The following is a 144,179-nucleotide window of genomic DNA, read 5'->3' as shown; positions in this document are numbered from 1 at the left end:
ATTCAGCAGTACTTCTAACATGGACAATTATTCACCTTAGCTTTATAAGTACTTTAACAGAATTTCCACTTTACACTGACAATGAAAGCATGTTGACATTACCATATTTTATTGATGATTTTAATATTTTGTTTTTCTAGTGTGGTTTGAGGTTCACACCACAATTGAGCAGAAAGTTCAGAGTTCTCATAAACCACTGTCCCCAGATATACATAGCCTCTTCCACTGTCTATCCATTTTATCAGTTTATAAAATACTCAATGGCTTAAATATTAATTTTTATAAAGTAGATTTTCCTCAATGATTTGACAGAACATATGTATAATTAAAATTCTAACATTAGAATGCCTATGTACTATATATAAATAAAATTTGCAAAGTTGGGTGATTATTTATAGTCAAAGTGAATGTACTTAAAATTCAGTTCAACAGCTTCACCTGGATAAAATATCAAAATACATGAACCCTTAGTAATTTTTCATTAAAGACACTTTACACGTGTATTCATAATTTGATGGTTTGGCCATTCTTTTAACTATATGTATCTATTCACACTTGCATGTTTCCTGAAAAGTTCAGATACGTGTTATCATTAGCATTTTTATATTGCTAAGACTCAAATATAAAATTCACTTTCTAGAGGGTTTTATTTATAAGTGGGTTAAATGGTAAACAAAAATTAAATGCATGTGTGTATGTAATGAGAAATTATATATGATTAGAATTCTAAAACCAAACAATGTCTGTTCAAATCTAGTTAAGAAGTTGTCTCCAAAATGGAAACTGACCCACAGACATAGAGATCAGATATGTGGTTGCCAAGGAGGAGCAGGTAAATGAGAAGGATGGACTAAGAGTTTGGGGTTAGTAGATGCAAAGTTTCACATTTATAATGGATAAACAAGGTCCTACTATTTAGCACAGTGAACTATATCTAACCTCCTGGGATAAATCATAATAGAAAACAAAAGTTAAAAAAAAATGTGTATACGTGTAAAACTGAGTCACTTTACTTACTGTACAACACAGGTTGGCACAACACTGTAAATCAACTATACTTCAATAAACTATTTTAAATCTATTCACAAAACATTTTCTATAAAATCTGCACTCTTCACTCATCTCCTATACAATGCTTTGCATTAATTTTGAAATTAGGGATTTGTAATAATATGTGAATTTTAAAATATAATTTATTCCATTCTTAATAGTTAATTTTTATTTCAAACAATGTTTTAACTGATCTTCTCATCAAATTTTTATAAGATTCGGAATTTAACCCTTACAAAATATTGAAATTAAGCCTACCAAGCTTTACGTTTTATCAACTTCACATTATCTGCCATCCTAATATTCATTACCTCAGTTCTCATTCACAACTCAAGCCATTGCAATCTCATTTCACTTATCATTGAAGTAGTTCTCAATAATGTCCCTAATAAATCCAAACATTTTCAATTTTTATTCGAATTTTGAGCAGATGCTCCATACTGATCATACTTTTCATCTTCAAATTCTCTCTTTATTTGGTTTTCACGTTAATGAAAACAACTCTTATTGATAGGGATTTTCAGGGCTACAGTGTAATATATGTGAACAAGTCTGACAAAATGTATATTTAATTGACCAACTAATGTTTCATGTCACCAGAGAAGCAGGGTAGACCATAACTACTGATTGATTTTAAGAAGAAATCCTACATACATTTTTTACATAGGCATGAGCCCATGATTAGTCTGTATTTGTAAATGACTTTCTAGTTTAGCTCTTTCTGTACATCAAGATAATGAACAGGTAACAGTCAGCAAGGTTTTTGTGTCTACATTTTAATGGCTTTGGCAGGTGGTTAACAAAATTGTTCCTCTTTTTCATGAGAATTTTATCTTCAGTCAAATTTCCTAGTTTTGTTTCTCTTGAAAAGCAAGTAATGAAGCTACTTGTCAACTAAGTTACTAAGCAACTTTGCTTATGGTAAAATGACTGCTTAATTGAGGACTGACTTAAACCAGAGAACAATAAATACTGGACAGGAAGCCTTATTGTGAAATTCCTCTGAGTATGGAGACTCATAATCAGGCATGTACCTTGTAAGGTAAATGAAAGGTCTTTCTATGGAGGTGGTATAAAAGATTCTGGCCCCTTTGGAATGTGAAACTTTTAATCAAGTGTGGTCCCACACCTGTAGATCTGCACCTTTATACCTGAGTTGTTACCTGAGTAGAACAGAGTTCAACATGGCTCTATGTGTTTACAAGAACTACTCCAAGATTCCCACTAAAAGGAATACTTCCTCAGGTTCTCCTGGCAAGCTGAGGTTCCCACTATATATATTCCTTCCATTATACTGGTTCGACTGAAATATTGATTCAATTTCCAGATGGTCTGATATTTCTAGATTTTCAGCATCTATGAAATTTCATTCAACATTTTCCTCTATGTGTATATTTGTATGTCAAATTTTCAAATTATAAAAAATCATAGCAGGGCTAACATGTTTAAACTCACAGAAGAATAACAATACCTATTATGATATAGGGAATTTATTGAGATTATTAGACTATGAAAGCATAATTTTTCATGCAGATTCAGAGTTGAAGCCTAGAAAAAGTAGGAAGGGAAATAGGAAAATATTACATCTTTCATCACATTATTGGGTTGGCCAAAACTTTCCTTAAGGTTTTTCTGTATTTTAGTCAACCCAATATATGGATTAACAGTCAATACCATGGTTCATATGTTTTATAGAAATGGAATCATGTTTTAATTTTCAAAACCTAAATGCTAAAAATGCATTTAATGACTTCAAGTTTTTATATAAAATATACAATTTGCCATATGGCTGTTTCCAAATGTGTTTTATTAATTAAGTATATGATTCATTCAGTAGTCACTTATTTTTCTCCATTTCTTTAAATTACAATTTGGAAATATAACATAGTACAAAATCAAACACTTTCAGAGTATGTTTGATAACAATGTCAGAAGTAATCAAAATCTTAGGCAATGAAACATTCACACGACATTATAAACTGAGCATAAATTTGCCTACTTTTAAACATGGAGACAATCCAATGCTGCTCAAATTATAAATTAAACTTATTTTCAAAATTTAAGATGCAAATGACCTTTCTCCTAACTTTGACTTTAATATTTAAGATGTTTTATTAACCCTTCCCCACTTTTTTATTTCCATTCTGTTTGCCTTCAGCCATTTTTTAAAAACAAAAATTTTTAGAGCTTGTTAACTTTAAGCTTATGGACTACATCAAGAAATATACATAAACATGTCTATGCTTAATTTTGTGCATTTAATTCAGCCATTTTTTAAAAACAAAAATTTTTAGAGCTTGTTAACTTTAAGCTTATGGACTACATCAAGAAATATCCATAAACATGTCTATGCTTAATTTTGTGCATTTAATTCACAGTGCATAAAGACAAATATTTGATAAATGCCTGGGTTGCTTGAAGAATTATTTCTTTTCTCAGTGATTGTTTATGGAATTATTCTTTTGATATTATCATGACTATCTTATATTACGTGCCCACAAGTTCTGCAATATTTTTTTACTTCATTAATTACTTGATGAAGAGAGAATATCCTGGACTTTTGAAATGCAAACAAAGAAATCGAAAGTATGGTAGATTTCAAGTACCATATTTTAGAATAGAATATGGTTTCTTATTCCCAGAACTAGGTAATTCATTCCATCATAAAATAAGGATCCAAGGAACATTATCAATCATACTACCTGATAAAATTTTATTGCAGAGATAAAGAACTAAACTTAGATTCTAATAAACACAGATTTCATATTCTTCTTAAAGGTAAAACTTTTGTTTACCTTTTCAACCTAATGTATGAAAACTAATGATATAATTAACAGAGATTATATTAAACTCCTGGACCAAAATGTATGCAAAAGAATACCTTCCAATCTGTTTGAATGTAAGTTAAGTGAATGTATTCAAGAGCAAATGATCCTTAGTCATAATTACAGTGTAATAGGTTTAATATATTATAACATAGTTTCTATTTGACTTTACCACACTTTAGTATCAATTTAAACAATCTTCAAAGAAATATAATACATTCTCTTTGAACTATGTATAGTAGTAATAATGATAGTCTGGGCAAAGATACATGAATAGAAATTTACTAAGAATTTAACCACACATTCAAAATAAAACTATTGTTGGTAATAGCTTAAAAAAATAACTACTAAGTCATGGATGATAAAAGATGAATGTGCACCCATGGTGGATTCATATCAATGTATGGAAAAACCAATACAGTATTGTAAAGTAAAATAAAGTAAAAATATTTATTTATAAATAAATAAAAGAAATAAAGAGATAAATAATGCTCAAATAGAATAGTGTCTCATGTTCAATTTTTTTTTTAAAAAGTGTGAATTATAAAGTTATGTATTCAAGTTAACAGAATCATGCTCTAAAGAACAACTTAGAAATGGAAGTAAAAATGACCAGGAACTATGACAAATATGTTATGATCCAATGTGGTGGTTAATATTATGTGCCACCTTGGCTGGGTGTGTCTGTAAGGGTGTTTTTTTTTCAGGAAGAAATTAGCATTTGAATTATCAGACTAAATAAAGAAGATCCATGCTCACCAATGTGGACATATTGGTTGAGGGCCTAAACAGAGCAAAAAGGTGAAGAAAGGGCAAAATCTCTCTCTCTCTTAATCTTGGACACTATTTTTTTCACCCTGGGTCCTCCTCCACATTGTTAATTCTCAGGTCTTCAGCCTTAGACTGGGAGTTCCAGCAGGGATTCCCCCGTGTTTCTCAGGCCATTAGAGTCAAGTTTTGAATTATATCACCAGCTTCCCCAGGTCTCTAGTTTACAGTCAGTAGTAGTGAATGTCACTCAGTCATTTCCAACTCTTTGAGATCCCATGGACTATAAAGTCCATGCAATTCTCCAGGCCAGAATACTGGAGTGGGTAGACTTTCCCTTTTCCTAATCCAGGGATTGAAGCCAGGTCTCCCGCATTGCAGATGGATTCTTTACCAGCTGAATCACAAGGGAAGCCCAACAGTCATTAGATTGTGGTATTAATACACTTCAGCTTCCATAAACTAGTTCCCTTAATAAATCTCTTCTCATAAGAATCTGCCTGCAATGCAGGAGGCCTGGGTTCCATTCCTGGATCAGGAATATCCCCTTGGAGAAGGGAATGGCTACCGACTTCAATACCTTTGCCTGGAGAATCCCATGGACAGAATAGCCTGGCAGGCTATAGCCCATGGTGTCTCAGAGTTGTACATTGCTGAGAAACTAACTGTTTAACATTCTTATTTTTATATGAAAATATCTTATTGGTTCTATTTCTCTAGAGTACCATAACACATCCAACTACATTAGTTATCCAGTGTCTAGCTTCTAAAATGAAAACGAACAAGACCAGAGTACTTCTGTGTTGGTCTTTCAGCACATCTGAAGTTCTCTTTTTCTATCCTGGAGAACAAGATGACAAAATGTAAACTGGTTATAGTACTATAGACTAGTATGATGTTTTTGCTAAACAAGACCCACCTTCCAGAATATTGGAAATAAAAGCAAAAATAAACAAATGGGACCTAATTAAACTTAAAAGCTTCTGCACAACAAAGGAAACTATAAGCAAGGTGAAAAGACAGCCTTCTGAATGGGAGAAAATAATAGCAAATGAAGCAACTGACAAACAACTAATCTCAAAAATATACAATCAACTCCTGCAGCTTAATTTCAGAAAAAGAAATGACCCAATCAAAAAATGGGCCAAAGAACTAAACATTGGAGACATTGTTTTGGAGACATTTCTCCAAAGACATACAGGTGGCTAACAAACACATGAAAAGATGCTCAACATCACTCATTATCAGAGAAATGCAAATCAACACCGCAATCAGGTACCATTTCACGTCAGTCAGAATGGCTGCGATCCAAAAGTCTACAAGCAATAAATCCTGGAGAGGGTGTGGAGAAAAAGGAACCCTCTTACACTGTTGGTGGGAATGCAAACTAGCACAGCCACTATGGAGAACAGTGTGGAGATTCCTTAAAAAACTGCAAATAGAACTGCCTTATGACCCAGCAATCCCACTGTTGGGCATACACACCGAGGAAACCAGAAATGAAAGAGACACATGTACCTAAATGTTCATCACAGCACTGTTTATAATATCCAGGACATGGAAGCAACCTAGATGTCCACCAGCAGATGAATGGATAAGAAAGTTGTGGTACATATACACAATGGAGTACTACTCAGCCTTTAAAAAGAATACATTTGAATTAGTTCTAATGAGGTGGATGAAACTGGAGCCTATTATACAGAGTGTAATAAGCCAGAAAGAAAACACCAATACCATATACTAATGCATATATATGGAATTTAGAAAGATGGTAATGATAACCCTGTATGTGAGACAGTAAAAGAGACACAGAGGTATAGAACAGTCTTTTGAACTCTGTGGGAGAGGGAGAGGGTGGGATGATGTGGGAGAATGACATTGAAACATGTATAATATCATATATGAAATGAATCGCCAATCCAGGTTCAGTTCATGATCCTGGATGCTTGGAGCTGGTGTACTGGGATGATCCAGAGAGATGGTATGGGGAGGGAGGAGGAAGGGCGGTTCAGGATGGGGAACACATGTATACCTGTGGCGGATTCATGTTGATGTATGGCAAAACCAATACAATATTGTAAAGCAATTAACCTCCAATTAAAATAAATAAATTTATATTTAAAATAAAAAGATATAACAAGTAATATTAAACTGAATGGAGACCTGCATTATGTGGTACAGGTTTCTATTATTGGTGATACATTTTTCTAAAATGTTGTTAATAGAATTTTTGTAAAATTATTCTTTCTTATTGTTTTTAGAACAAAAGAGAAAATAGATGAGTAGTCAAATCAATAGCTAACAATGCGGCCTTGTTAGTCTTCCATGGCCCTAACACTCTTCAGTGGGTCCAAGAGTTCAAAACTATATACATAATATTAATAGTACTTGGACATTATTTACCTTTTTGCTCTCATTCTCCCATTAGTGCCAGTGAACATTTTCAGAGGCTGCAATAGTATGTGATAAAATGCAAATACTTTTGATAATCCAAATTTCTTATATTAAGCATTATATACAGGAGATTTGAAAAACGTAAAGAGATAGTATGGGCTTCTCCATTGGTTCAGCAGTAAAGAATCTGCCTGCAATATAGGCGATGTGGGTTACATTCCTGGGTCAGTAAGATCCCCTGGAGAAGGAAATGGCAGTTTACTCCAGTAATCTTGCCCAGAAAATCCTATTGACAGAGAAGCCTGGTGGGTTACAGTCCATGTGGTCACAAAAGAATCAGACATAAATGAGTGACTAATTGACAATAATAAAGATATACTACCATTCTCAATTATTTTGCTTGCAATAATCAAAAATATAATCTTCAGGGAAAAAGATATTATCCATATTTATGGGAAATAAGATTATTGTTATATTCAAATCAAGTAAAATTAATGCTTTAAATTAATAGTTTTACTTTCTAATTTAGTAACTACTGTTAGAGATAATCTACATAAACAAAATCAGAATTCTCAGAAATATTTAATTATCCTGGTTCCTGAGAAACAAACACTCTATGAAAAGATAATGTTTGAGAAATAATGACTTAAATCATTAGATTTATAATTTATAATCCAATAATATCAAAGTAAGAATGATAGCAAAATATCAGTAATGTCCAAAGAGCAATTATACAGTATCATATATATAGAAGACCAGGGAAGTAGCATCTATGCCCACATCAGGTACAATCATAAGACTACATGTTTAAATACATAATTCCTGTCAGGATTGAAGACATCCATTACTGGATTTTCCAGGTGTTACTAGTGGTAACGAATCCACCTGCCAAAGGAGACTCAAGAGACAAGGGTTTGATCAACGGGTGGGGGAGATACCCTGGAGTAGGAAATGGCAACCCATTCCATTATTCTTGCCTGGAAATTTCCATGGATGGAGGAGCCTGGTGAGCTACAGTTCATGGGGCCCACAAAGAGTCAGACATGACTGAGCGACTGAGTACACATTACAGGAAGTGAATTAAATAATAGATTCTCTGAACTCCAAATGTATCTGCTATACTATATATCATTAGAATATCATTTTTGAATTATTTAGGGCCTCACACCCTTTAGCTGAGGTGAAGTGAAAGTCACTCAGTTCTGTCCAACTCATTCCTAACCCATAGACTATAGCCCGCCAAGCTCTTCTGTCCATAGAATTCTCCAGGCAAGAATACTGGAGTGGGTAGCCTTTCCCTTCTGCAGGGGATCTTCTCAATCCAGGAATTGAACCCAGGTTTCCTCCACTGCAGGTGGATTCTTTACCATCCGAGCCACCTGGGAAGCCAAAGAATACTGGAGTGGGTAGTCTATTCCTTCTCCAGGGAATCTTCTGACCCAGGAATTGAACCAGGGTCTCCTGCATTTCAGGCAGATTCTTTACCAGCTGAGCTACCAAGGAAGTCCCTGCTTTTTAGTTAAGGTAATGTTTTTGAGAACTCATATTAGTCTGCATTAACAAATTATGACAAAAATAGCATCTTACAAAATCACACATTTATCATGATACAGTTTCTGTGGGTCAGGAGTCTAGGCACAGCTTAACTGCATCCTCTGTTTTAGACTCTCACAAGCTGCAAAGAGTCTGTCATTGAGAGTTGGCCTCTAAACTGAAAGTTGGCCTGGGAAAGGATACACTTCAAAGTTTATATTGTTGCTGACAGAATTCAGTTCCTAGAGACAGTGGACTGCTATTTCTGATTCTTGGAATGAAGGGAATGAAGATTGCCCTCAGTTCCTTGGCATAAGGACTTCTCTAACTTTGCTTCACCAAACTAGGGTAGCCAGGAAAGCAACAGGGAGTCTTAGAAAGACACAAGTCACAATCTTCAGGCTAACAGTCTCCCAACTGAGCTATTTCAGTCACATTATAAAGTGCAAACTTATGTATCCCAATCACATATATGATATCTTATGCACTGTGCTGTATTTTATTGCTTAAAAACAACTCACCAGACAGCCAACCCAGTAATACCTGACTGTATTCCCAAGCATGGAGAAAAAAAAATCTGGTTATTATAAAAAAAAGTTTTAATTTATACATACATTTTATGATCAATTTGGTGATAAGGTCAGTTTATGATATGATTTAGGATGAAAAGATGGCCATGCATTTACTTCCTATTCTATATAAATCTGAATTTCCTAGATGAAAAATAATAGTAAATACTCTTTTTCAGCAATTCTAATAACATGCTATTGGTCCACTGGGAATCATATATCCAGTTTACAGGTCATTATAAAGGTGGCACTAGAATTAAATCATGGAGGACTAAGGAACATTATGAGGTAAAAAGCTGTCTTTGAGAAATAAAGACTGTCAGGTAATAGGACTAGCAGAAACAGATTCACAGAATGAATTAAGTCAGAACTTCCTGGAAAGTACAGGCTATATCATTGGATGGATTTATCAAAGTTAGGAAGGGATCAGATTATGAAAGATATGTCTGCTAATAAGAGTCATTTAATCTTTTCACCTGAAAATTATTGAGAAAAAACAGCTTTAATTATGATAAGTTGTTTTTTCACAATATAATCCATCAATCAATTAATGATAATATTTAAGGATATTATACTGGAGTTATGGTATGAAATGATTTGAGGAATTCAGATTATTATCAGCAGAAAATTAAGAGGCCCTCTATAATTATCCAGGTGAGAAATTTTGAAGATGTGAAGTTACAATATCAGAAAACAGAAAAAAAGATCACATAAGGTAGAAAAGATCACGTATTTCCAAAGTGGGCTCTGTTAATTAACAGGTATTTGAGATGGTGGTAGAATAGTATAGACAATTACCTTCCCTTAACTCTGAAATTAATGTAATCTCATTATAGTAAACTTTTATTTTATTAAAATCTGATTTTATAGATCTGAAGTAGGACATGATATTCTTCATTTCTAACAAACTCCAGGCAGGAGAGGGCAAGAGTAAACATGGACGTTTCAGAAATCAGTGAACTAAAATGTATGGGAATGGGTGAATTTAATTCAGATGACCACTACTCTACTACTGTGGGTAAGAATCCCTTTAGTAGAAATAGAGTAGCCTTCATAGCCAACAAAAGAGTTTGAAATACAGTACTTGGGTGCAATCTCAGAAAAAAACTGACAGAATGATCTCGGTTTGTTTCCAAGGCAAACCATTCACCATCAGTGATTAAAGTCTATTCCACAAAAAATAATGCCAAAGAAGCTGAAGTTGAACAGTCCTGTGAAAACCTACACGACGTTCTAGAAATAACACTGGGGAAAAAAAAAAAAAGAAGAAGAATAAGAAAAAAAAGATGTCCTTCTCCTCATAGGGGACTGGAATGCAAAAGTGGGAAGTCTAGAGGTACCTGTAATAACAGGCAAGATTGGCTTGGAGTAAAAAATGAAGCAGGGCAAAGGCTAACAAAGTTTTGCCAAGAGAATGCACTGGTCATAGCAAACACCCATCTTAAAACAACACAAGAGAAGACTCTACACATGGACATCACCAGATGGTCAACACCGAAATCAGATTGATTATTTTCTTTGCTGCCAAAAATGAAGCAGCTCAATATAGTCAGCAAAAAACAAGACCTGGAGCTGACTGTGGCTCAGATTATGAGCTCCTTATTGCAAAATTCAGGCTTAAATGGAAGAAAGTAGGGAAAACCATTAGACCATTCAGGTATGACCTAAATCAAATCTCTTATAATTATACAGTGAAGTTGACAAATAGATTCAAGAGATTAGATCTGGTTGATGGAGTGCCTGAAAAACTATGGACAGTGGTTCAGAACACTGTACAGGAGGTGGTGACCAAAACCATCCCCAAGAAAAAGAAATGCAAGAAGACAAAGTGGTTGTCTGAGGAGGCTTTATAAATAGATGAGAAAATAAGAGAAGTGAAAGGCAAAGGGAAAAAGGAAACATATAGCCAATTTAATGCAGAGTTCTCAAGAACCAAAAATTCCCTGGTGGCTCAGATGGTAAGGAGTCCGCCTGCAATGTGGGAGACCCAGGCTGGATCCCGGGCTGGCTGGGGAAGATCTCTTGAAGAAGGAAATGGCAACTCACTCTGGTATTCTTACCTGGAGAAGTCCATGGACAGAGGAGCCTGGTGGGCTACAATTCATGGGGTCACAAAGAATCGGACACGACTGAGTGACTAACTCTTTCACTTTTTTATTTTTTTTTTCCTAGAGAACAGCAAGGAGAGATAAGAAAGCCTTCTTAAGTGAACGATGCAAAGACATAGAGGAAAACAATAGAATGGGAGAAACTAGATATCTCTTCAAGAAAATGGAAGATACCAAGGGAGCATTTCATACAAAGGTGGGCACAATAAAGAACAGAAATGGTAAGCACCTACAGAAGCAGAAGAATTAAGAAGAGGTGGCAAGAATACAGAGAAATATACAAAAAGGATCTCCATGACCCAGAAAACAATAATGATGTGGCCACTCCCCTAAAGCCAGACATTGTGGCCTGTGAAGTCAAGCTGGCCTTGGGAAGCATTACTATGAACAAAGTTGGTGGAGATAATAGAATTCCAGTTGAGCTATTACAAACTCTAAAGATGATGATGTTAAAGTGCTCAATATACCAAATGATTTGAAAAACTCACCAGTGGCCACAGGACTGGAAAATGACAGTTTTGATCCAGTTCTAAAGAAAGTGAAAGTGAAGTTGCTCAGTTGTGTCCGACCCCTTGGACTGTAGCCTACCAGGCTTCTCTGTCCATGGGATTTTCCAGGCAATAGTACTGGAGTGGATTGCCATTTCCTTCTCCAGTTCCAAAGAAAGGCAATGTCAAAGAGTGCTCATACAATTGCATTAATCTTTGGTGAAGTGTAGTCTATTTTACTACTTCCACTGGTTCAAGAAAATTAACTCCTCATTAATTTCTATAACTGAAAAGGGCCATGTTAATACTGAGAGGTATATTGGAAGGAGAAAAACAATGACTGTGGCAAATAGCACCTTTGATTAATACAGTTCTAGTTTGTTTCCTCAATTTCTATAAAGTGGAATTCAAATAAAACTCCCAAAAGAATGGTAACAATGGAATGACTAATGACTATGAAGAAAGACTTAAACTTTATCCATTGAGGAGAATGGAAAAGAAAAGGTTGACTGAAAACAATTGTTATTAGAAAGAATCAACAAGTAATGTACATTTGAGCTATGGATTCAACTTGTAGTAGCACCAGTGTACATAGCCATTTAAATTTATTTTCCCCTTTTAGAACAAATGCTTTTTCTTTTTTCTACCCTACTGTCCTTCTTTCCTGAAGGAGCAGTATTCCTTTCAGTCTGGTAATTGTACTTTCTTCTTAGACCATATATATCAATATTTCTTATGTGTGCTGTGCTTCAGTTCAGTTCAGTTCTTTTCAGCCACTCAGTCATGTCCGATTCTTTGCGACCCCATGAACTGTAGCCCACCAGGCTCCTCTGTCCATGGGGATTTTCCAGGTAAAAATACTGAATTGGGTTGCCATTTCCTTATCCAGGGAATCTTCTCAACCCAGGGATTGAACCTAGGTCTCCCACATTGAAGGCAGATTCTTTACCATACCACGGAAGTCCAATTATCTTCTATATAATCTGTTACTTTCGGATTCAACTATTTATTGGAGACAGTTGATTAGGTATGGGATTATTGATTTGGTGTGGGGATCTTTTCCTGGAAACTTCTAAACTGAAGCTGAGAATGCCTATTTTCTGCTTGGATTTCTAATATGTACAATTTGGAGTATTGAGCTCCATCAAACTTGGTTAGAAATGAGTGAACAGAGTCAATATGCAAAGAAAAGCAAGAGGATGCAATTTTATATAAATATGAATTGAAAAGTGAAAGCCGCTCAGTCATATCTGACTCTTTGCAATCACATGGACTATACAGTCCATGGAATTCTCCAGGCCAGAATACTGGAGTGGGTAGCCTTTCCCTTCCCCAAAAGGTCTTCCCAACCCAGGGATTAAACCCAGGCCTCCCACAGGTGGATTCTTTAACAGCTAAGCCACAAGGGAAGCCCAAGGGTTGGACTGTGAAGAAGGCTGAGCTCCAAAGAATTGATGTTTTTGAACTGTGGTGTTGGAGAAGACTCTTGAGAGTCCCTTCGACTGCAAGGAGGTCCAACCAGCCCATTGGGAAGGAGATCAGCCCTGGGATTTCTTTAGAAGGAATGATGCTGAAGCTGAAACTCCAGTACTTTGGTCGCCTCATGCGAAGAGTTGACTCATTGGAAAAGACTCTGATGCTGGGAGGGATTGTGGGCAGGAGGAGAAGGGGACGACCGAGGATAAGATGGCTTGATGGCATCACTGACTCGATGGACGTGAGTGTGGGTGAACTCCGGGAGTTGGTGATGGACAGGGAGGCCTGGCGTGCTGCGATTCATGGGGTCGCAAAGAGTCAGACACGACTGAGAGACTGAACTGAACTGAACTGATTCTGAATTATTCTGCCACTCTTTGGCTTTCTTAATCTCCAGGAGTTTTGCTTACCAAATATTTCAAACACTGCAGGCATATCATCACCTCTAACTCCTGAAGTCTATACCTGTATTAAAAACTATGGCAGTACCTTTTTTTTTTTTTTTTTCCTGTAAAGAAAGGTATGACAAATTCAATCTCAAAATTATTCACAGTAAAATACAAAATAATATATTTTCCATTTCTTACCTTTTCTCAATTTTGTCATAGGCACTACTCTATAGGGTTCAATAAAGTTCATTTTTATGTCAACCAAACTTTATTGATTCAGTTCAGCTTCATGGGTTTACACTGAACTACTGCTCGCCCTCAAAGAATGCTAATCAAGTAATTCCATGACATCTATATAACCTTGCAGTAAAAGCACACCAGTGTAAAGGTGGGTGAATTACAGTCTATTTGATGCTTGATTTACTCTACAGCTGTCTCCAGCAATGAAATATAGCAGCTAGGAACTAAAGGTTGGGTGGTTTTCAAACAGATTAGGAATTATATGGTGAAGAGGGTAGATCCCTGGGGGAACACTAAGAATGAATTGGCTTACTTAAAAACTCTTGGTTTTGTCAGGATCTAGTTTACATTTGGATTTGTTTCTGTCTAAAATAAGTTAGAAATTGGACAGGCATAAGTATTTGTTTTTCTTTGATAATCTACTTAGAATAACTAAGAAACATTTCATCTAACTACTGTAGGAAAGATTAATACTTTAAAATCTTTACTGATACAAAAGAAAAATAGGATGTGCCTAACATCAGCAGAGAGCCAGTGTCTACACTTGCCACTTCCACTTAACAATGCCACTGAGGCACTGTCCAAAAAACCCCTGAGGATATAGTTGCTCTGAATATTTACTGAAATGAATTTATTTTTGAAAGTGAATAATACTATCACATTACTATTAAAAACAGAGGCAAGCTTCCTCTATCTTCAGCTCATTTAGAAAATTCAACAGAGATATAGTTTTCTGACACTGTTACAGTAATAACTTAATGAAAAAGGCACCATTACAATATCCAACCAGTAATTTTAGATATTTATAACCTGACATTTCAAATTCTTATGCAAAATATCGGTTTGAAATATCTATTAAAATGTAATGTGGCATAACTAATTTAATCCCATATAGAACAATGAGGCCATGTACATTTGTTTTATTATGCAATGAAAAGGGAATTTAATAGTAATGAATCTAAAATAGTTTTCCTCTCAAATATCAATTTAGAATCAATACTTATACTTTTCTCTAGTTCATAATTTTATACATGGAGTAATAGAATTTGCTAATTTTAATGAAGCACATACAATTCACAAAACAAAAGGCAAGTTTAAACATGAACTATTAATACATGATTTTAAAATTGAGGAAAGTTCAACTTTTAATACATTTGCAATTCTACCAGGTATCTAAAAATACAGCATTTGGTGTGTAGAATACATGGGTAATATTATAGATGTCAGGTCATTCTTCAACAAAAGAATGATTAAATATGATAAAGGAGATATAATATTTAATATTTATATAAGATATCCAAGTATATAGTTTAAAGTTGAAAAAATAAAGGTTATTTGAATTTTAATTGCACTATAATTTAAAACAGTCTGACATTATACATGTCACTTAGGCTACCATCTCCTCTTTCTTCCTTGGGTCACATCACCCTTGTTCTTTATGGAATGTGCTACATACTAAGTTGCTTCAGTTGTATCCAACTCTGTGTGACCCTATGGACTGCAACCTGCCAGGCTCCTCTGTCCATGGGATTATCCATGCAAGAATAATGGAATGGGTTGCTGTGCCCTCCTCCAGAGGATCTTCTTAACCCAGGGATCAAACCTGCATCTCTTATGTCTAACCTGCATTGGCAGGAGGGTTCTTACCACTAGCACCACCTGGAAAGTCACCTAAAATTATTTCTACTTTTCTTTTCCTATTAACAAGAGATGAAACATTTCTTTTTTATTTTTTCTTAAAGTGGCTTACAAATGCTTTTGTTAATTTAATAAATTCAATTTCCCTCCTTCAGAGGTCACTAGAATTAGTGATTGTACTTCATGATTATTCAAATTATTGTAATCATCTGAAGGTAATTTTTTGCCAGTAGCTGATCCTTGCTTTTATTTGGGATAGTTCAGAATTGCATGACCTATTTTCATTCAAATTTTAGATTTCATAATCTCTATTGGCCAATTTGGCTGTATGAATAAGTGTTTTATTAATAATACTCTTGATGTAAGAGTATCTGCAACTGCTTTGTAACTAAAATATAATCTGCATAAATTAAAAAAACTCTGAAAAAATTATTTTTACTTAATAGATCCTTAGCAATGTAAATTTGTCTAAACATTTCAGAATCAACCTGTTTATGTTACCCTTTGGCTAATTCAACAAAAAATCCACATAGGCAATCTGTTGTTTGAATAAAAAGAAAGAATGTGGATAATCATAAAGAAGGATCTCATACCCTGCTAAGTTATTCAGGAGTATCTCAAACATCCCACCATAAATAAATTGTTGTTTATCCATATGAGAGGATATACCTCAGAAATATTAAAAAATGATTAAAATATTGATACATGAAACAATATAACAAATCAAAGAATCTGTACAAAAAGATCACAGGTTGTACAAAAATTCAAACTGACAGTTCCAGAAATTATAGCAGTGATTATATGAATTATCTGATTATCAAGGAAATACAGGAGAATTTCTGTACGTGACTGACACGCCCATTAAGTTGACATTTTGATTCTAGTGACAGTCCCTTCAGACCTTCTGTTTTTCACTGGGCTCTGGGTTTTTCCATGAACATACAAGATCTGTCAAAAATTATTTCAATCTCTTCACAGCTCTCCGAATTCTAAAATCTACTCTTTCAATGTCCAGATGTTCTGTAACACCTGAACCTGGCTAATAAAGTTTTCATTACTTAAACTTGGGAAGAAGATGGGAAAATGGTGACAAATTGGCCATACTTAACAGAAGACATAGCAGTTCTTCATGAGTAAATAATTCTCTGTTATCCAGTGTATGGAAATAGTTGTTCTAAATAATGCATTACATTTTAAATATCTTATTTGTATCAGGGAATTGCCTAATTTCATGCCTCTATAACCAGAAACAGAGATCCATGAAGCTTTATTTTCACCTATTATGAATATTCCCTTAACTATCAATGTTTAAAATACTGTGCAAAATTGTCAAAATCATTTTTGTTCTTTTCAAAAGATCAATTCACCCAACTATCTCTACCCTCCTTTATCATAATTTTTAAATTAAACTGCATGTTGCTCCTGAAGGAAGAAGTGTAATACCGTTTGGAAAAAGATACTGAAAGCATCAGAAATATTCAGTCTTTCTGGTGGTTGCATGGCTAGACAATAATTAGAGACTAGATTTCATTCAATGTCTTCTGTTGGACATAGTTTATTAGGTTGCCTTGCTACCATTAAAGCAATAATAACAGAATAGACAGTGATAAAGGTTTACATGTGTCCAAATGGTTATTTTAAGAGTCTTAGCTTGGCATATCATGTTCTATAAATAAAAAGACTTTCACATATACATAAAGAGCTTTTAGAAGATGACAGAGCATTCATATTTTTAACAGAATGATTGTGTCATGAATGACTATATTCTAAAAACAAAAAGATGAAAATGAAAAAACAAAAGATGACATATCTAAGGAAAGTGAACTTATTTTGGTAGTGAAAATGACTTTATCATTAAGAAATAAGTATTTAGTCCAAAGCCAAAATGAAACTGTATATTAATTTTATGATCTTACTTTTACACTTAAATTAATTTCATAAATAGATATACTATATATTCAGTTCAGTACAACCACTCAGTCGTGTCTGACTCTTTGCGACCCCATGAACTGCAGCATGCCAGGCTTCCCTGCCCATCACCATATATTAGTCAATGATTATATTTTCATCAGCAGTTTCACTGGCACTTAATTATTTTCTTATTTTATTTGGATTTGTTTCACAAGAAATTAGCAAAAGATTTCTACTCTCATCTCAGACTAAGTAATTTCAGTATATATGCTATCTCAAAATTTGCTTAACAAAACACAAATTAGTACTATCACCCGCAATCCTTTGCAGATAGACATTAGTTAATATATAATTACAATATTCTTAAAATTACTCATGCCTAATGTTAGTAACTTATATAGAGATATCTAAAATTCTATCTCAAATCACTTTCCGAATTCAAATTATTTCTCACTCTTTTCATCTGTCTGTCCAGTCATCTCATTTTCTTTCTCAAACAGAATGTTTTTCATACATTGAACTATGTAAAAATGAATAATATCACAACCTTCAGTGACAGTCATAGTAACAGAGAGAACTATTTCCATAATAAAGGGATAATAGCTAAAATTTGCCTGCTACACCGTTGAAAGAAAGGGTACAAAGTAAAGTGTTGATTTTCTTGTTTGAAAAAGAAAAAAAAAAAAGATTAAATCTGTCAAACAAACTATCATCTTCACTTTTACTAGCAGCATTTGTGGTTATTGATTTTGACAAAAACCCTTTCAAACTGAAAATAATTATGTTCAGTTGGCCAATTACCCTTTGGAATTCAGATGTTTTTCCATTAGGGATGTTTAGAGAAGTTCTTGTAAAAATTAGTAGTTGTGTGAAATTATTTCCAGTTGAACATAAATCCTATATTTAGTAGGAAGTTCAGATACCCTGGTATCAGCCTTATCTTCTCCAAAACCAAAACATTCCTGGCAGACAGTCTGTTCACATTATTAATTCTTTAAAATTAAGTTCACAGACTTTCTAATGTCCTTTTGTATTGAATAATCATCACAATCAAATGTTCCTATCAAAATTCATTTCCTGTTTAAAACGCAATTTCTTTGGCCTTTTTATATGGCATATTGACACTACAATCCTATTATTTTCTTTAAAATGAGAAATTACACTTTAAAACCCAACCTATCATGTTTACATTTTTATATATACATATATTACAAAAAATATTTACTTTTATACAAATATTACATAAAATCAAGATGCAACTTCTCATTTGTTTACCATTTCCTGTGGTTTCAGTTCAGTTCAGTTCAGTCCTCAGTCTTGTCCGACTCTTTGCCACCCCATGAATCACAGTATGCCAGGGCTCCCTGTCCATCATCAACTCCCCAAGTACAATCAGATTCACATCCATCGAGTCAGTGATGCCATCCAGCCATCTCATGCTCTGTCGTCCTCTTCTCCTTCTGCCCCCAATCCCTCCCAGCATCACAGTCTTTTTCAATGAGCCAACACTTCGCATGAGGTGGCTAAAGTACTGGAGTTTCAGCTTTAGCATCATTCCTTCCAAAGAACACCCAGGGCTGATCTCCTTCAGAATGGGCTGCTTGGATCTCCTTGCAGTCCAAGGAACTCTCAAGAGTCTTCTCCAACACCACATTTCAAAAGCATCAATTCTTCGGTGCTCAGCATTCTTCACAGTCCAACTCTCACATCCATACATGACCACAGGAAAAACCATAGCCTTGACTAGATGGACCTTAGTCAGCAAAGTAATGTCTCTGCTTTTGAATATGCTATCTAGGTTGATCATAGCTTTCCTTCCAAGGAGTAAGTGTCTTTTAATTTCATGGCTGCAGTCACCATCTGCAGTGGTTTTGGAGCTCAAAAAAATAAAGTCTGACACTGTTTCCACTGTTTCCCATCTATTTCCCATGAAGTGATTGGACCGGATGCCATGATCTTCATTGAATGTTGAGCTTTAAGCCAACTTTTCGCTCTCCTCTTTCACTTTCATCAAGAGGCTTTTTAGTTCCTCTTCAATTTCTGCAATAAGGGTGGTGTCATCTGCATATCTGAGGTTATTGATATTTCTCCTGGCAATCTTGATTCCAGCTTGTGTTTCCTCCAGTCCAGCGTTTCTCACAATATACTCTGCATATAAGTTAAATAAGCAGGGTGACAGTATACAGCCTTGACGTACTCCTTTCCTATTTGAAACCAGTCTGTTGTTCCATGTCCAGTTCTAACTGTTGCTTCCTGACCTGCATACAGACTTCTCAAGAGGCAGTTCAGGTGGTCTGGTATTCCCATCTCTCTCAGAATTTTCCACAGTTTATTGTGATCCTGTCATTAATTCATCCCTAATTTTAAAATGCATGGCGATACTTCACTGAAAGAAAAATATCTTCCACTATTATTTTAAAAATATTCTTAGGAGAAATTATTATCAAGAAGAGTGGATAAATGGAAAATAGATGAAGAATTGGAAGAAACAAAGTAAAAGCAAAAATATTAATCTGGAAACAAGTGCTTATTCTTTGCAAGTTTTGGGTAGTGTTCTATGAGAAAATAACAGTAACATTCTATATTTTCACTATAATAGTTTATTACTAGGCAGGAAATTCAGATACAAATTATGAGATTGTTGAGATATCGCAGTATAAGTACTGGATAAATTCAAGTCTGTCATCCATTAAAATGTCTAAGGTAGGAAAATTAAGCCTATAATCTAAACGTGCTTGATAAAGAAATCATGCATATTCATAGCGTGTTTGTTATTTATGTAATTCTGGGATAAATTATTTCAGATGCTAGACTGGCATAGATATACAGATTTTGTTTTTTTTAGTTTTAGTTTGTGATTTAACTGAAACAAAACATTGTTAGGGAATAGGAGAGTGAAAAACAAGCAACACTAAGAACGTATTAAGGAGGTAATTTAAACAATAATTTATTGCTGAAATACCTATAAAGAATCAATTATCAAAAATTATATTCTACAATTCCACACTCATGTAACTTTTTTTCCCAAGTGGTTAATTTTTAATTTGAATTTGAAAGTTATTTTTGGCTACATATTTTATATTTAAATTAAAAATGGTGACATCTAATTTGCACACAGAGTGTGAACAATTAATTGTATGAACAGAGAGTCTAAGCAGGTTTTGAAATTTTAATTTAAATATCAATAAAACTATACTTTCAAATTGTTAGAAACTATGCTTCCAATATCTGCTGATATTTTTTTTATTCCATTGCTTTGCACATTAAATAAGAGGATAAAATTAAAGACAAATCCGTTTTCACCTAGCGCATCCAAATACTAATAGAAGTTTGTTCACAATGAGGAGTAAAATGTCTTTATAAAAGATGTGAATTATATATTTCAAAGTAAATTTTGAGTATAAAGTCTAAAATACATTTGGCTACTTTTATTTGCCTTTCATTGTTTTGGGAAACAGTGTAAGTATACTCTATTTAACAACTCAGTGGACTCCAAGTTTGAGAATTCTAAAAATTATATCCAAATAAATCTAAATCCTTTCGGTTCTTATGAGAAACTGAATTATAGTGTTAACCACAAAGTAAAGCATTGTTTCTTTGCTTTTGCTTAGAACATCTTTTAGGACTTCCATTATCAAAACACAACTAATTACACAAATTCATAGTCAATCAAGGAGTCAATTTATGTCAGATAGACCTGGCAATAACCTCAGATATGCAGATGACACCATCCTTATGGAAGAAAGTGAAGAGGAACTAAGAAGCCTCTTGATGAAAGTGAAAGAGGAGAGTGAAAAAGTTGGCTTAAAGCTCAACATTCAGAAAATTAAGATCATGGCATCTGGTCGCATCACTTCATGGGAAATAGATGGGAAACAGTGGAAACAATGTCAGACTTTATATAATTTTTGGCTCCAAAATCACTGCAGATGGTGATTGCAGCCATGAAAGTCACACTTACTTCTTGGAAGGAAAGTTATGACCCACCTAGATAGCATTCTCAAAAGCAGAGACAATACTTTGCCAACAAAGGTCTGTCTAGTCAAGGCTATGGGTTTTTTTTGTGGTCATGTATGGATGTGAGAGTTTGGACTGTGAAGAAAGATGAGCACTGATGAGTTGATGCTTTTGAACTGTGGTGTTGGAGAAGCCTCTCCTTGGACTGCAAGGAGATCCAGCCAGTCAATCCTAAAAGAGATCAGTCCTGGGTTTTCATTGGAAGGACTGATGCTGAAGCTGAAACTAAAATATTTTGGCCACCTCATGTGAAGGGTTGACTCATTGGAAAAGACCCTGATGCTGGGAGGGATTTGGGGCAGGAGGAGAAGGGGAGGACAGAGGATGAGATGGCTGGATGGCATTACTGACTCGTTGGATGCAAGTCTGAGTGAACTCCAGGAGTTGGTGATGGACAGGGAGCCCTGGCATGCTGCGATTCATGGGGTCGCAAAGTCAGACATGACTGAGCGACTGAACTGAACTGAACTGAACTGAGACCTGGCTGAATATTAAAGAGACAGATCAATTCTTCAAGATATTTTCAAAGCATTTTAGTATATAAGGACTATCTTAAGAGAGCTAAGGGAAAACACAACTTGGCCTGTCACCAAGGAAGAATATTTCTAAAAGATTAATAGATATTCTAATTTGTTATATTTCACATTGAAGTCCATGAGAAATATAAGTAGTGTTCCAAATGGAAGAAAGTGATAGGAGAAACTGAAATCTGTCTCTCTCCATCGATGCGATCTGTCTAAGATAATGACAGTGAAATACATATGTGAGAGCAGGAATATAAACTAGAATGGCCCTTAATGAATTTTTCTATAATTTCATGCTTTTTACTCTAATCTTAGATTTTAATTTTAAAAAATAAATCCAACAATATTTAGTTAATTAACTAAAAAAAATACTGATGTAAACAACTAAATGCTAAAATTGGGTTAGTTTTCATTCTTTTAAAGGTTACTTAAAAATCATAACTGAGATTTCAAGAAAGTAGGGGAAATTCTCATTTGCCAAATAGGAAGCATTTATACGAATTCAAAGTGGGTACTGAAGCCAGGTTTTATCACTGGACAACTAACAGTCATAGTGTCACAAAAGGAAAATCTTTCATGATTTTTCTGAATATAAGAAATGAGGTATAAGCTCAAATTATTAAAAAAAAACACAACAACAACAACAACAACAACAAAAAACATGGGTATGTGCAAGAAAACTCTCAGTAAAAGTCTACCAGAAAAAATAAAAAAATAAAAAAAAAAAACAAAAGTGAAGTGTTCAAAAAGTGATAGAGAAGTGACAGTGTCACTACTTTATGGGTGAATGAGATGGTTTTCTCTGAGAATCCTTAAACAGGGGTTGAGACTCATGAATTTAGGATTAAAATTCACATTATAAGCACATGCAAAGGACCCCAAAATGACACAGTCATCTAAAGTGACGGAGATGGTCCACACCCTTATTCAATTTTTTCTCTAGATTAGTATCTCCTCAAACAGATTTGTTACAATTTTCTAGATGAAGTTCAAATAAACATGTTTGCAAATAAGCAAAAAACCAAAAAACTCATATCATGAAATAAGTTGACATTCATCATTGATTCAGCAAACATTATTTGAGAACTAACTATATTCTAAATACTATTCAAAATTCTAGGCATCCTCTATTGAAAAAAACAAAGGAAAAATAACCTTTGCATTCACAGGACTTGTGTTTTGATTAAGGAGAGACAAGAAATTCAATATACAGGTGCAAGATATAGCATGGTTAAAAGTAAAAACTTCTATGGGAATATATGAGTAAGATAAATGGAGATTATAGAGATGAGGGAGTATCATAATGAATAAGACAGAGTAGAAACCAACCAACCAAAATGACCAACAGTTCTCCAATTAGCCTTCTGTTACCAGTGATATTAAATGGAAGAATTAACCACCAAAAGTTGGAGAAGTTTTAGGGCCCACAACAGATTTCCTTGGAAGAAAAGTTATGACCAACCTAGATAATATATTCAAAAGCAGAGACTACTTTGCTGACTAAAGTCTGTCTAGTGAAGGCTGTGGTTTTTCCTGTGGTCATGTATGGATGTGAGAGTTGGACTGGGAAGAAGGCTGAGTGCCGAAGAATTGATGCTTTTGAACTGTGGTGTTGGAGAAGACTGTTGAGAGTCCCTTGGACTGCAAGGAGATCCAACCAGTACATTCTGAAGGAGATCAACCCTGGGATTTCTTTGGAAGGAATGATACTAAAGCTGAAACTCCAGTACTTTTGCCACCTCATGTGAAGAGTTGACTCATTGGAAAAGACTCTGATGCTGGGAGGGATTGGGGGCAGGAGGAGAAGGGGACAACAGAGGATGAGATGGCTGGATGGCATCACTGACTCAATGGATGTGAGTCTGAGTGAACTCTGGGAGTTAGTGATGGACAGGGAGGCCTGGCATGCTGCGATTCATGGGGTTGCAAAGAGTCGGACACAACTGAGTGACTGAACTGAACTGAATTGAAAGATTTCCCAAACTGTGAATTTGGCAAAGGAACTGAGAACCCTCAGACAATTTGACTTTTGAAGGTCAGTGGGATTTGATTACACAACTTCCACAGGACTGAGGAAACAGACCCTTAGAGGACACAACATAACCTTGGGCACACCAGGACCCAGTACTCTTGCCTGAAAAATCCCATGGACAGAGGAGCCTGATAGGTTACACTCCATGGGGTCACAAAGAGTCGGACAAGACTGAGCGACTTCACTTTCACCAGGACCCAGGAGAAATGAGTAGTGACCCCACAAGAGACTGAGCCAGACTTGCCTGTGAACGCCCAGGAGTTTCCGTCACAGGCGTGGGTTGACAGTGGCCTGCCATGGGGTCAGAGGCACTGACTACAACAGTCCTGGGAGCCACAGATGCTGGAATAAGTCCTTTTGAAGGAGGTCATTACCTCCATTACCGTCATTACCCCTACCATAGATAGGCCTCAGGCAAAACTACAGGGAGGGAACACAACCCCACCCATCAACAGAAAACTGGATTAAAGATTTACTGAGCATGGCCTGCCCACCAGAGCAATATCCATTTTCCCAAAAGCCAGTCACTCCCATAAGGAAGCTCCACAGATCTTATCCTCATCTGTCAGAGGGCCGACAGAATGAAAACCACCACCACAGGAAACTACCAAAATGATTACATGGATCACAGCCCTGCCTAACTCAATGAAACTAAGAAGCATGCCATACAGAGCCACCCAAGATGGAAGGGTCATGGTGGAGAGTTCTGACAGAATGTGGTCCACTAAAGAAGACAATAGTAGACCATTCAGCATGCTTGCCTTGAGGATACCATGAACAATATGAAAAAGCAAAAAGATATGATGCTGAAAGATGAACTCCCCCACTTGGTAGGTGCCCAGTATGGTACTGGAGAAGAGCAGAGAAATAGCTTCAGAAGGAATGAAGAGGCTGAGCAAAAGCAGAAATGACACACAGTTGTGGATGTGTCTGGTGGTGAAATTATAAAGTCCAATGCTATAATAAACAATATTTCATAAGAACCAGAATGTTAGATCCATGAATTAAGGTAAAATAGAAGTCATCAAACAGCAGACAGCAAGAGTGAATATCGACAATTTAGGAATCAGTGAATTAAAATGAACTGGAATGGGTGAATTTAAGTCAGCATTACTTTGCCAACCAAGGTTCGGGTTTTCCAGGAGTCATGTATGGATGTAAGATCCCCTCACTGTCCAACGAACTCTTAAGAGTCTTCTCCAGCATCACAGCTCAAAAGCATCAATTCTTTGATACCCAGATCCTTTATGGTCCAGCTCTTACATCCATACATGACTAATGGAAAAACCATAACTCTGACTATATGGACTTTTGTCAGCAAAGTGATGTCTCTATTTTTTAATATGCTGTCAAGTTTTATCACAGCTCTTCTTCCAAGGAGCAACAGTCTTAATTTCATGGATGCAGTCACCATCTGCAGTGATTTTTTAAACCCAAGAAAAAACAGTCTCTCACTGTTTCCATTGTGTCCCCATCAATTTTCCAGGAAGTAATGGTATTGGATGCTATGATATTCATTTCTTGAAAGTTAAGTTTTAAACCAGCTTTTTCACTCTCTTTCACCTTCATCAAGAGGCTCTTTGTTTCCTCTCCACTTTCTGCCATTAGGGTTATGTCATCTGCATATCTTAGGTTATTGATATTTCTCCCAGCAGTCTTGATTCCAGCTTCTACTCTTCATGCAATCCGAGTATTTTACAATCATATCAAATGGACAGTGCAGTGGTGGTTTAAGAAATTTTGCAAAGGAGATGAAAGCCTTGAAGATAAGGAGCACAGTGGCCAGCTATTAGAAGTTGACAATGATAACTGAGAGCCATTTTTGAAGCTGATCCTTTTACAACTACATGAGAAGTTGCTGAAGAACTCAATATTGACCATTTTATGGTTGTACGGCATTTGAAACAAACTGGAAACTTGAAAAAGTGCAATAAGTGGGTGCCTCATATGCTGATTGCAAATCAAATAAATCATCATTTTGAAGTGTCATCTTCTCTTATTCTATGGAACAACAGCAAACAATTTCTTGAATGGTTTGTGATGTGCGACAAAAAGTGGATTTTATACAGTTAGCAGAAATGACCAGCTAGTGGTTGGACTGAGAAGACACTTCAAGCATTTCCCAAAGCCAAACATATACCACAAAAGGTCATGGTCATTTTTTGGTGGTCTGGTGCACTCTGATCCACCACATCTTTCTGAATGCTGGTGAAACCATTACATCTGAGAAGTATGCTCAGCTAATTGATGAGCTGCATGGAAAACTGCAATGCCTTCAGCCAACATTGGTCAACAGAAAGGGCCTAATTCTTCTCCACGACAACGTCCAACTGCATGTGGCACAACCAATGCTTCAAAAGTGGAATGAATTGGGCTATAACATTTTGCCTCATCTACCATAATCACCTGACCTCTCACCAACTGACTACAACTTCTTCAAGCATTTGGACAACCCTGTTCAGGGAAAACACTTCTACAACCAGCAGGAGGCAGAACATGCTTTCCAAGAGTTGTTGAATCCTAAAATACAGATGTTTATGCTACAGGAATTAAAAATAACAATAATAAATAAAAACACCTTATTTCTCATTGGCAAACATGTGTTGATCATAATGGTTCCTACTTTGATTAAAAATATATGTTTGATCCTAGTTATAATTATTTAAAATTCATGGTTTGAAACCACAATTATGTTTGCACCAACCTAATATTATTTTCTTTAAAAACTTCAGTTTTGTTTTCATGTGATGATTTTATCTGACCCTCCATTTAAACATTAGTTCTATATATTATTATGTCTTGTTGTATCTATCTGAATATACTCTAATATTTTCAGTGTGTAAATGATGGTCTGCTACAGATCTTAGTGATACACTTTTTGTTATTATTCATTTTGAATATTTTTCAGAAAGAGAAGTTAATGATATTCATCTTCACAGATATTAAGGTTATTAATGCTTTAAAATTTTGTAAATTACAACACAGGAAATTTACAACTTGCATATCTGCCAACAGTGTACCACTGTCATCTGTTTCATACTTAAGTCAATCAATATATGCATTAACATGTTTCCTTTTTAAATTTTGCCAATTTGAGAAAGTTAAAAATCTTCAACTACTCTTCTTTAATTCTGATTGATGTTGGCCATTTATAACTGCTTATTATTGGTAGACACTGTTTTTAATTTGTCTAAACAATTCAACCTAAATGAAAAGATTGTAAATACCATATCCCAGGCAATTTGTTTGAAACATGAGAACTGTAATAGAGAGATATGAAGCACATAAATGAGAAAAAAAGCATTTAATGACTCATTACCTGTTTATATTTTGCTATTAATGAGAGAAAATACTAAATGAGAAAAATAAAGCAAAATGAGAAAGGTGTTTATACAACTTGCATGCAAAAAATATAGTTTTGGAGAAACTAGAAAGTCACCCCATTTTATGTTAACAAGAGAAGACCCTTTGCATGTTGACAGAATATTTAGAAGTTTGTATGAAACAGTTAATGTTTTACTAATAATAAATTGAAAGCAATGGGTAGAATATTCAACTTACTATTGGCATTGTGAATGTAATACAAACAATTAGTAAATATTAAGATGTTAATAAGTAACTATATCAACAGCTATATCAATAAATATGCCAATAGTTTAAAAACTGATATATGCATGCATTTTAAATTTTCAAAACCACATCTATATGGGTTAAGCCTGCCATAAAATGCACTGAAAAAGCTTATGATGTTTATCAAGTACTTAAGAGTTTATGTCTACATCTATCTACATGGATAAAGAGCAAATATCCTTATATTTCAAGTTTTGTTCTCTAAAATGGCAACATTTGTTTATAATAAGTTCAGTTTCTAGCCAGATCTAAGAAAGAAAAATAAATGTTTTTGATAGTTAAAAAATATTTATGGAAGTAATTTATAATTAATATATTGAGAAACTATAGTAAATTAGCTCATATTTTTAGTAAACTTAACTCATGGTATTCTATTTGCCATATATTTTTCCACATTAATTTATTTAGTATGAACATAAACATATTTGTTTTCTTTAACTTGTGTTTCATGGATCGCTATGAGAAATCACAATTGTAGAAACCTTTTTCATATGGTTTCACAGGACCCCTAGGAATCTAAAAATAAAGCAATTGAAATGAAGTCATTAATACTGTAGCAATAAACTCTAATTCTCTTAACTTACATATTTATATAACATTGTGGCTGACAACATGCAATGATTATAGTTATCATTTTCATCCATGGAAAGATTATTTAATTATGCTATAATCTACATTTTCACACGGAGGGATTAAGAAAGATGTTATGGCCAAATGTACATCATTTCCCATAAGCTTCATGAATAAGTAAATAAATCAAACAATTATTTCCTAACATACTAGCAACCATGAATAGCTGAAGAAAAACAAAGTAAACAAAAAATCACCACCATAGGCTAGATATTTAATTTATCATGTTAGCAGTATGATGTGGGAGTCGCTACAAAGACTCAGTGAAATAGTATACAAAGCACGGCCAATAATAATCTATTAGTAGAATAATTCAATAAGAAAAAATTAAATGGTATCATTGAACTATTCAAGAAGAGTTATTAGTGATTTTATATGTATAATATATAGTTCAAAAGCAGAGTGAGTTATTTCTGATATTTTAAATGAAATTATTTGTGTTCAAAATAAACATTGCCAGTTTGTATCCTCAATATAACAGTAGAATTTGATTAAAATTAACTCTAACCTTCAGGCATTGTGCTTTCCTCAAAATCACGTTGGTAAGAATATTAAACAGAATCTAGTTCAGCAAATTAACAAGCATCCAGTACACTCTCTCCATCACATAATATTCCATAAATGAAAAATTGAAAATAAAAATCTGGAAAAAACTGCAAGCATGAGGAAATTTTACTATTAAAAATGTGAGTGGAATTTTTTGTATTTAACTATAAAATATTTACATATATTATATATAATATACAAGGTCAATCATCAAAAAAGTGAAAGATGATCTTGAAGTAATTTAATTTTTTATCACAAATTTTTGATTATGAGGATCTAGGAGAATTAAGCTAATTCACATAGTGAATTAATTAATACTAATTCATTTAGTGTTACTAATCAGACTATGACATGAAAGTAAGTACCTAGTTGCAGTATTCAAATCAAGCAGCAAAAAAAAAAAATGTATCTACATTACGGGTTAAGAAAAGGAGTAGTAAGTAAATGTGATGTGGAGAATGTTGAGAAAAGCGAACCCTCATACACTATTGAAAGTGAAAGTCATTCAGTTGTGTCTGACTCCTTGCAGTCCCTCTTGGAATTCTTCAGGCCAGAATACTGGAATGGGTAGCCTTTCCCTTCTCCATGGGATTTTCCTGACCCAGGAATCAAACCAGGGTCTCCTGAGTTGCAGGTGGATTTTTACCAACTGAGTTATCAGGGAACCCCAAAAATTGGGGGGGGGAGATATAAATTGGTGCTACAGACAGTACAGAAAACTGTACAGGTTTGCTTAAAGTAAAAATAGAGCTACCATATGATCTGCAGTCTCATCCTGGGTATATATCCAGAAAACCTCCATGCACCCTAGTTTCATAACATCAGTATTTACAAAAGCAAAGACATCCCCATCAACAAGTGACTGAATTAAGATAATGTGGTGTAGGTGGGAGGGAGGTTCAGGATGGGGAACACATTCACATCCATGACTGATTCATGTGAATGCATGTAAAAAACCACAATATTGTAAAGTAATTAGCTGCCAATTAAAAGAAAAAGATAATGTATATATATGCTGTATATTTACAATGGAATATTACTCAGAAACAAAAAATTATGCTGCTATTTGAAGCACCATGGATGGACCTCAAGAATACAATAACAAGTAAAGTAAGTAAGATAGTGAAAGACAAGTACTACATGATAGTACTTATATATGTAACCTAAAAAATAATTCAAGTGAATGTATATACATAAACTCATAGATATTGTAAAACTTGTGATTACCAAAGGGTGAAGAAAAGAGGAACGGACAAATTGGTGGTTGAAATTAACATATAAATATTGATAAGCAACAAGAATACACTGTACACTAGAGCAAAATATATTCAAGATCTTGTAATAATCTATAATGGAATATAACCTACAAAAATACTGAATCACTATACTGTATACCTGAAACTAAAAACAATCCTGTAAAATAACAATATTTCAATTTAAAAAAGTAATATCAGAAATAATACAAATTTGAAACATTTAAATGGGAATTAATTATAAAGTTTTGATAATTTTCTATAAACTATGATATACATAACCTTAGGTTATATATAAAATAATTTGTAATTCACTTATTAATTAATTATCACAATTTTTTCCCACATTCTTCCCTCATTTCTTGCAATGTAGAACTGAAGGGACCATCTTTTTCTATTTTCTTAATTTCTTTATTTTTCATTTTTGTAATTATGAATTGTTCTAAAAGGAGTCTCCAAGTTAAACACCTCATTTTCTTTTTGCTTCCATTTTTATTTTTGACAGAATGCAACAGTATAATGCTTTTAAAATTTCTTTGCTTTCACCGAGGTCTTAATTTGAACGCAGGATCCTGGTTTTGATGACTGTTCACTTCAATTACACTTACAAATCTGAAACTGTTTCTTAATAGGATATATTAGCATCAAAATAAGCAGTACATTATTTAAGTGGAAGGTATTTTAAAATCTTATCACAAGTTAGACTCAAGTAAGAACCTGAACCAAACCAGTTGATCTAAGCTACAGATTTAAAAAAAAAAAAAAGTAGGGAAAAATCAATAAAAACATTGTCTCAGAAAAGAAATATTTTAGAATAACAAAAAACAATTATATAAATGGATATGAGCAAATTATTTTAAATGATACATTTGCCATTTAAAATTTAAAAATTGAATGCATATGATATATTACAGACAAAAGCAACTTAATAAAAAAATGAAAACATTGTCTACACATAATCAAATATGCATTCAAAAAACACACTGGATAAGATTCATTACCAGATGAAAGGAAATGTAGCAACATTTACAGAACAGTTAAAAATTGGTTTAGGTCCTACATATAGGAAAACATAGGATACAGCTAGGTAAATTTTCCAAATGAATGACTTGAAGGCATGCATCTAAAGCATGAACTTTATCAGGAGAAAACTTTTGAAAAATGATTTTTAAAAAGATAACAGATAATTATAAAATGTGACTGAATTTTCTAAACAGTTCTGAATATAACAAAATTTTCTAAACAATTTTTTCAGTTCAGTTCAGTTGCTCAATCATGACTGACTCTTTGAGACCCTATAGACTGCAGCACACCAAGCCTCTTTGTCCATCACCAACTCCTAGAGTTTACTCAAACTCATGTCCATTGAGTCGGTGATGCCATCCAACCGTCTCATCCTCTGTCATCCTCTTCTCCTCCTGCCTTCAATCTTTCCGAGCATCAGGGTCTTTTCAAATGAGTCAGTTATTTGCATCAGGTAGCCAAAGTATTGGAATTTCAGCAATTTTTTAGAATATGGTTAACCTGAGGTGGTAGAATCTAGGCAGTGGACAAACTGGTAGAAGCTTGTATTATTTATTCTATATATGAGTTTGCGAAACTGTTAAGCCAAACTCATTTTCAAATAATTTCCTATTTCAAATAGAAAAAAAAAAAAAAACAACTGGGAAAACCACATAAAGTGGTATACTAAGAATATAAATAGGATATGATTTTTAAAACCATATTTTCATTATGCAGCAAAGAGCAAATTGAGATAGCACACTACATAAAAATATGGAGGATAATCACTACAGATGGTGACTGCAGCCATGAAATTAAAAGACACTTACTCCTTGGAAGAAAAGTTATGACCAACCTAAATAGCATATTCAAAAGCAGAGACATTACTTTGCCAACTAAAGTCCGTCTAGTCAAGGCTATGGTTTTTCCAGTGGTCATGTATGGATGTGAGATTTGAACTGTGAAGAAGGCTGAGTGCCAAAGAATTGACGCTTTTGAACTGTGGTGTTGGAGAAGACTCTTGAGAGTCCCTTGGAGTGCAAGGAGATCCAACCAGTCCATTCTGAAGGAGATCAGCCCTGGGATTTCTTTGGAAGGAATGATGCTGAAGCTGAAATTCCAGTACTTTGGCCACCTCATGCGAAGAATTGACTCATTGGAAAAGACTCTGATGCTGGGAGGGATTTGGGGCAGGAGGAGAAGGGGACGACAGAGGATGAGATGGCTGGATGGCATCACTGATTCGATGGACGTGAGTCTGAGTGAACTCCGGGAGTTGGTGATGGACAGGGAGGCTTGGCGTGCTGCTATTCATGAGTTCGCAAAGAGTCGGACACGACTGAGCGACTGAACTGAACTGAACTGAACTGATGCTAAGTCGGGAAAAGAAAGCGAAAGGCTCTATATGGAAAGGCTCTCATATGGAAACAAAATCCGTACACACATACATAAGCAATAGATGTAAGCTAATAGAACAGATTGTTGGTTACCAGAGGCACAGGTTAGGGGTTGGGTGAAATGTGCAAACTATTTCAGTTTAAATAAGTTGAATAAAACAAATAAAGCATGTAGTTAAATAAATATTTGCAGGAAATGCTGAAATGGAAGTTCAGGCACTGATGCTAAGAGCTTCAAATGATATAGCCATTTCAGAGAGCAATTTATCACTATTTAGTGAACCTTAAACTCACTAATCTACTCTTGGTAATATACTATATAAAACTCTAATACAGTAATGAGAACAGACTTGTGTAGGAAAATTCTTTATAAGAGTATGTGTGATAATGAAAACTTGCAAAAACATGTTGATCAACCTGAAAAAATAGATAAAACATGGTCAATGCACACCATGTAGTATTAGTATAATAGCTTTAAAAATTAAATTGATTAGGTTTTCTCAGAGCAATTTTGAATGGTCTATAGAAATGTTGAGTGAAGTAAATGAAAAGCTGAATAACTCAGCACAATTCATCTACATATCAATCCAGCCTACACACATAAAAAGGGCTTCCCAGGTGCCTTTAGAATTAAGGAACCCATTGGCCAATGCAGCAGAGACAAGAGACACCAATTTGATACCTGAGTCACAAAAAGCTCCTGGAGGAGGGCATGGTAACCCACTCCAGTACTCTTGCCTGGAAAATCCCATGGACAGAGGAGCCTGGTGGGTTACAGTCCATAGCATTTCATGGAATCAGACATGACTGAAGCGACATAACATGCACACATACATACACATAAAAGTAAGATAAAACAATGCAGTATTTATAGAGCTATCATTAAGCAAAAATGTTTGTAGCAAATTCTATAAAAATATCATTATATGAATGTAGTTCCTATTGGGAAGAAGGTATATTTAGATTGAAATATATGCATATTGAAAACTATTGATTACAATGCTAAGAACTATTTTTTTTTTTTAATCTTGAGTACTTTTTAATAAAATGACATAATTTTTCCTATTGGAAACCGAGTTTCATCTTGATATTTTGGAAACATTTTTTGGGGAAAAGAGTAGAATACTTCAAAGTGGCAAATCTAAAAAAAAAAAAAGTTTGCCATGTTTGAATATGGCATGTTAATACTGATGCTTTGTGTGAAATGCATGTGAATTTCAAGTCTTAAAAGAACATGAAGAAAATGAATTCCTGCAGATGAATACAAAGTTACAGATATTTGAACATTTTAGCAGCTATGAAATGTGATCACTGTTGTGAAGCCTGCTGTTTTCTCTTACAACATAACAATAATGTGTAAGTTAAATTGCAACAGGAAGTGTGTGTAACAGTATACTATCTTAGTTGCCTTTCATGCAGAGGTAAATGAAAAATGTATAAGAATTATACAGCAAAAATGAAAAAAGGTATTTAATCAGCTTAAACCACTTAAAATTAGCCACAGGTGAATATAAACAATTTAAAAAATCAAATCCCTATTTTCAAGACAATAGGTATTCAAGAGATATGCTGCCTAGTATATAAATTTCAATACAATTAATGGATGTATTTTTATTCCTTAATATATTTCTTATATGTTAGAAAAAAAATTCAGTTCAGTTCAGTTCAGTCACTCAGTCGTGTCTGACTCTTTTCAACCCCATAAATTGCAGCACGCCAGGTACCCTGTCCATCACCAACACCCAGAGTTCACTCAAACTCACGTCCATCGAGGCGGTGATGCCATCCAACCATCTCATCCTTTGTTGTCCCCTTCTCCTCCTGCCCCCAATTCCTGCCAGCATCAGAATCTTTTCAAATGAGTCAACACCTCACATAAGGTGGCCAAAATACTGGAGTTTCAGCTTTAGCATCATTCCTTCCAAAGAACAGCGAGGACTGATCTCCTTTAGAATGGACTGATTGGATCTCCTTGCAGTCCAAGGGACTCTCAAGAGTCTTCTCCAACACCACAGAAAAGAGATCAGAATAGTCAATTTGGTACTTTAAACTTAATAGACCAAAAGTGAATATATGGTGAAGTGGTTTCTCCTCACAAGATGGATTTTGCAGGTCTGTACTCTCTGGAAAATGTGCTACGATAATGAGTTCCTCTCTGAAATACACTAAAATTTGGCAATCAAATTCTATTTTCAAACTACTCCAAAGATTATTTCTTGATACAAAATAACTTTGATAGCATAAATTATTATTCTCTAAAGTTGATATTTCTGTAGAGCTGTTGGCATTATAATCTCAAGTTTTAGGTAGCAGATTGATGATTAAAGTAATTAAGAAAGTTGGCCACTATCCTTGAGAAAGTCAGAAGAATAGATACAAAATTATTTGTTGCTGTTGTCCAATGGCTCAGTCATGTCTGACTCTTTGTGATCCCATGAATTACAGCACGCCAGGCTTCCCTGTCCTTCAGTGTCCTGGAGTTTGCTCAAAATCATGCCCATTGGGTCGATGATGCCATCCAACCATCTCATCTTCTGTCATCTCCTTCTTCTCCTGCCCTCAATCATTCACAGCATCAGGGTCTTTTCCAGGAGTCAGCTCTTTGCATCAGGTGGCCAAGTACTGGAGCTTCAGGTTCAACATCAGTCCTACCAATGAATATTCAGGGTTGATTTCCTTTAGTATTGATTAGTTTGATCCCCTAGCTAGCTGTCCAAGGAACTCTGAAGAGTATTTCCAGCGAAAAAAGAGATCAAATATAATGATAAAAGCAAAATCCCCTGGGAACAATACAGAATGTCCACTATGATTCCTTGTTCTTGTCAGGTCATCAATAGAAAATATATCACCCTGGATAAATGCTTACTTAAGCATTTGTGTATTCCCTCACAGAAGCAGATCCCTGGAATACACTGATACCTATTTGACACCTGTTATAATAGGTACTCACTGAAACTGATCTTCCACTGTGTTTGAAATGCTGTTTTGGAACACAGCCTCCAAAGAGTGAAGGGACTGATTGCTCTCTACACCCCCATAGTTAGGTCTGCCATATTTAACTTCAGGAATTATAATTGAGCTTGATAGGTTCTCCCTTTGATTCACTTGTTGAGCATTTTATAGCTGCTTGGTGACATAGCTGCAAAAAGCAGGTCTTCCAAATAAACAGATTTCAAGGTTTCATGAAAAATTGTTCATGGGACTAGGGTTAAGCAAATGAGGGTTTGGGAGAAGAGGGGAAAAGTAATAACTATCCTTAGGTATCTCCAGCAGAAGGGTTCTATGAGACCAAAACTATCTCACAATACAGCTAAGATGTCATTTGTATTATTTGCCTTTAAATTCATGTTGAAATTTGGTTTGATGATGTAAAAGCAATGAGGGGAATGGTGAGGGGGAAAATGTTCATTCTCAAAGTAAGGCATTCATAGGATGACCTAGTAGTCATGATCTTCGATATTAGATATAGGAAAAAAAAATTAAAAGCCAGTTTCCATAACAAATATCCTTGACGCAGTAGTAAATATTAATTTTTTAAGTCATTGCTTTTTAATGTTTCATGTGATGAAATGAGAAATACACATGACACACTTCTGCTTCCTACGAGTATACAATAGTCGCATCAAGAAAAAGTACTTTTGAAACAATGATTAACAGTGATTGCTCAGATGGGATATTTGGTAGCTATTTTCAAAATGAAGGAAGTGATTCAACGGAAGCAACATATCTGTTGTCAAAAATAAAATGTGAGTTTTCAAGTTCAGATTAGCATTTTGGAAAACTTGCATCTGCCATCTTAAGCATGACGTGTTCTCAACACAAAGAATTGTCTGATGATATTTGTTGTGATTAATAAATGTATCTTAATGTTATCTAATGAAATACATCAGCATCTGGAAAATTTGTGGAAGCACTAAACAATATTTTTAAATTATAAATTAATGGTATTACACAACATGAATTGCAAAGTAAGAAACTCTCAGAGAAACATAGATCAATAACTTTTAAGGAAAGTTCAAAATGCTTTGATATGGTTTTAGATGTCAAATTGAAACTGATGTAATCTGCAACTAGTCAAGAAAAGTTATAATATTAAAATGGATATTCATAACCATATTAGTTTTAAATAATCCCTCTTTCTCAATGTCATGAGTGAGAATGTTTTCCATATATTCAAACAAATACCATAGGAAACATTTTGAATATAGAAGATTACAAAAATCAGCTGTTTTCTTTCTTGCCAGTCATTTTATAGTGTTAAAAATGTTTAGTAGTGCTATCTTTTACACTAAATTTTGACTAGAGAAAATATATTTTCCTAAAGTATGTCAATAATAAGGCTAATTTTTTAATAATTATTTTTATTTCTCTGTTTTCATTTGCAATATAAAATATATTAACAGACATGCCTCAAATGAAAAGGGCATTTTGGGGTCTTCAATAATTTTTAAGAGATTAAAAGTTGAAAATTTCTGCCTTTTATTACCAGAGGCATCAGAACCCCTTAATAAAATTGTCTGCTTGCTGCAAGTTTTTATCCCTCGTGCATCAAATTGACTTTGCTTTATACCTTTATGCATGTACAGTAAGTTGCTTCAGTCGTGTCTGACTCTTTGTGACTCCACAGACTATAGCCTGCCATGCTCCTCTGTCCATGGGGTTGTCCAGGCAAGAATACTGGAATGGGTTGCCATTTCCTTCTGCCTTATATCTGTATCAGTTCAGTTCAGTCGCTCAGTAATGTAAGACTCTTTGCGACCCCATGAATCACAGCATGCCAGGCCTCCCTGTCCATCACCAATGCCTGGAGTTCACTCAGACTCGCATCCATCGAGTCAGTGATGCCATCCAGCCATCTCATTCTCTGTCGCCCCCTTCTCCTCCTGCCCCCAATACCTCCCAGCATCAGAGTCTTTTGCAATGAGTCAACTCTTCGCATGAGGTGGCCAAAATATTGGAGCTTCAGCTTTAGCATCATTACTTCCAAGCAAATCCCAGGGTTGATCTCCTTCAGAATGGACTGGTTGGATCTCCTTGAAGACCAAGGGACTCTCAAGAGTCTTCTCCAGCACCACAGTTCAAAATCATCAATTCTTTGGCACTCAGCCTTCTTGACAGTCCAACTCTCACATCCATACATGACCACAGGAAAAACCATAGCCTTGACTAGACGCACCTTAGTCGGCAAAGTAATGTCTCTGCTTTTGAATATACTATCTAGGTTGGTCATAACTTTTCTTCCAAGGAGTAAGCGTCTTTTAATTTCATGGCTGCAGTCACCATCTGCAGTGATTCTGAAGCGCACAAAAATAAAGTCTGACATCGTTTCCACTGTTTCCCCATCTATTTCCCATGAAGTGATGGGACTGGATGTCATGATCTTCGTTTTCTGAATGTTGAGCTTTAGGCCAACTTTTTCGCTCTCCTCTTTCACTTTCATCAAGTGGCTTTTTAGCTCCTCTTCACTTTCTGCCGTAAGGGTGGTGTCATCTGCATATCTGAGGTTATTGATATTTCTCCCAGCAATCTTGATTCCAGCTTGTGTTTCTTCCAGTCTAGCGTTTCTCATGATGTACTCTGCATATAAGTTAAATAAGCAGGGTGACAATATACAGCCTTGACAAACTCCTTTTCCTATTTGGAACCAGTCTCTTGTTCCATGTCCAGTTTTAACTGTAGCTTCCTGACCTGCAAACAGGTATCTCAAGAGGCAGGTCAGGTGGTCTGATATTCCTGTCTCTTTCAGAATTTTCCACAGTTTATTGTTATCCACACAGTCAAAGGTTTTGGCCTAGTCAAGAAAGCAGAAATAGATGTTTTTCTGGAACTCTCTTGCTTTTCCATGATCCAATGGATGTTGGCAATTTGATCTCTGGTTCCTCTGCCTTGTCTAAAACCAGCTTGAACATCAGGTAGTTCATGGTTCACTTATTGCTGAAGCCTGGCTTGGAGAATTTTGAGCATTACTTTACTAGCATGTGAGATGAGTGCAATTGTGCAGTAGTTTGAGCATTCTTTGTAAGATGGTAGGTGTTGCAAGAGGGCATCAGAGGACAGACACACTGAAACCATACTCACAGAAAACTAGTCAATCTAATCACACTAGAACCACAGCCTTGTCTAACTCAATGAAACCAAGCCATGCCTGGGGGGCAACCCAATAAGGACGGGTCATGGTGGAGAGGTCTGACAGAACATGGTCCACTGGAGAAGGGAATGGCAAGCCACTTCAATATTCTTGCCTTGAGAACCCATGAACAGTATGAAAAAGCAATATGATAGGATACCAAGGTGCCCAATTATGCTACTGGAGATCAGAGGAGAAATAACTACAGAAAGAATGAAGGGATGGAGCCAAAGCAAAAACAATACCCAGTTGTGGATGTGGCTGGTGATAGAAGCAAGACCCGATGCTGTAAAGAGCAATACTGCATAGGAATCTGGAATGTCAGGTCCATGAATCAAGGCAAATTGGAAGTGGTCAAACAAGAGGCCTTTTATAGTTAATAATTCAAATTGTTCTGTATTAATAAAATGCTGTTAGAAACAAATATCCAAAGGTAACTTTGAGGAGAAGTAACATTTTCAGTATAAAATTTTCCCAACCTGATTCATTTTTGTAATATTCTTCAATAAGTTTTGTTTTATTAATGGAGATTTTTATCTTATTTTTATTCAATACTGCAGATATTTTTGGTTACTGAAAATGTAAAATGTTTTTGTAATAATGTGGGTGCACGTTATCAGAACAGAATAAAATGTTACTTTTGAATAGTTATCTTTAATTATGTTGCAAAAATCCTTTATTAGTTTTAATATTTAAGCTTTTTTATACTTTTATTTTAAAAGATATTCTTCTAGTGTGAAGAGGTATTCTGTTGAATGTTCTCATGGTAATTTCAGTTTTATTAAGTATATTCAGTTGATTGTATTATCTTGATAATGCTTACTCATAAATGATTACAGTAGCACATGTCCTCCAATTCCTGATTATCGTTTTTTTTAATATTTTACATTTTAAGTTGATAATTACTCAACTATTTTTTAAAAATCTTTCTAGTATTTAATCTTTCATTTTATTAAGAGTTTGCTTGAGAGATATCAGCATTTTTAAAGAAATAGTTTGAAATTCTTTAAATAAAATTGGAAAGTTTAGTTATTAAAAGGTGAAAGGATATTTATCTTCATATTTCTCCTAAGTTAACTCAAACTTTATCCTTATCCTTTTTATTTTGATATAGTTACCTCTTTTTGAGCCAAAAGCAATTTGAAATTATGTTAGTTAATTCTCCCACTGAGTTACTTATGACTATAATTAAATACAAATCATTTGGCATTATGAAAGCAGAAGTGTTAGTTGATCAGCCATGTCCAACTCTTTGTGACCCCATGGACTATATAGCCAACCAGGCTCCTCTGTCCATGTGATTCTCCATGCAAGTATATTGGAGTAGGTCTACCGCATTGCAGGCAGATTCTTTATCATCTGAGCCACCAGACAGTATTATAAGTATGGTATTCTGAAAGTGAAAGTGCTTAGCCGTGTCCGACTCTTAGCCACCCCATGAACTGTATCCCACCAGGCTTTTCTGTCCATGGGATTTTCCAGGCAAGAATACTGCAGTGGGTTGCCATTCCCTTCTCCAGGGGATCTTCCTGGCCCAGGGGTCGAACCCGGGTCTCCTGCATTGCAGACAGACGCTTTACTGTCTGAGCAATCAGGGAAGACCAATGGTATTGTAGATCTTGCTTATTTTTTTTTATTTTAAAGTTTATCACTATGACGTCTCTTTAGATTGCTTAGTATTTTTTTTTCTAAAATTCTACCTTCTGTGGTAACAGAAAATATTTTTCTTTTTCATTTGATAAACTAAATATCATTTTGCCCATGATTTTACGTGGATGTTTTATCAATTTGTCTATATATTACAAACATACTAGATTTGAGATATCTTTTTAATACAGTTGAAAAACTAATTTAGATTTTAATTGGAGAGCATTTAATATAACAATGGTTTTGATGTCTTGATTATTTGAAATATATAGAAAGCAACTGAGCAAGCAAACTGTAACAAAATACATTTCAGATACAAGTTTGAGTCTCTGAATGATTTTACCTAGAAGAACAGAGGTTTCAAACAATGATAAATTCAGGGTAGTTTTTTTTAAGTTAGTGGCAAAGTTGATATAGAAAAAGAAAATATCACTAGACACAAAGAGCTCAAGAAACTTAGGATTCAAGGTAATGGTTTGCCTATTTCATGTATGTTAACGTCCCCGGGGACAATGAAATAGTGAGTACAAAAACAAAAATCTCTAATTTAAGTGCCACAAAATAAAGGAGGAATACAGGTGAGGAATCTTGATCAGTTGCCTGTGGTGAACCTGGCAGTTTAAACATTAAAGTCATTGCTATATTTTGATACACTTTTATTGGCATCATGTAGTACTTACAAACTTAGCTATGTCTTTCACTTTCAGTGATTTTGCTTTCAATGAATTGTGCTGTGCTCAGTTGCTCAAACATGTCCAACTCTGTGACCTCATGGACTGTGGGCTCGCAGGCTCCTCTTTCTATGAGATTCTCCAGGCAAAAATACTGGAGTGGGCTGCCATGCCCTCCTGCAGGGCATCTTCCTAATCCAGGGATCAAACCCACATCTCCTGAATTGGCAGGTGGATTCTTTACCACTGAACCACCCTGGAAACCCATCAGATGGTTTCAAATTATAGTTCTAGACCATAACTACACATTTAATAAAAGGCTTTTTTACTTATAATAATTGTCCTTAATTTATACTGTTAGCTTGAAAATTGCTGTTATTTTGTAATCCTTAGTATGACAAATACAACATAACTTATGGAGTTTAGTCCAAGTGAAAATATAAGACCCCTTTGTTCTAAAATAAGTGTGAAGCAGTGATAATATAGCATTAAACCAAGTGGGACATTCTTTTGATCACAGGCTCTTTACAAAAAAACCAGTGGTTGCCTATGAAGTCAGCTAGTTCCATGACGAATATTTAAGATAATTTACAGTGCATTTTGTTATTTTGATGCTTCAGTGAATTGTCTGTTTTTTGTTTGCTTGTTTGAAATTACTAATGTTTGTATTCCTAGCCCATGCATCTAACATTAGTCACTTCTACTTAGGGAAAAAGTTTTCATGGCAGAATAGAAAAAGAAAAGATAACAATCTGGGAATTTTACTGCTAAATGCGTACTATATCTTGAGCTATCACTTCCTCTAATTGTCAAAAATCTGATTAAAAAAAAAAACACTTCAGTTGTTGAAAGAGTGGAGAAAATTAGAGGAAAGAAGAAATAAAAAGGCTGCCACTGGTGAGAATCTCTGAGCAGAAAAGTTTCCCCCTGACTACATGAAGTTAGCTTCAAGAGTGATGACATATACAGCAGATATATTTGGGGAAATAGGGTGCTAGTGGTAAGAAACCTGCTCACCAATGCAGGAGACACAGGTTCAATCCCTGGGTGGGTCAGGAAGATCCCCTGGAGGAGGGCATGGCAACCCACTCTAATATTCTTGCTTGGAGAATCCCATGGATGGAGGAGACTGTTGGGCTACAGTCCATAGAATCACGAAGAGTGTGACATGACTGAAGCAACTTAGAACATAAAATAAAGAAAAGACCAATGCCACAGTTTCCCTTTAAGGGGCCACAGTGTGACTTGAAATTTGTAGAGCAAGGCTGACAAAGTGGTCCCCTTTAAGGAATGAAAGAAAGTGGGGTGATCCCCAAAGTTTTCCATAAGGCTAAGGAAAAAACAAGGGTAAGTGAAGCTTCCTCGGCCTAGTAACTGGCTTGAGAACTAGCTAAGTGAGTATATTGCCTGAAGAAGGCTATTTTTTAAAGATGGGACACCTCCATTGAAATTGTTTTAACGACTTATTCAGACATCCATTCTTAGAGTAGGCCCTTTGACAGTTACCAACATGGAGATATGGTGATATCTGAGAAAGACAGAGAGTCTTTAATATTTTAGTAGCAGCTTCTTAGAACATATTAAGACACAGGAGTGGATACCTCCTCTCCAGCGATGTTACTGACTTGATAAGACTTTAGTGTTTAGAACTAATCCTAGGAAATAGTCCATGGGGTCGCAAAGAGTCAGACATGACTGAGCAACTTCACTTCACTTCACTTCTAGGAAGGAAACAGGAATAATGCTTAAAATGACTATTTCCTGGAGCTTTTATGAATACTTTTTCTTCCTCCTAGAGCAATTAATGCTCATCAAATTAAAAAACAAAACAAAACAACAACAACAAAAAACACTTTTCTCTATGCATATTTGAGGTTTATTTTTAAAAACCTGTACTCAATATACTAGTATTTGCTTTTTTGGTCCACAAAATTTGTGCTTTAGAAATAAATCATTATTTATGTCAATAAGAACAGGAATATTAATCTTTTAACATTAATATGTTAAAGATATTTTCAACATCTTTCATGAAAGAATCAAACTTTTATAAAACTTAATTACTAAATCCATTTTAAATTGTTGAGTATAAATAGTTTATGATGACAAATTGTTAGAGTTATTACATTGATAACATGATTCTATTTTTGAACAACCCAACATGACATATTAGGAAAAACACTTTTTAACCTCAGGGAGCAAGTTCTCATATTACTTTTCTCATATTTCACCCTCTTTTGATTCTCTTATGCCAAGGGCAAATAAGAGAACATTTGCAATTTTTATTTGTTTTCTGTTTGCCATCTCTATTTTGACAAGACTCAAAGTTTTAATAAATGGGACTATCATGTTCTAAAATGGATCTAAACCATTAAAATGTTGTGAAGGAAAAGTGATTCTATGTAATATATGCTCAAATCATCAAGGTACACTGATTTTCTGATTTGTGGCATAAAGTCAATAGAAGCAGTATATGTCTGTCATGGAATCCTTTCACAATTTTGAATTTAACCGTCTTCCACAAAATATTTATTCCAATCACTCATATTTAATATAACTATATTATATATTAATATAAATATTTATTAATTACAATTACTAATAGTACCTGTATTGGTTTTCTACAGTTGCCATAAAGAAATTTACAAACTTCGGGGCTTAAATAACAGAAATTATTCATCACAGGACCACATGGCTTTCAAATTGCAGAAACAAGCCTTGAACACCCCTGTGGAATATGGAGTGATGAGTGGGAAAAGAGGAGAAAGCTAAATTGTTCTTATTTTTATCTCTACCTCCTTTTGCATAGAATTTTACTTTAAAAGCCCAGGTCTCAAGAATGATTAACTGGCATAAACCCTATGTTGAAATAAGGAATAGTCATGACTCTGTTTTTTTTAGCCTTAATTTAATCCTTTATTTGATTTTACAGATAGGGCCAAACACTGAGCTTTAAAGAAAGGAAATTGCTACTGAGAAGGCTTACTAAACTTAAACATTTCAGCTTTAATTCTTCATTGGCTCCTGAACTGAGAAAATAGTATTAAGTGTTCCCCATGCCTGGCAGCTATTCTCCACAAGAGATCCTATATGACCTTAATTTTGACTAAACCTGTGCATTCTGCAGAAGATTGCATGATGCTAACTTAAACAGTATAGAAATTATCACTGACAAGGCTATTTTAGGTAAGGAAATTTTTGAAATTAAGTTCTGTTAAAGTGGGTATGACCGACTTAGACAGTGTATTATAAAGCAGAGACATCACTTTGCCATCTATGGTCTAAATACTCAGAACTATGGCTTTTCCAGCAGTCATGCATGGATTTGAGAGGTTAAATATAAAGAAGGCTGAGTGTCAAAGAACTAATGCTTTTAAACTGGTGCTGGAGAAGCCTCTTGAGAGTCCCTTGCACTGCAAGGAGATCCAACCAGTCAATCCTAAAGGAAATCAGTCCTGAATATTCATTGGAAGGACTGATGCTGAAGCTGAAGCTCCAATACTTTGGCCACTTGATGCAAAGAGTTGACTCATTGGAAAATACCCTGATGCTTGGAAAGATTGAGGGCAGGAGAAGAAAGGGGCAACAGAAGATAAGATGGTTGGATGGCATCACTGACTCAATGGACATGGATTTGAATAAACTTTGGGAGATGGTAAAGGATAGGAAAGCTTGGTATGCTACAGTCCATGGGGGTCACAAAGAGTTGGACACATCTTATGGACTGAAAAATAAGAACTATTAACTGTCAATTAAAGGATGAGATGCTCTGATCCAGGTGATGATGGGAAAGTAGAAAGTTTGCATGAATAGGAATGTAGTCAAGGAATCTCTTGATATGTTCAGGAAACCATGTGTAGTTGAGTAGCATTAATGAAGGAAAATTAAAGACTTAGGGCTGCTGAAGAAATTAGTGATTAGGTAATGGTCAATCTTGATTATGTGTGACTTAAGCACCAAAGTAGTTAGTAACTTATTCAAATTTATAGGTAGGAAGAGAATCACTTATGAGGTGTTTGAAGAAATAGAAGAAAAAAAATACAATTCTGTTATAAAATACAGAAGTGGAAGAGGGATAGAATACATGATGAGATTCAATAGTTATCTAAGAAACAGGATAATGAGAATCTACTGTATAGCACAGGATTTAAAAACACAGTCTATTTCTAGGACATATATTAAGTTAAACTTAAAATTGCATTCCAATATTCAATAGATACAGAAAAATTCTTTTGACTCTAATTACACAAGGTACCCAAAAACAGTCAAATCATAAAGTCAGAAAGTACATTGGTAGATGCCAGGGCCTGGGGATATGGTCAGGAATAAGTACTTAGTGTTTAATGGGGACAGAGTTTCAGTTTTGGAAAATGAAAAACTCAAGAGACCCAGCACAGTCAAAAATAAATACATGAAATTATAAAAATAAGAGGACAACTGGAGACTGAAGTGGTCGAGTAATTGTCCCTCAGTTCAGTTCAGTTCATTTCAGTTGCTCAGTCGTGTCTGACTCTTTGCGACTCCATGAATTGCAGCATGCCAGGCCTCCCTGTCCATCACCATCTCCCAGAGCTCACTCAGACTCATGTCCATCGAGTCTGTGATTCCATCCAGCCATCTCATCCTCTGTCGTCCTCTTTTCCTCCTGCCCCCAATCCCTGCCAGCATCAGAGTCTTTTCCAATGAGTCAAGTCTTCGGATGAGGTGGCCAAAGTACTGGAGTTTCAGCTTTAGCATCATTCCTTCCAAAGAAATCCCAGGGCTGATCTCCTTCAGAATGGACTGGTTGGATCTCCTTTCAGTCCAAGGCACTCTCAAGAGTCTTCTCCAACACCACAGTTCAAAAGCGTCGATTCTTTGGCGCTCGGCTTTCTTCACAGTCCAACTCTCACATCCATACATGACCACAGGAAAAACCATAGCCTTGACTAGTCAGACCTTTGTTGACAAAGCAATGTCTCTACTTTTGAATATACTATCTAGGTTGGTCATAACTTTTCTTCCAAGGAGTAAGCGTCTTTTAATTTCATGGCTGCAGTCACCATCTGCAGTGATTTTGGAGCCCTAAAAACTAAAGTCTGACACTGTTTCCACTGTTTCCCCATCTATTTCCCATGAAGTGATGGGACTGGATGCCATGATCTTCGTTTTCTGAATGCTGAGCTTTAATCCAACTTTTTCATTCTCCTCTTTCACTTTCATCAAGAGGCTTTTTCATCCCTCTTCCCTTTCTGCCATAAGGGTAGTGTCATCTGCATATCTGAGGTTATCAATATTTCTCCCAGCAATCTTGATTCCAGCTTGTGCTTCTTCCAGCCCAGCGTTTCTCATGATGCACTCTGCATATAAGTTAAATAAGCAGGTCCCTAGTCTATCACTATTCAGTGGCAGAATCTGCATGCCAGATTCTGTGGCCTTAACTAGAGTCTACTGTTTATAGCCATCCAAACACGAGTGAAAGAAGTGAAAAAAAAAAAATGTTGACGTAAAAGACACCCATTTTCTAATAGCTGGCAAAGCACATAATCAAATGCAATTATTTAAAAATAAAGTAACAATATCATCTAGAATCTATTTCAATAGTAATTTCTCAGTCATTTTCAACTATCCTTACCCATATTAACTTCACCAAAATACATGTGAATGCCTAAGCCAGAAAGAAAAACACCAATACAGTATACTAACACATATATATGGAATTTAGGAAGATGGCAATGACGACCCTGTATGCAAGACAGGGAAAGAGACACAGATGTGTATAACGGACTTTTGGACTCAGAGGGAGAGGGAGAGGGTGGGATGATTTGGGAGAATGACATTCTAACATGTATACTATCATGTGAATTGAATCGCCAGTCTATGTCTGACGCAGGATGCAGCATGCTTGGGGCTGGTGCATGGGGATGACCCAGAAAGATGTTATGGGGAGGGAGGTGGGAGGGAGGTTCATGTTTGGGAATGCATGTAAGATTTAAAGATTTTAAAATTTAAAAAATAAAAAACTAAAAAAAAAAAAAAATAAAAATAAAAATAAAAAAAAAATAAAAAAAAAAACTAAAGAGAGAATCCAGAGGCTCTTAGCCTTTTATTGCTTCTTTTCCATGGATTGTAGCCCATCAGGCTCCTCTGTTATGTGAATTTTCCAGATGAAAATATTGAAATGGATTGCCATTTGCTCCTCCACATTTTCTGGTACCTTTTTTTGAATCATATAGCATTAAAATAACTGAGATAAATGACCTCTTATGGAACATTCTTTCCCCTGATTCATTTAGTTAGATAATGAAGTTAAAAATATATTTTATTCAAAGAAATTATTTGGGATTTGAAGTCTAAATAAGCCTTTATCTAGTAACAAAACTAGAATCTAATTAGATCTATCAGATTAGAAGCCATCACATAACATTCTAATTTCTGATTGGAGTATAACACATTTATAATAGAGAACAGTGTCTTCTCATAATACTAACTTCTTTATATCCTTTTTATATTGGCTGATAGCCTAAAATATTAATCTCTCCAAGAAAAACCTTTCATTAATCGGTTACCTGATATTCTGGATAGTATTAAAGCAAAGCAAACATGAAGTGCTATAAATATCAAAATTCACTAGAAACTGCCTTTTTAATTTTAGTTGCCCAGTTCTTTAATGGGTTCACTATTCTTTTTTTTTTTTTTTTTTAAGTACTTATTTATTTGGCTGCATGAGGTCTCAGTTGCTGTATGCAGGATCTTCAGTCTTAGTAGTAACATGCAGGATCTTTCAGTTGTGGCGTGTGTGATCCAGTCCCTGAACTAGGGATCAAATTTGGGCCCCCTGCATTAGGAACATGGCATTTTAGTCACTGGACCATCAGGGAAGTCCCATACTAACTTCTTTATATTCTTTTATTTGGATGATGGTCTTCCCTGGTGGTTCAGTGGTAAAGAATCTGCCTGTGATACAGAAGACACAGAAGATGTGGATTCGATCCTTGGGTCAGGAAGATTCCCTAAAGGAGGGCATGGCAACCCACTCCAGTATTCTGGCCTGGAGAATTCCATGGACAAAGGAGCCTGGTGAGCTACAATCCATGGGGTCACAAACAGTCAGACACAACCCAAGCAACTAAGCAGGCATGCTGGTTGACAATCTAAAAAATTAATCTCTGCATAAAAACCTGAGTAGTATTAAAACAAAGTGAATATTAAGTGTCAAAAACATCAAAGTTCAGTAGAATCATTTTCCCTGAGTTCAAATATTAACACCCATACATTGAATATAATTCATTACAGGCTATACAAGAAAACACTGGTCATGCAATATTCATGCAATTGTATTAATGGTTGACATGATCTTACAGGCCAGAAGATTTTAAGTTGAAAACAATTATAGCCATATAGACAAAAATGTTCTTAATGCATTAAGTAAAAGAAGAATATTATGTCGTTCTTCACTCTCTCTAAAACCTAGAGTATGGAGACCAAGATAAAAAGAGTTCCTCCAGGCCTATTATGCTTTGGGCATTTTTTTTTCTTTTGATTTTCACAAATTAGTTTATGTAATATCAAAACAGGGGATTCCCAGGTGGCACCAATGATAAAGAACACACTTGCTAATGCAGGAGATGTAAGAGACTCAGGTTCAATTCCTCAGTCTGGAAGATCCTGTGGAGGAGCTCATGGCAACCCACTCCAGTATTCTTGACTGCAGAAACCCATAGACAGAGGAGCCTGGCGAGCTGTGATCCATAGGGTCGCAAAGAGCAGGACACGACTAAAGCAACTTAAGATGCATGCACACAATATCAAAACAATCCTAAAAATATATTGTTTTTATTTTATCTGTAAGACTGTGAAGCACACAGAGAATAGCAATATGCACAAGACTATATAAAACTGGGCTCTTTCATAGCTGAGGTGTGAACCAAAAATTCTGGTTTCAAAAGGTGAGATTTTAATCATTATGCCCTTTCAGGAAACAATGGTAAATTATGAGGCTCTGTGAAAAGCAGATGCAACTCGTAATACAAAGCAATTCCAATTTTGAAGGAATACTAGCACAATTTCATTTATTTCTTATGTTTGTCATACATTTCCCATAAGTGAGACTATATAATTAGTTTTATTTTATAAGTGAGACAGGCAGAAGTAAATTCATGTAAGTCCCACAGTTACTGTGTGGAAGTAGGAGTGAAAAATTAATGTTTTCATTGTGAATTCAGTGTTATTGAACCACATTACCTTAAAGCCCATAACAATAGCTGTTCAGGCCCAAAGCACAAGCATGCTGTTAATAAGAGAATGTGAGGTAAAAGATTTTACACTTTGTCTTTCCTCTTTGTATATAACTCCACGTACTTGACATCTCAAAACTTCTCTCTCACATCTTGATTTCATTTACAATAAAATTTAGATTTCAGTGTGTTTTAGGGCTACAGATTTATGGTTACACTGAGGTAAAACCTCAACTCCATGATTAAATATACTTACAAAAATATTGTAAGATAATCTTAGCATTAAAATTATAAGCAGGGTTTTATAGCCATCTTTGATCTTTGCAGCAATTTGCTAATGAAATCGATAAACTTGAAGAACTGAGATTTTTCCAAAATAAAAAATAAAAGCTTGTAAATAATTTTAATTGAATTCATTACACTAGCATCGATAATTCATTGTTTCTGTTATGGGTAATTAGCACATGTTATTTGTTTACAGACGTTAGGTTAAATGTTCACAAAAGCCAAGGTTTACTGTAACTGTCTTTTGTTATTGATTTCAGAAAAATTTAACTCAGATATGAAGACAGATAAAACAGTTTTGAGGTGAGGATAAAAGGTAATAATTACCACATCTATACACATGCACAAAAGATTTGAGCACAGATTTGTGATCGAATTAAACATTATGGCAATTAAAGTTTCTTTTTTTCTAGTTCCTAAATAAACATTTTCAATTTTGTGTTTTTATTGTTTTATCTAAAAGTTAGCCAAGTATAATAACAAAAATTTGATTTGTATACTTCCCCTTACTTGGCAATTTTTTCAGAAATTTGTCTATATTTCCCCATATTTAAAAAGACATTTTACAAATTTATGTGATTTAGGGAGGGTAATCCAGTGCTCTGTGACAGCTTAGAGGGGTGGGCTAGGGGGCATGGGAAATACAAGACATAGGGGATATATGTATGCTAATAGCACTTTCACACTTTTGAATGGCATAAACAAATACATCGTAAAGCAATTATTCTCTAATTAAAAATAAATCATAAAAATTTAAAGAATCACATAAATCAATTAATTTCATAAATTTTATTTTTGTAAACTTTGTATTCAATTATTTGGAGTCTATATTTTATAAAAATGTTAAAGTAATATATCCATTCAAGTTAAATAAAAATATTAATTTTCAGCATTAAATTTATAACTTTTTCTGCTATGCTCACTTTTCTAAAAAGCACACATGTTTTTGCTTTTTTCCTTATTTACAAGGCTTGAGAGGCCCACATGCTCCATTTCACTTAACCATTTCTGTGAAAAGTTTGTTTATATCAGGGAAAATCTGCCTCATCAATCTAGATATTTAAACCAATCAGAAAAGAAAAAATAATTTCTACTAAATTAGTTCTCAACAGGAGAAGTTAGTTGCAAGAAAGTTCAATGCATGTGGAAAATTTAAGGAAACTGAAACTTCAGCATTTTTCTTAATTTAAAAAGGCTCATTAATTTTGAGTCATCAGCACAGTAACCTAAATATGTCCACCAAACGATAAAATCATCATCATAGAGCTATGTGTAAATCTGGAAGTAAATATCTACCAGTAAAGCAGATTTCCTACAGTTACTTTCTCCTTCTTGGCCCTAAATATGCATTCAGAACTTCTTTCACTTCTACATAAGGATTAAAAAAAAAAAAAAAAAAAGAAAGAAAGAAAAATTTCTTAGTTTATTGTTTATAAATCCAGAGATTAGAGTTATGCAAATTAAGAACATTATATAGTTATAACAACTAGCGTCAGGAGGAACCATCCTAGTTAAAGGTATTTTTATGTAAAATGACATTAGTTTAATTCATTGAGATACAAATTATCTTTTATTAGAAATAGACATTAGAAGAACCCATTTATTAATTCATGTACATGTTTTCCTAGGTCATTTTTAGAAAGAAGGGGTCAAAAGGGTGAGTTGAGAGAGTCAGAATTTAATTCTGTTCAGTTCAGTCACTCAGTCCTGTCTCACTCATTGTGATCCCATGGACTGCAGCATGCCAAGCCTCCTGGTCCATCTCTAACTCTCAGAATTTACCCAAACTGCTGTTCATGGAGTCAGTGATGCTATCCAACCATCTCATCTTCTGTCGTCCCCTTCTACTCCTGACATCAATCTTTCCCAGTAGCAGCGTCTTTACAAATGAGTCAGCTCTTCTCATCAGGTGGCCAAAGATTTGGAGTTTCAGCTTCAAAATCAGTCCTTCCAATGAAGACCCAGGGCTGACCGCCTTTAGGATGGACTGGTTGGATCTCCTTGCAGTCCAAGGGACTATCAAGAGTCTTCAACATCACAGTTCAAAAGCATCAATTCTTTGGCGCTCAGCAATTTTTACACTCCAACTCTCACATCCATACATGACTACTGGAAAAATTATAGCCTTGACTAGATGGACCTTTCTTGGCAAAATAATGTCTCTGCTTTTGAATATGCTATCTAGATTGGTCATAACTTTCCTTCCAAGGAGAGAGCATCTTTAATTTTATGGCTGCAGTCACAATCTAAAGTGATTTTGGAGCCCCCCAAGGTAAAGTTATCCACTGTTTCCACTGTTTTCCCATCAACTTGCCATAAAGTGATGGGACCAGATGCCATGATCTTAGTTTTCTGAACATTGAGTATTAAGCCAACTTTTTCACTCTCCTCTTTCCCTTTCATCAAGAAGCTCTTTAGTTTTTCTTCACTTTCTGCCATAAGGGTCATGTCATCTGCATATCTGAGGTTAATGATATTTCTCCCAGAAATCTTGATTCCAGCTTGTTCTTTCTGCAGCCCAACGTTTCTCATGATGTACTCTGCATAGAAGTTAAATAAGCAGGGTGACAATACACAGCCTTGACGTACTCCTTTTCCTATTTGGAACCAGTCTGTTGTTCCATGTCCAGTTTTAACTGTTGCTTCCTGACCTGCATACAGGTATCTCAAGAGGCAGGTCAGGTGTTCTGATATTCCCATCTCTTTCAGAATTTTCTACATTTTATTGTGATCCACACAGTCAAAGGCTTTGGCATGGTCAATAAAGCAGAAATAAATGTCTTTCTGAAACTCTCTTGATTTGTCAATGATCCAGCAGATATTGGCAATTTAATCTCTGGTTCCTCTGCCTTTTCTAAAACCAGCTTGAACGTCTTGAAGTTCATGGTTCACGTATTGCTGAAGCCTGGGTTGGAAAATTTTGAGCATTAATTTGCTAGTGTGTGAAATGAGTGCAATTGTGTGGTAGTTTGAGGATTCTTTGGGATTGCCTTTCTTGGGGATTAGAATGAAAATTGACTATTTCCAGTCCTGTGGCTACTGCTGAATTTTCCAAATTTTCTGATATATTGAGTGCAGCACTTTCACAACATCAGCTTTCAGAATTTGAAATAGCTCAACTGGAATTCCATTACCTGCACTAGCTTTGTAGTAATGCTTTCTAAGGCCCACTTGACTTCACATTCTGGGATGTCTGGCTCTAGGTGAGTGATCACACCATTGTGATTATCTGGATTGAAGATCTTTTTTGTACAATTCTTCCACGTATTCTTGCCACCTTTTCTTAATATCTTCTGCTTCTGTTACATCCCTACCATTTTGTCCTTTATAGTGCTCAAATTTGAATGAAATATTCCCTTGGCATCTCTAATTTTCTTGAAGAGATCTCTAGTCTTTTCCATTTTATTATCTCCCTCTATTTCTTTGCACTGATCACTGAAGAAGGCTTTCTTATCCCTCCTTGCTATTTTTTGGAAGTCTGCATTCAAATGGGTATATCTTTCCATTTCACGTCTCTTCACAGCTATTTCTAAGGCCTCTTCAGACAGCCATTTTACTTTTTGCATTTGTTTTTTCTTGGGGATTTTCTTGATCTCTGTCTCCTGTACAACGTCCTGATCTTCCATCCATAGTTCATCAGGCACTCTATCAGATCTAGAAAAAAAAAAATAATAACAAGCATCTCAATTACAATTTTGGTAGAGGAACTACCCACAAATTTTTCTGAAGATATATAAAAATCATTTCCTATATAATTCAAAAAAGTGATGGTACCATATATTTGTGTCACTGGAGATACTGACATGACCAATTAGGACACTAACTTTTTGGAATGCTTTTCCAAATTGTAAAAGTGATTAAGGCAAGAGTTGTCAGTTTCATCAATCCCTACCCACTCTGCCAAAAGGGACTTGGAATAAGAGAATCTGGATTATGTGTTTCAGGTTTCTAGATGCCTAGGATGGAAGATAAAAACCATGAGACTAATGGTTTTATTTTCATCTTCAAGAGAAATAAATTTAAACTAGAACTGAAGAGATAAACTATGAGAGATGAAATAAGTGGATGATTAAAAATATTTCTGGACCAACAGCCTGAACAATTTGTTTTCAATGTCCTATGAAATCTTGGGAGAATGTGTTTCAGAATGAAGGCTTACTGAATAAAGGATAAAAATAAGATGAACAATGTGTTTGGCAAAAGAATGCCATCACTGGGAATGAGTTTGATAAGATGATTTGGAAGAAATTCTTCCATAAAGAGTCAAAAGTCTTTTTCTTTAATTTTCACACATTTCCAAAGCTCAAGAGTGGAAGGACAAGTAGATAGAAAGTCCCTATTCACTTAACCCCTGCTAGACAGGGTAACTAGACCCTGTGCTCTGCTGGTTAGGGTGGGGATCGAAGCTCCAGAAGTGTCTTTCCCACTATAGCTCTATCTTCTTAAAATGCAAAAGCATGAAAGACCTTCTCATGAGGGGTCAACTTTTGTGAGCTTGGGGCCCAACTGTGTGCACCGAAAATTTTCTGGTCAGATTATTATAAATTCCTAGAAATTCTGGTGAAAGCTGAGATCAGATACAGCCCTGATGCTCATCACTATATAGCTATGTTAGAAGCAAGCAGACTCTTGACAGTATACCTCTTAACACTATACATATGCACATATGTGTACATTTATGGAGATAGTTAAATATTTGAAGTTGATTATAATTTATAAAATCTAAGCACACGTCAAAGAAAAACCAAGCTGGACAAGAGTTAAAGCAGTGAAAACAAATTTTACTGAAGACTACTATAATAGAGGAAAAAGGTCTCAATATAGAACCAGGTTCAATTCTAGAAAAATCAAGCTGGACAATATACTTAAAGCTGTAAAAATAAATTTTACTCAAGACCACTACAACAGAGGAAAAAGATCTCAATACAGAACCAGGTTCAATTCTCAATATAGCCTGAATAAATAGAAATTTATATCCATACAAGAGGACAGAGATCATAGATGGAAAATAACTAAGAGGCAATATCTAGGAGGGTGTATGTGAAATTCTGGCTATACCAACCTGACAGGATTATTTGCTGAAAACAGACCAAGGTGATCAGGCATCACCTGAGGCATGGTGGAAGATGGAGAACACAATTAGATATTCAGGATGATCAGACATCAAGGGTGGATGTTCTAGTTAAATTGAGTTAGTAGAGGTCTTGCTAAAAGTGAGTTTTACAAGAGAGTGCATAAATGGCTCCAGAAAAAAACATTTTGAAGTCTAAGCAAATTTGGTTAGTCAAAAGAGCTCTGTAACATGTTAAAAGGAAGCATTCAGGGGCTTCCCTGGTGACTCAGTGGTAAAGAATCTGCCTGCAAATGCAAGAGACGTGGGTTAGATCCCTGATCTGGGATGATCCCACATACCTTGGAGCAACTAAGCTGGTGCACCAAAACTACTGAAATGCCCTGATGCTGGGAAAGGTTGAAGGCAGGAGAAGAAGGGGACCACAGAGGATGAGATGGCTGGATGGCATTACTGACTCAATGGACATGAGTTTGAGTAAACTCCAGGAGTTGGTGATGGACAAGGAGGCCTGGCGTGCTGCAGTCCATGGGGTCATAAAGTGTCAGACACGACTGAGTAACTGAACTGAACTAAACCACAACTACTGAGCCTGTGCTCTAGAACCCAGAAGCCGCAACTACTGAGCCCAGGTGCTGCAACTACTGAAGAGTCCATGCTCTAGAGTCCATAGAACCTATAGTCTATGCTCCACCATAGATCAACACTCCCTAGAGTCCACGCTCTGCCACAAAAGAAGCCAAGGCAATAAGAAGCCCACACACAGCTACTAGAGAGTAGCCAGTCCCTGAAAGCTTGAACTAGAGAAAAGCCTTTGCAGCAATAAAGACCCAGCACAGACAAAATAAATAGAATTATGAAAAAAATAATAAAAGGAATCATTTCAAAATGTGCACAAACTGTCTAATAATTGCAAGTTGTGATTTTTCTAGTTCTTGTTTTTTTGTTTTTAATATTTGAAGAAAAGAGTAACCTAAACATAAAATATGCACTTAGTTATATATTTGTTTTGTTATGTTGTGTGTAGTCAGTCAGTTGTGTCTGACTCTCTGCAACCCCATGAACTGTAGCCTTACAGGTTCCTCTGACCATGGAATTTCCCAGGTAAGAATACTGGAGTGGGTTACCATTTCCTACTCCAGGGGATCATCATGACCCAGGGATTGAACCTTTGCCTCTCTCGCTTCCTGCAATGGTGCCTTCCCAGGTGATGCAGTGATAAAAAGTGACCTGAAAAGCAGGATATGCAATTAGCTCCCTGGGTTGAGAAGATGATTTAGAAAAGGAAATGACAACCTATTTCAATATTCTTACCTGGGAAATTCCATTGAGAGAGGAGCCTGGTGGGCTACAGTCCATGCGATCACAAAGAATAATTATATATTAGCATCATTAAATTTAAAGAAGCATATTGAAGTAAGAATTGCAGCAATACTGAAATATATGAGTATGGTTTTATATTAAAATTCATGATTAGGGATTTAGTCATGCATGAAATTCACAGGAATGAAATTTTTTTTGCAAAGGTGTATGACCTTTAGATGTCCAATTTCCTCTCTCATAGCATCGATGTGGTACATCCCATTACCCCCTTGAGGCAAACTAAAGGGAAGCTCTGAGAAGACAAGCACTCTGGTCAAAGGACAACACGAGTAGCCTCCATAATGGCTCACAAAGAGTGGTTGCTATTCAGTCACTCAGTCATGTCTGATTTTTGGAACACTATGGGCTACAGCATGCCCGGCTTCACTGTCCTTCACCATCTCCTAGAGTTTGCTCAAACTCATGACCACTGAGTCAATGATGCCATCCAACCATCTCATTCTCTGTCATTCCCTTCTCCTCTTGACTTCAATCTTTCCCAATATCAAGGTCTTTTCTAATGAGTCGGTCCTCCACATCAGGTGATCAAAGTATTGGAGCTTCAGCTATAGCATCAGTCCATGCAATGAATAGTTAATTTCCTTTGGGATTGACTAATCTGATCTCCTTGCTGTCCAAAGGACTCTCAAGAATCTTCTCCAGCACCATTGTTTGAAAGCATCAGTTCTTCAGTGCTCTGCTTTTTTATTGTCCAGTCTCACATCTGTACATGCCTACTGGAAAAACCATAGCTTTGACTATACAGACTTTGGAGGCAAAGGAATGCCTCTGCTTTTTAATACACTGTCTAGGTTTGTCATTACTTTTCTTCCAAGAGACAAGCATCTTTTAATTTCAGTGTTTAAACCAACTCATTTCATTTTTGCACAATTACAAACTTTACTTAAAAAAAAAAAATAGTTTTAAGCAAAGCCTACCGATTAGTCTCCATTCTGTATCTGGAGCTAGGCCAGGCAATTGTCCATTACAAGTCTTATGGCTTCAAGCGTGTGACGATGTATTCTACATTATGCATTTTAGTTTTTCCTTATTATATTCACATCCCAATATCCTGCTTCTTTTCCTCTTGAATGCACTTTGCCTTAATATCATATCCATTAAAATTGATACAGCTGTAATTGAATGAACTCCTATAGCTATGGAAAGTAAATATGAATCACAATGGAAGAATGAATCGGATACTTGTGAAATGACACCATTTCTTTTTTGTGGTAAGAATTTACCATTATCTTAGTAGTCATATCAATTTCCATTCCTAAAGCTGTATTAAATAATCATGTATCTTCATATTAAAATACTGTCTTTACATCTCTTAAATGAAATAGTAGCAAGCCAAGTCCATATGGTGAATTGGATCTCCTGCTGCTGCTGCTGCTGCTAAGTCGCTTTGGTCGTGTCCGACTCTGTGCGAGCCCATAGACCGGAGCCTATCAAGCTCCCTCGTCCCTGGGATTCTCCAGGCAAGTATACTGGAGTGGGTTGCCATTGCCTTCTCCAATACATGAAAGTAAAAAGTGAAAGTGAAGTCGCTCAGTCGTGTCCAACTCTTAGCAACCCCATGGACTGCAGCCTACCAGGCTCCTCCATCCATGGGATTTTCCAGGCAAGAGTACTGGAGTGGGTTGCCATTGCCTTCTCCGGAATTGGATCTACTTTTCCCCAAATGAAGAATTTCACATTTATTCATTTTAATTGTGTGAATCCATTATTCAAATTGTTGAGATTTTTATATATTTAAATTTTAATTATACCCCTTCATCATTTAATTTTTTCCTCTTATTATCATATATATGAATAAGAATTCTATGTACGCATATCTAAGAGTGTGGCTAAGATCTATACTTGAAATTTACATTCTGCTATGTAATACTTAAGTGTTTTCAGCTACTTTATAATACACAAAGTGTAACTTTAACTTGATTGTGTTCACTATAGCACATTCAACATTTTGAAGCATCCTGTAAAAATAATATATATTGGTTTATACATATATATACACCTATATAATTTTACAAATGTAACCATTTTACAACAGTGAAGGAAGTGAAGTTGCTCAGTCATGTCTGACTCTTTGCAATCCCATCGACTGTAGCCTACCAGGCTCCTCTGTCCATGGGCTTTTCCAGGCAATAGTACTGGAGTGGATTGCCATTTCCTTCTCCAATTTTACAACAGTATGTGGTAACTATATGTATATTTTAGTCAATCTTTGCTAGATTTAGTAATCCCCTCTAAGTATTTAAATAATGCATTCCATCCTAAACAGTTAAATGTCCAACAACATTGAGGTATAATTTGAAGAATTTGTTGTGTTCTATACTCTGTGGAATCTTTTCCTCTATTTTAGCTAGTTAAGCAGTACTTCTCAATCAATATGCTACAAAGAGGCATTCTGCAAACATATGTGCTAGCTACTTGATATGCTGATGTGTGTGCATGCTAAGTCACTTCAGTCATGTCCATTCTTGATGTTTTGCCACACTTTAAGCTGTAGCCCTTTTCATACTGTTTTCATGGAACAACAGACTGGTTCCATATAGGAAAAGGAGTGTGTCAAGGCTGTAAATTGTCACCCTGCTTATTTAACTTATATGCAGAGTACATCATGAGAAATTCTGGACTCGAAGAAACACAAGCTGGAATCAGGATTGCCAGGAGAAATATCAATAACCTCAGATATGCAGATGACACCACCCTTATGGCAGAAAGTGAAGATAAACTGAAAAGCCTCTTGATGCAAGTAAAAGAGGAGAGTGAAAAAGTTGGCTTAAAGGTCAACATTCAGAAAACGAAGATCATGGCATCTGGTCCAATCACTTCATGGGAAATAGATAGGGAAACAGTGGAAACAGTGGCTGACTTTATTTTTGGGGGGCTCCAAAATTACTGCAGATGGTGATTGAAGCCATGAAGTTAAAAGACGCTTACTCCTTGGAAGAAAAGTTATGACCAACCTAGATAATATATTCAAAAGCAGAGACATTACTTTGCCAACTAAAGTCCGTCTAGTCAAGGCTATGGTTTTTCCTGTGGTCATGTATGGATGTGAGATTTGAACTGTGAAGAAGGCTGAGTGCCGAAGAATTGATGCTTTTGAACTGTGGTGTTGGAGAAGACTCTTGAGAGTCCCTTGGACTGCAAGGAGATCCAACCAGTCCATTCTGAGGGAGATCAGCCCTGGGATTTCTCTGGGAAGAATGATGCTGAAGCTGAAACTCCCGTACTTTGGCCACCTCATGCGAAGAGTTGACTCAATGGAAAAGACTCTGATGCTGGGAGTGATTGGGGGCAGGAGGAGAAGGGGACGACAGAGTATGAGATGGCTGGATGGCATCACTGACTCCATTGAAGTGAGTGTGGGTGAACTCCGGGAGTTGGTGATGGACTGGGAGGCCTGGCGTGCTGCGATTCAGGGGGTCACAGAGTCGGACATAACTGAGTGACTGAACTGAACTGAGGCTATAGGCCACCAGGCACTTCTGTCCATGAGAATTCTCTAAGCAAGAATACTGAGACAATTTGCCCTCCTCCAGTGGATCTTTCTGACCCAGGGATTGAACCCAAGAGTTGCAGTTGCTTTATCACTAACACCACCTGGGAAGCCCTGTGATATGCTGAAGGTAGAGTTAATTTTAATTTGGAAACAGCTCCTAAAGTAATTGCTTACTGAATTATTTCTTGAAATCTTAGTTATAATTTTTATGTCATTCTCTTCAGATTTCAAATATTGTCCCATTGCAGCGTAAATGGCCTGAAGAGTTGTTGAGAATTTTTACTAGTAGTATGTTTTTTGTGAATACAGCATATTCTACTCAAAAATTATTTACACTAAACATATTATTCTGTTGAAAGTACTATCTTTATTTCACAAATGCACTAATCCTAATATATTTTTCTATATATTAATCCTAATGTATTTTCTGGTCATTCTTTTTTGAGTTTTTTAGGATTACAGTATCATTTATGAATTTGTATCAAATAATTTGAACACATCCAATAATTCCTCTTTTAAACTTCTGAGTTCATTAGCCACTTCATTTTGCCATGATGAACTTTAGAGTTTTTCAATACTTGAATAATTAGAGAACCCCTAAACTTAATAACTATTCAAATTTAATCTCTAGCTGGATGGTCATATTTCTGTGAAAAAGAATCAGGTGTCATATTTCTACTACCACCACTGCTCCAAATCCAGTCCTATATTACAGTTTCAACATATACTTACAGGAGGATTAAAGAGGAATAAAGGGGATATCAATAAAACATACATGTCACATGCAGACACCAACTATTGCAACAAATAAGATGACAAATAAGGTAAAAATATAGTTTTATTTTTTAAGAAAAATAATGTTTCATCTCTAGGCAAAAATTTTAGAAGTTTCCTGTCTATTCAAAAAAAAATGTCATGAAACTTTTAAAGCACCAAAAAGGAAACAGAGTGATATGGATTATTTTCCCCTTGTACTGTTTTTTCTTATCTTCCAAGATTTTTTCTCAGTCTTTTTCAAGTTCTTTTGAACACTAATGAGGTTCAGACATTGCTGCAGTACATGTTTTACTTGCCAAGTAGATCCAGGTTTTAAGTTATCTTCAGAATTCAAATAAAATGTGCTATTCTGCTGAGTTTGGCTAAATGTTACTCTTTATTAGTAAAATGAATTTGTAAATTATGTGAAAAAAGTAATTCACCTTACATTATTGCTAAAAGTCCCATTATTAGTAATTTTAATACTCATTTTAGATTCCTTAAGAAAGGTTTCCTGTTATATTTTAAATATTTGAAGTTGATATTTAAACATTTTATAGAATGAAATATGTATTATTTGAGTAAAATTTACTGATTAGAAAATTACTTGATTTGAGGTAGGATAATAAGACATCATTGCTATGTTATGTGTTGTCATAGAATCCCATTATCATTTACATGGTCTATACACTAAAACCTTGTAATAGACTTATTACAAGAGGTCTACAGGTTTTTCAGTCTGATGGATATGTGTTCAATTTATGTCTCTGCCATTTATTAGCTCTGGTATAGCTCTTGACGTAATTGTAAAATGTAATTGAATTTTGCTCATTAAATTATGAAATTTAGTGTGATATGTGTTAGAAACTTATTATTTAGTATGCTTTCAATGTCTTTTTTTTTTTTTTTTTGCATTTCCTAGGTATACATGGACGAACCTTTCCCTTTCTCCGTCTCGAAGAAATTAAAATACATTTTCCTTTCTCTACTAATTTTCTAGTGCTGCCATAACAAAATACTACAAACTTGGTAGCTTAAAAAATCCTGAAATGTATTCCCTCAAAGTTATGGAGCCTAGAAGCCTGAAATCAAGGTATTGACAGGGCCATGCTCCCTCCAAAGCTTCTAGTGGAGAATCTGTTTCATGCCTTTCTCTGTTCAGTTCTTGGCTTTCTTTAACTTACTGTTAGCTAGGTAATTCCAATCTTTCTTTAGGTTTTCACATGGCAATTTTTCCTCTGTGTTTCTGTTTACACGTGTCTTTCCTTAGGAAATCCATCATATTGGATTCAGGCTCCTTCTAATGAAATCTTAATTTGATTGCACCTGCAAACCACATTTTTAAATAAGATCATATTTACAGGTACCAGGGATTACGACAAGATATGTTTTGGGGACATAACTCAACCTGTGCGTGTGTGCTCAGTTGATCAGTTGTGTCCGACTTTTTGCAGCTTTCTGAACTACAGCCCACCAGCAAACGTGTTGCCATTTCCTTCTTCAGGGGATCTTCCCAACCCAGGAATCAAAGGGGTAGATTCTTTACCACTGAAACACCTGGGAAGCCCCAATTCAACCTGTAACACTTTCTATTCCAAGAAAAGTACCACTATCCCAACTAATACTGTAATTTTTCCTTTCCTCAATGTATGTGTTCTCTGACCTCTGATTTAAAAATCAGATAAAGCTCCAAAAATTATAGAAATGCTAAACTTACCATTACATTATCATGTAGAAATGTTTCCGCTTTATACATTTTTAAGTACACAATTACTATAGACAGAAAAAAAAAATAAAAGCATGACATCAATGGAATTAGTTTATTAAGCTTCAAAGTGTATAAGACATATTAAGTACTATAGAATCTAAACTGGCCATTTCTATCAGTTGTTGATGGGCAAAATAGAAAAACATTCTTCCAGTTTTTATATATTGTGTCCTTTGAAGCAAGAGTGAACTGAACCATTAAAAAGTAAATCACTCCACTGAACTGAAAAACAGACTCTGATTGGAAAAACTAACGCCTTAGGAAAAAGCAGGTTTTGTAATCTCTGCATTCATGTCTCTCTTTGTCTTTGATAGATGATGAAAAAAGCTACATTCTAAACAAAACTGCTACAGTGGCTGCAAAACCATTACTTTTTGTTTTATATATCAAGAGAAGTTTTAGCACCTCACCCCCGATGTCTACTAAATGGAAAGTGACAGGACAATGAGAAAAACAGCCTTATCAAATTTACCATTTTATAGTTCATTTCCTGATGACAAATGAGACATATATTTCACAGGCCTTCAATTTACTTGACAAAATAAAAGGGGTAAAATTTGCTCTTGGATTACTCATAGGTTGTTTTGTAACATAAAATTTTACTATAATTCATATTTAATATATGTATCCATTTTGACTACTTGGTTTATGTCATGTTAATCATAGAAACTTCTATAAGATCCATAGAGGAAAAGATATCTTCTGAAGGTCATTTATTAATAAAGCAAAGGAGTCTACTTGGAATTTGTTGGCTTGGAAAAGTGGACTCACAGACAAGATTAACTTGAAAGGCAGATAGTGCTAGACTATATGCATGACCCAAAGTGTGCAACTTACTTAACCACGCAATCAATGAAAGAATTATAGCAAGGTAAAGGGGACTTGGAGGTTCTAAATAGGGCAGGAGCATGTGAGAAATTTAAGGAAAGTAAGTAGGGCAGAAGTGACTGAAGATAAAACCTGAGCAAAGGTATAAAGAAAGCTACACAATTGGCCAAACAGAAATCCAAAGCAAGAGTTTCCCAGGCAGGATAACCAGTTAGAGTAAATGTCCTAAAGCAGGAGTGCCTAGTCCGTATGAAGGAAAGCAAAGAAACTATGGAAACAAAAGTAAGGAGGAGAGAAGAATAACACAAATGACAGACACAAAGTATCACAGAGCCTCACAGACTTTTGACTATTGCTTTGCCAGTAATAGCCCCTGGCATGGTGTTGTGTGGAAGGGAGAGCAGCACATTCTTTTCCCTTGCTTAAAGTGGGTAACTCTGGTCATGATGATGGGAACAGATTATAGGAAGCATGGGTGGAAAAAAAAAAAAAGGCATAGAAACAATTGGATGCAATTTAAAGCATCCTCAAAAGTGTTGATTGTTGATTGTACTACCAGAGTAAGTGATGAGCAGCAATAGATTTCTGGTCATATTTTGAAGACAGAATTGGATGATTTTGTGATGGATTACATATGCAATCAGAGGGAAAAAATTTTGTGTGGTACGGGAGGCAGAGAGGGAAAGGAAAGGGGAGAATCAATGATAATTTTATTCTAGAATTTGAACCTCATTAACTGGAAAGATTAAATTATCAATGAAGAGGGATAGGTATGTGGGTATATTAAATGTGAGTGTATGCATGTGATTCAGGAGAGGGACTCTCCAGAGTTCAGTTGGAGGTCAACTAAGTTAGAGATATCTATTCGTCATGCTTTTACCAATACTAAATGGTGTCAGAATGTTTTACCTTGCACTCATCTTCTCTCCCAATGTCCTGACCATAAATAACTCGTACTGGGAGGCAGAGATATAGAAGTATAAGGTGGGACAAGATAAGAAGACAGAATCCATCTTCTCTTTCCTACTGCAGATTGCAAGTCAGTCATTAGTCTAATTTAATGTTGAAGAAAGATATAAAGTTTAAATTGGTTAAGATATGAAATCCAACTGAACTGGATTAAGCAAAAGGAAAAAGATGGTAATAGTAATAAATGTGGAGCTCAACTTGTAATACATCAAAGATACATCATACATGTAAAGATGAATCAATAAAAAAAAAGATAATTCAATTGCCCAGATTAAAAGCAATCTAGAAACAATGAATAGCTGACGAAATGACACAGAAGAATGAAAGAGTTATCTGGAAGATAGAATAATGAAAATCACCCAATCAGAAGAGCAGATGGAAAGACAAATGAAAAAAATATAATAAAAATTATGAGATCTATGGGATAATACAGAATGTGTCAATCTATGTATTACAGGGTTTCTGGAATGAAAATATGGAAGGAGATAAAAATGTATTGAAGAAACTATGGCTGAAAACTTCCCAAACCTAAAGAATGAAATAGACATGCAAGCACAGAAAGAACAGAAGGTCCCAAACAAGATGAATACAAAACGCCCCATGTCGAGACAGATCACAATTAAAATGGCAAAAGTAAAATATAAAGAGAGAATTCTAAAGGCAACAAAAGAAAAAGAGTTAAAAAGGAAGTCCCATAATGTTATCAGCTGATTTCTCTACAGAAACCCTGCAGGCAGAAGTATTCGAATTCCACATTTGAAGTCCTGAAAAGAGAGAGAGAGAGAAAAAAAAAAAAAAACAACAGTTCTGCAGCCTAAGAAATCTATCCAATAAGAGGATCATTTTTCAATAGAAGTAGAGGAAGAATTTCTCAGACAAGCAAAACATGTAAAGAAGTCAGCAATACTAAACCTATCCTGGAAGAAATGTTGAAGTGTCTTCTCCACATACAAAAGAAGCAAGAACCTCTAGTAAAGAAGAAATCACAGTAGGAAAGACAAATATATAAAATGGTTGAAGAACATTTAAATAAGCCTGTATTATAAAATATTAATATTTAAATATTTATTAATATTTAAAAATGCAAAAATAACTATAAAATAAGCATTAATATGTAAAATGGGATGACAAAAGTCACAAAATATAGGAGAGTAGAGTATTAGTATTTTAGAATGTGTTTGAACTTGAATGACTATCAGTTTAAAGTAAGTAAATATAGTTTTGGATTAACATGCATGAACTCCATGGTAATCACAAATTAAAAACATGAATTAAATTCACAAAAATCAGAAAGGAAATCAAATATGTTACAAAATAAAAATCAAACCACCAAGGAAAAGACAAAAGGAGGAAATGACTAAAAAAGAACTATGCAAACTAGAAAATAAAGTCTTACATGGCAATAAGTACCTATCTATGAATAATGGCTGCAAATGTCAACAGAATAAATGTTTAGATGAAAAGACAGAGTGATTGATTTTTATAATAATATAAGAACCTGCAATATGTTGCCTACAAAAGACTCACTACAGGGTGAAAGACACAGACCCAAAATGAGGAAATGGAAAAACATATTTCATGCAAATAGAAATGACAATAAATCAAGGGTAACAGTACTCGCACCAGATAAAATAGACTACAAAACAGGCTGTAAAGACAAAGAAGGGTATTATATAATAAAGGGAACAATATAAGAAGTGAATATTACACTCATTAACATATGCATCCAATAAAAGATCACCTAAATATAAAAAGGAAATGCTGAGAAAGGTAGAAATTGACAATTATACAACGATAGAAGATTTTAACACCACATTGACTTTGATGAAGAGATCATTAAGACAGAAAAGACAATGGAAGCCCTAAATGCCACAACTAACCAGTTCAACTTAATTAATATCTACAAACATTATGTTCAAAAAAAGTACAGACTGCACATTCTTTTCAAGTGCACATGAAAAGTTCTCTAAGATAGATCACATATCAAGTCATGAAACCACCCTCAACAAATTTGAGGATAGAAATTTTATCAAGTATTCTTTCTGACCATAATAGTATGAAATTAGAAATCAACTACAGAAAGAAAAGCTAGAAAAGAACAAAAACATGAAGATTAGACAACAGGCTACTAAAAATCTAAGACGTCATTGATTAAATCAATGAAGAAATTAGAAAAATACCTTGAAGCAATTTAAAATAAAAAACACTGCAAAATCTATGGCATACAGCAAATTAAATTTAGAGGGGATTTCATACAGGCCTTCCTCAAGAAACAGAAAGAATCTTAAATAAATAAACTAACTTAACACCTAAATGAATTAGAAAAAAGAACTAAGTGAAATTCCTCAAAAGAAAATAAAGACCAGGGATAAAAGAAATAAAATCAAGGTAAAAAATAAAAGAACAATAAAACTAACAGCTGGATTTTTGAGAAGATAAACAAAATAGACAAACCTCTAGCCAGGTTCACCAAGAGGAAAAGAGGACCCAAATAAAGTAAGAAATCAAAGAAGAGAAATAGCAATTGATATCAAAAAATGCAAAAACTCTTAATAGTACTTAAGATAATAACAGTTACATGCTAAAAATGGGCAAGCTAGAAGAAAAGGACAAGTTTCTGGAAACATATACCGTGGCAAGACTGAGTTAAACAGAAATTTGGACCAAACTGATCACTAGAAGTGACATAGGATTTGTCATAAAAAGAATTCCATGAAAATGAAAGTCTAGGACAGAAAAGTTTCAATAGAGAATTCTACCTAACCCATAAAGAAGAACTTATATCTATTCTTCTCAAATTATTCCAAAAAATTGAAGACTAGAGTGTACCACCAAACACATTCTATGAGACCACCATCATCCTGATACCAAAATTAGACAAAGGCATGACAAAAAGAAAATTAAATACCAGTAGTTTTGATGCATTATCTATCCTGGTGGCTCAGATAGTAAAGCCTATGCCTGCAATACAGGATACCTGGGTTCAATCCCTGGGTCGGGAAGATCCCCTGGAGAAGGAAATGGCAACCCACTCCAGTACTCTTGCCTGGAAAATTCCATGGACTGAGGAGCCTGGTAGACTGCAGTCCATGGGGTTGCAAAGAGTCAGACACGACTGAGTAACTTCACGTTCACTTTCTTTGATGCATAGAGGCAAAAACTCAACAAAATATTTTTAAACTAAATCCAGCATCACATAAAAAGGACCATACATCACAAATAAGTTGGACTTATGTCAGAGTTACAAAAATGTTTCAACAAATGCAAATCAGTATGATACACTACATTAGCAAAGGAAAACAAAAGTCATATAAACATCTCAATAAATGTAGAAAAAGCATTTGATAAATTAAAATTCAACATACATAAATAGTAAAAACTATAAAAGTAGGTATAGAGGGAACATATTTCAACATAAAATGGCCATTTATGACAAACACAAAGCCAATATAACACTCTATGGTGAAAAATTGAAAGCCTTCCTGCTGTATTCTGGAACAAGACAAAGATGCCCACTCTCATTTCTTTTATTCAACATGGTATTGGCAGTCCTAACCACAGCAATCAGACAAAAAAAGAAGAAAGCATTCAGATTAGAAGGGAAGAAGTACAACTCACCATGTGCAGATTACATGAAACTTTGTATAGAGAAACTCTGATGTCTCCGTCACAGTAACCACTAGGATAAATGAATTCAGCAAGGTAGCAGAATATAGGAGTAATAAACAGAAATTTGTCGTTTCCTCTATACACTAACAATGAAATATCAAAAAAAGAAAGTAAGAAAAATAATTGCATTTAAACTCACCTCAAAACAATAAAATAGCTAGTAATAAACTTAATCAAGGAGGAGAAAACCCTATGTGCTGCAAATGACAAAACACTGATAAAAGAAATTAAATATGACTCAAGCAATGAAAAAATATTCTGTGTTCTTGGATTGGAAGAATTAATATAGTTAAAATAACCATACTACCCAAAGTAATCTACAGATTTAATGCAATCAAAATACCTGTGACATCTTCACAGAACTAGAAAAAAAATAATTCTAAAATTTACACAAAACTACAAATGACCTGAACTGTCAAACATTCTCGAGAAACAAGAATAAAGTTGGAGGTATAATCCTCACAGTCTTCAGCCTGTTCTTCAAAGCCACAGTATACAAAACAGCAAGATTCCAGCACAACAACAGATATATAGATTATTGAAACAGAATAAACAACCCAGAAATAAATCCACACTTATATGGTCAAATAATCTATGACAAAGGAAGCAAGAATATAAAATAAAGAAGAGAGCCTCTTCAACATGTGGTGTTGAGAAAGCTAGGCAGCTTTCATAAATCAGTGAAATTAGAGCATTCTCTCACACCATACACAAAAACTCAAAATGGCTTAAAAACCTAAACATAAGACATGACACCAAAAGACTCTAAGAATATAGGTGAGTATGCTTTGTCACAAATTCTAGAAGTATTTTCTTAGATCAGTGTCTCAAGGCAAAAAAAAATAAAAACAAATCAATGTGTCCCAATCAAATTTAAAAGTTTTTGCACAGCAAAGGAAATGATGGGGGGGAGGGGGCGGGGGAAACATACAGAATGGGAGAAAACATTTGCTCTTAATGCAACCTTAATGAGTTGATTTCCAAAATGTACAAGTGGCTCATATAACTCAATATGAAAAAAAAAAAAAAAAGGCCCCGCACAAAAAGGAGAAAAAAAAAATGAATAGAAGACTCAGATATTTTTTCAAAAGAAAACATACTGATTTCTAACAGACACATGAATAATTGTTCAACATCACTAATTATTAAATCAAAACCACAAAGAGGCATTACCTCACACAGGTCGGAAAGGCTATCATCAAAAATCTACAAACAATAAATTCAGAAGGAGGTATAGAGGAAAGGGAAGCTTCCCACCTACCGGTGAGAATGTAAATTGGTGCAGCCACCTACAGATTTCTTAAAAAATTGAAAAATAGAACTATAATATGATCTAGTCATCTCACTCTTGGGTATATACCCCCCCCCGAAAAATGAAAAATCTAAACTGAAAAAAATACATGCACCCCAATGTTCATAGCAACACTATTTATAGTAGCCAAACATGCAAGCAATCTAAGTTCCCATTGACTGATGAATAAAGAAGCGGTATGTATGCACATACACACACAATGGAGTATTACTCAGGAATAAGGATGGAATACTGCCATTTGCAGCAACACAGGTAGACCTAGAGAACATTATGCTTAATGAAATAAGTCCGACAATGACAACTCTATATTATATCTCTCATATATAGAATTTTAAAATACAAATGAAGCTATATACAAAACAGAACTGACTTACCAATATAGAAAGCTAACTAAATGGTTACCAAAGGGGAGAGGGATGGGATGAGGGACAAATTAGGAGTATCAAATTAATAGAAAAAAAATACTAAATAGAAAATAGATAATCAAAAATGAATTTATTGTATATATATAGCACAGGATATCTTATAATAACATATAATGGAATACACTTTATAAAGAAAAACCTAACAAATGACTATGCTACACATTTAAATTAACCAAATACTGTAAATCAACTATGTTGTTGTTGTTGTTGTTTTTGTTGTGTCGCCCGGCTGTTTCCAACTCTTTGAAACCCCACAGACTGCAGCATGCCAGGCCTCTGTCCCTCACAATCTCCCGAAGTTGGACCAAGTTCATGTCCATTGCATCAGTGATGCCATCCAGCCATCTCATCCTCTGATGCCCTCTTTTCCTTCTGCTCTCAATTTTTCCCAACATCAGGGACCTTTCCAGTGAGTCAGCTGTTTGTATCAGATGACCAGAATACTGGAGTGTCAGCTTCAGCATCAGTCTTTCCAATGCTGCTGCTGCTGCTAAGTCGCTTCAGTCGTGTCCGACTCTGTGCGACCCCATAGACGGCAGCCCACCAGGCTCCCCCATCCCTGGGATTCTCTAGGCAAGAACTCTGGAGTGGGTTGCCATTTCCTTCTCCAATGCATGAAAGTGAAAAGTCAAAGTGAAGTCACTGAGTCGTGTCTGACTCCTAGCGACCCGGTGGACTGCAGCCCACCAGGCTCCTCCATCCATGGGATTTTCCAGGCAAGAGTACTGGAGTGGGGTGCCATTGCCTTCTCCAGTCTTTCCAATTAGTATTCAACAAAAACAAATTTAAAAATTCAACTGCATTCTTTTCTCACATTGTACAGTACTGGAGGCTTTGCTTTATATAGTATTAACTATGGGGGCTTCCCTCATAACTCAGTCGGTAAAGAATCTGACTACAATGCAGGAAAGCCAGGTTCGATTCCTGGGTTGGGAAGATCCCCTGAAGGAGGAAATGGCAACCCGCTCCAGTATTCTTGCCTGGAAAAATCCCATGGACAGAGGAGCCTGGCAGGCTACAATCCATGGGGTCCACAAGAGTCGGACATGACTTAGCCACAAACCCAACCAAACAACCAACTATGAAGATTGAGAAAACAAAGCTTGCTTGAGAGCAATACTATAATAAAATATTTCTCAGTTTATACACCATCAGTCAAGTTGCCAGGTCATTTAAATACTTTTTGCTTTGAGTATGAAGAAAAACTAAGGCCCTCCTTAGAAATCCTATTTTCAATCCCTATCCTTGATTTGGGGTTGCACTCAAACAGAAACCTGAATTCACAGACCTTAGTGGTTATTGGGAAGATCCCCTGGAGGAGAAGGGATAGGCTACCCGCTCCAGTGTTCTTGGGCTTCTCTGATGACTCAGACGGTAAAGAATCCACCTGCAATGAAGGAAACCTGGGTTCAGTCTCTGGGTTGGGAAAATCCCCTGGAGAAGGGCATGGCAACTGACTCCAGTACTCTTACCTGGAGAATCCTCTAGGTGGGCTACAATCCATGGGGTCACAAAGAGTTGGACATGACTGAGGGACTAAACATAGTACACTGCACAGCAAGTGGTTGTCAAAAATGATTCTGCATATGAAAATATACCATCAGCTGTGCTACCAGAACCCTGGCAGAATCATGTGTAAATCCTCAAAGAAATTTTAGAAACTATCCTCAAATAGAAGTTATACATAAATTTTCAAGAAATATAAACTCCTAACTATATATCACTGACAAACCTTGAGAAAGCAAGCCAACATAGATTAGATAGAAGCCTATAGAATCAGACCTGAATTTAAATTTGTTTAATAAAAATAAGGAATTTAAATATGAGGGACAAAGAAGAGATGAATAAAATATACCCAGGACATTAAGAAAGAAAATGAATCTTTAGAATTAGATACAGAGAGAGAGGCATACACACTCTGGAATGCAGTTCTATCTGTTCTTTGTTTCAGGTTATTAATACAGAAAGATGTTAAAAAACCCTCCATTTTTAGTAAAAAAAAAAAGAAGAAGAAGAAAAGAAAATGAAAACAGTAGATAAATCAAAACACTATTTTCTGTAGACTGCTTTTCTCCTCTCAAAATTTATAGGTTGAAACTTAGTCCCCAATATAATGGTATTGGGAAGTGAGGCCTTTAGAAGTGGTTAGATCATGATTGTGGAGCCCTTATAAAAGGGAACCCTGAGAGTCCCAGGCTAGAAAGCTGTCCCTGAAACAGGGGACAGGCTCTGGCCAGACATGGACTGTCAGCACCTTAATATAAGAATCTGCAGCCTCCCCATACTACTTTGATCATCCCATCATTCACTCACAGTTATATATTGAGTCCATCATGGGAAAGGGCAGGGAAGTTGAGTAACATCTCTTTTACTGTCTCAACCATTTCACTAAGAAGCTATACCCAAGGGTCTCATTCTCATCTGAACTTTTAAGTTGGGATCAGTGTTACAATAAGATGAAACTTTGGGGATCTTGGGAAATCCTGAGTTTGCATGTCAGAGAAATGTACAAAGGTTGTAAAAGGTGATTTTGGGGGACTTAAAATGACAGGATATACTAGTCCTCCCATAGAGAAACGGTTTCTTTCCCTTATACTTGAACCTTGCCTTAACTTGTAATGAGTTTGTCCAGAGTGTCAGCAATCCTCTGCCAGTTCTAGACCTAGGTTTTGAGTCATGGCTGTTTGTTTTCACCTTGAACATGTGATTTATCTGTGAAGAGAGTGTGTCCTTTCCTGAGTAAGAGAACAGAAGAAGAATATGACCTGGCAAGTCTGCAGGTTTTCCAGTTGAGGCAGCTAGGATACCAACATGCTAACTTGCATTCAAGTGTTTTCAGATGACTCATGCCTCAACCAGCTGCAGTTCAAATGACAGTTTAAACACTGCCTCTGAAGATATATGAAAGGCTCTAAGCCCTGGACTTTTAATTTTGAATCATAAAATCTTTGTGGTGTACCCATCCATTTCTTATACCTCCGATCTTTCAGCGTTATCTTTCTTGGTTTCAAAACCAATTATCTAGAGTCATGAATTTATTTCAGAAGTTTTTTTTTTTTTTTCATGATTTTAGCAAGAGATGTAATAATTACTAACAAGATGAGGTAAGTTTTGTGTCTGTTACCTCAAAGGTTTCCAGTCTCTGGGACCTAATGCCTTATGATCTGAGGTGGAGCTAATGTAATAATAACAAAAATAAATGCATTTATTTTACATTAGACAATAAATGTAATGTTCTTGAATCATCCTGAAACCACCTCCCCCCAACCATCCATGGGAAAAATGTCTCCCTGAAACCAGTCCCTGGTGCCGAAAAGTTGGTGCCCGCTATCTATTGGATCAGATGGATGTTTATCCTAACATCTTAGTAAATCAGAACAAAAATCAGACACTCGTGCTTCAGAAGTCCAGGTGGCAAGTGTCTCAGTATTTATCAAAGTAGTATTTTATTCTTTCAAATAGCTGATTTTTCTTTTTTACTTCTCTTTTAGTTTGTATAATATATGCATATGAATAAATGTAAACATTGAATAAATTCACACACTCACATTTATACACATATTTAGATTCACAGATCTCTTCAGAGCATATACCTAACATCTCTTAAGAGCTCTCAGGTCAGGGTAAGTAACAGTAGCATTATTATTGGGATTGTAAGTAGGATTTTAGTCTTCCTCTTGTCAACTTTCCTGACATTGGGGAATATATGCCTGCTTAAGTTAAGGGTGATTCATCTGCAGAATATATTTTCTGTCTGGCAATTTTAAGTTTCACTTAAGATTTTAGAAGTATTTTATCATACCTCTGAGGTATTTTTGTATTTTATGGAGAAATGTGATAAAGGAATGATATTACCCCTGGCCAAGGAGTTTACTAAAACAGGGCCAATACAAGGGGGAGCCTGTTGAGAGTGTTGAAACCAGACTATGTAATGAAGGAAGTTCATCTGATGATAAAGTGCATAATTTGCTAAGTTCTAACCCACAGTTTTAATACTGGCACACATAGCACTTCATCTCATCAGGCATTTCTTCTAAGTTCAAAACAACTGGACAGTAGAGAAGAATTTAGATTATTTCAATAAAGCCCAACTCAAGTTTGAATTAGCAGAGTCTAGGCTATGATGATACTGTTCAGATTAGTTGTGCATTTAACTATTTAACTATTCCTTTTCTGCATGTTGGTCTTACCTTAGGATCTAAGAGGAAAATATATTGAAAGCATCAGTTATAAATCCTAAGTCCTGTGGAACATTACTTCTTTCTATGATTTTATTCTCAAGAGACAGAATTTTCTTTGAGGAGAGCTGGCATGGCTGGCCCCTGGGATCCTATTAGAAGATTTAGGAGACTACTGACGTTCATAAACAAGTTTACAAACTCCCCAGAGAGGAATTGTAATTCAACTCTCACCTATACACACTCAGATTAAATTGAATTGAATATTCAGAAGTCTCAAGAATCCCTAAGCAGAACATGTCATTTGTTTTGTTTTTTTTCTTTTTCTTATCAAGGTAAAATATTCATTCACCACCGGAAATGAGAATAATTTCTCTCTATCTAATTTTCTGATTAGATTCAGTCTATTGACAAAACAGTAATTGACTTTTTGTTCTTTTTAACTCTTCCTATATATATTGTACCAAAATTTCCCAGATGGCTCAATGATAAAGAATCCACCTGTCAGTTTAGGCAACACAGGTTCAATCCCTGGGTCAGGAAGATCCCCTGTAGAAGAAAATTACAACCCATTCTAGTATTCTTGCCTGGGAAATCACACGGAGAGGGAGCTTGGTGGGGTGGCAACAATTGGACAGGATAAAGCAACTAAACAATATATATTGCACCACTTTATGTGATGTTGTATGGGAAAAATCAATTTAAAATGAATTCAGCCTAGCAAAAATCATGTTTAAAGTGCTTTCTTGTGTTTCTGAAAAACACAGTTAACACTCCATGAATAACCCCTTTGCTCAAAAATAGGTGGCAAGAAAAGGTATCACGTTGTTGAAGGCCTTGCACCTTCACTTTATCACCAGCAGGGGGCAGGTAATGGGGATTAAAGTGTGCAAAAATCGGAGGAAAATTATCAAAAATATTAAGCTTAAAATATTCTAGGTATGTGCTTTTTAAAGGACATAAAGTTTCAAGAAATAATGAATATGATGGAGGATAAGCCTGTGCAAAGTAACATTCTTTCTGATGATAATCATGTATTATTCATGCAGTTCTTTATAATACAGTTTATAGACTTCTAGAGTTTATAGGTCAGATTCTTGCATAATTTTTCTTAAATAAGCAGAGACAGAATTACATTTTCCTCAGATCTTTTCTTCAGCATGTTTTGGTAGCTAATAAATCTGGGAATGTTCATTGTTTGTTCAGTTGGTTTGCTTTTAGGTCAGCGTGTCACACATAATTATCTGCTTCGCATCTACAAATAAGGGCATAATTGCTCATTATCTGAACAGATATATCACCTTTAGTCCAGGGATTACTGGAAAAGCTTATTTGAGTTAAGCAACCAGATCAGAATGGCCATTATCAGAATTTTAGGAGGAATAAACAGTGTGAGGCAAAAATATAACAAAATCTTTCATGGGATTTGAAGTAAGTATTATCTAAATTATTTTGGGTTACAAATGCATATTTATAGTTTGAAAAGAAACTATTAATGTAATCATAACCTTTAATAGAATTAGAAATATTTCAACATTTTTCAAACCCATGACAGTTCTATTAATTTGACAAATACAGATCATTTCATTTAGTCATAAATGAAAAAGTTAATGGGGAAAAATAATGTATAAGCCAGTGAAAATTATGAAAGGAATCATTCCAACTATATAAATATAAAATATATTCAACTGTCCCACCCTGACAAAAGATATATGCACAGTTTGTTGTTGTTTTTCAGTTGCTAAATCATGTCCCACTCTTCGCAATCTCATGGACGGTACTCCTGTCTCCACTATGTCTCCCAGAGTTTACTCAAATTTATGTCATTAAGTTGATAGTGCTATATAACCACCTCATTATCTGCTTCCCCCTTTTCCTTTTCCTTTAAATCTTTTCCAGCATCAGGGTCTTTTCCAGTGAGTCGCTCTTCACATCAGATGGCCAAAGGATTGGAGCTTCAGCATCAGTCCTTCCATGAATATCCAGGTTTAATTTCAGGACTGAGTGGTTTGATCTCCTTACAGTCAAAGGGACTCTCAAAAATCTTCTCCAACACCACAGTTCAAAAACATCAATTCTTCAGCACTCAGCCTTCTTTATGCTCCAGCTCTCACATCCATTCATGACTACTGGAAAAACCGTAACTCTGACTATACGGCTTTCTAGCTTTGACTGGAAAAACCACAGCTTTGTTAGCAAAGTGATGTCTCTGCTTTTTCATATGCTGTCTAAGTTTGTCATATCTTTCCAAGGAACAAGTGTCTTTTAATTTCGTGGCAGCAGTCATATTCTGCAGTGATTCTGGAGCCCAAGAAAAGAAAATCTGTCACTACCTCCAGTTTTTCCATTTGTGATGAAGTGATGGGACCATTTCTATGAAGACATAGAACACCTTCTAGAACTTACACCAAAGACAGAAGTCCTTTTCCTCATAGGGGATTGTATTTAATACTTGATAGGAAATGCAATATTTAATTTGAAGCATAAGATCATGGCATCCGGTCCCATTATTTCATGGCAAATAGATGGGGAACCAGTGTATGACTTTATTCCTTTGGGCTCCAAAATCACTGCAGATGGTGATTGCAGCCATGAAATAAAAACATGCTTGCTCCTTGCAAGAAAAGATATGACAAACCTAAACGGCATATTAAAAAGCAGAGACATGACTGTGCCAGCAAAATTCCATCTAATAAAAGCTATGGTCTTTCCAGTAGTCAAGTATGGAAGGATGTGAGAGTTGGACCATAAAGAAGACTGAGTGTTGAAATATCGATGATTTTGAACTGTGGTGCTGGAGATTATTGAGAGTTTCTTGGACTGCAAAGAGATCAAACCAGTCAATCCTAAAGGAAATCAGTTCTGAATATTCATTGAATGGACTGATGCAAAAGCTAAAACTTCAATACTCTGTCCTCTTGATGCAAAGAACTGACTCATTAGAAAAGTCCCTGATGCTGGGGCAGATTGAAGGCAGGAGGAGAAGGGGATGACAGAGGATAAGATGGTTGGATGGCATCACGGACTCAATGGACATGAGTTTGAGCAAGCTCTGGGAGTTAGTGATAGACAGGAAAGCCTGGCATGATGCAGTCCATGAGGTTGCAAAGAGTCAGACACAACTGAGAGACTGAACTGAACTGATTCCCTATTTTGCACAGAATCATGTTATCTAGGGCTTGAACATATTAAAACTGTATCCCCCAGATAGCCCCAGGTGAAAAAAAAAAGGACATGAATTTTAAAACTAAATATTTACAAATATAGGCCTTACAAATACTTAGGTAACAATTTTAATTAAAATGAAAAGAAAGGTAATACTAACACCATGTAAAATAGTATTTTGAGCAGATGTCAAATATAGTTGGTTTAGGTCCAGACTATTTATAGCATTTGATAAATATTAAAGCAGCTGAATAAGCATGCCCTAAGATGAGTAAGAAATAATACATAAATACAGTACCATTTGGACCTTGTAACATAATTTAGGTAATCAGTAATTATATACAGAAACTGAGTGAAATTATAAATAAAGTTTGCACTATCAGTTGAAATATGCCTAGACCACTGAACTCTCTGTAAATAAAACCATTCAACTAAATTGTCATGTAAAGGACTCATTATAACCTTAAAAATCAAGAAAATCACGCCATACGAGTCAAATAATCAAGTTACTAAATCATGAAAGGGCAAAAAAGCTGACAACGTTTTCACCAACAAAAATGTGAAATAATACAAAATAACATCAATCCACAATTCTGTTAAAGAGGGAAACAGTTCTTAAAAATCTCTACAAGTGCTAAGCTTCCTCTCTGCTCAGAAACAAAAATCATAGAGGTAAATGCATTTACCACTTTAAAATCTAAGAGAAATATAAAGAAGTAGTAAGTTTCAGAATTAACTAAAATAGACAGGATGTTGGTATCAAATTGACAGACAAGATTAATGTGTTACAAAACTATGGTTTGTATAACAGAGTAAATAAATTCTTAAATTTGGAAGTCTCTAAAATATAATTTTCTTCTGATACAATTTATATATTATCCTTACACAAATTTGTAGATTAAACGAATTATCTAAATTTCACAGTTAAAGCTTTTTCAATCTGTGACTTTAATTTTGGCAACGTCGTTCATGTAACATATATTCAACTTCTGATCACTTCTAGTTAGTTCCATGTACTTATAGCTACACACACAATTATCTTCTAACCATAAGTCTCAATTCATCTTTATTCTTTTATTCCCCCTGCTATAGACTGGATGTTTGAGCTCCCTCCTTACACATATATTGAGAACTAAACACTTAATCTCCAATGTCATGGTGTTTGGAGACACAGACTTTAGGAAGTGATTAGCTTATGATGGTGGACTCCCCGTGAATGAAATCAGTGTCCCTAGTGAAAGGGACCCAGAGACAGCTCATTCATCACATTAGAACACAGAGGAAAGGCAGTGGTCTATGAATGAGGAAGCAGGTTTTTTTGAGACACTCGATGTGCAAGTGCCTTGATCTTGGATTTCACAGTTCCCATAATAATTAAAAAAAAAAAAATCCAGACTTTATAAGTCACTCAGTGTGTGGCATTTTGCCACAGCAGCCAAATGAACCCCAAAATCCCTTCCCTCCTCTATCTAATCATGGCAATCTTGAAGCATTGCGATGGAACAGGAAGGTTACAATCTTAAACTTATCTTTGTGGCAGGGGCTGAATATAAATGGGGCTCTGCCATTCAAAAGCTTTTAAAATGGCATTTCCACTACAAACAAAGCTAGTGGAGGTGATGGAATTCCAGTTCAGCTGTTTCAAATCCTGAAAGATGATGCTGTGAAAGTGCTACACTCAATATGCCAGCAAATTTGGAAAACTCAGCAGTGGCCACAGACTGCAAAAGGTCCGTTTTCATTCCAATCCCAAAGAAAGGCAATGCCAAAGAATGCTCAAACTACCGCACAATTGCACATATCTCACATGCCAGTAAAATGATGCTCAAAATTCTTCAAGCCAGGCTTCAGCAAAACATGAACCGTGACATTTCTGATGTTCAAGCTGGTTTTAGAAAAGGCAGAGGAACCAGAGATCAAATTGCCAACATCCGCTGGATCATGGAAAAAACAAAGAGTTCTAGGAAAAACATCTATTTCTGCTTATTGACTATGCCAAAGCCTTTCACTGTGTGAATCACAATAAACTGTGGAAAATTCTGAAAGAGATGGGAATATCAGACCACCAGACCTGCCTCTTGAGAAACCTATATGCAGGTCAGGAAGCAACAGTTAGAACTGGACATGGAAGAACAGACTGGTTCCAAATAGGAAAAGGAGTACGTCAAGGCTGTATATTGTCACCCTGCTTATTTAACTTATATGCAGAGTACATCATGAGAAACACTGGGCTGGAAAAAACACAAGCTGGAATCAAGATTGCTGGGAGAAATATCAATAACCTCATATATGCAGATGACACCACCCTTATGGCAGAAAGTGAAGAGAAGCTAAAAAGCCTCTTGATGAAAGTGAAAGAGGAGAGTGAAAAAGTTGGCTTAAAGCTCAACATTCAGAAGACGAAGATCATGGCATCTGGTCCTATCACTTCATGGGAAATAGATGAGGAAACAGTGGAAACAGTGTTAGACTTTATTTTTCTGGGCTCTGAAAGCACTGCAGATGGTGACTGCAGCCATGAAATTAAAAGACACTTACTCCTTGAAAGGAAAGTTATGACTAACCTAGATAGCATATTCAAAAGCAGAGACATTACTTTACCAACAAAGGTCCATCTAGTCAAGGCTATGGTTTTCCTGTGGTCGTGTATGAATGTGAGAGTTGGACTGTGAAGAAGGCTGAACACGGAAGAATTGACGCTTTTGAACTGTGGTGTTGGAGAAGACTCTTTTTTTTTTCTTTTTTTCTTTTTTTAAATTTTTATTTTTCCTTTATTTTACTTTAAAATACTGTATTGGTTTTGCCATACATTGACATGAATCCGCCACGGGTGTACATGAGTTCCCAATCCTGAACCCCCTCCCACCTCCCACTCCATATCATCTCTCTGGATCATCCGCATGCACCAGCCCCAAGCATACTGTATCCTGTATTGAACATAAACTGGCGATTCATTTCTTACATGATAGTATTCATGTTTCAGTGCCATTCTCCCAAATCATCCCACCCTCTCCCTCAGAGTCCAGAAATCCATTCTATACATCTGTGTCTCTTTCACTGTCTCGCATTCAAGGTTATCATTACCATCATTCTAAATGCCATATATATGTGTTAGTATACTGTATTGGTGTTTTTCTTTCTGGCTTACTTCACTCTATATAATCAGCTCCAGTTTCATCCATCTCATTAGAACTGATTCAAATGTATTCTTTTTAATGGCTGAGTAATACTCCATTGTGTATATGTACCACAGCTTTCTTATCCATTCATCTGCTGATGGACATCTAGGTTGCTTCCATGTCCTGGCTATTATAAACAGTGCTGCAATGAACATTGGGGTACATGTGTCTCTTTCAATTCTGGTTTCCTCGGTGTGAATGCACAGCAGTGGGATTGCTGGGTCATAAGGCAGTTCTATTTGCAGTTTTTAAGGAATCTCCACACTGTTCTCCATAGTGGCTGTACTAGTTTGCATTCCCATCAACAGTGTAAGAGGGTTCCTTTTCTCCACACCCTCTCCAGCATTTATTGCTTGTAGATTTTTGGATTGCAGCCATTCTGACTGGTGTGAAATGGTACCTCATTGTGGTCTTGATTTGCATTTCTCTGATAATGAGTGATGTTGAGCATCTTTTCATGTGTTTGTTAGCCATCTGTATGTCTTCTTTGGAGAAATGTCTATTTGGTTCTTTGGCCCATTTTTTGATCCTTTCTAACACCACACACAAAAATAAACTCAAAACGGATTACAGATCTAAACGTAAGACCAGAAACTATAAAACTCCTCGAGGAGAACATAGGCAAAACACTCTCCGACATAAATCACAGCAGGATCCCATATGATCTACCTCCCATAATACTGGAAATAAAAGCAAAAATAAACAAATGGGATCTAATTAAAATTAAAAGCTTCTGCACAACAAAGGAAACTCTAAGCAAGGTGAAAATTCAGCCTTCTGAATGGGAGAAAACAATAGCAAATGAAGCAACTGACAAACAACTAATCTAAAAAATATACAAGCAATTTATACAGCTCAATTCCAAAAAATAAACGACCCAATCAAAAAATGGAGAAGACTCTTGAGGGTCCCTTGGACTGCAAGGAGATCCAACCTGTCCATTCTGAAGGAGATCAGCCCTGGAATTCCTTTGGAAGGATTGATGCTAAAGCTGAAACTCCAGCATTTTGGCCACTTCATGCGAAGAGTTGGCTCATTGGAAAAGACTCTGATGCTGGGAGGGATTGGAGGCAGGAGGAAAAGGGGATGACAGCGGATGAGATGGCTGGATGGCAACACTGACTGGATGGATGTGAGTCTGTGTGAACTCTTGGAGTTAGTGATGGACAGGGAGGCCTGGTGTGCTGCGATTCATGAGGTCGCAAAGAGTCAGACACGACTGAGCGACTCAACTGACCTGAGCTGAGCTACTTGAAGTCTGAACGAATCAGACTTTACAAATCCTTTTCATCAAATGTCTTGATATTGTCATTTTTTCTGATTACAAAGAGCCAATTCTTTCCCATTCTTTGCGCTCTGAAAACAATAGACACTCTCCATGTTTTTCAGACTTCAAGTATCTTGACATGCTCTATTGTCTGTCCTTTCAGTTTGCAAATAAACCAATTCTTATTGTCTCAGCTCTTTTCTTTCTACTTTAAAGACAGTCAGTAACAATCCATGTTTCTAATATTCTGTTTTCTAACCTTATTCCCAAATCTGCAAACTTGATAAAAATTTTCAGTTCAGTTCAGCCACTCAGTTGTGTCAGACTCTTTGCGACCCCATGAATCGCAGCACGCCAAGCCTCCTGTCCATCACCAACTCCCAGTGTTCACTCAGAGTCACATCCCTCGAGTCAGTTATGCCATCCAGCCATCTCATCCTCTGTCGTCCCCTTCTCCTTCTGCCCCCAATCCCTCCCAGCTTCAGAGTCTTTTCCAATAAGTCAACTCTTCTCATGAGGTGGCCAAAGTACTGGAGTTCAGCTTCAGCATCATTCCCTCCAAAGAAATCCCAGGGCTGATCTCCTTCAGAATGGACAGGTTGGATCTCCTTGCAGCCCAAGGTACTCTCTAGAGTCTTCTCCAACACCACAGTTCAAACGCATCAATTCTTTGGCACTCAGCCTTCTTCACAGTCCAACTCTCACATGCATACATGACCCCTGGAAAAAGCATAGCCTTGACTAGATGCGCCTTTGTTGGTAAAGTAATGTCTTTACTTTTGAATATGCTATCTAGGTTGGTCATAACTTTTCTTCCAAGGAGTAAGTGTCTTTTAATTTCATGGCTGCAGTCACCATCTGCAGTGATTTTGGAACCCCCCAAAATAAAGTCTGACACTTTTTTCACTGTTTTCCCATATATTTCCCATGAAGTGATAGGACCAGATGCCATGATCTTTGTTTAGCTGAATACCAAAAGGGATAGTTTTATCAAGTACTTTCCGAATGCATAGCATGAATCTACTAAGGTTTGTATATTCATATTCTTAGAGGCAACACATCTCTGGTCTCGACAACAGACGGTTAATGGAGCATCACATGTTGGTTTCCCATGCACATTCCTCCACAAGGTGACATGCACCTATGGGTGCAGTTGCTGTTGTTCAAATACTAAGTTGTATGCAATTCTTTGTGACTCTATGGACTGCAGTATGCCAGGCTTTCCTGTCCTTCCATGTATGCAGTAGTGTTGCACAACAGGAGTGAAAGTGAAAGTCGCTCAGTCGTGTCTGACTCTTTGTGACCCCATAGGCTATACATGCCAGAACTTCTCCAGGCCAGAATACTGGAGTAAGTATTTCCCCTCTCCATGCTGCTAAGTTGCTTCAGTCGTGTTCGACTCTGTGCGACCCCACAGATGGCAGCCCACCAGGCTCCACCATCCCTGGGATTCTTCAGGCAAGAACACTGGAGTGGATTGCCATTTCCTTCTCCAATGCATGAAGGTGAAAAGTGAAATTGAAGTCACTCAGTAAGTGTCCAACTCTTTGTGACCCCATGGACTGCAGTCTACCAGGCTCCTCCATCCATGGGATTTTCCAGGCAAGAGTACTGGAGTGGGTTGCCATTGCCTTCTCCATCTCTTCTCCATGGGGTCTGCCCAACTCAGGGATCAAACACAGGTCTTCTGCCTTGCAGGTAGATTCTTTGCCAGTTGAGCCACAAGGGAAGTGTAGAACAGGAGAGGATTTTTCAAATAATGAGACTCAGTCTCTGTATAGGGCTGGTAGCACAACTGCCCGTCTTTCTTTCTGGAAATAGAGACCATATCTTTTCCTCTGGGATGTAAGCAAAATATCTCTAGGAGGGAGAAAAAAAATGGCATCATGGGATTTATTATTCTGGACTATGAGCATGGTTCCAGGGGCAAAGGTTGAGAGCAGGGTAGAGAAGATATTGATATTCTTTATATTTATTATAGTTTGTCTATTTCCTTTGCTCAGAAAGCTCAGAAAATGCAGAAATATTGAGAAATAAATAGATAATTGCATCCGATTAGGTTCTCTATCTTTCCAATATATCTTATCATCTTCCTCAATGATCACTATTCTAACCTCTAAACCAAAGCCTTGAATTTCAGGTTTTATTCATGGCAACCATCAACTTCAGCACATCACTTTTTATTTGTTCAAATGTCTATAATTCCTTCAACTAAGGAAATAATAAAAATCTGTAGCTCAATTAAACAGACATTTCTTGTTAATATAAATTCAAATTAGATTGGAATGGGCACAGTGTCTCAATTCCACAAAGTATTCAGGCACCAGGTAAGATAATAGAGTCTGTTATCTTCAACACAAGGATTCATGGATATCCACACAGCAATATCTTGGGGAAAAACAAAGAATTGTTTATGGAGAAATATTTGGTCTGGGAGTGGAGGTACACAAGATATCCGGCACACAGAAACTAAACAGAAGTCCTATTACCATACCTAACCACAAAACAACTTGGAAATATTGAGAATAAGAGGTAGGTTTGTTTATCATCCAGCTAGTCTCTGCTGTAGTTCTAGCTCTGCTTTTATGTTTGCCTCATTCTAAGTGATTGTCAACATCATTTCTCACCAAAAATACAAACCCAAACTTCCTAGTGGGTGACTTCTGATACCCAAGATCTATTTGTTTTTAATTTCCAATTAAGTTTGTTTCATCAAATACAAAGTTTTGACAGACTAGGATACTATAACATGTTTATACAAAATTATGCATTCTAAGGGATTGTTTCTTTCTAGCCTCTATTCACTCATTGTCCTTTGTAATTCAAAGATATTTACATTTAAGTCCAGGGGCTGGCTTTCATAAATGTCATCTCTGTTCTATCAGAGGACTAATAGCTGACTGATTTAACCCTGTCAATTTTTTCCCCTTGGCTTTAAAAATAGATGTTAATGAAAGTTGGCTAATGGCATAGCCCTTCATATTATTGTTCTACACCTATCAATATAGTGGGCTTTCCTGTACAAATTAATGCATCTTGTTCTATCTGTACCAAATTCCAATCTGCCTCTTATAGAAATCTTAGTAACTTTAATGTGAAAGTTAAAACCTAATTAAGGAATCCTAGAATAACATAATTTGCCTAAACAAAATGGGTTATTACTGTTAATAATTGCTGGTGTTGCCACTGAGTCCCTAAGTCATATCTTACTCTTCGTAACTCTTCCTGGACTGTAGCCCTTCAGGATCCTCTGTCCACGGACATTTTCAGGGAAGAATACTGGAGTGAGTTGTCATTTCCTCCTGTGGCAGATTTTCCAAACCCAGGAATTGAACCCAAGTTTCTGGCATTGCAGGGGGATTCTTTACCATTGAGCCAACTGGGAAACCCACTAATTGTTTTAGTGTTACACTAAAAGAAAGAGTCCTGATAAAAGGGTTAGCATGTGAGTGGAGAAGGAATGTGAGGCAAGAAAAATGTATCACTGACGTAGGGCAAGCCACTCCAAGCATGAAGGAGTACATTGGTTCTTCATAATGGGGCAATTAAAGCATAATACCTCTAGGAACCTCTGAGGAATAGCATACAATTTAGGGTTGTTCAATAAGGGCTAGAAGAAAGGAATACTTAATTATGAACACTAGTCCTCACTGGTCACAGTTTATAACAGAAGTCTAGCATGTTTATATTCCCCCTTCATCGTTATTTATGTAATGTCCTTCTTTATCATTGATAATTTTCCTTGTTTGGTGTTCTATCTGAAATGACGATAGCTTCTCCTGCTTTCAGTTGGTGTTAGCTTAATACATTTTTTTCTCCTTCCAATTACTTTAAGTTTGTATCTTACTTTAAAGTGGGATACTTATAGGCAACATATCTTTTGATCTCATTTTCTTATCCATTCTTATAAATCTATCTTTTAATGATGATGGTCAAAGTCATTACTGACATTGCTAGATTAGTATCCAACATATTTGACACTATTTGTTGCCCTTGCTCTTTGCTACTATTTTGTCTTCCACTGCTTTCCAGCCTTTGTAGTTTTACTTGAGCATTTTGTATGATTTCGTTTATACTATATTTTCTAATGGTTAACCTAGAGTTTGCAATATATATTCACAGCTAATCCAAGTCTATGTTTGAACACTATACCACCTTATAGTAAATACTTTATATTAATATTATCCCTGAGAGCTCCCTGGTGATCCAGTGGCTAAGACTTTATGTTCTTAATGTAGAACACCCAGGTATGGTTAGGGAAATATATCCAAAATGCTGCAACTGAACATCCCATTTGCTAAAACTGAGACCCAGCTCAGCCAAATAATTTTCAAAAAATGTCCTAATTTTTCCTTCTGTCCCTTGGATCACTGTCATTCATTTCACTTTTACATAATAACAGGTGCATATATGCATATACAAAAACAGATGAGGATATTGTTGTTCAGTTCCTAAAATATGTCTATCTCTTTGGAGCCCCATGGACTGTAGCAGCCAGCTTCCCTTTCCTACACTATCTATGGGAGTTAGCTCAAATTCATATTCATGGTATTGATGACACTATCTAACCTTTTCATCCTCGGTTTCCCACTTTGTGCCTTCAATCTTTCCTAGCATCAGGGTATTTTCCAAAGACGGCTCTTTATAATAGGTGCAGAAACATGACTGAAATCATCGTTACTTTTAGCTGTTATCTATCCAGTTCAGTTCCTCTGTCATGTCCGACTCTTTGCAACCCCATGAATTGCAGCACACCAGGCCTCCCTGTCCATCACCAACTTCTGGAGTTCACTCAAACTTACGTCCTTCGAGTCGGTGATGCCATCCAGCCATCTCATCCTCTGTCATTCCCTTTTCCTCTTGCCCCCAATCCCTCCCAGCATCAGAGACTTTTCCAATGTGTCAACTCTTCACATGAGGTGGCCAAAGTATTGGAGTTTCAGCTTCAACATCAGTCCTTCCAATGAACACTCAAAACTAATCTTTCGGATGGACTGGTTAGATCTCCCTTCAGTCCAAGGGACTCTCAAGAGTCTTCTCCAATACCACAGTTAAAAAGCATCAATTCTTCAGTGTTGAGCTTTCTTTATAGTCCAACTCTCACATCCATCCATGACCACTGGAAAGCCTAGTAGACTTGACTAGATGGATCTTTGTTGGCAAAGTAATGTCTCTACTTATTAATATGCTGTCTAGGTTGGTCATAACTTTCTTTCCAAGGAGTAAGTGTATTTAAATTTCATGGCTGTAGTCACCATCTGCAGTGATTTTGAAGACCCCCAAAATAAAATCAGCCATTGTTTCCATTGTTTCCCTATCTATCTGCCATGAAGTGATGGGAACAGATGCCATGATCTTCGTCTTCTGAATGTTATGCTTTAAGCCAACTTTTTCACTCTCCTCTTTCACTTTCATCAAGAGGCTTTTTAGTTCCCTCTTCACTTTCTGTCATAAGGGTGGTATCATCTGCATATCTGAAGTTATTGATATTTCTCCTGGCAATCTTGATTACAGCTTGTGCTTCTTCCAAACCAGCGTTTCTCATGATGTACTCTGCTTATAAGATAAATAAGCAGGGTGACAATATATAGACTTGATATACTGCTTTTCCTATTTGGAACCAGTCTGTTGTTCTATGTCCAGTTTTAACTGTTGCTTCTTGACCTGCATATAGGTTTCTCAAGAGGCAGGTAAGGTGGTCTTGTATATCCATCTTTCAGAATTTTCCACAGTTTGTTGTGATCCATGCAGTCAAAGTCTTTGGTATAGTCAATAAAGCATAAATATATATTTTTATGGAAGTCTCTTACTTTTTCTATGACAGCAGATGTTGGCAATTTGATCTCTCATTCCGTTGCCTTTTCTAAATCAAGCTTGAACATCTTTAAGTTCATGGTTTATGTATCATGAAGCCTGGCTTGGAGAATTTTGAGCATTACTTTACTAGTGTATGAATTGAGTGCAACTGTGTGATAGTTTGAGCATTTGTTGGCTCATACTGTTCATGGGGTTCTCAAGGCAAGATTACTTAAGTGGTTTGCCATTCCTTTCTCCAGTGGACCACATTTTGTTATCTATTAGATCTGTTGTAATTAAATTAAAAGATTCTTGGCCCTTGGAAGAAAAGTTTTGACCAACCTAGACAACATATTAAAAAGCAGAGACATTACTTTGCCAACAAGGTCCATATAGTGAACACTATGTTTTTTCCAGTAGTCATGTATGGATGTAAGAGTTGGACCATAAAGAAGGTTGACTGACAAAGAATTAATGCTTTCGAACTATGGTGTTGGATAAGACTCTTGAGAGTCCCTTGGACTGCAAGAAGATCAAACTAGTCAATCCTAAAAGAAATCAACCCTGAATATTCAGTGGAAGGACTGATGCTGAAGCGGAAGCTCCAATATTTTGGCCACCTTATGCAAAGTGGTGACTCAGAAAATACGCTAATGTTGGGAAGACTGAAGGCAGGAGGAGAATCAGATGACAGAGGACAAGATGGTTGGATGGCATCACTGAGTCAATGGACATGAATTTGAACAAGTTCTGGGGGTTAATGAAGGTCAGAGAAGCTTGATGTACTGCAGTCCATGGTGTCACAAACAGTTGAACATGACTGAGGGACTGTACATAGATTCATAAAAAATATAAGTTTTTCTGTTATATTCACTTACTCTTCTTTCACTGTATGTGACATACTAAAAATAAATAAACTGCTGTAAATAGGCCTTCAATAAAGTGGAAACAGTGGCAGATTTATTATTCTTGGGCTCCAAAATCAAGTGGATGGTGACTTCAGCTATTAAATTAAAAGATGTTTGTTCCTCAGAAGAAAAGCTATGACAAACTTAGACAGTGTACTAAAAAGCAGACATCACTTTGCCGACAAAAGTCTGTTTAAGCAGCATCATGGTTTTTCCAGTAGTCTTGTATGGATGCGAGAATTGGACCATAAGGAAGACTGAGCACCAGAAAACTGATTGCTTTCAAACTGTGGTGCTGGAGAAGACTCTTGCAAGTCTCTTAGACAGCAAGGAGATCAAAGCAGTCAATCCTAAAGGAAATCAACCCTGAATATTCTATGGATGGGCTGATGCTGAAGCTGAGGCTCCAATACTTTGGCCACCTAATGTGAAGAGATGAATGAAAAAAAGACCCTGATGCTGGGAAAGATTGAAGGCAGGAGGAGAAGGGGAAGACAAAGGATGAGATGGTTGGTCGGCATCACTGACTCAGTGGACATGAGTTTGCAACTCTGGGAGATAGTGAAGGACAGGGAAACCTGGTGTGTGGTAGTTCATGGGCTCACAGATATTCAGATATGACTGAATGACAGAACAACAATAAAAAGGAGCCCATTTGACAGCTGCAGTACACCTGTGGTGGATTCATGTCAATGTATGGCAAAACCAATACAGTATTGTAAAGTAAAAAAAATTAAAATAATTAAAAAACAAAAAAGAGAGAGAGAGAGGCTAGTGGCAGCGGTGGAGGTAATGAAGATCCATTTAATAAGATGTCAGTTTTGGAAGTAGGACCAACATGAAGTGTGGAGAGAAAGTAAGACCATAAAACTGGCCCTGAGTGTTTATATTTTCTCACTCAATTAAACCAATATTTTTTGTAGTTATTCACTAGTGTGTAGAAGATTGATAAAAAGAGGTATATGTGAATATTAAATTTAAATTTTCCTCTCAGGTCTTTGAAAGATGCTTATTTAACTGACATTCAAGTGGAAATGTTCAGGGATAAGTTGTATACAAAAGCAAAAGCTTCAGGATAAATTAAACTTGGAGTTTGCTCTATGAATTCAAGAAGAGTCAGTAAATAGATCTTAATTGAAGGGAATTTCATATCACTACAAAATAGTGAATACAGGGAATAAAGAACATTTCTGAGATAAATTCTCAAAGAATCTTAGTATTTATAAAGTGGCAAGAAATACTAATAGGAAGATGATAGAAGGAGGCAGTGTATTGATGGAAATGCAGAAAACATCCTTATCTCAGAAATCAAGTAAAGACATTGCTTAATACAGGAGGCACCAATCAACTTTTTCAAGTACTATTGAAGGGCACCAAGTTTACTGTAGGGATTTTAAAATGGAAGATTGACAAGGGTGACTTCAGTGATTTGACCTTGTTGACTGTTTAACTGCAAATGTTAAGAGAATGAGAGAAGAGTCAACAGAGATGATGAGTTTATAGGTGTGTATATCTTAGAGACAGGGACGTATGTATTGCTTACGATTTTCCTTTAGTAAAGGACAAAAGTGCAACATACACATTATTTTAAGTTGTATTAGTATAAACACCAAGTTAATTAGCCATAGAAAGAATCCAATAAACAATTTAAATGTTATGGCAGGAGGGATAGGAGATAACTACCAAGACAGGTATTACGCATGATGGCATGAGATCCAGTGAACAAACAGGGTAATGGCTTTAGATGTAAGAGAGCAATGAATCCATTGTAACAGAAGGCAAGAATGGATATATCCGCAGATTTGGATAAACTGGTAAGATAAGGAATTTACTTCAAAGTGTTTCTATGATAATATGAGTTTTCAGTGAGTGGGAAAGTGAAGAAATTTGAGAAGTTCACTGATTGGCAAAGTGAATTGCTCAGGAAATACTAAAATTTTGTTAACCAATCCCACAGGCACACCTGATGTCTGTGTTCACAAATTCAAAATGAGACAATTTCCTGTGATTGCAGATACTACATATGTGTGTGTGTGTGTTAGTCCCATTCAAATGCAATAATATATTAACCAGTTTATAGAGAAATACACTTATCCAGGTATGGGGTTTGCTCAGGCCAAGTGCAGAAAACCTGAGGTTATCTGAGAGATAGTAATTATACTGCTGATACTGCTGCTAAGTCGCTTCAGTTGTGTCTGACTCTGTGCGACCCCATTGATGGCAGCCCACCAGGCTCCCCCATCTCCGGGATTGTCCAGGCAAGAACACTGGAGTGGGTTGCCATTTCCTTCTCCAATGCATGAAAGTGAAAACTGAAAGTGAAGTTACTCAGTCATGTGCAACCCTCAGCGACCCCATGGACTTCAGCCTTCCAGGCTTCTCTGTCCATAGGATTTTCCAGGCAAAAGTACTGGAGTGGGTTCCCATTGATATAAGCTGAGTAACAAAGGGGGATAAACAGTAGAAAGGAACTTCCCAGATGGCTCAATGGTAAAGAATCCACCTGCCAGTGCACGAGATTCAGGAGACAGTATCAATCCCTGGGTCAGAAAGGTCCCCTGGAGGAGGAAATGGCAACCCACACAAGTATTCTTGCCTGAAAAATGGGCAGAGAAGGTTGGCAGGCTGTAGTTCATGGGGTCACAAAGTAAGATACAACTGAGCAGCAGCAAAAAGTGGGAAAAGTGATAGTTAATGCAACCAAGTTCAAGATAAGGTCATATTTTGTTCTATTTCCTTAATCAAGCAAATTAAAAGAATAATCTGGAAATACAGAAACTGTAATTTATAGCAGAAGATCTCTATACTTCTAAGGACTGAAACAACTGGCAATGATAAGCACTAATGTATGAAAACACTAGAGTATGGAGTGTGGAAGAAGAAAATTTTATCACTGATGAAAATAACAGGAGTTGAGAAGTCAGAGAGTGAATATGGCAGTTATGAAAGAGCCTTGATGTATTGTGATTCCTATCTTCTTTGTGGCTCTATGTACTCACGGAAAAAATATGAACAAGAAGTACTGCCTTATTTATTCTTTGATGCTAGATTACAAGAGTACAAAGTCATTCTTAAAGAAGTGGGGTTTCTCTCTCCAATGGTTACTTTGTGATGGCTATGCGATTTTTCAAGCAATGTCGTTGTTCAGCTGCTAAATCATGTCCAACTCTTTGCGACCACATGAACTGCAGTGCCCCAGGCTTCTCTGTCCATCACAGTCTCCCTGAGTTTGCTCAAACTCATCTCCATTGAGTCAATGATGCCATCCTACCAGCCCCTTCTCCTCTTGACCTCAATTTTTCCCAGCATCAGGGGCTTTTCCAATAAGTCAGCACTTCACATCAATTGGCCAAAGTACTGAAGCATCAGCTTCAGCATCAGTCCTTCCAGTGAATATTCAGGACACATTTCTTTAGGACTGACTAGTTTGATCTTCTCACTGCTAAGGGACTCTCAAGAGTCTTCTCTAGCACCACAGTTCAAAAGTATCAAATTCTTCAACACTAAGCCTTTGTTATGGTCCAATTCTCACATCCATACATGACTACTGGAAAACCATAGCTTTGACTATATGGACCTTTGTCGTCAAAGTTATGTCTCTTCTTTTTAATACACTGTCTAGGTTTGTCATAGCTATTCTTCCAAGGAGCAAGTGTCTTTTAATTTCATGCCTGCAGTCACAATCTGCATTGCTTTTGGAGCCCAATAAAATGAAGTGGATACTGTTCCCACATTTCCCCCAATGATTTGCCATGAAGTGACTGCAAAATTCATGCTCAAATTGAAGAAAATAGGAAAATCCGCTAGGCCACTCAGGTATGACCTAAATCAAATCTAACATGATTATACATTGGAAGTGATGGATAGATTCAAGGGACTAGATCTGGCAGACGGAGTGTCTGAGGAATTTTGGAGGGAGGTTTGTAATATTTTAGAGGAGGTGATGACCAAAACCAATCCCAAGAAGGCAAAGTGGTTGTCTGAGGAGGCCTTACAAATAGCTGAGAAGAGAAGAGAAGCAAAAGACAAAGGAGAAATGAAACATATATCCATCTGAATTCAGAGTTCCAAAGAATATCAAGCAGATATAAGAATGCCTCCATAAGTGATAAATGCAAAGAAATAGAGGAAAACAATAGAATGGGAAAGACTAAAGATCTCTTTATGAAAATTGGGGATACCAAGGGAAAAATTCATACAAAGATTAAACACAGTAAAGGACAAAAACAGCAAGGACGTAACAGAGGCAGAAGATTAAGAAAAGTTGTCAAGAAAACACAAAACTATACAGAAAGCTCTTAATGATCCAATTAACCACAATGATATTGTCACTCACCTAGAGCCAGACATCCTGTATCTGGAAGTCAAGCCCACCTAGAAGCCTTACTATGAACAAAGCTAGTGGAAGTGATTGAATTCCAGCTGAGATATTTCAAATCTTAACATATGATGCTGTTAAAGTGTTGCGCTGATTATGCCAGCAAATTTGGGAGACTCAGCAGTGACCACAGAACTGGAAATATCAGTTTTCATTCCAATCCCAAAGAAGGGAAATGCCAAAGAATGTTCAAATTACTGTACAATCACACTCATTTCACATGCCAGCAAGATTATGCTCAAAATCCTTCAGCCAATGGGACTCTAGGTTAACCACTTGTAAAAGAATGAAACTAGAACACTTTCTAACACCATACACAAAAATAAACTCAAAATGGATTAAAGATCTAAATGTAAGACCAGAAACTATAATACTCCTAGAGGAGAACATAGGCAAAACACTCTCTGACGTAAATCTCAGCAGGATCCTCTATGACTCACATCCCAGAATATTGGAAATAAAAGCAAAAATAAACAAATGGGACCTAATTAAACTTAAAAGCTTCTGCACAACAAAGGAAACTAAAGCAAGGTGAAAAGACAGCCTTCAGAATGGGAGAAAATCATAGCAAATGAAGCAACTGACAAACAACTAATCTCAATAATATGCAAGCAACTCCTGTAGCTCAATTCCAGAAAATTAAATGAGCCAATCAAAAAATGGGCCAAAGAACTAAATAGACATTTCTCCAAAGGAGACATACTGATGGCTAACAAACACATGAAAAGATGTTCAACATCACTCATTATCAGAGAAATACAAATCAAAACCACAATGAGGTACCACTTCACACCAGTCAGAATGGCTGCAATCCAAAAGTTAATAAGCAATAAATGCTGGAGAGGGTGTAGAGAAAAGGGAACCCTCTTACACCGTTGGTGGGAATGCAAACTAGTACAGCCACTATGGAGAACCGTGTGGAGATTCCTTAAACAACTGCAAATAGAACTGCCTTATGACCCAGCAGTCCCACTGCTGGGCATTCACACCGAGGAGACCAGAATTGAAAGAGACACGTGTACCCCAGTGTTCATCACAGCACTGTTTATAATAGTCAGGACATGGAAGCAACCTAGATGTCCATCAACAGATGAATGGATAAGAAAGCTGTGGTATGGTACATATACACAATGGAGTATTACTCAGCCATTAAAAAGAATACATCTGAATCAGTTCTAATGAGGTGGATGAAACTGGAGCCTATTATACAGAGTGAAGTAAGCCAGAAAGAAAAACACCAATACCATATACTAATGCATATATATGGAATTTAGAAAGATGGTAATGACAACCCTGTATGTGAGACAGCGAAAGAGACACAGAGGTATAGAACAGTCTTTTGGACTCTGTAGGAAAGGGAGAGGGTGGGATGATTTGGGAGAATAGCATTGAAACATATATAATATCATATATGAAATGAATCGCCAGTCCAGGTTTGATGCAGGATACAGGATGCATGGGGCTGGTGCACTGGGATGACTCAGAGGGATGGTATGAGGAATGAGGAGGGAGGGGGTTTCAGGATGGGGAACACATGTATACCTGTGGTGGATTCATGTTGATGTATGGCAAAACCAATGCAATTTTGTAAAGTAATTAACCTCCAATTAAATAAATTTATATTTTAAAAAAATGATAAAAGCAAAGACTTGAAAAGTACTTGAGCACTGATTTTTACCCTATTTCATAATGTTTTTAAATTTTCAACTACCAGAAAAAGTAGCCCTAAATAGCCTCCCTGATAATAAGAGACACATGGTCTAGCCCCCTCCAATTTGCCAAGATCCAATATACTGGTCATGCAACTAGTTCATCACAAATTACCCCATTATTAGCTGACTGGCCAGCCGCAAGAGCTGCCAAGAGAGAACAGTGAAGAAAACTTTCCCAGCCACACCACAGAACTAGCTAAATACGTGATTACTGTCTTAAACCACTGACAGTTTGTATGTTGTTATACAGCAATATGTAATTAATAGAAATGTTGCACTTGTGTCATTGATCTGGAGAATGAGAGATGGTGATGGCTAGAAAAAACAGTGAAAAAACTATTAAGCAAGACTGATAAATGGTGAATCATCTGTTCATGAAGGATACAAAAATCAATGAGGAAATTATAGCAAGCTGGAAAAGGATGGCCCATATTATTTTGTAGTAAAACAGCTGGCAAAACTGTCACCTACTGTAATTAGAAGGCTGAAAGCTTAGGTGCAATATACACATCCTTCTATGTACTGTCTGTGGAGGAGCGATGCAAGTAATTTGTCTCTCTAGCCCAGTAGTAACATTGCAAATACTGTTTTTAATACCATATTTAGTTCAAGATTTTGTACTTCAATCTTAAGGGCAGAATTTTATGAGATAATTTAAATCTCTGGGAAAAGATTGAGTATATTTTCCATGTGAAAGAAACAAGAATGAATTATAGCCAGAGAATGGTTGTGCTTGATTACCAAATGCCCACAAATTCTTTTCTTTCTATGAATATTATGAAATGGTGGGGTGTATTGCTCCATCTCCTGCACCTGGGATAGCCATATAACTTTCTTTGGCCAGCTTACTAGTAAATGTGATAAAAGCAAAATCTTAAGTACTTGTGTATTAGGGATGTCTTATGTCACAGCTATTATAACCATTCAATCACTACATGAAGAAATCCAAGCTAGTGTGCTGGATTATAAGAGCAAGTCAGATACTTCTCTCATCCCCATTCAACAGCTTACAATAGCTATACATGTGAAAGAGGGCACCCTTGCTCATCCTGGCACAGGCCACCCCTTGAGTTGACAACATGGGCAAGTTCAGCAGCTTTCAGCTGAGCTCTGACCAACCCAGCCAGCAGATTCACAACTATGAGCTGATTAAGTGGCTAACATTAAAACCACTAAACCCGAGGATTCTTCCATAAGCCCAGGAGAGAACTAAAATACTTTTCATCTCTAGGAAGCTCTAATTCCAGTGAGCTTTAAAACTGCCAGCATATTTAATCCAACTGTAATCATAGAAGACTCTTTTGATAAAGACTTTTTAGTTTGCTACAATCACACATTTAAAAAGTAGGCATAAGAATTATAGAAATTTGCAGGTAAGCTTATGAGAAATAAACAAATCCATTCCTACCTTTATTTGTATTATATAATGTGTAATTTTTTTTGAAAATTGTTTCAGGTATAATTTCTATGATCTGATTATGCACATAATTACAGTTTTATCTGTAGATATTCTTCTTACTACATTCTCACCCTATCTCCTTAATAAAGATAATTCTTATCCAAGAATTTAAGCAATTTAACCAATACATTTAAGTATTTGTAGCATCATTACCTGTCATAATAAAAAGGGCTTAATACCATTTGAAATGATTTAAATGATTATATTTATGACTAATTTTATTTATATGAAAAAGAAAAACATGTTCATTCAGATGTTGCAAAATATCTAGCTAACAGAACAAATGGTATGGGAAATAGTACAGATAGGTGTTGTTTTGTCATCCAAAGGATTTAAAAAAATCTTTTTAAAAGATTTATTAGAACCTACTGATTTAAAATCTGAACAATTAGATTTCAAATGGTCAGGGATAATTTATATCTTCTTCCTCTTCAGCACTGTTCACAGGATATGTTTCCAAATTTCTGCTACTTTCTCTTCCTGGGGGAACTAGTACTTTGGTTTTATACTGAAAATAAAATATTGGAAAATAAACTGACTTTTTTTCTCTCTAAAAAATTTCAAACATTAGCAACACAATCTTAACAGAAAAATTCCCTGTAGAAGGCTGAATCCTACAATCAGTCCAAAATCATTAGAAGCTACAGATACAGTGAAAAAAATAAAAGACTACAAAATACCCCTCTGCTAAACCATCCATGCAATGCATATTGATCTCTCCTGATATTAACTAACTGCATTATAAATAAGATATACAAGTTGTTTGAAGAGACTCTAACACTCTTTTAATTCAACTGAAACTATCCAACCAAATTTATTTATACCTTTAAATTAGACCCCAAGCTTTATAAATCTGACTCAAAATGAAAACTAGAGGAAGAATAAAATAAGCTTTATTTTATCTCCTACTTCTATATATATATTAAGCCTGCACACTATTCTGAGCAACAGAGACAAATTTGATTTTATAATTAGCCAAGTAAAAAGAGTGAGGAAATTAATACTGGAAGATGATGATGAAATTTAGTATTGATCAAGGAGTGCTCATACTGAACAGGAGAAAGGCAAGGCATTAATATTAGCTAATTGAAATAAAAGTTGAATTATTAAATATAAAAAGCCAGGGTAACCTAGACCTTGCAACAGGAGACAAAGAAAGGAGACAAAATAAGAAACCTCGCATAAGCTAGGAATGATGTATATTCTTTTAATCACAGGAATCAATGAGAGCCAAAAGCACTTTATTGTCCCTGCTAGCTAGAGATCACTGCCTCAAAGTTGTAACTGTATATATTCTCTTTCCAATATCCCTGGTGATGGGAACTTGAAATTATAGTGTCAGTTGTTGTTTGCTGTTTAGTTGCTAAATCATGTCTGATGTTTTGTGACCCCATGGACGATAGTGCTCAAGGCTTCTCTGTAGTGGATGCATATGAAGTTGAACTTTAATTCGGATGAGAAATTCATATGAATCAGTTATCCCCACCTTGGAAGAAGTTGTATGGAGTGTCTTTATAGTTATTTGTCACAAAGAACAAGAATGGAGCCTCCAAGGGATGGGTGTGACTAGACACAAAGCCGGTGACCAAAGTCTGAATATCCAAGAACCATGTTTTTTGAGCACAATCAACCTTTCTCATTTCCAACAGAAAGTCAGAATCAGTATTAAGTAATGATTACATAGTCTATATCTAATATCTATAATTGAAATCTACTCCCCAGTTTCTTGTGGATAGCCTGCAGAAACTAGACTGAGAAATGAGACACGCTTCAGGTAATTTCACTAAGGACTCACTGAATTAGGGAGTCAGTTGCTGGGTTTGTTCTCTACCTTTGCTTTATCCCAAAGTTGTTAGACCTTCAGATCAGTCGCTCAGTCGTGTCCGACTTTGCGACCCCATGAATGGCAGCATGGCAGGCCTCCCTGCCCATCACCAACTCCCGGAGTTCACTCAGACTCACATCCATCGAGTCCGTGATGCCATCCAGCCATCTCATCCTGGGTTGTCCCCTTCTCCTCCTGCCCGTAATCCCTCCCAGCATCAGAGTCTTTTCCAATGAGTCAACTCTTCGCATGAGGTGGCCAAAATGCTGGAGCTTCAGCTTTAGCATCATTCCTTCCAAAGAACACCCAGGGCTGATCTCCTTTAGAATGGACTGGGTGGATCTCCTTGCAGTCCAAGGGACTCTCAACAGTCTCCTCCAACACCACATTTCAAAAGCATCAATTCTTCGGCGCTCAGCCTTCTTCACAGTCCAACTCTAACATCCATATATGACCACTGGAAAACCATAGCCTTGACTAGACGGACCTTAGTCAGCAAAATAATGTCACTGCTTTTGAATATGCCATCTAGGTTGCTCATAACTTTTCTTCCACGGAGTAAGTATCTTTTAATTTCATGGCTGCAATCACCATCTGCAGTGATTTTGGAGCCCAGAAAAATAAAGTCTGACACTGTTTCCACTGTTTCCCCATCTATTTTCCATGAAGTGATGAGACCAGATGCCATGACCTTCGTTTTCTGAATGTTGAGCTTTAAGCCGACTTTTCCACTCTCCTCTTTCACTTTTATCAAGAGGCTTTTAGTTCCTCTTCACTTTCTGCCATAAGGGTGGTGTCATCTGCATATCTGAGGTTATTGATATTTCTCCCGTCAAACTTGATTCCAGCTCGTGTTAGCCCTGCTGCCAACCAAACTTGAGGAGAAAGCTAGAAGCCAAATTTCTAAACTCCAATGCAGTTTGCAGGTGATGTGAGTTTTAATTCACATACATTTACCAAAGATTTCAACTTAAGTTTTTTGATCATTTGCTCCCACATACATATAAGGCAAAAGACACTCAAAGGAAGTGAACTTCCCTTTTACATGGGAACCTTATTCTTAACTCCTGTTTGCATTTCCTATTATGTTTTCCACATCACTGAGGCTTCTCTGAATGTACCACTAAAGTTGGAGTAGCCTTCTGAGACTAGGCAAATAAACACAACTGAAACAGGAACAAGTACTCCAAGAAAACACCAGGAGTATGTTTTTGTTATCTTCTATTTCTCTTCTAAACAAGAAATTTCTGTGTGATTCTTCTACTTCCTGGACAGTGTAATTTAGTTTTCCCTATGATTATTCTGATTCCTTGATCTGACTACACCAAAGCCTTTGACTATGTAGATCACAAAAAAATGTACAATTTTTTCCCAGAGTTTGGAATATCAGACCAACTAACCTGCCTCCTGAGAAATCTGAATGCAGGTCAAGAAGCAACAATTAGAACTGGACATGGAACAACAGACTAGTTCCAAATCAGGAAAGGAGAACATCAAGGCTCTACCGGCACCTTGCTTTTTTAACTTATATGCAGAGTACATCATGAGAAACAATGGGCTGGATGAAGCACATGCTGGAATCAAGATTGCCAGGAGAAATATCAATAATCTCAGATATGCAGATGACACAACTCTTATGGCAGAAAGTGGAGAGGAACTAAAGGCCCTCTTGATAAAAGTGAAAGAGGAGAGTGAAAAAGTTGGCTTAAAGCCAACATTAAGAAAACAAAGATCATGATATTTGGTCCCATCACTTCATGGCAAATACATGGAGAAACAGTGAAAACAGTGGCAGACTTTATTTTTTGGGGCTCCAAAATCACTGCAGATGGTGACTGTAGCCACAGAATAAAAAGATGCTTACGCCTTGGAAGAAAATTTATGACCAACATAGACAGCATATTAAAACGCAGAGACATTACTTTACCAACAAAGGTTTGTCTAGTCAAGGCTACAGTTTTTCCAGTAGTCATGTATGGATTTGGGAGAATGGCATTGAAACATGTATAATATCATATATGAAATGAATCAGCAGTCCAGGTTTGATGCATGATACTGGATGCTTGGGGCTGGTGCGCTGGGATGACCCAAAAGGATGGTATAGGTAGGGAGGTGGGAGGGGGGTTCAGGATGGGGAACACATGTACACCTATGATGGATTCACGTTGATGTATGGCAAAACCAATACAATATTGTAAAGTAATTAGCCTCCAATTAAAATAAATAAATTTATATTAAAAAAAGAAAGCTGAGTACCAAAGAGTTCATCCTTTTGAATTGTGGTGTTGGAGAAGACTCTTGAGAGTCCCTTGGACTGCAAGGAGATCCAAACAGTTCATTCTGAAGGAGATCAGTCCTAAGTGTTCATTAGAAGGACTGATGTTGAAGCTAAAACTCCTATAATTGGCCACCTGATGCAAAGAACTGACTCATTGGAAAAGACCTTGATGCTGGGAAAGATTGAAGGCAGGAGCAGAAGGGGACAACAGAGGATGAGATGTTGGATGGCATCACCAACGTGATGGCCATGACTTTGAGTAAGCTCCAGGAGTTGGTGATGGACAGGGAGGCCTGGCATGCTGCAGTCCATGGGGCTGCAAAGAGTTGGACATGACTGAGCAACTGAACTGACTGACAGATCGCAGACTCCTCTCTACAGTCCCCCTCCAAATTGTGACACAATTGCATTTACAGGAGTGCAAAATACTGAGGACAGAAGGCATTATTAAAGGCATTACAGAAGGCACATAATGATAATAGAGAGCAGTCATAATAAAACACATAGGTGTTGTAAGTGACTAAGAAAAAGACAAGCCTTAATAAATTTTAGTTCAGTTCAGTTCAGTTCAGTCGCTCAGTCATGTCCGACTGTTTGCGACCCCATGAATCGCAGCATGCCAGGCCTCCCTGCCCATCACCATCACCCGGACTTCACTCAGACTCACTTCCATCGAGTCCGTGATGCCATCCAGCCATCTCATCGTGGGTCGTCCCCTTCTCCTCCTGCCCCCAATTCCTCCCAGCATCAGAGTACTTTCCAATGAGTCAACTCTTCACATGAGGTGGCCAAAGTACTGGAGCTTCAGCTTCAGCATCATTCCTTCCAAAGAAATCCCAGGGCTGATCTCCTTCAGAATGGACTGGCTGGATCTCCTTGCAGTCCAAGGGACTCTCAAGAGCCTTCTCCAACACCACAGTTCAAATGCATCAATTCTTCAGCACTAAGCCTTCTTCACAGTCCATATCTCACATCCATACATGACCACAGGAAAAACCATAACCTTGACTAGATGGACATTAGTCGGCAAAGTAATGCCTCTGCTTTTGAATATACTATCTAGGTTGATCATAACTTTTCTTTTTCTTTTTTTTTTTTTTTAGTTTTTTATTTTTAAAATTTTAAAATCTTTAATTCTTACATGTGTTCCCAAACATGAACCCCCCTCCCACCTTCCTCCCCATAACATCTCTCTGGGTCATCCCCATGCACCAGCCCCAAGCATGCTGTATCCTGCGTCAGACATAGACTGGCGATTCAATTCTTACATGACAGTATACATGTTAGAATGCCATTCTCCCAAATCATCCCACCCTCTCCCTCTCCCTCTGAGTCCAAAAGTCCGTTATACACATCTGTGTCTTTTTCCTGTCTTGCATACTTCCAAGGCATAAGCGTCTTTTAATTTCATGGCTGCAGTCACCATCTGCAGTGATTTTGGAGCACAGAAAAATAAAGTCAGCCACTGTTTCCACAATTTCCCCATCTATTTCCCATGAAGTGATGGGACCAGATGCCATAATCTTCGTTTTCTGAATGTTGAGCTTTAAGCCAACTTTTTCGCTCTCCCCTTTCACTTTCATCAAGAGGCTTTTTAGCTCCTCTTCACTTTCTGCCATAAGGGCGGTGTCATCTGCATATCTGAGGTTATTGATATTTCTCCCAGAAATATTGATTTCATCTTGTATTTCTTCCAGTCCAGCTTTCTCATGATGTACTCTGCATGTAAGTTAAATAAGCTGGGTGACAATATACAGCCTTCACGCACTCCTTTTCCTATTTGGAACCAGTCTGTTGTTCCATGTCCAGTTCTAACTGTTGCTTCCTGACCTGCATACAGATTTCTCAAGAGGCAGCTCAGGTGGTCTGGTATTCCCATCTCTTGAAGAATTTTCCACAGTTTATTGTGATCCACACAGTGAAAGGCTTTGGCATAGTCAGTAAAGCAGAAATACATGTTTTTCTGGAACTCTCTTGCTTTTTGCATGATCTAGCGGATGTTGGCAATTTGATCTCTGGTTCCTCTGCCTTTTCTAAAACCAGCTTGAACTTCAGGGAGTTCACGGTTCACGTATTGCTAAAGCCTAGCTTGGAGAATTTTGAGCATTACTTTACTAGCATGTGAGATGAGTGCAATTGTGTGCTAGTTTGAGCATTCTTTGGCATTGCCTTTCTTTGAGATTGGAATGAAAACATCTTTTCCAGTCCTGTGGCCACTGCTGAGTTTTCAAAATTTGCTGGCATATTGAGTGTAGCACTTTCACAGCATCATCTTTCAGGATTTGAAACAGCTCAACTGGAATTCCATCACTTCCACTAGCTTTGTTCGTAGTGATGCTTTCTAAGGCCCACTTGACTTCACATTCCAAGATGTCTGGCTCTAGATGAGTGATCACATCATCATGATTATCTGGGTCATGAAGATCTTTTTGTACAGTTCTTCTGCGTATTCTTGCCACCTCTTCTTAATATCTTCTGCTTCTGTTAGGTCCATACCATTTCTGTCCTTTATCGAGCCCATCTTTGCATGAAGTGTTCCCTTGATATCTCTAATTTTCTTGAAGAGATCTCTAGTCTTTCCCATTCTGTTGTTTCTCTCTATTTCTTTGCATTGATCGCTGAAGAAGGCTTTCTTATCTCTTCTTGCTATTCTTTGGAACTCTGCATTCAGATGCTTATATCTTTCCTTTTCTCCTTTGCTTTTCACCTCTCTTCTTTTCACAGCTATTTATAAGGCCTCCCCAGACAGCCATTTTGCCTTTTTCCCTTTCTTTTCCATGGGGATGGTCTTGATCCCTGTCTCCTGTACAATGTGATGAACCTCATTCCCTAGATCATCAGGCACTCTATCTATCAGATCTAGGCCCTTAAATCTATTTCTCACTTAAAATAAATTTTAAGGAAATAAAAAATAATTTATTAGAAAACTATAATTTTAATATGAAACACTATAAATTATGAGAATGTCCCAGCCTTAGGGGGAAAAAAAATCTCATACTATAGAAAATTTTAGGTAGTTTAAGGATTCTATTTTGTAAAACTTTAAGTATTAATGATAATTTCATGATAATCCATAGGATATTTTACATAAAGGCCAATAATATGATTTATCCTAACAAGAAAATGCCATATGCTATTTTTAATAGATATAAAACATTTTGAAATAGTATTTCAACTTATAATGTAAACCTTTTATCCTTTTAAAGTTATTAAACTAACATGTCTCATTAGTATACGTGTTGGATGATGTGAAAACTTCAGGGACATCCATTAATTCAAGAATCCATTCTATCAAACATTTCCTAGAAAAAAACTGATAAAATAAGGCACAATATAGATCCTCAGATAATAGAGTGAAAGCCAGATAATTTTAAATATATATTTCATTTACTCTGATGATAATCACATCTGAGAGGAAAAAGATAAATTTTTAAACACATAAGGATGTACAATCAACTTAGAAAAATTATGGATATGTGCTCACTAGTGATATAACAATTGAAAAGACTGACATACATGCTAAAAATAAACTCTACCAAAAATAAAACTTTAAAAATCAGGACTCATATGGAAAATAAAACCATAAAGTTTATTTTAGTGTTTAAAGTAACACTCAGAAGGGGGTAGGTCAGCAAGATAGGTTGTATAATATCTATAAGTTGATCTGTTATTCCAGTTTAATTCCAATTATTTTGACTTCACAATTATACAATATATTCTGAAGACTGAGTCCCCTGTTCAGTTCAGTTGCTCACTCGTGTCCAACTCTTTGCGGCCCCATGGACTGTAGCACACCAGGCCTCCCTGTCCATAACCAACTCCTGAAGCCTACTCAAACTCATGTCCATCGTGTTGGTGATGCCATCCAGCCACCTCATCCTCTGTCGTCCCCTTCTCCTCCTGCCTTCACTCTTTCCCAGCATCAGTGTATTTTCCAACGAGCTGATTCTTCGCATCAGGTGGCCAAAGTATTGGAGTTTCAGCCTCAGTATCAGTCCTTCCAATGAATATTCAAGACTGATTTCCTTTAGGATTGACTGGAGCTCCTTGCTGTCTAAGACACTCTCAAGAGTCTTCTCCAACACCATAGTTCAAAAGCATCAATTCTTCAGTGCTCAGCTTTCTTTATAGTACAGCTCTCATATCCATACATGACTACCCGAAAAACCATAGTTTTGACTAGACGAACCTTTGCTGGCAAAGTAATGTCTCTGCTTTTTAATACACTGTATAGATTGGTCATAGCTTTGCTTCCAAGGAGCAAGCATCTTTTAATTTCATGGCTGCAGTCACCATCTGAAGTGATTTTGAAACCCCCCTAAAAATAGTCTCTCACTGTTTCCATTGTTTCCCCATCTAATTGCCATGAAGTGATGGGACCAGATGCCATGATCTTCATTTTCTGAATGTTGAGTTTTAAGCCAACTTTTTCACTCTCCTCTTTCACTTTCATCAAGAAGCTGTTTAGTTCTTCTTCACTTTCTGCCATAAGGGTGATGTCATCTGCATATCTGAGGTTATTGTTATTTCTCCCGGTAATCTTGATTCCAGCTTGTTATTCATGCAGCCCAGAATTTCTCATGATGTACTCTGCATAAAAGTTAAATAAGCAGGGTGACAATATACAGCCTTGATGTACTCCTTTCCCAATTTGGAACCAGTCTTTTGCTCCATGTCCAGTTATACATGTTGATTCTTTACCTGCATGCAGATTTCTCAGGAGGCAGGTCAGGTGGTCTGGTATTCCCATCTCTCTTAGAATTTTCCAGAGTTTGCTGTGATCCACACAGTCAAAGGCTTTGGCATAGTCAATAAAACAAAAGTAGATTTTTTTTTTCTGGAACTGTCTTGCCTTTTTAATAATCCAGCGGATGTTGGTAATTTGTTCTCTCTTTCTGCTGGCTTTTCTAAATCCAGGCTGAACATCTGGTAGTTCACTGTTCACATACTGTTGAAGCCTGCCTTGGAGAATTTTGAGCATTACTTTGCTAACGTGTGAGACAAGTGCAATTGTGCGGTAGTTTGAGCATTCTTTGGCATTTCCTTTCTTTGGAATTGGAATGAAAACTGACCTTTCCAGTCCTGTGGCTACTGCTGAGTTTTCCAGATTTGCTGGCATATTGAATGCAGCAATTGATAGTTCATCATCTTTTAGGATTTGAAATGGCTCCACTGGAATTCCATCATCTCCACTAGCTTTGTTCATAGTGATACTTCCTAAGGCCCATTTGACTTCACATTCCAGGATGTCTGGTTCTGGGTGAGTGATCACACCATCGTGATTATCTGGGTCCTGAAGATTTTTTTTTTTTTGTATAGTTCTTCTGTGTATTCTTGTCACCTCTTCTTAATATCTTCTGCTTCTGTTAGGTCCATGCCATTTCTGTCCTTTATTGAGCCCATATTTGCATGAAATGTTCCTTGGTATCTCTAATTTTCTTGAAGAGATCTCTAATGTTTCCTATTCTATTGTTTTCCTCTTTTTCTTTGCATTGATCGTTGAGGATGGCTTTCTTATCTCTTGCTATTCTTTAGAACTCTGCATTCAAATGTGTATATCTTTCCTTTTCTCCTTTGCCTTTCACTTCTCTTCTTTTTTCAGCTATTTTCAAGACTTCCTCAGGCAACCATTTTGCCTTTTTTGCATTTCTTTTCCTTGGGGATGGTCTTGATCCCTGCCTCCCATACAATGTCACAAACCTCTGTTCAGTTTTCTTCAGGCACCCTATATATCAGATCTAATCCCTTGAATCTATTTGTCATGTCCACTGTATAATCCTAAGGGGTTTTATTTAGGGATTAGATGAATCACGAACAATTCACATGAACTACATCATGAACTAGATCACATGAATGATCTAGTCATTTTTCCTACTTTCTTCAATTTAAGTCTGAATTTGGCAATTACGAGTACATGATCTGTGCCATAGTCAGCTTCCAGTCCTGTTTTTGCTGACTCTATAAAGCTTCTCAATCCTTGGCTGAAAAGAATATTGTCAACATGATTTCAGTGTTGACCATCTAGTGACATCCATGTATAAAGTCTTCTCTTGTGTTTTTGGAAGATTGTGTTTGCTATGACCTGTGTTTCCTCTTTGCAAAACTCTGTATGTCTCTGACCTGCTTCATTCTGTACTCCAAGGCCAAATTTGCCTGTTACTCCAGGTATCTCTTGACTTCCTAATTTTGCATTCCAGTCCTCTATAATGAAGAGGATATCTTTTTTTGCATGTTAGTTCTAGAAGGACTTGTAGGTCTTCAACTTCAGCTTTTTCAGCGTTACTGGTCAGAGTATAGACTTGGATTACTGTGATATTGAACGGTTTGCCTTGGAAACGAAAATATTTCATTTTGTCATTTTTGAGACTGCATCCAAGTAATGCAATACACCTTTAATACCAAGACAATTTGCTAAAAGAGAATCAAATACTACTCTCCTTTGTCTTATCTAGTTATCTTTTTTTCGGTTTTAAAGCAACTGCAAACACTGCGGCACAAACACACAAAGAGAAATATACAAATGAATAAGTCAGTAAAGGGGACAGTAAAGAAATAGAATGGTGGTGATTTATCAGTTCTGCACAGTATAAAAGTGGCATTTGTCATTGAGTCGAAGATTTAATATACAGAACCTGGCAGTGAGATTATTATCCTTTATCAAAAACAGTTATAATTAATACTTGTAGCATATAAAAATATCACAGAAAGTTAAATACTACCAAAAAATCCCACAGATGCATACAAGATAATTTTCTTTCCATGAGGATTTAGAAAGATGAGAATTCTTACCTATTTTAATAATAATAAATATCCAGAATTATGTTAATAGACAGTCACTTTTTCTTAAGTCCTTGAAAATCTTTGGTCACACATGAAACTTTCAGAAATAAAATACAATCTACAGAATAAGTAGTGTTTCATAGGTGAGCAAAATATGTAAAGGATATCCATGTTTATAAACCCTGTATAGCTGTTGTGGTTCAAGGATGAAGAGGTAGAGGAAGAAGCACATTAAATGTCAAGTCTTTTGGTAAAAAGACAAATCAGATAAACATTCAGCAAATAATGACCTGGTGGATTACATTTGATATTAGAGGAGGCCAAAATGAGGCAGGTACACACAGCCCCACAGAAAGAGTCACACAGACATATTCACCCAATGAAACATTACTCAGCCATAAAAAATAATGAAACAATGCTATGTGCAGCAACATGAATGAACCTAGAGAGTCTCTTTTTAAGTGAAGTAAGTCAGACAGAGAAAGACAAAAATTGTGTGATATTACTTACATGTGCAATTTAAAACAAAATTGCTACAAATGAATTTACAATCCAGAAATAGATTCACCATATTAAAAATCAACCTATGTTTGGTGAGCAAAGGGGATAGCAGGGGGCAAGAAAAGAGATAAATCAAGAGTTTGATATAACATATGCACACTACTATATATGAAATAGATAAAAAACAAAGATCTACTGTATAGCACAGGAAATTCTAGTCGATATTTTGTAATAATTTAAATGGGAAAATAATCTGACAAATATATACATATATATGACATATAACTGAATCAACTTGCTGCATACTTGAAAATAACATTATAAATTATACCTCAAAAACCCACACAGAAACAGAATTCTAGGTCAAAAGTTGTTGTCCTACTAAAATAAAAATGGGAGGATACTGAAGGATGGTAACATTTTCTGATGCAATAGTTTATGCTTGTTTCTATTTTATTTTTCCCCAGATTTGTAACATTGAATACTACCTATTTTTTCTTCTCAGGGAACTTTATAGAAGTTATTCAATCATCATCAAAAGGATCACCAGCCTTTGGCAGCAATTAGCTAAATACACTTGATTAAGTCACCAACAATTTCTTCAACAGCCACAACAAATTCTTCAGTATTCTTATATAAAAATTCAGTTACAATATATTTTCCCTAAACTCACAAAATATCAGTCTGCCATCATACATTGTCTGGCCACATTCCAGACTCTGATCCTTAAATATCTGTAATGTACCATAATTGAGAAGAAATTTTGTAAATAAACAATGCTCTTTAAAGTTTGAGTCTAAAAATATACTTTATTAATAATATTTTGAAAGTTAAAGAAGCAGGTTAAGTTTAATCAAGAGCAGGAGGAGAAGGGCATGGCAGAGGATGAGCTGGGTGGATGGCATCATTGACTCAAGGGGCATGAGTTTGAGCAAACTTCTCGAGAGAGTGAAGGACAGGAAAGCTTTGTGTGCTGCAGTCCATGAGGTCGCAAAGAACTGTCATAACTGAGTGACTGAACAAAAGCAATAACAAAGTCTAGTCAAAATAATTTCATATCCACGTTATGTCAGCAAGCCTTAATATTAGACATTTTCAGAGAAGACAAATTATTTATCATGTCAAATAAGTTTGATGGTGAAGTGAAGTCACTCAGTCGTGTCCGACTCTTTGTGACCCCATGGACTGTAGCCTATTAGGCTCCTCCATCCATGGGATTTTCCAGGCAAGAGTGCTGGAGTGGATTGCCATTTCCTTCTCCAGGGGATCTTCCCAATCCAGGAATCGAATCCAGGTCTCCCTCATTGTAGGCAGACGCTTTACCGTCTGAGCCATCAGGGAAGCCAGGCCCATAAAGACAAATTTGATGGTAACATGAATTATTAAAGATAACCAGTTTGGATTGACAGCCTCTTAAATGTGTCATATGTTGTGTGTGTGTGTGTTTATCTGCGTCTATGATTCTATTCAAATATATTTAATGAACTAGTGAAATGACTTTTTTGTGAAAGTAAATATTTACAAAATGTTTGGTTAAGAAATATTTTAAGAAAATCAGAAGGTTATTTCTACCTCTCTTACTTTTTAAATGGCAGATATTTTCATGCAAACTAGGATTATTTTAAGCCAATACACTTATCTATAAATAGGAAATGAATTGTGAAGCTGTGTCATCTCATGATAAAGGTATGCTGTGTAATATCAATGTGAAAAACATGCAGCTCAACTAACTCTAGTGTAATTTAATAGCCCCAAAATTCTTTTATATCCTTCATCTCAAATTAAGTATCAACTTTCATACACTACATAAAATCTTCGTTGATTATACTTTTAAGTCTATTTCAATTTATTATTATTCAGCTTCAAAAGATCCTGCCATTTGTGACTACATGAATAAACCTAGAGTTCATAAATGAAATAAGATAAATAAAGAAAAATGTTGCATAATCTCACTTATAGATGTGCCCTAACAAAAGTCAAGGACATAAAGAGGGAGTTAGGGAAGATAGACAGAGGTGGGTCATAGGGTACAGAATTGCAGTTATGTCAGACAGATGAATAAATTTAAAGATCTAATGTACAACATGCTGACTATAACTAATAATACTCTACTGTAAACCGGGAAATTTTCTGAGAGGTTAGATTTCAGGTGCTTTCACTACACATATAAACAATGTGAAGAGATGAATACATTCACTAGATTAACGGCAGTGATTATCTCATGACATCTATATATCAAAATACCATGCTGTATACCGTATGTTCACATTTTTAACAAATTAATTGTGCTTTTCCTAAAAAGGAATTACTCAAATAATTAAAAGTGTGAAAGTTTTTTATTCCATTATGTTTTAGTAAGGTATAAAGCGAAAGTATTTGTGTATATATCAATTTTATTTCCTATTAATACATATTCCTTCTTTCATTTGTTTTCCCATGGATGTCTGCTGATATACTATTAAATTATATCAACAAGTGGGAAAACAAATCCCACCACCCATGATGCCCAGAAAGGTTTCATCTTCTCCTTGATTTTAATCTATATTTCACTTATCACTGTATTACTTCATTAGTAATTCAAAATAATATAAAACTAATTCAGAGCTTGATCTATTTTATTTATCCAAGTCACAAATATGTAGTAAATACTCAAATATTAATTGAGGGAATATATACGTGAACTTGAAGGCAATATACAAAGTAATCACAGAATTCTCATTACTAAAGATGCCTAGATAAACACAGTTCTTTATTAATTAACTATGAAATATTGGTGATTAATGACCTTTAACAACAACAACAAAGCTGGCATAGTAACTGGCTAACTTTAATGCTTGAAAAGAAACAAGCAGTTAGCAATAAAATCTTTAAGCAAAATGATTTTTTAAATTTATGAGGTCCAGCAAGACAGTGACCACTGAAGTTCTAATAGGTCTCTGCAACCTTTGATAACTTGAAATGTTCTAAAAGTCTAAAGAGAGCAACAAATATCTCACTAGCTATTTTCTATCTTAGCATGGAAAATTACAAAAACTATCTCCTCAAAGTTACCAAAAATATTAACACCAAGATAAAGTCAAAACTATTGAAGGTGAATAAAAACAGATTTTTCAATATAATGTGCATTTGAAGTATCATTCTATCACATTAAAAAAATATCCTCTGACAGACATTGTAACTTATCATCAATAATATTGAATTATTTCAGGAATATATGCCTAACTTCTGGTTTGAAGAATTCTACTTCATACCCTCTAGTTTCGGAGGTAAACCCAGAGAAATGAGAGTCAATAAGATTTGCTTAGGTAAGGGTTGGGAAAGACAATGAACACAGTAACTATAAAGATATCACTGAAAGTCTATGCCCTAAAACATTCCTGATTTAAAAAGGATACCCACAGGCGCTTAGTTCTCTCTACTGGAAGGTTTAACAAAACTGCTATCAAGAAGATTATCCAAACCCTGAAATTAGATTATCCACACCCTCTGTGGCCTGTGGGGTTAAGGGTGAATGTCTTTTTCTGCCTTTTTTTTTTTTTTTTTTACCACTTGCTGTGACTGGCTTATAAATTTTCTTCTGCCCAGTGATTCCCATTCCTCTACCACCTGTGACAGAGTGAAATTCATTCTGTTGTGTGTGGGTGGAGGGGAGAGAAAATAGGTAACAATCCCAAAGGAAAATCCCAACAAAAGATACTAAGTTTTAATGTAGTAACCCATGAGCACTGAATTATAAACAAGCTAAACACTTCTTGTTAAAATATAATTCTAATTGAGATAAAGGTACATTAAATATTTGAGAAGCAGAAATAAAATCATCTAAGGGAAAAAGTAGATTTGGAAATAACATTCAGTGAACGGGTTTTGTGAAAAGAATAGGTGCTATAAATACAATATTGGATATAGCTGAAGAGTTTATTCATGGGCAAGGAGTTACATATCTTAGAGATTTATCTAAAATTAAATACAAACCAGTCACAACAGTCTAGGCTGATTCTCTATGAAATGAAATAGTATGCAGCAGAATACCATTCTTGCTGAGAATAAAGAGAAAATGCTTTTTTTAAAATATTTAAAACTATAAAGGGATTTCAAGAAACAGTTGGGGCTAGAAGTTACTATGAAGAAAGAGAAGACTGAAGCCTCTAGGAAGAACATTAACATTTATCCAAATTTATATATTTTTTAAATAAAATAAACAATAGTATGTTTGTTTAGGGCTTCTCAGGTGGCTCAGTGGGTAAGGAATCCACCTGCAATTCAGGAGATGTGAGTTTGATACCTGGGTGTGAAAGATCCCCTGGAGGAGGGCATGGTAACCCACTGTAGTATTCTTGCCTGGAGAATTCCAAGGACAGAGGAGGCTGGCGGGCTACAGTTCATGGAGTTGCACAGAGGCAGACATGATGGAAGCGACTGAGCATGCACACACACACATTTCATTTAATAAATAATCTGAGTAAACTGAATTCAAGGCAAATATTTATAGCCAAAAACCAAGGAAAAAACTTTAAAAAACAAGTGATCCAACTACTAGAATAAATGCACACATATACAAAACTTCAAAAACTTCAATTGTAAAAGACAAATTAAAATTGCAGTTGATACATTAAATGTAATAAAGCAGTGGTTCTCAAAGTGGGATGGTTTTCCCCTTTGGGAATATTTGGTAATTTCTGGAAATTTATATTACTATAATTAAGAGGAGACCTCTATGTTATCCATTGAGCAGAGGTTACAAATTCTGTTAAATATGTTATATTGCAAGGGAAAACTCTCCCACAACAAAGAGTAAGTCATTCCCAAATACTTTTAGTCCTGAAATTGAGAAAGCTTGTAATAAAGGAAATAAAGAGGAAATATTGTTTTTCATGATACAACAAAATGAGGCACTTGGAAATGCTAAAACTGAAAATAAATTAATTGAAATTAAGAATTTTAGAGTTGAGTTATGTCTCAGATTCAACAGAAGAATTAGTGAACTGGAAAGAGGTTAATAAGATATCCAAATGAAGTAGAGTGCCATGTAAGTTTTGACAAATTTAGAATTGTCAAAACAATGTCAGTTTTTATTTAAAAGTCTGTAGAAAAGGGGGAGAAGTAACTTTAACCTATACAGCAATTTTGAAATAATTAAAATTTAACATCTAACCCATAAGCAATGTATGACATTCTATTTTCTTCTTTAATTTTTCCCAGCAACATTTTCTGTTTTTCATTGAAGAGTCTTACATCTATTAATAAGTCTATTCCTGCTGTGCCCTAAGTTGTTTCAGTCATGTTTGACTCTTTTTGGCCCTATGGACTATAGCCCATCAGGCTCCTCTGTCCATGGGATTCTCCAGGCAAGAATACTGGTGTGAGTTGCCATGCCCTCCCCCAGGGGAATCTTCCTGACCCAGGGATTGAACTCACATGTCTTATATCTCCTTCATTGGCAAGTGAGTTCTTTACCACTAGTCCCACCTGGGAAGCTCTGATGCAAACTTATTAAACTTGCTAGTTCTTTTGTAGATTTCTTAAGAATTTTTCTCATAAATCATGTTATCTAAATAGTGATAGTTTTATTTATCCCCCTGTAGTCTGTATGGCTTTTTTATTAATCTTCTTTGTGTGTGCTAGCAACTATTTCTTCAGAGTTGATTGTCTTTACAAAAGCATAACAATGTTGTTATAGAGGTAAAATTTGTCAGTGAAGCCACATAGGACTGGAAGTATCTGCACAGGAAGGTTTTTAATGAAGGCTGCTGTCTCATTAATATGTTTAAGATAGTACAATGTTTGGCTTTGTTATATGAGAGGTTTGTCTTTCCTCTGAATTGTTCAGTTTATCAGTCTAAACTTTTGGTTTTAAATAAATGTTTTAATGTTTATAGAATCTCTTGATCTTCCATTTTTTTACTCCTGAAATGATAGCTTCTGTTTTGTGTTTCTAGACTAAAATTATATTCAGCTGGTATGAATATTTTCCCTCACAAAATTCTGAATGTAAGAAACATTTTGAGTTCTTGAATATATTAAAAATAATTGCCTGAAATTTGTCTCCTAAATCCAACCACTTGGTCATCCTGAGGTTGCTTTCAATGTTTTTATTCTTGCCAATGGGTCACATTTCCATATATTTTATATGCCTAGAAACTGTTGCTCAAGTACTAGATATACATAATACACTGAAGACTGATGCTTATCTTCCTTTGAATAATGTGTTTTACTCTAGTGGACAATTCATTTTGAGTCAACTCAAATATTTGTCAAAATTTTTCCTAAAGGGAGGTGGCAACAGCAGAAACTTTTCTGTTCCTTAATCTTCCCAGCTGTTGTCATTAGCTGGGACCTTAGACTCTCCTTTGAAGATACACATTGTGGGATCATATTATTAATTTGAAGAGGGTTTATGGAGCTTTCCTTCTATGAACCCCTGTTTCATGGGATCTCAGTTTTAATTTTCTCATTCTTCCTTTTGCTGCAAAATTTACTGTTTGACTTCTCAAGTAAGACTGACTGATTCTATATACCTCATTCTGGATGGTATCCTGTGACTAAATGTCATGTGTGAATTTTAACTAGTGTGTTTGAATGGAGACTTCTAGTTTATGACATGTTATTACTGTTTTTAAAGTATCTTAATCTTTTATACAGGTTTTATTAATGTTTATTGCAGAAAATTAAAGTAGCTCTCTCATTGCAAGATGCAAAATACCATTAAGTTTGAGTTCTATTTTATACTTTTATTGTTTTATAAACACCTGAGAGACATAAGCTTTATAATTTTACATCACCTATGGATGCATGTATATGTTTGAACAGCACTGCAGTAAAGAAAATATTTAATGGTACTAAGAACACAAGATTATTATTCTTTTGAAAGGAATGGTTATGTGATTTACTTTTGAGGGAAAAAAGTAGGAAACAGAGCATCCCTGTGTTATTGAAGAATATTTTCTGAAATAAAATATCTGAATTCAAATACAATTTCTTCATTTTCTGGTATATTACCTGAAGCAAGTCATTGAACTTCTGACTCCAATTTTCATCTCTATTAAATGAGAATAATAAATATCTGTCATACTTGACTCATAAGCCATTATGAAGGTCAAGTGACATAAGTAAAATAAAAGAACTATGTTCATGTAACAATATATTAAATTAAATCTTTTGCAATTTTCATTTTGGCAGAGCTCCCAAGTCAATGTGTGTCAACTCCTGCAAGTTTCCAAATTCACCATGACACTACCACATTTCCCCTGCAAGAAGGTGAATGAAAGTGAGTCTTCTATTATTCTTTACCACAGAATTGTGAAAGGGTCCTCATGGATAGCAGATGCAAAATTTTCAATACAAATGGACCTTGTATGCCCTGTACTTCTATTAAGGGTAACTACTGATGAAAGGTTTTATGCTCATCTCAAAAATCTGGAAAAACTGAATCAGTCTTTAAGGAGACAAGGGAGAAAGAGACTTTTTAAAGACTGAATGGGGGAGTGTACAGAAAATTTCAGCTCATTCTTAAGGCTAAATCCAAGCACTGTAGATAGAAAAATTCTGCCTGGAGCAGAATCTATTGATAGCTCTGTTCAGAAAGTAACAACTTCTACAAAGTGATCCAGAGTTCTATTCCCTCTCTCTCAAGTACTATGCCTATGTGTGAGAGTTTTTTAAGAGACAGTCTCCATGGGCTTGAGTTAGCTACAGCTACTATGGCCTCTGCAGTTTCTTCAGCAATAGTTCAGAGAGAGTTCTACTTAAGCTGCTACTCCTCAAACTTTCTGGCTTCTCCAGCAAAATTCAAGAGTGTTCCCAGTGAAATGGCTGCCTTGGCCTCCACCTCCACCACTGAAGAATTTAGGTACAGCTGCATTTCTGACTGCTTTTAAGGGTACTGCCCCAAACCTAAATACCTTTCCATCCCTGTCTGACTTAAAAATATTAAAATCACTTTCTGTATGCCTTTTTTTTTTTTTTTTAGTTTATATACATCTTAGCGAAGAACAACCTCATTCTTCTGGTTGTACAGGCCACAGAATTTAAAGTCATATCTTATACTTAATTTGCCAGCATATCCTGTCAGGTCTACAGTTAGAACATATTCAACAACTTCTCCCCACTTCTCCATATCATCTTGTTACAACCTTCATCCTCATGTAGAATTTTGCCATAGCCATTTAACTGGTCTCCCTGTCCTATCCCTGAGTCCATACTAGAGTGAAGTCTTACTCATTCAGTCGTATCCAGCTCTTCGCAACCCCATGGACTGTAGCCTGGCAGGTAGCTCCTCTCTCATGGAATTCTCCAAGCAAGAATACTGGAGTGGGTTGCCATTCCCTTTTCCAGGACATCTTCCCGACCCAGGGGTCAAATCTCGGTCTCCTGCATTGTAGGCAGATTCTTTACCACTAAGCCACCAGGGAAGCCCTTGAGTCCCATATTGCTTTTCATCAGAACAGTAGTAGAAAGGAAACTTTAAAAACACAACTGAGATGAAATCACTTGAGTAATCTTTAGTTTTCTCAGAGTTACAGTAGCTGGAAGAATCCTTTAGCAGTGGTACTCACATTTGGCTGTATAGTAAGCTAACTGGAGGTTTAAAACATTTTCAAATGTGAAGCCCTATCCCTAATTAAATCTCAGAATCTCTAGGGGATGTGGTCCATCACTCTTTTTCCTTATGCATCTTGCTTGCAATTTGATCCCTGTTACCTGTCTATATCATTTCACTCAAAATGACTCTGCTCCAAACACACTGGCTTCCCCACTGGGTGTAGAACTCATAGGCCCACTTTTGACTGATATCTTGCACTTTTCTTTTTTTTTTTTTTTTAACTTCAGTATCTCTAAACTCTCAAATTGTTTCTTTCCTGTATTCTTACTCTTTACTCTCTCATTCTCCAACTAAAGAAGTCAGACGCTGGAGCTAGAAAAGGTGTGCTGTGGTGGGGTTAAAGTTAAAGATGAACCATAACATTCATTTTCAACAGTCTATTTGAGCAGCCTTTTCTGGGTTTAAGAGGAAAAATTCCAAACCTGAAGTTCAGAATTATGATATTACCCTAAAGTGGGCATAGCAATTACTAAACTGTTTCCTGGAATTAAGCGACTTAAGAAAGTTTTATTTTCTTAAAGAGATGATAAGTCTCGCGGAGCTTTGGATTTCATCCAGTGGGTCAGAATTAGATAGCAGGAGCAGTTAGAATAGCTGTTTTCTGATCCAAACATTCAAGCTCCAGTTCAGAAATGGATTTAATAGTTATATTTTAACTTTGTGCTAAAGAGAAATAAGCAGACATGATTTCTCTAATTAGCCTATTAGAAACATTTTCAAAAGTACTTTCTTATTTCTTTATGGTTTGCAAAAATATTTATTGATAATATCTGCCCAGACATAACCAATGTAGGTAAATTATTTAATTGTGATTTAACTATTACTAGACATTCATGAAAAGGAAGAATACTGGAGTGGGTTGCCATCTCCTCCAGGTGATCTTCCCAATGGAGGGATTGAACCTGCAACTGTCGAATCTCCTGCATTGGCACGTGGATTTTTTACCACTAGGACCACCTGGGGAACACCATGAAGAGGAAGTAGAGGGGTGGTATGGGGTGGGAGGTGAGAGGGAGGCTCACAAGGAAGTAGGCGTATATGCGTAAGTCTTTGGAAAACCAACACAATGTTGTAATTGTCCTTCAAGTAAAAATATTTAAACAAAAATTTTTGAAAAGTTAATAATGGAAGCAGGATTTTGAGAAGAGTCACTTTATTATAATAACATTTTTCAATTTCTGTTTTTCCTTCTTACCCCCAATTTTTACTTTTTCTTACAAAGTGGTTTTCTCAATTTTATTTTAATATTGCAAAAGCAATTCATGGTGTAAAGGTGACTTTGTGGCTAAATTCTCATCTACTAGCAGTTTCTCCTTTTCTAAAGAATGAATTCTGTTTCTCCGTTTAGCATTTTTTTTTAGGAAGCAATAAACCAACTTTTTCATATCTTAACTGCTGCATGCATAAAGTAACCAAAAGGCTTTCCTGACTGAATGGAAACATTTTGCATTTAGACTCTTCTCTCTTCCCTAATTTAATGGGATTTGTTAAAGTTTCGGTCATATAACAACCACCAGAAAATGTGACTGCTTTTACACTGAGAAAGAATAATCCTTCCACTGTGGGACATGATGATTCCACAAAATACGATGAGGAGAAAAAAGAAGTCAGGACAGTTCTTATTCTATCTGATTTAGAGAGATTATTTTTATTTTAATAGGGATATAGTTACTTTACAATGCTGTGTCGGTTTCTACTGCATAATGAAGTGAATCAGCTATATGTATATGTGCATATATCTCCTCCTTCATGGGCCTCCCTTTCCCCTCCATGCCACCCATCTCAGTCACCAGAAGCACTGAGCTGAGTTCCCTGTTCTATATGGCAGGTTCCCACAAGCTATTTTTACATATAAGTTCAGATCAGTCACTCAGTTATATACGACTCTTTGCGAGCCCATGAACCCCAGCATGCCAGGCCTCCCTGTCTGTCACCAACTCCCAGAGTCCACCCAAACCCATGTCCATCGAGTCGGGGATGCCATCCAACCATCTCATCCTCTGCCATCCCCTTCTCCTGCTCTCAATCTTTCCCAGCATCAGAGTCTTTTCAAATGAGTGAGCTCTTTGCATCAGGTGGTCAAAGTATTGGAGTTTCAGCTTCAGCATCAGTCGGTCCAATGAACACCCAGGACTGATCTCCTTTAGGATGGACTGGTTCGATCTCCTTTAAGTCCAAGGGACTCTCAAGAGTCTTCTCCAACACCACAGTTCAAAAGCATCAATTCTTCGGTGCTCATCTGTCTTTATAGTCAAACTCTCACATACATGCATGACCACTGGAAAAACCATAGCCTTGACTAGATGGATCTTTGTTGGCAAAGTAATGTCATTGCTTTTTAATATGCTGTCTAGGTTAGTCATAGAGGAAAGCAACAGAATGGGAAAGACTAGAGATCTCTTCAAGAAAACTAGAGATACCAAGGAACATTTCATGCAAAGATGGGCACAATAAAGGACAGAAATTGTAGGGACCTAACAGAAGCAGAAGAGTTTAAGAAGAGGTGGCAAGAATACACAGAAGAACTGTACAAAAAAGATCTGTACATGTGTTTGTTAGCCATCCGTATGTCTTCTTTGGAGAAATGTCTATTTAGTTCTTGGGCCCATTTTTTTGATTGGGTTGTTTATTTTTCTGGAATTGAATTACATAAGTTGCTTGTATATTTTTGAGATTAGTTGTTTGTCAGTTGTTTCATTTGCTATTATTTTCTCCCATTCAGAAGGCTGCCTTTTCACCTTGCTTATATTTTCCTTTGTTGTGCAGAAGCTTTTAATTTTTATTAGATCCCACTTGTTTATTTTTGCTTTTATTTCCAGAATTCTGGGAGGTGGATCATAGAGGATCCTGCTGTGATTTATGTCGGAGAGTGTTTTGCCTATGTTCTCCTCTAGGAGTTTTATAGTTTCTGGTCTTACATTTACATCTTTAATCCATTTTGAGTTTATTTTCGTGTGTGGTGTTAGAAAGTGATCTAGTTTCATTCTTTTACAAGTGGTTGACCAGTTTTCCCAGCACCACTTGTTGCTCAACATCACTCATTATTAGAGAAATGCAAATCAAAACCACAATGAGGTACCACTTCACACCAATCAGAATGGCTGCGATCCAAAAATCTGCAAGCAATAAATGCTGGAGAGGGTGTGGAGAAAAGGGAACCCTCTTACACTGTTGGTGGGAATGCAAACTAGTGCAACCACTATGGAAAACAGTGTGGAGATTCCTTTAAAAATTGCAAATAGAACTGCCATATGACCCAGCAATCCCACTGCTGGGCATACACACTAAGGAAACCAGAATTGAAAGAGACACATGTACCCCAATGTTCATCGCAGCACTGTTTATAATAGCAAGGGCATGGAAACAACCTAGATGTCCATCAGCAGATGAATGGATAAGAAAGCTGTGGTACATATACACAATGGAGTATTACTCAGCCATTAAAAAAGAATACATTTGAATCAGTTCTGTTGAGATGGATGAAACTGGAGCCGATTATACAGAGTGAAGTAAGCCAGAAAGAAAAACATCAATACAGTATACTAACACATATATATGGAATTAAGAAAAATGGCAATGGCGACCCTGTATGCAAGACAGCAGAAAAGACACAGATGTGTATAGCGGACTTTTGGACTCAGAGGGAGAGGGAGAGGGTGGGATGATTTGGGAGAATGACATTCTAACATGTATACTATCATGTAAGAATCAAATCACCAGTCTATGTCCGATGCAGGATACAGCATGCTTGGGGCTGGTGCATGGGGATGACCCAGAGGGATGTTGTGGGAAGGGAGGTGGGAGGGAGGGGGGTTCATGTTTGGGATCGCATGTACACCCGTGGTGGATTCATGTCAATGTATGGCAAAACCAATACAGTATTGTAAAGTAAAATAAAGTAAAAATAAAAATTTAAAAAATATATATATATATATAATTCAAAAAATAAAAAAGCAAAAAAGAAATAAATAAGCATTAAAAAAAAAAAAAAAAGATCTGTACAACCCAGATAATCTTGATGGTGTGATCACTCACCTAGAGACAGACAACCTGGAATGTGAAGTCAAGTGGACCTTAGGAAGTATCACTACCAACAAAGCTAGTGGAGGTGATGAAATACCAATTGAGCAAATTCAAATCCTGAAAGATGATGCTGTGAAAGTGCTGCACTCAATATGCCAGAAAGTTTGGAAAACTCAGCAGTGGCCACAGGACTGGGAAAGGTCAGTTTTCATTCTAATCCCAAAGAAAGGCAATGCCAAAGAATGCTCAAACTATCACACAATTGCACTCATCTCACACGCTGGTAAAATAATGCTTAAAATTCTCCAAGCCAGGCTTCAGCAATATGGGAACTGTGAACTTCTAGATGTTTAAGATGGTTTTAGAAAAGTCATAGACACCAGAGATTAAATTGCCAACATCCCCTGGATCATCAAAAAAGCAAAAGTTCCAGAAAAACACCTATTTCTGCTTTATTGATTATGCCAAAGCCTTTGACTGTGTGGATCACAGTAAATTGTGGAAAATTCTGAAAGAGATGGGAATACCAGACCACCTGACCTGCCTTTTGAGAAACCTGTATGCAGGTCAGGAAGCAACAGTTAGAACGGGACATGGAACAACAGACTGGTATCAAATAGGAAAAGGAGTACACCAAGGCTGTATATTGTCACCCTGCTTATTTAACTTATATGCAGAGTACATCATGAGAAATTCTGGGCTGGAAGAAGCACAAGCTAGAATCAAGATTGCCGGGAGAAATATCAATAACCTCAGATATGCAGATGTCACCACCCTTATGGCAGAAAGTGAAGAAGAACTAAAGAGCTTCCTGATGAAAGTGAAAGAGAAGAGTTACAAAGTTGGCTTAAAGTTCAATATTCAAAAAACTAAGATCATGGCATCTGGTCCCATCATGTCATGACAAACAGATGGGGAAACAGTGGAAACACTGTCAGACTTTATTTTTCTGGGCTCCAAAATCACTGCAGTTGGTGATTGCAGCCATGAAATTAAAAGATGTTTACTCCTTGGAAGGAAAGTTATTTTACATAGTAGTGTATATATGTCAATCTTAATCTTCCAATTCATCCGAGCCCCCTTCCCCCACACCATGTCCAAACATCCATTATACGTTGCATCTCCATTCTTGTCCTGCTGACATGTACCATTTTTCTAGCTTCCACATACACAATATAAATGTACATCAAATGATGAATGGATACTGAAAATGTGGTATATACATACATATACACACACACAATGGAATATTAGCCCCCAAAATGGAAGAGAATTGGGTCATTTGTAGAGACGTGGATGGATCTAGAGCCTGTCACAGAGTAAAGTCAGAAAGAATTTCTTTTGACCACTGTGTGTGTATATATGTTTCTCTAACTTGTCCCATCGTATCATATCTTTCTTGCTAGTGCTGGTGCTAACCTGCTTCAGTAGTGTCTCACTCTTTATGGATTGTAGCCCTCCAGGTTTCTCTGTCAATGGGATTCTCCAGGTGAGAATACTGAAGTAGGTTGCCTTTTCCTTCTTCAGGGGATTTTCCCAATGCAGGGACTGAACCCAGGACTCCTGTATTACAAGCAGATTCTTTACCATATGAGCTTCCAGGGAAGCCCCTTCTTTCTTAACTAGTTATTAAAGATGAATAAATATTGTTATTAATGCACCTCTCAAAGAGTTTTGAAAAAGCTTAGTTATTGAGCTTTAAATTCAGCTTGTGACTTTTAAGATAAATGTTCATTATGCTACAGAATCTCACCTCAGAAGTCTAGGTAAAGACATTACCCATCTGCCATTGTGGGGTGTGGGTACCACCCCAATTCCTACTAAGACAGAGAGGTAAGTTCCAGAATGCTGTGTAGGGCATTGTAGTTGAACTGAATCTTGTTCCATGATGAGATCACCATTCCTACATATATTGAATATGTAAAGAAGGAGATTGGAATGTATCAAATTTCCCCTAAATTCTCATGCAAAAGTGAGTTAAAGTTTCTTGGCATTGGTCATGAATATTAAAATATCTGATATGTCCATCATCTGTGGACAGACTTCAGGTTACAAAGCTGTGATCTCAGCCAATTATATATACATTTAATGGGCCTGGGATTTGAGATTTCTAGCTGTCTGGGCAGGTTCACACATTTGCATTGCTTCCAGTTTCCTTCTTACTGCCAGGTGCATTCCTCCTTGGCTATGCTTGGCAGGCAATCATGAATTTATAAATTTAACAGATGTCTCTAATCAGAAGCAGAAACATTGTATAGTCAAAGATGAGTCTGGGTAAACCGATCAGGACATGGGGAATATCCAATTTTGTTTTGTCAAAAAAAGTATAAATCTTATGTGTTTTCTTGTGAGAATTTTGCTTTTTATACTCAGGTAAACAATTCAAGTGAAACAAATGGATTTTTTTAAATAAATGCATTCAACTGAGAAATCTATTTCAAAAATTCAGCTTTTCACGTTTATACCCTTTTAGTTCATTTGTATGAACTAATATAGTTTGAGATAACCACTCTAGAAATGGCTTATTATATCTTTATTCTTACTGTACTTTAAAAAACTCATGAAGCTAGATGACCGCTGGGAAATGGAATATTGAAATGATTAGATGTATTTATTTTAAATTATTCTTGATTGAAGGATAATGCTTTACAATATTGTCTTGGTTTCTGCCATACATCAACATGAATCAGCCCTAGGTATACATATACCCCCTCCATCTTAAACCTCCCTCCCACCTCCCATCCCTCTAGGTTGTCATAGAGCACCAATTTGAGCTCCCTGAGTCACAGAGCAAATTCTCACTGGCTATCTGTTTCACATAAGGTAATGTGTATGTTTCTATGCTACTCTATCCATCCATCACACTTTCTCCTTCCCCTACTGTGTCCACAAGTCTGTTTTCTATGTCTGCATCTCCACTGTTACCCTGCAAATAGATTCATCAGTACCATCTTTCTAGATTCCATATAAATGCATTAGTAAATGATATTTGTTTTTCTCTTTCTGACTTACTTCACTTTTTGTAATAGCAATAGATTCATCCACTTCATTAGAACTGACTGGAAGTTGTTTCCTTTTCTGACTGAGTACTAACCCATTGCATATATGTACCACAGTTTCTTTATCCATTCATCTGTTGATGGACATCTAGGTTGCTTCCATATTCTAGCTATTGTAAAACAGTGCTGAAATGAACAATGGGGTACATTTGTCTTTTTCAATTATGGTTTTCTTGTGGTATATGCCAGTACTGGGATTGTTGGGTCATAAGATACTTTTATGCCTAGTTTTTTAAGGAATCTCCACACTGTCCTCCATAGTGGCTATATGTGTTTATATTCCCACCAGTTGTGCAAAAGGGTTCCCTCTTCTCCACACCCTCTCTAGTATTTACTGTTTTTGTAGATTTTTTGATGAGGGTCATTCTGACCAGTATGAGGTGATAGCTCATTGTAGTTTTGATTTGCATTTCCCTAATAATAATCAATGTTTAGCATCTTTTCATGTGTTCATTAGCCATCTATATGTCTGTCTACATTAGGTTATCATTCTATGATGATCTAAACACTAATGCCCACATTGGGGCAACTGATACCCAAGCTAAGGATAGAATGGTCATTGCAGAAGCATTCTCAGTAGTGCTGTTCCCATGTCAATCATACCCATGCACCCCAACATTTGCTGTTTGATTTATACAATTTTAGATTGTCTATCTGCTGCCTGTGCTTGGCCCCCAACTGGAAAGCACTGACATTTCTCTGTGATGAATGCTCCAAACTCCCCACATTGTCATCTCATGTTATACTTGTTCTATACTTTATTACCTTGTTACTCATCCTATCTCTGCATGAAAATTTAACTCATACCTCTACTTGCCTCACACATACACACCTTTGCTTATCATACAGAAATAACATATTCAAGCGTTTAGATATTTGCACATAAAAAATGAAGCATTATAATCCATCATTTTCGAAAGTTTTTTTAAACTAGGATTTTATAGAATTCACTTGCGTTTCTACTCTTACTGAATCTTAATTCACAGACATCTCCCCAGACATACACAGAAATGAACATGTATACAGAATCAAAAAATAGCAATTTTCATTTTAATCTGTTTGCATTATATAACAATAATTCCATAATATCTCAATTATGTTTTTGATAACAGATATAAGATCACATATGTTTGACTATGCTAGGACACAGTATAAGTGGACTTTAGTATCCATTTTACTGTATATTTATCTGTATTTTGTTGTCATCAAAAATACTACCTGGGCACTTGCAGTGTGGTGAATTGCTCTAGGCATTGTGGACACAATATGGAAAAGAAACCCAAACAGCTTAAGTTAATGAAAAGCTCTCTAAATCATAGAAAAACATTCTTTTAAATTTCTTCCTAAATTGTTCCTCTTATACTGAGAGGAAAACACTTTCTCTTTAGGTAGATTTGCTTCCAAAATATAACATCTATTTCCAGATTTGCCTCTCTGAAAGTGTAATTTTCAGCTGTTTATACATCAGGCTGGACACAAAATGAGCAGGTAGAGCCCACTAAATCCTAAAGTATATAGTTATTACTGCCAGTATTATACTATCATTAGCATACTAATTGCAGCATAGTGGCAAAGGAAATTCAAATGTTTAGGTTTGGCACAACTCCCTAAATATCAGATGGTCTGTATTATTTCCTAAAATCTATGTTTTATTATTTTCTTATTTTTGTCTCAGTTGTTTAAACCCAAAAGAAACCTTAAATATTTTTGTCACTCAAAAAAGAATATAAAAATCATTTTTGGCATTTGGAGTTTAACTTTAGACCCAAATCCTTATACATTTAAGTGTAATACTTTATTGGTGTACATTCTTATCCACTACTTCAGTTCTTTGTAAAGTTGCTGTCAAATGTATATATCGAATAAGTCAAAAAGATAGGGTCATTTTTCTTGAAAATCATGGAACTTTTTTTGAAAATTCAAATATCTTCAGAGTTTTTTTAAACCTATTACAGACTTTCCCATTACTTTGAGCAGTGAGTTAAACACTGGTCCCTAAAACAACCTTCCTTTTTGCATACCCTTCAGTCACTTTTCAATTCAGAAAGTGAAATAAAAAAGGAGCAACCACCAGTCTAAAATAATATTTTTTCAAACCTATCTCTGAAAGTAAAAAGAGCCAAAATAAACAAATGGAGCCTAATTAAAGTTAAAAGCTTTTGCATAGCAAAAAAATATATTGACAAAAAGACAACCTATTGAGTGGGAGAAAAATACTTCCAAATGCTATGACTAATAAGGGGTTAATATTCAAAGTATACAAGCAGCACGTATAACAATATGAAAAAAGAACCAAGTTTTTAAAAGGGTAGAAGATAAGGATGGACATTTTTCCAGGGAGGACAAACAATGCTCAACATGAAAACATGCTCAACATCATGAATCAGAAAAGTGCAAATCAAACTCACAATGAGTTATCACCTTACACCTGTCAGAATGCTAGTATCAAAAATACCACAAACAACAAATGTTGACAAGGATGTAGAGAAAAGGGCACCCATGTAAACTGTTGGTTGGAGTGCAATTTGGTGCTGTCACTATGGAAATATAAAGGTTCCTCAAAAAACTAAAAATATAACTACAATACAACCCCCTAAATCCATCAGTGCAAATATTCAAAGAAAATAAAAACAGTAATTTAAAAAGATGCATGCACACCAATATTCATAGCAAAACTATTTACACTAGCCAAGTTACAGAAGCAAGCAAAGTTTTCACATAGAAATGAATTTATAAAGAAAATTTAGTGTATGTATGCACACACACACACACACCACACACAGGAGTACCACTTAGTCTTTAAAAAAAAAAGAATAAAATTTTGCCTTTTACAGCAAGATGGATGCACTTTGAAGGTATTAATATAGTGAGATGACACACAGAGAGACAAACATTGTGTGTTGTCGCTGAGATGTGGAATCTAGTAAATGAATTAATGAATATAAGAAAATAAAGAGACTCACAGATACAGAGAACAAGTGGTCTCAGGTGGAGAAAGGGAGGAGGGGAGGGGTAATATAAGGGTAGGAAATTATGAGTTACAAACTATTATGTATAAAATATATACACTACAAAGGGGTATTGTACAGTATAGGGAACATAGCCAATGTTTCATAATTGAGTATAAACTACAAAAATTTCAAATCACTAAGTTGTACACTTGAAACTAAAATTATAAATTAACATTTCAATAAAAGTAAAAATTAAAGAGACCATTAAAATCTTACAGTAACTGGTACTTGGAGTATTAGATGCAAGTAATACATTATCCTACTATTACCAAAACCTAGCAACACAGTTTTAATTACATTGAGGTGAATCCCCTTGAGGAAAAACATCAAAAGACATGGAAGTCTGATGTGGACTGAAGTGATTTTAAGAAAGCTGATCAAAGTAAGAATATGACGCTAGAGGATTGGCTATTTGTATATGCTGTGAGAATGCTGTCCTCTTCTGTTAGTATTGCAGTGATAGCTATCAACTACCACTCATATTAACACATAAATTCTTACTTTTGGAGCTGATTACCTGATAGCCAAAATAACTGAACAAGTTGAGACAAACAGGGACTCAGGTAGGAAAATATAATTTCAAATTAATGCAGTGAGAAAAGATTAGTAACCATACATGCATACTTCTAGCATATTTCCTTTCATTTACTCAAATAAAGATAAATCATATAGACTTTCAAAACCCTAGTATAAGCAATTTGTTAATTAAAAATTTGAGATTTATAAAACTTAAAATAGAAAAAACTGAGAACTAATGAATTGACTCAATCTGGAGGAACTAGGTTCCATATGAGTTCAAAGTTAAGATTTCCAATTTGAAAGAGATTTAGATAATATTCTGTAATTCTTTTTTCACATAATTAATTTTCACTAAAATATTTCTGCAGACATAAACTGAAAACCATATAAAGTGAATCACTTCAATTTTTTTTACCCAAAACTTAAGATCTCACTTATAGGAAATCTCTTTTTGCTTTTATTTCCAGAATTCTGGGAGGTGGATCATAGAGGATCCTGCTGTGATTTATGTCAGAGAGTGTTTTGCCTATGTTCTCCTCTAGGAGTTTTATAGTTTCTGATCTTACATTTAGATCTTTAATCCATTTTGAGTTTATTTTTGTGTGCGGTGTTAGGAAGTGATCTAGTTTCATTCTTTTACAAGTGGTTGACCAGTTTTCCCAGCACCACTTGTTAAAGAGATTGTCTTTACTCCATTGTATATTCTTGCCTCCTTTGTCAAAGATAAGGTGTCCATATGTGTGTGGATTTATCTCTGGGCTTTCTATTTTGTTCCATTGATCTATATGTCTGTCTTTGTGCCAGTACCATACTGTCTTGATGACTGTGGCTTTGTAGTAGAGCCTGAAGTCAGGCAGGTTGATTCCTCCAGTTCCATTCTTCTTTCTCAAGATTGCTTTGGCTATTCAAGGTTTTTTGTATTTCCATACAAATCTTGAAATTATTTGTTCTAGTTCTGTGAAAAATGTGGCTGATAGCTTGATAGGGATTGCATTGAATTTGTAAATTGCTTTGGGTAGTATACTCATTTTCACTATATTGATTCTTCCAATCCATGAACATGGTATATTTCTCCATCTATTAGTGTCCTCTTTGATTTCTTTCATCAGTGTTTTATAGTTTTCTATATATAGGTCTTTAGTTTCTTTAGGTAGATATATTCCTAAGTATTTTATTCTTTTCATTGCAATGGTGAATGGAATTGTTTCCTTAATTTCTTTTCTACTTTCTCATTATTCGTGTATAGGAATGCAAGGGATTTCTGTGTGTTGATTTTATATCCTGCAACTTTACTATATTCATTGATTAGCTCTAGTAATTTTCTGGTGGAGTCTTTAATTAAAAGCTTCTGCACAACAAAGGAAAATATAAGCAAGGTGAAAAGACAGCCTTCGGAATGGGAGAAAATAATAGCAAATGAAGCAACTGACAAACAACTAATCTCAAAAATATACAAGCAACTTATGCAGCTCAACTCCAGAAAAATAAACGACCCAATCAAAAAATGGGCCAAAGAACTAAATAGACATTTCTCCAAAGAAGACATACGGATGGCTAACAAACACATGAAAAGATGCTCAACATCACTCATTATTAGAGAAATGCAAATCGAAACCACAATGAGGTACCACTTCACACCAGTCAGAATGGCTGTGATCCAAAAATCTGCAAGCAATAAATGCTGGAGAGGGTGTGGAGAAAAGGGAACCCTCCTACACTGTTGGTGGGAATGCAAACTAGTACAGCCACTATGGAGAACAGTGTGGAGATTCCTTAAAAAATTGCAAATAGAACTACCTTATGACCCAGCAATCCCACTGCTGGGCATACACACCGAGGAAACCAGAATTGAAAGAGACACATGTACCCCAATGTTCATCGCAGCACTGTTTATAATAGCCAGGACATGGAAACAACCTAGATGTCCATCAGCAGATGAATGGATAAGAAAGCTGTGGTACATATACACAATGGAGTATTACTCAGCCGTTAAAAAGAATTCATTTGAATCAGTTCTGATGAGATGGATGAAACTGGAGCCGATTATACAGAGTGAAGTAAGCCAGAAAGAAAAACACCAATACAGTATACTAACACATATATATGGAATTTAGGAAGATGGCAATGACGACCCTGTATGCAAGACAGGGAAAGAGACACAGATGTGTATAATGGACTTTTGGACTCAGAGGGAGAGGGAGAGGGTGGGATGATTTGGGAGAATGACATTCTAACATGTATACTATCATGTAAATTGAATCGCCAGTCTATGTCTGACGCAGGATGCAGCATGCTTGGGGCTGGTGCATGGGGATGACCCAGAGAGATGTTATGGGGAGGGAGGTGGGAGGGGGGTTCATGTTTGGGAATGCATGTAAGAATTAAAGATTTTAAAATTTTTAAATAAATAAATAAATAAAAGGAAATCTCTTGTATTAATAGGTCCCTTGAGAAACGGACACATATTTTCCACTGAGAGATAAATATACAAAATTATGCAAGACTGAAAAAGAAGTGGTGATGCTCTATATTTACCTGAAGATCTATAACTGTGATTATACTACATGGGTCTTTTTTCTTCTTTTACTATTAACGCTATTTTTTCTAACTCTACACATCATCCTTATAATATAAATCACATATAAGACCTATATGAAGCAAATCAAGGAATCAGTTGATAGAGATGGGATTTGTACTATATGAAGTGATTTATAATTCAAAAAATTATTGTATAAGTATAAAGAAGACTCACGTTTAGTAGGGCAAACACCAGTTTTGCAGTAATGTTATCTTTAAAAAAATATCAGAAAATAGCACAATGGTTAGAAAAATCTCACCTCACTCTATCAGATAATCCCAGTGAATTCATGCCAAATCCTATATAATAGACAATAATTATATAGATCAATCTGAAATCTCCACCCATTATTCTGAATATAAATAAGTGATAAAGGTCAAAACCATCTACTATAAATATATCTGTAACGAGGTGACATAGATTTTTGCAACTAATTCTAAGATACAAGTACTATGAGAATATATTATCTTTTATACATAGAGATCTTAAGCCAAATATATTTTAAGTAATACAATTAAGGTCAAATAGTATTGTTGGAGCTTGGGAACAAACTATGAAAAATATAAGTAAATTTATATTAGAAAAAGACCTTTAATACAGTTAGGTTCATCATTTAGAGAGAAGATCTATAAGAAAAAAAATGCTGAAAAATTTCCAAAATTAAAAATGTACCACACAAACTATTCCCAAAATTCCTCAAACAAACAAAAAAAAAAAAAACCCTCATTGTTTTGCCCTTCTTGATAGACACCAAGACACAAAAGAGGAAACATTGAAAGCAGTATTTTTTATAAAAAATATTAAATGGGCTTGTGCCTAGCAACAGAGCTTTTAAATGTGTTAAGTAATAATTTATCAATGATCATTAAAAAAACAGAAGATAGTTTCAAGTATTTCAAGTCTCTTAGTAACTTCAACAGCAAGAAAACACACACACACACACACACACACACACACACACACACACACACACACACACACCAGCAATGTGAGAAAAGACTTTGATGAAACTATCAATAAAGTGGCTTTATTGCAATTCACAGAACATTATCTCCTTTAACAACAAAGCATTATTTAACAAATGATCACAAGTATTCACGATACTTCAAACCACAATATTCCTGCACTTGAAATCAATAAGACGTGTAGTTCTATATGCAAAATAAAATACCAGACTACATAGAGAAATTAGTTCTTTAAATAAAAACTTCATTTTTGAAATACTAAAAATAGGCAAGAAGAGAAAAAGGGAGAGAGGGAAAAACAAAGGAAAAGAAAGCTCAAATCTAAGGAGTTGAGTGTCTATCTCAGTAACTGGAAAAAATGTAGCAGAATAAATGCAAACAGAATAGGAAATTGAAAAGCAAAACTTATTGAATTTAAATATTACAATATAAAAGGAGAAATACAACATTGAAACTTTATGAAGAATATTATACTTCTAAAATTAAGAATGAAATAGGTACATGTGATAGGAAACAATATAAACATATATCCACCAGCATTGTAATGGTTAGATACAAGAATTTTATCTAAAATTGTAACAGTAATTCTGAGAACCGTAGAAGTGAAATTCTGTACAGAATTTTCATGCTGTACATGAAAATTAATTTTAGGTCAGTTACAGACAGTCATGTATTATAAATTATTAGTTTTAATTCAATATTCTTGTATTTCACAATCAAATATTGTATGTTATTCAACTGCTTATTTCACTATACCTGTATCTCTTGATATCTTCCTTGGTAGAAAATGATTTTTCTTTCATTTTATACTAGTGTCCATATTCCCTTACCTGATCTCCCCCAAAATTTCAACTTAAAGTTTCGATACTTTTTACATAATACATTATATTTCCTACAACTCAAGGAGGTCTTCTATGGAAATTAGAGGATAATTATCAAGGGTGAATTTCAAATCAATGTAACGTGTCCTTTTGGAGTCAGCAATGCATTATTAATTCACCCTCTTGGGTACAAAAGTGCAGGAAAACATTCATTTCTATCATCTGAGATATTCCCTGGAGTTAGACTGATGCCTCTAGAGCAGAGATTTCAGAAATAGCAGGAATTACACCTGGCTGCAATAGGAAACAAGCAGCCAGCCATGGTAGCCTTGTACTTCAGTGTGGCTGTATCTCAAAGCCCACTGAAGAATCTAATAGCCACTGAGTGTATGGCTACATGAACACCAACTCCTCCCAGTTTATTATTTTCTCAACCACACATGATAAGTTCCTTATATTTTCCCCACATAAACAGAGAAGGTATGAGTATGAACAGCTTAGTAAATAGCTCATCTGAGAAAGCAAGAAAATAATTCATTTTGCTTAAAATGCATTATTTGGTCCAAAACTTTAGGTATTAAAGTACAAATAAATCACACTGATAAAAACCTCACATATATAGCTCAGTTTTAAATTACTTTGTGAATAAAGATTAATTATATGATAATAAAAATTGAAGACTTGTGTTCTAAAGTACCCCTTGCCTTTCAGAACTTAAAATAGTAGTGTCAGGGAATGTTTAACGTTAGGATTCCTGTATGCTGTTTTCTGTTTCTCATGAACCCTCTGTTCCTTATCAGTTCCTGGCAGATAGGAATGAGTGTAGCGGCATGCTGTTCCCAGGACTGAGGTCATGGGATGGAACACATGTATGGATTTCCTTTAGTAACCTTTTACCCTAAGGTAAAACTGTTTAGTCATGACCCTCTTACTCAAGATATGGATTGTCTTCTGGCCTTGTGACGATTGTTATTTCTGGTTATTCCCTTGGTAATGGTTGCTATACGTCTGATTTTTTGTTCTTTGCCTAACTTTATTTTTTACCTAAAGCTTCCTTGTATAACAATATATAAGCTCACACAAACATGAATAAAGCACCCTTGTTCCACTAGAGACTTTGGTCCCCTGTGTCTTTCTTTCCCTCTATAGCTAGTTCTTTGGAGCATGGAGGCCTACCGAGCTCATGTTCCTGCCTGGGCCTTCAAGACCTCCTCGAGAGGACACCCTGTGCCTTCATGAGTGGTACATGCCCTATTCTAGGGCTTTATTGGCTTTCCATGTAACCCAGGGAATATTAGTCTCTCTTTCTTTTGCTTTCTTTTCATCGACTCCAATCTACCAGTTCCCAGTCTGTAAAAAAGGCTGCAACAAACTAGTGTATTTGTCTCTGATGACAGCTGCTGCTTCTGCTAAGTTGCTTCAGTCATGTCCGACTCTGTGCCACCCCATAGATGGCAACTACCTGTCTCCTCCGTCCCTGGGATTCTCCAGGCTCTGATGATTAGATAATACTAATTTACTGTGTCTGTAGGTAAACTACTGTATGCATTATTGTTTAGGGTGAGAAAATAATGAGATCATAATTTATAGATGATATTGCTGGATTTGTAAATATCTAAAGATGTGTCTTTGGCAGAACTGCATTTTTCATCCCCTAAGCTTACATCTAAATCAAATCCTTCATGATTATAGAGTGAAACTGAAAAATAGATTTAAGGAACTAGACCTGATAGATAGAGTGCCTGATGAACTATGAAATGAGGTTCATGACATTGTACAGGAGACAAGGATCAAGACCATCCCCATGGAAAAGAAATTAAAAAAAAGCAAAATGGCTCTCTAGGAAGGCCTTACAAATAGCTGTGAAAAGAAGAGAAGTGAAAAGCAAAGGAGAAAAGGAAAGATATAAGCATCTGAATGCAGAGTTCCAAAGAAAAGCAAGAAGAGACAAGAAAGCCTTTCTCATCAATCAGTGCAAAGAAATAGAGGAAAAGAACAGAATGGGAAAGACTAGAAATCTCTTCAAGATAATTAGAGATACCAAGGGAACATTTCATGCAAAGACGGGCTCAATAAAGTACAGAAATGGTCTGGACCTAACAGAAGCAGAAGATATCAAAAAGAGGTGGCAAGAATACACAGAACTGTACAAAAAAGATCTTCACGACCAAGATAATCATGATGGTGTGATCACTCACCTAGAGCAACACATGCTGGAATGTGAAGTCAAGTGGGCCTTAGAAAGCATCGCTACAAACAAAGCTAATGGAGGTGATGGAATTCCAGTTGAGCTATTTCAAATTTTGAAAGATGATGCTGTGAAAGTGCTGCACTCAATAAGCCAGCAAATTTGGAAAACTCAGCAGTGGCCACAGGACTCAAAAAGGTCAGTTTTCATTCTAATCCCAAAGAAAGGCAATGCCAAAGAATGCTCAAACTACCACACAATTGCACTTATCTCACACGCTAGTAAAGTAATGCTCAAAATTCTCCAAGCCCGGCTTCAGCAATACATGAACCATGAACTTCCAGATGTTCACTCTGGTTTTAGAAAAGGCAGAGGAACCAGAGATCAAATTGCCAACATCCGCTGGATCATGGAATAAGCAAGAGTTCCAGAAAAATATCTACTTCTGCTTTATTGACTATGACAATGCCTTTGAATCTGTGGGTCCCAATAAACTGTGGAAAATTCTGAAAGAGATGGGCATACCAGACCACCTGACCTGCCTCTTGAGAAACCTATATGCAGGTCAGGAAGCAACAGTTAGAACTGGACATGGAACAACAGACTGGTTCCAAATAGGAAAAGGAGTACGTCAAGGCTGTATATTGTCACCCTGCTTATTTACCTTATATGCAGAGTACATCATGAAAAATTCCTGTCTTGAAGAAGCATAAGCTGGAATCAAGATTGCCAAGAGAAATATCAATAACCTCAGATATGCAGATGACACCACCCTTATGGCAGAAAGTGAAGAGGAACTAAAAGCCTCTTGATGAAAGTGAAAGAGGAGAGAGAAAATGTTGGCTTAAAGCTCAACATTCAGAAAATGGAGATCATGGCATCTGGTCCCATCACTTCATGGGAAATAGATGGGGAAACAGTGGAAACAGTGGCAGACTTTATCTTTTTGTGCTTCAAAATCACTGCAGATGGTGACTGCAGCCATGAAATTAAAAGATGCTTACTCCTTAGAATGAAAGTTATGACCAACCTAGTTAGCATATTGAAAAGCAGAGACATTACTTTTCCAACAACGATCCCTCTAGTCAAGGTTATGGTTTTTCCAGTGGTCCTGTGTGGATGTGAAAGTTGTACTGTGAAGAAAGCTGAGCCCCAAAGAATTGATGCGTTTGAACTGTGGTGTTGGAGAAGACTCTTGAGAGTCCCTTGGACTGCAAGGAGATCCAAACGGTCCATTCTAAAGGAGATCAGCCCTGGATATTCCCTGGAAGGAATGATGCTAAAGCTGAAACTCCAGTACTTTTGCCACCTCATGCGAAGACTTGACTGATTGGAAAAGACTCTGATGCTGGGAAGGATTGAGGGCAAGAAGAGAAGGAGACAACATAGAATGAAATGGCTGGATGGCACCACCCACTCGATGGATGTGAGGCTGATGAACTCCGGGAGATGGTGATGGACTGGGAGGCCTGGCATGCTGTGATTCACGGTGTCACAAAGAGTTGGACATGACTGAGAGACTGAACTGAACTGAACTGAAGCTCCTACACAGATACTAAAGCTTAACTATAATTATTTTTTGCATATTTGGCAATGTTCGATTACTGGACATTCAAGAAGTAACAATTGGTTTGAGGCTCAGTTTTAAAAATTCAGTTTGAAACCCATATATTTTTCTAACACCATTCTGATAACATAAAATTCTAATTGTTCCAACATTCCATTTATTCTTCTATTCCAATTATTATTCCAACTATTACTTTATTATCACAGATAATTAAAGCAATAATGTTTATTTATTCTATTTTAATTCACATTGCAAATGAAACATACTATCTTTTTCATCCAATGTTTAAAAGTTGAAATCTTCAAATAGTAAAATCACATCCATTAACCACTATGCCAGTGTTAACTAAATAGGCTTGTTTTATTTCTAATCTTATTTGTGTATGTTGAATATGTTTGTGTAGGTGAATTATTTATTAATTTTGGTGGGAAAACAATCTCCACTGGTTTTACAGTTGCATTTTCTCTAAAACTTAAGTAAATACAATTGCATCAGAAGGATAGGGTATCAGAATGAAACTATGAAGAACTGTTTTCCTCTGATATATAAACTTATAAGTGAACTGAAAGCAAAGCAATGATAAAATATCACTACCTAAACAAATGAAGGGAAATAATCATACACAACCCTTCAACAGAACAGATGTAAACTGCAGGAGTTTACTTAAAGCTGTCTCCCCCGCCCCCCTCAGGCAATAGTAAATACAACAGTACTACACAATTCATAATTGGCTATACAATATGGAACTGGGGATGTGGAGAACTGTGTATATGAAGGGCCTACTCAAACTTATACTTGAATTTTCAACTGCCTGGCACCTCTAATCCCAAGCTGCTCTAGATTCACATATAACTTCCTTCAAAACTTCAAACAAATGAACAATTAGTGGGGAAGGACAGATTAGAAAAGCCTTATGACCCACCACTGTTTACCCCCAGAAGATGGATAGGCACATCAGCAAGATCCTAAGAATATTGGTATTGTCCCCAGATTTTGTGACAATAAGATAAGTTGATTATCACTTTAAGACTGAATAGCTTCTACAGAGAAATGAGTGAATTTAAAAAAAATTGATGAACAATACATATGACTTTAAATTAGATATGTAAAAATCTATGATCATTCAAGGTTGGTTTGTTTGCTTGTTTTTTTAAAGCTAGATTTCTGGCTGTCACATTATTAGTTTATTTCAAGAACATTTGATCAAGTTTCATTAAAAGAACAAAGACTATGCTTCATCATAAGTCACATTGCCTTATTATTGTCTGTTTTCTTCATTTAATGTTTCAGCTCAATCAACAACAAACACAAAGCAAATAAATTAAAAAAAAAGAAAACCTCTCTCAGTTTTCAGTTGTAAAATATTAACTAGGAAGGAAAGCAAACCAATATCAGAATGCCAAGAAAAACCTCCACATGTGAATAAAAGAATAAAAATAGCATTGTGTGGGTTTTTTTTTTTTTTTAAGTCAGATAGAGGGAAACAAAGAAGGACATATTTTCAGAGGGGTCTTAATTCTTAAAAAGTTAAATAAAGCAGGAATACGGTGAAATAAAACCATAAATGTGAATACACAAAATAATCACATGAAAGCAAAACTAAAGACTGAAAGTCATGTTTTTAAACCAAATAACATATTTAATTAACAAATTTGAAATCATATTGAGGAATAAAACCATTGCTGAATTAAAAAAAAAAACAAAACAGACCTATTGAAAAGGATACAGTAAAAGCAAAAAGAATTTCAAGGAGGCAACTCATTTAAGCAAACAAAGAAATCAAATTAATACATCATCAATCAGAAAACTACAAGAAACTCATGTTTTAATTATTGATGCTGCTGCTAAGTCACTTCAGTCGTGTCCTACTCTGTTTGACCCCATAGACAACAGCCCATCAAGCTACTCTGTCCCTGGATTCTCCAGGCAAGAACACCAATGCATGAGAGTGAAAAGTGAAAGTGGAAGTCACCCAGTCGTGTCCAACTCTTAGCAACCCCATGGACTGCAGCCTCCCAGCCTCCTCCCTCCTTGGGATTTGCCAGGCAAGAGTACTGGAGTGGGTGCCATTGTCTTCTCCGTTAATTGTTGATAAGTTTTCTTAAATTAAGGAAAATTGTTCCATTTAAAAAATATTGAAACAAACATCTTGAAACAAAAAAGTTTAGAACTAAACTGTATTCAAGAATTGAAATACTCTTCAGCTTTGCTTTTTCCAGATATTTAATTATCATTATATAGTTATTTTAAAATAAAGTAAACAAATACACTTAAATTTAAAATATCACCTATACAAGCAGTTAATTTATCATGAGTATTTAAAAACCTTAAATGTTTACAACCCTAATGACAAATTCATAAAGGAAGAAACAAAACCTGATAGAACTGTACAGAGAAACAGATTAATTCTGCAAAAAAAATTTTGAGATTTTATTATTTACCTTTAACCATGCTGCTGCTGCTAAGTTTCATCAGTTGTGTCCAACTCTGTGTGACTCCATAGACAGCAGCCCACCAGGCACCTCTGTCCCTGGGAATCTTCAGGCAAGAACACTGGAGTGGGTTGCCATTTCCTTCTCCAATGCATGAAAGTGAAAAGTGAAAGTGAACTCAGTCGTGTCTGACTCTTAGCGACCCCATGGACTGTAGCCTACCAGGCTCCTACGTCCATGGGATTTCCCAGGCAAGAGTGCTGAAGTGGGATACCATTGCCTTCTCTGACCTTTAACCATAGATATATTAGAAATCAGCAAGGATATAGAAAACACAACTACAAATATCAACCAGCTGAATCTAATTAACACTTTTCTAGAACGTGCAACAAACAACTGTTGACTACAGATTTCTTTCAAGTATATACAGAGCATTTTCCAAGATAGACTATATTCTGGATCATAAAACAAGTCTCATAAATATAACATTGCTCAAGTCATGCAATTAAACTAAAAATCAGAACAAGAAAGAAACATCTGTGCTCAAATAATAAGTTAAAAGGCAAATGAGAGTATTTTGTATGAACAAAAATGTTAACAAATATATTGACATTTGTGGAATGTCACTAAAGCAATAATTGTGGGAAGAGGGGTAATAAAGAACATATTAAAAAGAACCATATTAAAAAGAGGAAAATTTGGAAATAAATAACCAGAACTACTGTATAATAAAATATAGGGGAAAGAAAATCAAGCACTCCAGTTGTTTTTTTTTTTTTTTTTTTTTTAAACAAATATGATTTTTTTTAGGCCCAATCACAGACAATTACAAAAGTTGTACGTGACAATCCTCAGGTCCCAGGGAAAATCTGCTCACCCCACGGCAGTCATGGTGCTGACACAGTGGATTACAGCTTCTGAAGGGAGTTGTATGCAAAGACTCAGGCCCCAAGGTCTGTACTCTCATATATAGATGAATTCCTAGCTCAGTTGTCTCCATTTAGAGGCCTCTTCATCTGGAGATTTCTGCAGAGGCCTTCCTCAGGAAGCTCTGAGGGAGACCTTTTTATGGGGGAAGAAGAGGGAAACTTGGATGACAATTTTCCAAACTGTAACTTGGTTCTTATAACTTTTCCACTCCAGAGTAACTCCTTCCTTCCCTTCCCTCATGCCTAATCCCATTAAACTGTAGCAGCTTTTTAAATTTGGGGGTACTCGGCAGTGAGATGAATCCAATCCTGGCATTAGGGTGAAAATGGAGGAAGAAGGAACAGATGTGGAGTAAGGCTTTCTGTAGTTGAAAAGAAAATGAAAGTTGCTGAATCATGTCCGACTCTTTGCAACATGGACTATACAGTCTACGGAATTCTCTAAGCCAGAATACTGGAGTGGGTACCCTTTCCCTTCTTTAGAGCATCTTTCCAACCCAGGGATCAAACCCAGGTCTCCCGCATTGTGGGCAGATTCTTTACCAGCTGAGCCACAAGGGAAGCCCAAGAACACTGGAGTGGGTAGCCTATCCCTTCTCCAGGAGATCTTCCTGATTTAGGAAGAACCAGGGTCTTCTGCATTACCGGCAAATTCTTTACCAACTGAGCTACCACTAGGAAAGTCCAGCCTCTCCCTTATACTCCAGAAGTAAGTGAATACATGCCTGACTATAACTTGCATTTTGACTCTCTTTAATTAGCTGACCTACCACCTTCCAGCTCAGTGTGCTTAGTTACTCATTCGTGTGGAAATCTTTGCGTGTCTTTGGAATGTAGCCCATCAGGCTCCTCGGTTCATGGGACTTTTTTAGGCAAGGATATTGGAGTAGATTGCCATATCCTCCTCCAGGGGATCTTCCCCACCCAAGGATGGAACCAGGGTCTTCTTAGTCTTCTGCATCACAGGTGGTTTCTTTCCCCCACAGGACCATCAGGGGAGCCCTCCAGCTCAGTAACTGCTAGGAAAAATACCACATTAAATCCAAGTAAGTAAAAAAAAAAAAAAAAAAACAATGAAAATCAAAGTGGAAATCTAGATAATAGAAAAACAAGTGTAACCAAAAGCTTCTTTGAAAAGACAACTAAAGTTGATAAACCTCTAACTGGACTGTTGGGAGGAAAGAATAAAAAAAGAAGAGGAGAGACAGCAAAAATGACCTAGGTCTGAAATCAGAGAGGTGCTTTCATTATAGATTATATAGACAAAAAAGAATAACAAAGGGGATATTATAAACAGCTTTTGCCAATAAATTTGACAGCTCAGATGACAGGTATAAACTTCTTGAAACACACAAGCTTAGAGAATCAAAATTAATAAGAAATGCATAAGATGACAGTATATTTATGAAATATATTAAACTTGTAGTTAAAATCATTCATACAAGGAAATGTCCAGACCCAGATGTTTGCCCTAGTGCAAATAGTAAATTTTATAAAGCATCAAAGGTAAATATGGCACCAATTCTATATAAACTCCTCCAGAAAATTAGAAAGGTAAAATATTTCCCATCTCATCCTATGAGGTAATTATCCTCCTATTAGAACTAGATCATGAAATTACAGAAAGTAAAATATTTAAAAAGTCACAAAATAGAAACCTTTGTGAAAATAGATGCAGATGAATATTTAATAAACTGACTTCAACAACATAAAAATGATAATGCATCAAGTGAAATCAAGGAATGCAAGAAGAAAAGTCATTCAGTCATGTCCTACTCTTTGTGACCCCATGGACTACAGTTCATGGAATTCTCCAGGCAAGAATACTAGAGTGGGTTGCCATTTCCTTTACCAGGGGATCTTCCCTATCCAGGGATTGAACCTGGGTCTCATGCACTGTGGGCAGACTCTTTACTATCTGAGCCATCAGGGAAGCCTGCAAGGGAAGGAATGCAAGGTTGATTACAAAATCAATCTATGTAATGTATCACATCAATAAAAGATAAAAAAGTGATCATATAAAAATTGAAACAAAGCAGTTGGGAAAATCCAGTGTCTATTCCTTATAAAATGCTTTAGCAATTAAGAATAGAAGGAATTTTTCCAACATGACAGATCATTTACCATGACTCAATGGCTAACAAAATGTTAATGGTGATAGAATCAGGGTTTATTGAAAGACATGAGGGAGAAAAGTTGACCACAGTTGACCTAATGAATGAACACAGTTATAGTCTCTGTATAAACTTTTAAGATTCTGGTGAGCATAGACAGAGTCAGCTTGCTTTGCATGCACCCAAGATAAGCCTCATATGTAAGTTTCCTTGCTCATTCAACCTGACACTTATCAATCTGGAGTTGACTGCCTCTTTCTTTAGTCTCTCCTCTCTTCTATACACAAGGATCCATTTCAGATTTCACAGGGAACTCTAGAAAAATTTGAATCAAGTGTTACTGGTAAGATCAGGAATAAGACAATGATGGTCACTCTCACACTTCTCTTCATTTTATTAGAGATTCTAGCTGCAGTGGCATGGGGGGTGGTGAGCAGGAGGAAAGAAAAAGACAACCTGATTACAAAAGGAAGAGGTAAATTTTCTTTAAATAGACACAAAAAAAGAAAGAATACAGTTGTGCTTGATCGTGTCCGACTCTTTGTGACCCCACGGACTGTAGCCTCCTATTCTTTGTCCATAGGAATTCTCCATGCAAGAATACTGGAGTGAGTTGCCATGTCCTCCTCCAGAGGACCTTCCCAACCCAGGGATCAAATCCATGTCTATCAGTGATCTAACCTGCTGGAGACAGGGATTCTGTCTCTTTCACTGCAGGCAGATTCTTACCCACTGAGCTACCTGGGAAGCCCCATAAAGGGCACTTCAGTTCAGTCGCTCAGTCGTGTCCGACTCTTTGCGACCCCATGAATCGCAGCATGCCAACCCTCCCTGTCCATTACCAACTCCCGGAGTTCACCCAGACTCACGTCCATAGAGTCAGTGATGCCATCCAGCCATCTCATCCTCTGTGTACCCTTCTCTTCCTGCCCCCAATCCCTCCCAGCATAAGAGTCTTTTCCAATGAGTCAACTCTTCGCATGAAGTGGCCAAAGTACTGGAGTTTCAGCCTTAGCATCATTCCTTCCAAAGAAATCCCAGGGCTGATCTTCAGAATGGACTGGTTGGATTTCCTTGAAGTCCAAGGGACTCTCAAGAGTCTTCTCCAACACCACAGTTCAAAAGCATCAATTCTTTAGTGCTCAGCTTTCTTCACAGACCAACTCTCACATCCATACATGACTACTGGAAAACCATAGCCTTGACTAGACAGACCTTTGTTGGCAAAGTAATATCTCTGCTTTTGAATATACTATTTAGGTTTGTCATAACTATTCTTCCAAGGAGTAAACGTCTTTTAATTTCATGGCTGCAGGCACCATCTGCAGTGATTTTGGAGCCCCCCAAAATAAAGTCTGACACTGTTTCCACTACTTCCCCATCTATTTCCCATGAAGTGGTGGGACCAGATGCCATGATCTTCATTTTCTGAATGTTGACCTTTAAGCCAACTTTTTCACTCTCCTCTTTCACTTTCATCAAGAGGCTTTTTAGTTCCTCTTCACTTCCTGCCATAAGGGTGGTGTCATCTGCATATCTGAGTTTATTGATATTTCTCCCGGCAATTTTTATTTCAGCTTGTGCTTCCTCCAGCCCTGCATTTCTCATGATGTACTCTGCATATAACTTAAATAATCAGGGCGACAATATACAGCCTTGACATACCCATTTCCTATTTGGAACCAGTCTGTTGTTCCATGTCCAGTTCGAACTGTTGTTTCCTGACCTGCATATAGGTTTCTCAAGAGGCAGGTCTGGTGGTCCGGTATTCCCATCTCTTTCAGAATTTTCCATAGTTTATTGGCACTTACATGGCATCAACTATCACTTGATGATTATAAACCAAATTTACAGGAAAATATTTAGATTAACTTTCAATTTGAGGTTGAAAGAAGTATAGCTATTGATATGTTTCACTTAAAAAAAAAAGTTTAGTATCTACCAAGCATGTGTGAGATAAGAAACTTGTTCTAGTTTTTCACATATTTTACATATTTATATTTCTAATTCTCTAACTTCTAAAAATACTACTATATAACAATATTACAATAAAATAGTTTCAAATATCCAATGACCTGTATTTTTCTATATCAATACTCTCTATATACAGGTTTTATCGTAAAGCAGATTCAGTTTTGAAGTCTATCTGAACTGAGCAGAATCCTATGGGGCATTGCCAGGACAGTCCTTCCCCATCTACTAAAGCTTCTCTTTGAAGTACCCTGATAATAGTATGGAATAAATGTTTCCTGAGTTGCTCAGATGCTAAAAGCCACCACCAAGTGGAAGAAGGGCTTCTCTCATAGCTCAGTTGGTAAAGAATCCACCTGCAATGGAGGAGACCCCGGTTTGATTCCTTGGTCAGGAAGATCTTCTGGAGAAGGGATCAGCTACCCACTCCAGTATTCTTGGGCTTCTCTTGTAGCTCAGCTGGTAAAGAATCTGCCTGGAATGTGGGAGACCTGGGTTCAATCCCTGGGTTGGGAAGATCCCCTTGAGAAGGGAAAGACTACCCCCACTCCAATATTCTGGCCTGGAGAATTCCATGGACTGTATAATCCATGGGGTCGCAAAGTGTTGGACAAGACTGAGCGATTTTCACTTTCAAATGGAAAGAATTAACTCTTTGTTTATAATGAGCACAGAGCCCGACCTAATGGAGCTTAAGGATTGATAATATGACACCACCCATTTACCTCAACATCAATCAATCAGAGAACTGAGCACACAGATCACAGACCCTATGACCCTCCTCTCTTCCCTCCCCTCGTCTATATATATGCTTCCCTGAACACTTTGGGGCTTCTGGAGTTTTTTGGGCATAAGCTACCTATCTCCATTCATGGCCCTACAATAAATCTTTCTCTGCTCCAAACTCCAACATTTCAGTAGCATTTGACCTCAATGTGAGTCAGGCACAGGAACTTACATTTAATAGCAAGTCAAAGAGGATTATATGTAATACAATGAAAAATGTTTTACAGTAAATAGATAACCCTTATATATATTTTCAAACTTCATGGTCTCAGTATGTGATTTATGTATCATTCTTCAAGGGGGAAAAAAGAGAGAGAGAGAATCTTAAGCTCTCTTCACTTAACATTCATTATTTGGATAAACAGCTTTCTTTAAATTGAATCAAGATATTAACCCAGATATTTATAGTACTAAATGAACCCTGTAGTAAGCAATGCACAGAATTAACTTGGGAATATAATTACTATATGACTGAATATCATAAAAGAAGTCATTTTTAAAATTTGGCTTAGAAACAAGATTAAGTTTTCCACACTGATTGCTTTATAAGACAGAGCTTCCCAGCTGGCACAGTAGGTAAAGAATCTTGCTGCAATGTATGAGATGCAGGAGATGCAGATTTGATTTCTGGGTTGTAAAGATCCCTAGAGAAGGGCATAGCAACCCACTCCAGTACTCTTGCCTAGAGAATGCCACGGACAGAGAAGCCTGGTGGGCCACAGTCTCTCAGGTTGCAAAAGGCCAGCCCTGACTGAAGTGAATGGGCTTGCACGTATTATAAGAGTATCCAAAATAATGACTAGAAATGCATACAAAATAATTCATAAAATAAACTGATACACAAACAGTAATATTTTGATAGTAATAATTATGTTGAAAGATGATTCTTTATGTATGTATTTTCATACTGATGTTATCTGGTTCTGTTGCTTGGTAACACACCATCACAACAACACCAGATTTTTGTTCCAATAATCATCACCTAATTGCATTTACCAATGTTAATATTTCATTTTTCTTTCAAGATGAATTATTGTCTCTGAGTATCTAAGGTTTCTATTTCTGGAGAGTAAAGCAAAATATAGTAACCCTGTTTTGTGTCTTAAAAGCCCATTGTATTTCTTTTTCTGATTACAAAATTTACATAAGTGAAAATGTTGCCTCATTTATAACACTAATTAAACATGGACACTTCAAAATAATTCTACTTTTAAGTATTTGGAAAAAGATGCTGTCACCTAGTCCATACACATTTAGCTCAGTCCTGGGAGTTTGTTACAAACATTTTCTACACACACAAATGGACTCATCTCTCTCTTGGCTTAAATGCATCTTTGGCCATAGGCAATTTATTTGGTCCATATGCTTGGACTGAAAGTGCCAGAGAGGAAATGACCGAAGAAAGATCTACGTTATAAGGGGAAATACTTGGTGAATATGTACCAAGGTGAGCTTCCCTGGTGGCTCACCTCATAAAGAATCCATCTGCAATGCAGGAGACCTGGTTTCAATCTCTAGGTGGAGAAGATTCCCTGGATAAGGAAAAGGCAACCCACTTCAGTATTTTTGCCTGGAAAAATCCCATAAATAGAGGAGCCTGGTGGGCTACAGTTCATGGAGTCGTAAAGAGTTGGGCATGACTTAGCAACCAAAAAACAACATATACCCCAGCATCCTCTGCCCAGTAGCCATAATCTTATGATATATTTTCTCAGTATTCAGCCAATTCTTACAAATTAAGCCCTATTAGAAGGACTGATGCTGAAGTTCCAATACTTTGGCCACCTTATGTGAACAGCTGATTCATTGGAAAAAACCCCGATGTTGCAAAGATTGAAGGTAGGAGGAGAATGGGACAGAAGACCAGATGGTTGGATGGCATCATCAACTCAAAGGACATGAGTGTGAGCAAACTCTGGGAGATGGTTAAGGACAGGGAAACCTGATGTGCTGCAGTCCATGGGGGGTCACAAAGATTTGGAAACTACTGAGCGACTGAACAACAACAAATCCCCTTGAAGGGATGTACTCACATGTGTATAACATCCTTTCCTCCTTGTCCATCTCTTTTCTATACTTCCTTATGAGACACAGGTTTACTGGGAGTTCCTTATAAATATACTACTTGTCTGTCTTCAGGGAAATCTAAACTAA

The 144,179-nt window shown here is 36.2% G+C and overlaps 1 long non-coding RNA gene across 1 annotated transcript; it reads right to left on the bottom strand.

Annotated features, from left to right (window-relative positions):
- Window positions 1–48,653: 48,653 nt before the first annotated feature.
- On the bottom strand, window positions 48,654–136,397 carry LOC132658341 (uncharacterized). Its single transcript, XR_009597812.1, has 2 exons — window positions 136,235–136,397; window positions 48,654–53,017 (listed from the first exon to the last, which is right to left on the bottom strand). It is a non-coding gene; the product is annotated as an uncharacterized LOC132658341 (long non-coding RNA).
- Between the last annotated feature and the right edge of the window lie 7,782 nt (window positions 136,398–144,179).

Source organism: Ovis aries, chromosome 1 (genome assembly GCF_016772045.2).
Source record: "Ovis aries strain OAR_USU_Benz2616 breed Rambouillet chromosome 1, ARS-UI_Ramb_v3.0, whole genome shotgun sequence".
NCBI classification, from domain to species: domain Eukaryota; kingdom Metazoa; phylum Chordata; class Mammalia; order Artiodactyla; family Bovidae; genus Ovis; species Ovis aries.
This window is presented reverse-complemented; position numbering and strand designations above follow the sequence as displayed.